General features: G+C 44.9%; 3 protein-coding genes and 2 non-coding genes across 9 annotated transcripts; 3 read left to right on the top strand and 2 right to left on the bottom strand.

Moving 5' to 3' along the window:
* Positions 1–19,332: 19,332 nt before the first annotated feature.
* Positions 19,333–32,847, bottom strand: tsn (translin). Of its 2 annotated transcripts, XM_080199529.1 has the most exons (6): positions 32,640–32,847; positions 30,058–30,151; positions 28,241–28,337; positions 26,621–26,736; positions 22,799–22,878; positions 19,593–19,949 (listed from the first exon to the last, which is right to left on the bottom strand). In XM_080199529.1, exons 1-6 carry the CDS (start codon positions 32,703–32,705, stop codon positions 19,707–19,709), a joined length of 696 nt encoding a protein of 231 aa, XP_080055655.1. In that variant the 5' UTR covers positions 32,706–32,847; the 3' UTR covers positions 19,593–19,706. The 2 variants fall into 2 exon arrangements, with proteins under 2 accessions (XP_080055656.1, XP_080055655.1); XM_080199530.1 differs by lacking the exon at positions 22,799–22,878 and having other exon boundaries at positions 19,333–19,949.
* Positions 32,848–39,205: 6,358 nt separating this feature from the next.
* On the top strand, positions 39,206–39,337 carry LOC145350394 (small nucleolar RNA SNORA69). Its single transcript, XR_013888182.1, has one exon. It is a non-coding gene; the product is annotated as a small nucleolar RNA SNORA69 (small nucleolar RNA).
* Positions 39,338–41,958: 2,621 nt separating this feature from the next.
* stam2 (signal transducing adaptor molecule (SH3 domain and ITAM motif) 2) lies at positions 41,959–92,467 on the bottom strand. Of its 3 annotated transcripts, XM_080199525.1 has the most exons (15): positions 92,451–92,467; positions 91,877–92,192; positions 72,074–72,158; positions 70,784–70,859; positions 67,740–67,844; positions 66,039–66,185; positions 64,466–64,544; positions 61,731–61,923; positions 60,032–60,126; positions 57,478–57,554; positions 56,286–56,373; positions 54,795–54,849; positions 50,651–50,831; positions 48,379–48,548; positions 41,959–45,837 (listed from the first exon to the last, which is right to left on the bottom strand). In XM_080199525.1, exons 2-15 carry the CDS (start codon positions 91,914–91,916, stop codon positions 45,618–45,620), a joined length of 1,611 nt encoding a protein of 536 aa, XP_080055651.1. In that variant the 5' UTR covers positions 91,917–92,192; positions 92,451–92,467; the 3' UTR covers positions 41,959–45,617. The 3 variants fall into 3 exon arrangements, with proteins under 3 accessions (XP_080055651.1, XP_080055650.1, XP_080055652.1); XM_080199524.1 differs by lacking the exon at positions 92,451–92,467 and having other exon boundaries at positions 91,877–92,288; XM_080199526.1 differs by lacking the exons at positions 64,466–64,544; positions 92,451–92,467 and having other exon boundaries at positions 61,731–61,903; positions 91,877–92,289.
* On the top strand, positions 64,101–64,257 carry LOC145350401 (U1 spliceosomal RNA). Its single transcript, XR_013888188.1, has one exon. It is a non-coding gene; the product is annotated as a U1 spliceosomal RNA (small nuclear RNA).
* A 105-nt stretch (positions 92,468–92,572) lies between the features above and the next one.
* hacd2 (3-hydroxyacyl-CoA dehydratase 2) lies at positions 92,573–127,964 on the top strand. Of its 2 annotated transcripts, XM_080199527.1 has the most exons (7): positions 92,573–93,161; positions 102,936–103,053; positions 108,291–108,309; positions 113,303–113,391; positions 114,284–114,405; positions 121,188–121,366; positions 125,751–127,964. In XM_080199527.1, exons 1-7 carry the CDS (start codon positions 92,968–92,970, stop codon positions 125,831–125,833), a joined length of 804 nt encoding a protein of 267 aa, XP_080055653.1. In that variant the 5' UTR covers positions 92,573–92,967; the 3' UTR covers positions 125,834–127,964. The 2 variants fall into 2 exon arrangements, with proteins under 2 accessions (XP_080055653.1, XP_080055654.1); XM_080199528.1 differs by lacking the exons at positions 92,573–93,161; positions 102,936–103,053; positions 108,291–108,309 and adding an exon at positions 112,375–112,396.
* The last annotated feature ends 16,215 nt before the right edge of the window (positions 127,965–144,179 follow it).

Raw genomic sequence — 144,179 nt, 5'->3', positions numbered from 1 at the left:
CCACCTCCCCGGCTCCTATCTCCAATAATATTATAACTAATCAATCAACAAGCTAACAAAAAAAGGAACACAATCTATACTTTGGCCTTTTCTCCCCTGGGTTTTGCTCACAGCAGTGATTAACCCAATTCCTGGAGCCTCCACAGTCCCTGGAGGGTTGGCAACATTAAGTGAAGGAGTGGGGTATGGGGTGGGGGGGAGGGGAAGAGGGAATGAACATTGGCATGCTTAGAAACACAAACATTTCACACCCCGTGTCCATTTTGGAAGGTTGTCAGTGTAAACTTGAGCTGTATATAGCCTGGTCTGGTTGTTACCCCCAAGCCCAGTGCAGTGTGCGGTGCCGTTTCCCATCCACATTGGCCCCGTCCCAAGGAGAGGCGAGGCCACACGTGTATCTTGTGCATTAGTCCCGCTTACGAAGTATTTCCTCTCCTCTGGGAGTGTCTTCACAACTTTATGTGGTGGACTTGGACCAAAGTGTCTACGTTAAAATAATCACAATGCAGCAGTTTGAGATGGTCTTCCCGCTCTAGAAACAGAATCAGTTCCAGTTCCTGTCAGCTGTCCGTTTGTCTGTTTTAGTTCCATGAAGATATGTTGCATTACTGGCTGTATAGATAATCTGGCACTAACGCAGGGTTCTCAAAGTATGGTCTGTGCACCACTGATGGTCTACGCTGAGGACCCCCCCCCAGGAAGCCCATAAGAAGATGCAACTCACTGACATGCAATAACATGGCCAAGTTGGACATGGTCAACATGCGGGGTTACAGGGAGAGGATGCGGAGAGTGGGCCAAGATTAAGTGCCCTTTTGAAGGGTCTGTGCAGTCTCATGGAATCATAGAATCCCTACAGTGCAGAAGGAGGCCATTCAGCCCATTGAGTCTTCACCAACCACAGTCCCATCCAGTCCTAACCCCATAGCCCCACATATATAATCTAATCCCATATCATATCTAATCATATCTAATCCCCCGACACTCGGGTTAATTTAGCATGGCCAATCAACATAACCTGCACATCTTTGGATTGTGAGAGAAAACCCATACAGACATGGGGAGAACATACAAGCTCCACACAGACAATGACTCTGAGGCCAGAACTGAACTCGGGTCCCTGGTGCTGTGGGGCAGCATGCTAACCGTGAGTTGATGGGCCAAGTGTCCTCCTTCTGCACTGTTTAAGTTTAAAGTTTAAGTTTATTTATTTGTGTCACGAATAGACTTACATCAACATTGCAATGAAGTTACTGTGAAAATCCCCTGGTCACCACACTCCGGTATCTGAGGGACAGTTGAACACGGCCAGTGCATCTAACCATGGATGTTATGGAGTTCAGGCGAGAACCCTCATCCGCACTCCTCGTGTAACATCACACAACCAAACCAGCTCCCGCATGTGCAGGCATGAGCAACTTCAGCGCAGTTTTCTAAGATCGATGTTACTGGGACAACAGATAACAGCGAGGTCAGATGTTCCAACATCTGCGGGGCTGAAATCAAAGAGAAGGAACCCAGATGCACATGGAGCCTGACCTGAGACTGAAGCCCTGCACTGGGGGAGGGGGGGGGGGGGTGGTCAGACACCACCTCATTGGTGTCTCATCAACAGCAGCCCCTCTCCCCCCTCAGTGACTCATTTCTCTGGGGTAGGAAAGGTGCAGATGGATTTGTAGGTGGTCCATGGGGTCTTTTGCCCCACCTGTAATTGGTCCGCAGATGCAAACCTTTGAGAACCTCTGCGTTACCCACCAGCTGCAGACGTCCCATTTTGTTACAGGTACAAAACAACCCGGGAGGGTAGGAAAGAAGAAAGGCTGACATTGAACGAGAGCCTGACATTTCCAAGCTGCTACCGTCCTCAGCCTGTGTAGGAGTGGTTGATATTTATTCACAGTTTAAGCAGCGCAGCCCAGGTTACTAGCGAAACATTATAATCTGTGCTGCAGATCCCAGACCAGGGCGAGAGCAGACTCATACAGAACCAGCTAGTATTATATACATGAAAAAACACAACGTTTCGGTGTCAACTCAGCAATACACAGGTCTGTTACCTCACTCAAGTTGGGTTACAAACAGCAATAAATGGGGAGGGAAGGGGGAACTGGTGCTGCAGGGGGTGAGACCCCCACTGTGAATGGGGGTTAAATCGAATCCACACGAATGGGGGTTAGTGGCCTGGCTGTGGGGGAATCTGCTTTTCACAACAGTTGTAGAGTCTCTTTCCTCAGTATTAACATTCCTCAACTTTGCAAGCACAAGATTACATGAACAAAAAACCTTCTGTCTTTTAAAATATAATGCAATGTACCTGGAACACCAATCCCTGTATCTACGTTTATCATAATAACTGCCGATGTTAACGTGTCACTCTCCCCTTAGCCCCTCCCAAACTTAGCACCACTACTGCACTGTGAGACATAGACCGGAATTTTACTGGCACGCCCGTCCCCATTCCGGGGGTGGGTGAGACTCAGAAAGCAGCATTCTCCATTGGCCTCGGGCTGGATCGTATGAAATCCGGGTGGATGTGCCGGTAAAATTCCGCCCATAGAATCCTACAGCGCAGTAGGAAGCCATTCGACCCATCAAACCTGCACCGACCACAGTCTCACCCAGTCCTTATCCCAATAACCCCATGCATTTACCCTATCTAGTCCTCCTGACACTAAGGGGCAATTTAGCACGGCCACTCCACCTAACCCGCACACCTTTGGAGTGTGGGAGGAAACTGGAGCATCCGGAGGAAACCCACGCAGACAAGGGGAGAACGTGCAAACTCCACACAGACAGTAACCCAAGCCGGGAATCGAACTCGGGACCCTGGCGCTGTGAGGGAGCAATGCTAACTACTGCACACCCTCAACACGCACAATTACAAGCACAATTCTAATTATAACCCACATAGTCAATTGGAGTTTATTGACCTGAATCCCTTACCTTCCTCTCCCCACAGATGCTATCTGTCCTGTTGAGTGGTACAACAATTTGCACTTCTACAGAGCTTTTAACTTCCTAAACATCCCAAGGTGTTCCAGCATTTTCTGTTACTATTCTATTAAAAATGTGAATTTATAATGAAAGTGTTAAGGACTTCAGAAATGGGATCAGATTCTCCCTGCACGCTCCAGGGTGTTTTTCTTACATCACATTTGCTTCTTTTGCAAATCGCTTTAAATCTGTGCCCGCTCATTCTCGATCCTTTTATGAGCAGGAACAGTTTCTCCCTATCCACTCTGTCCAGCTCCCTAATGAGTTTCCTCCGAGCCTTCTTCTCTCCAAGGAGAACAGTCCCAATCTCTCCAATCTATCCTCATAAGTGAAGTTTCTTATCCGTGGAACCATTCATACAAACTTCTTCTGCACTCTCTTCAATGCATTCACATCCTTCCTATGGTGTGGCACCCTGAACTATACACAATATTCCAGCTGAGATCTAACTAGTGTCTTGTATAAGTTCAGCATAATCTCCTTCTTCCTGTAATCTATACTGCTATTAATAAAGCCCAGAATACTATATGCTTTATTAACTGCTGTCCAGCTGCCCTGCCACTTTCTATGATCTATGTGCATATCGACCCAGGTCCCTCTGCTCCTGCACCCCTTTAAGAATTTTACCTCTTATTGATATCGTTTATCCATGTTCTTTCTAACAAAATGCATCACCTCACACTTTTCCACATTGAATTTCTTCTTCACCTAAATGACCACTTCACCAACTTGTCTGTGCCAATTTGGTCATGTGTAATCCTCGGAAAGAAAGACTTGCATTTATGCAGCACTTTACTGACCCTTGGACATCCAATGAAATACTTTTTGAAATGTACTCACTGTTGTATTGTAGGAAACCTGTCAGCCACTAGACACACAGCAAACTCACCCAAATGTGGCAGAACAGATAGTCTATTTTTATGATGTCGGTTGAGGGATAAATATTGGCCAGGACAGCAGGGACAACAGTTCTGAAGAGATCGTGATTGACTCGAAACTGAGGGTGTTAATTAACACGTGGGAGTATTATTGCTGTCACAAAGTCATGGTTGAGGGAGGGGCAGTGCTGGCAGCTCAGTATTCCAGGATATGGAATCTTCAGGTGAGACAGGAGGTGGGGGAGGGGGTTAGTGAACAACGAGTCAAATACTGCAGAGAGGAGGGATGATGTCATATATGGTGCAGTTGAGGAGTCTGGGTCTCTACTCTGTGGAGTTTAGAAGGAATAGGGGGGATTGAATTGAAATTAGAACGGAGTTGAGGAGGAACTTCTTCACTCAAAGGGTGGTGAATCTCTGGAATTCTCTGCCCGTTGAAGTGGTGGAGGCTGCCTCGCTGAATGTTTTTAAGACGCGGGTTGATGGGTTTTTGATAAGAGAGGGGATTAAGGGTTATGGGGAGAGGGCGGGAAAGTGGAACTGAGCAGCGACAGATCAGCCATGATCTTATTGAATGGCGGGGCAGGCTCGAAGGGCTAGATGGCCTACTCCTGCTCCTATTTCTTATGGTCTTATGTTCTTATGTTCTTATTATGAAACTTACAGAATACTGAGAGGCCTAAATAGAGTGGAGAGGATGTTTCCACTAGTGGGAGAAACCAAAACTTGAGGGCACACCTCAGAGTGAAGGGACGCTCCTTTAAAACTGAGATGAGGAGGAATTTCTTTAGCCGAGGGTGGTGGATCTGTGGAACTCATTGCCACAGAGGGCTGTGGAGGCCAGGTCATTGAATATCTTTAAGACAGATAGGTTCTTGATAAAGAAGGGGATTAAGGGTTACAGGGAGAAGGCAGGAGAGTGGGGATGAGAATCATATCAGCCACGATTGAATGGTGGAGCAGATTCAATGGGCTGAATGGCCTAATTCTGCTCCTATGTCTTAGGATCTTATGATACTTTCACGGACTCTTCAATAGAGGCCATACAGGTAAAACTTCAAAAAGAGTGCAATGACATTGCTGGGCATGTACGATAGGCCACCAAATTGGCAGCAAGAGAAAGAAGAGCAGATGTGTAGGCAAGTCTCAGAGAAGTACAAAAATAGTCGGGTAATAACAGCAGGGGATTTCAACTTCCCAGTGTTAATTGGGATAGCAGAGTGTGAAAGGCTTAGAGGGGGTAGATTTAAAGTGCATCTAGAAGAGTTTATTGAGCCAAGAAATAGAAAGTCCTACAAGAGAGGGGGTGGTACTTGACCTTACTTTAGGGAATGAAGACAAGCAAGTGGTAAAGTTATCAGTGGGGGAGCATTTCAGTAATATTGACCATAACTCGGTAAGATTTAAGGTAGTTATGGAAAAGGACAAAGAACGAAATTTAGATCCTAAATTGGGGGAAAGGCCAATTTTAATAGAATATGACAGGAAGCAGCTACTTGTAGGAAAATCCACAGAGCAACGGGAGTCATTCAAAAATGAAATAGAAAGAGTACAGCACCAACATGTTCCTGTAAAAGTAAAGGGCGGAACCAAAAAGTCCAGAGAACTCTGAATGTCAGTGGATATGCAGGATTGGATAAGGAAATAAAGTGAGGCTTATGGCAGATACGGGGGGCTGAAAACAGTGGAAGCCCTAGAGGAGTTTAGAAAATGCAGGGGGAGTCAAAATAAAGGAAAAGCTCAAGGCGATTTATAAATATATTAACGGCAAGAGGGTAACCAGGGAATGAGTTGGACTCATTAGGGACCAAATGGGTATAGAGGTATGTGGGCCAAATGCGGGCAATTGGGATCAGCTTAGGGATTTTTTAAAAAAGGGCCACATGGACAAGTTGGGCTGAAGACTGTAAACGTCTATGACTCTGTGGCAACTGGTATGTGGAGCCAAAAGATGTAGGTGAGGTATTAAATGAGCATTTTGCATCTGTGGTCACTTTGGAGAAGGATGATGTAGGTATACAAAGCAGGAAGAGAGGCTGTGACATAATTGAACAAATTGGCACTGGTGTTAGCAGTTTTAGTGGGCTTTAAAGTGGATAAATCTCCAGGCCCAGATGAGATATATCCTAGGCTACTGTGTGAGTTAGTAGAAAAGATTACAGGAGCTCTGACACTAATTGTCAAATCCTCTCTGGCCATCGGAGAGGTCATGATGTGGAGGTGCAGGCGTTGGACTGGGGTAAACACAGTAAGAAGTCTGATAAAACCAGGTTTAAGTCCAACCGATTTATTTGATAGTAACCGCGCAAGCTTTCGGGGTTTGTCCCTTCGTTCACCTGACGAAGGGACAAACTGGATCAAACACTCGTTAGGTCACAGCTAGAGCACTGTGTGTATTTCATGTCACCATACTGTAGGAAGAAAGTGATTGCACTGGAGAGGGAGCAGAGATTCACCAGGATGCTGCCTGGGAGCGTTTCAGCTCCAAAGAGAGGCTGAGGTTGTCCTCCTTAAAGAGAGAAGGCTGAGGGGGGACCTGATTGAGGTGTACAAAGTCATGAAGGACATAGACCCCTCCTAGTGGAGGGGTCAATAACCAGGGGGCAGAGGTTTAAAGTAAGGGGGCAAGAGATTTAGAGGGGATTTGAGGAAAAACATTTTCCTCAAAAACAGAGGGTGAAGGGAATCTGGAACTCGCTGCCTGAGAAGGGTGGTAGGGGTAGGAACCCTCGCAACATTTAAGAAGCATTTAGATGAGCACTTGAAGCTATGGACCAGTGCTGGAAGATGGGATTAGAATCAATACATGTTTGATGGCTGGCACAGACATGATGAGCTGAAGGGTCTCGTTCTGAGCTGCAGAACTCAATGGCTATGAAACTTCCCTCTCCACAGATGCCGCCAGACCTGCCGAGTATTTCTAGAGCTTTCTGTTTTTAGGTGAGGGATCACCCCCTTGTTCTTCTTCAATACAGCATCAGGGTTTCTTTCTAAAACACCCAACTGAGCAAGCAGGTGTGGTTCATTAGTTTAACATCTCATCCGAAAGTCAGCACCTCCAGCTGTGCAGCATTCCCTCAAGTACTGCATTGGAGTTTCACTGTTAATTGTCATGATTAAGTCCTGGAGAGGGATTTGAAACCAAGACTTTATATTAGAGGTGCGATTGCCAACAACTCAATCACAAGTGAAAGGCTCAAATGTTGAGTAAGTACATACGGTGAATATTTTCCCTCCCACAGTCTTCTCGTATTGGAACTGAGTCAGCTCGCAGAGTTGCGGACACCACAGTTGCTATCCCGCTCTCTCCATGTGGACAAATTTTCACACGCGCATGGCGGTGAATGTCAGCAGCCTTTACAGCAATGGTGTCCGCGTAGACAGGAAGAACATTCCAGAATATATCTCAATCAGAAGCAGGGACTCTTGACGAATAATTGCTCCTGAAAAGCACCTTGGGATGTTCAAAGGTGCTATGTAAAAATGCAAGCTGTTGTCATGGTTACTCATGATGTGGAGATGCCGGCGTTGGACTGGGGTAAACACAGTAAGAAGTCTGACAACACCAGGTTTAAGTCCAACCGATTTATTTGATAGTAAACTCACAAGCTTTCGGGGTTTCCCTCTTTGTCAGGTGAATGGAATACTCACCAATGGTGTACTCTCCATTCACCTGCCGAAGAGGGAAATCTCGAAAGCTCGTGAGTTTACTATCAAATAAATCGGTTGGACTTAAACCTCGTGTTGTCAGACTTCTTACTGTTGTCATGGTTACTGTCAGTGGGAATTCTGATCAGAGGGAAGACAAGTCATTCTTTCCCTGGGAATATGATGAAATAGGAATTGATTTCCCCACCCCACTCTAATTCTGTTGCATTGGTGTGTAGGCAAATTTCCCAGATCTGGATTCAGATGTAAGAAGCTTAGGAAGTTTGGAATTGGACCGCATCTTTGCTGATTGTACTGGGAGACATTTCATTGTAATGTGTAAAATTACTGCAGATGCCTGAATCTGCAACCAAAAGAGAAGATGCTGGAAAATCTCAGCAGGTCTGGCAGCATCTGTAAGGAGAGAAAAGAGCTGATGTTTTGAATCCAGATGATCGTTTGTCATTGTAATGTGTTTTGCTTCTTGGTCAGTCCTGTGCCTGAACTCTGTAGAAACCCATCACCTTTTTGGTAACTACCCAAACCAAATGACCGAGAAACCCACAGGGGCAGAGTTTCCTCCGTCCAGGGATACACTTATACAATTCCCAGGAGCGTAAGTGCAGATTAGTAAGAGACAATGTACACCAATGTATACTCAACGTACACCAATGTATACTCAACGTACACCAATGAGTCCTGACATTAAAATATGCCGCTGTTCCTTCAGTGCCACTGGGTCAAAATCCTGGAACTCCCTCCCTAACAGCACTGTGGGTGCACCTACACCACAAGGACTGCAGCGGTTCAATAAGGCAGCTCAACAATCTCAAGGGCAGTTAAGGATGGGCAATAAATGCTGGTCTAGCCAGTGACATGCACACCCCATAAAATGAATAAAATTCAACTTTGAGACTGTTAGGGAATATGGGGATAGGGTGGAAAACTGGAATTGAGATAGAAAAATCAGCCTGGATCTTATTAAATGGAAGAGCAGGCTTGAAGGGCTGTATGAATCACCTGCATGTAATCGCACCATGGGAGTTTAACCACATAAAACTTACTGCGTGAGGAAGTTACCCGCTTCTTATCCTGTGACCCTACCCATCAGGGCACTGGCTTGCAGGTGAGGTCAGGAGTCACATGTAGGCCAGACCAGATAAGGATGAGCAGATTTCCTTCCTTAAAGGCTATTAACAGACCAGATGGGTTTTTATAACAACACTTTCCTTGGTGGCACGATGGCACAGCGGTTAGCACTGCTGCATCACAGCACCAGGGACCCAGGTTCAATTCTGGCCTCGAGTGATTGTGTGGAGTTTGGACATTCTCCCCGTGTCTGCGTAGGTTTCCTCTGGGTGCTCTGGTGTCCTCCCACACTCCAAAGATGTGCAGGTTAGATGGATTGGCTGTGCTAAATTGCCCCTTACTGTCAGCGGAATTAGGAGGGGAAAAATACATGAGGTTACGGCCTGGATGGGGATGGTTGTCAGTGCAGGTTCGATGGGCCGAATGGCCTCCTTCTGCCCTGTAGTGATTCTATGATAGTTTCTTCTGGAAAAGGCAAACCAATCAAAGAACAAAGAACAACACAGCACGGGAAACAGGCCCTTCGGCCCAACGAGCCCGTGCCGCCATTTTAACATTGTGAGTGCCCTCCTCTACCTATGACCTTTGTCTATGCCTATTGGACTCCTATTGGTCCTCCAGATGCCATTAATGAATCTAGACCAATAATCAACCTGGCTCAGGTGTTGCCTTAGTGAGACACCTATTCAGGGCTGACTCAATGCTGGTCTTTCAGCACCAATGTATAATCTTGCTGCCACTCGGAAAATGCTGCACTGTTGGAGAAATGACCTCGCTGATGAGATGTTAAACCCTCTTTGTTGGTAGAGGATCCCATGGTGCTATTTTGAACAAGAGCAAGGGGCTTTGCCCCAGGTTCCTGTACAAATGTTTCCTACAATGCAACAGTGGCCACATTTGAAAGGTAGTTTCTTTTTATTCTTTCATGGGATGTGGGTGTTAACCGGCAGGGACAGTGTATGTTGCCCATCCCTAATTGCCCTTGAACTGAGGGCAATTAAGAGTCAAGCACATTGCTGTGGGTCTGGAGTCACATGTAGGCCAGACCAAGTGGGGATGGCAAATTTCCTTCCCTAAAGGACTTCAGTGAGCCTAGATGGGTTTTTACAACAATCAATGATAGTCTCATTGTCATCATATAGCTTTACATTCCAGATGTTATTAACCAAATTTAAATTCCACCTGCCCTGTGGGAATTGAACACTTGTCCCCCAAACTGTAGGCTCCTAGTCCAGCAACATTCCCGCTGAGCCACTATCTATCCCCCAACTTCACTGGCACGGAGACATCCTTGTGTTATGGCAGCCTCTATATATATGGCAGTCTTTGAACTGTTATTTAATTTATTATTGTCACATGCATTGGTATACAGTGAAAAGTATAGTTTCTTGTGAGCTGTACAGACAAAGCATACCATTCATAGAGAAGGAGAGAGTGCAGAATGTGGTGTTACAGTCATTTCTAGGGTGTAGAGAAAGATCAACTTAATGCAAGGTAAGTCCATTCAAAAGTCTGACAGCAGCAGGGAAGATGCTGTTTTTGAGCCGATTGGTACATGACCTCAGACTTTTGTAACTTTTTCCCAACGGAAGAAGGTGGAAAAGAGAATGTCTGGGGTGCATGGGGTCCTTAATTATGCTGGTCACTTTTCCGAGGCAGTGGGAAATATAGACAGCAGGAAGTGTATACAGAGTCAATGGATGGGAGGTTGGTGTGCGTGATGGACTGGGTTTTGTTCACAACCCAAGGTATTGCTCAAGATGAATCTCTACCTCTGTCTCTGACCGTTAGGACATAGAAACATAGAAAAACTATGGCACAAACAGGCCCTTCGGCCCACAAGTTGCGCCAAACTTGTCCCTACCTACTCGGCTTACCTATAACCTTCTATCTTACTAACTTCCACGTTCTTATCCAAAAATCTGTTAAAAGACCCTATCGAATCCGCCTCCACCACCACTGCCGGCAGCCGATCCCACTCACCCACCACCCTCTGAGTGAAAAACTTGCCCCTGACATCTCCTCTGGACCTACTCCCCAGCACCTTAAACCTGTGTCCTCTTGTGGCAACCATTTCAGCGCTGGGAAAAAGCCTCTGAGAATCCACTCGAGCAATACCTCATCATCTTATACACCTCTTTCGGGTCACCTCTCATCCTTCGTCTCTCCAAGGAGAAAAGACCGAGCTCTCTCAGCCTATCCTCATAAGGCATGCCACCCAATCCAGGCAACTTCCTTGTAAATCTCCCCTCCACCCTTTCTATGGCTTCCACATCCTTCCTGTAATGAGGCGACCAGAACTAAACACAGTACTCCAAGTTGGGTCTGACCAGGGTCTTATAAAGCTGCAACATTATCTCTCGACTCCTAAACTCATCCCAACATGGGATGAGATCATACCAGGAGTTCTTTACTGAGGGTTAAAATTCACTGAAAGTCTGATGAACTAATCTGTACACATTACATGATACAGAACTGAAGGGAGGATATTGAAAGCTGTTTTCAAATCTATTTTGGTATCCAATTTAGAAACTTAGAGAACCTACTCAAAAAACCTGTCATAGGGACACGTCAATCACAAATATATCACCAAAAAAGCCTTGTGCCTCTTTTGAATTACCCAGCAATTCAGAAAACCAAGAGTTAGTTTATTCCCTTTTGCTTTCCATCTGGTAATGCCTCAGCCAACAGAAGTCAACTTGCCAACCAATCACTACCCATTTGTCCTAAAGTGTACATTTTTCTGCTTGTTTGAAATTTGGCATTCTTGCATTTGTTGTGATGAGTGCAAGATGAAAAACTTTGACAAGGTGTTTCTCTCTCTTCAGCATAAGGTAGGAGAAATACATATCAGAGCATGGGTTTCCTCCCCCAATCCAAAGATTTGTGGGTTAGGTTGATTGGCCATGCTAAATTGTGCCTTAGTGACCTAGGGTGCATAGGTTAGAGGGATTAACAAGGCAAATATGTAGGGTTGTGAGGATAGGGCCTGGGTGGGATTGTTGTTGGTGCAGATTAGATGGACTGAATGGCCTCCTTCTGCACTGTAGGGTTTCTATCATTCTATGAAACTGTGCTAACCTGAGTATAATGATTCCTTTAAATACAGTAGTTGTGCAGGGGCCATTTTTGTTGCTGCAGTCCAGGGGGAGTGGGGATGTCTTGAGTCGGTTGGTACAAGTCCTCAGGCTTTTGTATCTTTTTCCCGATGGAAGAAGGTGGAAGAAAGAATGTCTGGGGTGCGTGGGGTCCTTAATTATGCTGGCTGCTTTGCCGAGGTGGTGGGAAATGCAGACAGAGTCAATGGAGGGGAATCTGGTTTGCGTGATGGATTGGGCTACGTTCACGACCTTTTGTAGTTCCTTGCGGTCTTGTCCAATGTCACGGGATGTTTATATCCTTCTCAGAAGGGAGGAGGTGTCTTGGTTTAACATTTCATCTGAAAGGACTGAGCATCCCGCCTCGAACTGTCAACTTACGTTTTGTGCTCGGGTCTTTGGAGTGTTACCTGAACCCAGTGGTGTCTGATTCCCAAAGCGAATGGCTTCCCCATCAAACAATTATCAAATAGTGTGTATCAGTTACAAAACGACCCCAGAAAAAATAAAATTCCTGATTGAGAAAATTTTATACCGTTTTCTGTTGCAACAGTCTCCAAGAACACTTCTTTCTACGTGTTTTCAAGAGCAAGGGGCCATTCAGCCCCTCAAGCCTGTCCTGCAATCAGATCATGGCTGTTCTGCATGGCACCCACCTTGGTTCCATGGCCACATGGTTTTATGTGCTTGCATAACCACATCTCACCGATGGAACCTTTATATCCATGTGTGCAACATCCAGGGAGATTAAAAGTGATGTATTTTTTAAAAATAGAGCACATTACAGTCTGCATCCTAGGTGTTTGTTAGGTAGGACACCTTACTGTATGTCTACTCTTCAATGGACACCAAATGGACTGTCTTTCCACGCTTAACAGCCTGCCTGTGTCTGGATTGTGGCTACACCGTGATCCGGCCTCTTTTTAAACGAACCATAGTCACACCACTTACAAAGTTGCAAGCAAAGATTCAGGCTGTTGTTTTGTAGTGAAGATAATTGCACATACTTAGTCCTGGAGCCTCAAGAATCGTGAGGAACCAACTTGTGAACTGTGTTTTAACTTTGTAAATTTACTTTCCACCCGTCCCTCTGGAATTTCTTTTGTAGCAGAACTGTAGGTAACTCCTTACGATTTAAAACCAGATGTTACTGAGGTGTGTATAGTGTATTATTGTGCATCTTATAATAATTAAAACACAATTCTAAAGAACGCGCACAGATGTTTTCTTCATTGATACATTTTTTTTATTAACCTGCGGGATGGTCAATAACTCATAGAACCGCTACAGTGCAGAAGGAGGCCATTCAGCCCATCGAGTCTGTACCCTCAACAATTCCACGCAGTACCTATCTCCGTAACCGCACAGATTTACCCTGCTAATCCTGCTTATCCTAATGGAAATCCTTCTTCGTAATTGAGGCCAATTGTTTTTATGTTTTCCGCAATTCAATATTAATACAATTCAATATTCAATACAAATGAATGAGATTTGTGAGGCGACACAGTGTTTAGCACCGCTGCCTCATAGCACCAGGAACACAGGTTCAATTCTGGACAGACCAGTCTGTGTGGAGTTTGCACATTCTCCCCGTGACTGTGTGGGTTTCCTCCAGTTTCCTCCCACAGTCCAAAGATGCGTGGGTTAGGTGAGTTGGCCATGATAAATCGCCCCTTAGTGTCAGGGGGATTAGGAGGGTGGGTGCATGGAGTTGCAGGGATAGGGCCTAGGTGGGATTGTTGTCAGTGTACGCTCGATGGGCCGAATGGTCTCTTTCTGCACTATAGATTCTATGATTCTGATAGGATAGAAGGAGGCCATTCCGCTCATCATACCTGTGCGAGCAAATTGAAAAAATAATCCAGTTGGATCCACTACCCTCTGCTATTTCTGCTCGTTAAAGTATATATGCATTACCTTCTGACAGTTACTATTGAATCTGCTTCTGGCATCCTTTCAGGCAGTGCCTTCCAGATCAGAACTCAATGTATGCAAAAAATAGGCCTCCAAATCTTAGAATCCCTACAGTGCAGAAGGAAGCCATTCGGTCCATTGAGTCTGCACCAACCACAATCCCACCCTGGTCCTATTCCCATAATCCCACAAATTTACCCTGCTAATCCCCCTGACAGTAAGGTCAATTTAGCATGTCCAATCAACCTAACCCGTACATCTTTGGACTGTAGGAGGAAACCCATGCAGACATGGGGAGAACATGCAAATTACAGTGACCCAAGGCCAGAATTCAACCCGGGTCCCTGGCACTGTGAGGCAGCTGTGTCAACCACTGTGCCACCGTGCTTTCCCTCTGGTTCTGATGTCAATTTATCTTAAATGGGTCATCTGGTTACCAATCCTCCTGCCACTGGAAGGGGTTTCTCCTCATTTATTCTGTCATAGTCCCTCATGCTCTCGAACGCCTCTTTCAAATCTCTCAACCTTCGCTATCCCAAGGAGAACAGCTCTCCCAAGCTCCCCCTCTAAATGAAAATCCTAATGGCAAATGTATTCTCCAAACTCTTCATCATCCTCCGTCAGGTGTGGTATTCAGGATTTGACAGTACATTCGCTGAGGCCTGACTGGGGCTTCATCTGGGTTTCACATCACTTCTCGGCCCCTGTATTTTTCAGCTTTTATTTATAAAGAGGGAAGGATTCCACCTGACACACAGAAAATGAGAATAGCAGGGGTCCCCCCCCTCGCTATCACTTGAATTATCCGTTTTCTGGAGTAATGCACAGGAGAGGTGGGATATTGGGGCAGAGGTAGTGGAGGTGAAGGAGCTGGGATAATAGGGAGAGAGGGAGTCTGGGGAAAAGTGTGGAAATCAATACGATTGCAAACTTGTCAATGAACCGGCGTTGTGACACTGTGGGAGGACAGAGCCCTCTTATGGTGGGACATTATCATTACAGCTCTTGTTACCGAGCGTGGCAAAATACTCAAGGAAGCCATTCAGCCCATCTTAATCATAGAATAGTGCAGAAGAGGCCATCCGGCCCATCAGGGTCTGTGCCAACATTCTGACAGAGCATCTTCCCTCTCCCTCATCCTTTCCTCTTAACCCCACACATTTACCATGGCTAAACCCACACACCTCGGGACGCTAAGGGGCAATATAGCATGTGGCCAATCCACCTAATCGGCACATCATTGGACTGTGGGAGGAAACTGGAGCACCCAGAGGAAACCCAGTCTCTAACCTTTTTAAGCACAAGATCATTTTTAGCATCAAAATGCAGTTCGAGATCTACTTAGGGTAAATGTGGGGCTATGGAAATGGAGTCTGGGTGGGATTGTGGTCAGTGCAGACTCAACGGGCAGAATGATCTAATTCTGCACTGTAGGGATTCTATAGTTTGAGATGGCCAGTCTCATCCAATCTCTTATATGGGCCATCTGTAAGATGAATGATGCTCGGATGAAATGGTACTTGGATTTGATGATTTTCATCTCTTTAAAAGTCACCCCACAGAGGTCTGTGGAACCAAAGCAAGCCTTCCCCTTGAGTGCACACAGTGTCAGACAGGGCACTTCTCTCTGTTTACAAGCCCCCAAAAGTCCTCGTCCCTTGACCTAACTTTCAGCTCTTTTGCATGCTGAATATTTTCATGTCACATCCACTGCTTTGTTTGAACACCTGCTGAAATGTTGCTGTCAGTTCTCCTTTGTCCACTTGAAGAGAACAATTTGAGACAAACATAATGATTTGTTCCATCGTGTCTAACTGCTGAAATTCCAGTTTGTTCAGGTGGTCACAGAACTTGTTTGGATGGAACCCTTTCTGTTTTGACCTGTGGTTGGATTTCCTCCAGATTTGGGAAGCGCTCAGTAACTGGGAGGACCGCAGGCTCAGTTCCAAATTGTACGCATTCACTGCACTGATCATGTGTGACACGTCTCAGTCACTCCCCGTAGTTCAGGGTTCGACTTATTCAATTTTGCACTTGCGTCTGTAAGAAATGCAAAGTCTCACAACCACACATTACCTGACAGCTCACGGTACATCTCACTTCTTGGTTTAAGAAAGGTGACAACTTCAGGGAGCAGATCAAAAAAAAAAAATCGCTGGATGACTTTTCCTGGACTTAACCACCTCATATCTGCATGAAGGATTAACTCGGGTAATGAGCCGAACTAACGATGTTGCAGAACACTGGTACGAATGGAACTGACAATCTTGACAGGAGTCAATAACCTTGCTCGCTAGTGATTGTTGGTAGATAACAGTAGAAATTGACAAAGGAGGGAAATTCGGAATCATTTCTGCAAAGTGCAACAAGGCAGCACTAACACCCAGCATTGATGCTGCACCATCAGTTGTGATTGAAACCAGTTATTTTTTTTCTCAGTCAGATACCTTTTAAATTGGTGGTAGACATCCTCACCTCTTGTCTTCTGAGTGGCAAAAAAGTGAGGAAGTCCTCCTTCGTTATTGCATCTTTGAACAAAAACCATCAGTTGGGCCGTATCCGTCATGTCCACTGACTCATCAAACTGCAGTGGTAAACAGTCACAGCCTGATGAGTCTTGGCGTATTTGCTGAGACATGTCCTCAGATAACAATTCCACCCTTGATGGTACAGTGGCACAGTGGTTAGCACTGCTGCTTCACTGCGCCAGGGACTTGGCTTTGACTCCCAGCTTGGGTCACTGTCTGTGTGGAGTCTGCACATTCTCCCTGTGTCTGCATGGGTTTCCTCTGGGTGCTCTGGTTTCCTCCCACAGTCCAAAAGACACGCTGGTTAGGTGCATTGGCCGTGCTAAATTCTCCCTCAGTGTACCCTAACAGGCGCCGGATTGTGGCGACTAGGGGATTTTCACAGTAACTTCAATGTAAGCCTACTTGTGACACTAATTTTTAAAAAACTATTAAAGCACCAATCGGCATGTCAGAATTTCATCTTTATTTTAGAAGTATTTGAACAAGGTGTCGGCTGTGGCCATCACAGCCTTCTTGATAACTTCACCATCAGTGGACAGGTTCTTATGTTTAGCCAGAGATGGCTAATGTGTAAAGACACCTCTTCGATAGCCTTACCTTTAACCAGAGGTTCTGAAAAGACTGAGTTTTGAGCTTGCAACATTTTCCAACTCCCCAACTTTCTAGCACTTTTTAATGGGGAATTTTACATGCATTGCCTTGTGATGCCATTCCAAATGATCTCTTTGACTCAAGATTGCATTTGGTTGAGAAATGAAACAAATGGTCTTGCCATTGACACTCATAAAAAGAAATTCCGTTCCCCATTCCTGATGGGAATGGTAGGTTTTTGCCCTCTTGGAGGTCCCTGGTTCATCATTTTGTCTTCACCCAGCTTGCTCCACATTTTGCTGCCTGTGATTTTGCAGCCAGTGAGCTGATTCACTCGTCACCTCAAGAAACCCAAGTCCAGTGCATTTTCAACAACAATTAATTTTTCAAGACTCCAGGATCGACCTGTTGATCACGATCGACTCTTTGGAAATGACAGCTCTAATCTATTGTAGACCCCATTGCCACATCTAACTTCCTCAAGTAACTCCAGGGTCATTGTCTCCAAAACATCACCTGGAGGGTCAGTCCCCATACTCGCTACTGTCAGAGTTATAGAATTTACAGCATTAAAACAGGCCCTTCGGCCCAACTTGTCCATGCTGCCCAGTTTATAACTCCCTAAGCCAGTCCCAACTGCCCACATTTGGCTCATATCCCTCTACACCCGTGTAACTGTCTAAACGCTTTCTAAAAGACAAAATTGTACCCGCCTCTGCTACTAGAACATAGAACATAACAGTGCAGTACAGGCCCTCGATGCTGCGCCGACCAGAAGAACCAATCTAATGACCCTCTAACCTAAACTATTCCAATGTTATCCACGTTACTATCTCTGACAGGTTGTTCCAGACACTCACCGCCCTCTGTGTGAAAAAAATTGCCCCTCTGAAACTTTTTGTATCTCTCCCCCTCAAACTGATTTTTTAAATTCTTTCATGGGATATCAGCATCAGTGGCACTGTCAGTATTTGTTGCCCATCTCTAATTGCCCACGAGGCAGTTAAAATTTAACCACATTGCAGTGTCTGGAGTCATATGTGGGCCAGACTAGACGGATGTTTTTCATTTGTGAACAAGATTTTTTTTAAAAAACTGTAATCAGTGATCACTTCATGGGCCAGAATTCTCCAGCTGTTCACGCTGGCGGGATTCTCCAGTCTCGCTGGCAGCACACGCCCCCGCCCATGCGTTTCCCGCCAGTGTGGGGTGACATCAGTGGGTATTCCCATTGATAACGGCAGGACCACCGAATCCTGTCGCTAGCAAACAACCGGCGGGAAACACATGGCTGGAAGGCCGGAGAATTCCGGCAATGATCTACACTAGAGACTGGTTTTCAATTCCAGAATTTTATATATTGAATTTATCTGGTGGGATTTAAACCTCTGTCCCCAAGCACTGGATTACCAGTCCAGAGATATTACCATTACACCACCATCTGTCCTCGTGTGAGCTTCCTGACATCAGTCCAAAATTGCTTTTTACTAGTGTGACCCCAAAGCCCCCTTTATACCCATCCTCCCTGCTTAACCTCAATTACTGGAGTCACTACTAGGGGATTTTTCACACTAACTTCATTGCAGTGTGAATGCAAGCCATCTTGTGACTAATAAATAAACTTTAAACTTGGAGTTACCTTTTTCTATTCACATGCTTATCTTCAGCATTGAGGAGGTTTACTAGGCTGATACCGGAGTTGAGGGGATTGAGCTATGAGGAGAGGCTGAATAAACTAGGCTTATACTCGTTAGAGTTTAGAAGAATGAGGGGAGATCTCATTGAGACGTATAAGATGATGAATGGGATGGATAGGATAGAGGTGGAGAGACTCTTCCCGCTCAAAAAAGACAGTAGGACTAGGGGGCACAGCCTCAAGATAAAGGGGAGGCGGTTTAGAACGGAGTTGAGGAGGAACTTCTTCACTCAAAGGGTGGTGAATCTCTGGAATTCTCTGCCCGTTGAAGTGGTGGAGGCTGCCTCGCTAAATATTTTTAAGAAGCGGGTTGATGGGTTCTTGATAAGAGAGGGGATTAAGGGTTATGGGGAGAGGGTGGGAAAGTGGAACTGAGCCACAACAGATCAGCCATGATCTTATTGAATGGCGGGGCAGGCTCGAAGGGCTAGATGGCCTACTCCTGCTCCTATTTCTTATGTTCTTATGTTCCCATTCATCAGAATTCAAGTCAGAAATCTGGGCACAGGAACTATAGGCCAAATGGCAGCTTTCGGTGTGGTGGTTGGCACTGCTATCTCACAGCGCCAGGGACCTGGATTCAATTCCAGCCTTAGGTCACTGTCTGTGTGGAGTTTGCACATTCTCCCGTGTCTGCATGGGTTTCCTCCGGATGCTCCGGTTCCTTCCCACAGTCCGAAAGACGTGCTGGTAAGGATGCGTTGGCTATGCTAAATTCTACCTCTCCGCACTGGAGTATGGCGACTAGGGGATTTTCACAGTAACTTCATTGCAGTGTTAATGTAAGCCTACTTGTGACACCAGTAAATAAATTTTACACTGTATCTTTCTGTGCGATTTCCTTGCCCCCCAGCCCCGCAACTATAACACCCCAAAATAAGACCACAAGCATGCCTCTACATTTGTTTTATTCCTTTTGCAGTACAGAAAAGACCTAGCCTAAAGATAAATGGACTGAACACAACTTTCAGCGACAAGGGTAGGATGTATTGTACATTTCCAGGAAAGCTCACCACTTAAAATAACTAGTGGCATAGATTTTTCTCTTGAAGATAATAAGGCTGTGCACAACCCCCCCCTTAACACAGAGGGAAATTTAACCTCCTAAACACAAGATGGCGGCAGCGTGGGATAATATCGCTTCCTTTTCTCCATATGCCAACATTTTAACCAACATTTTCACCACCTCCATCACCACCGTTACATGTGGCAGCCTGGCAGTAACTAACTGACCTCGTTCGCTGCTCCCGCACCTCCCCACCAGAAGTTAATTTCCTGCTGCTTTGCCCTCGGCGGGTTCGTCTCCTTTCCCTAGCCCCCGTATTGACAGGTCGTACACCACCTCCTCGATCTTTTTCACATCGTACTTTAGGCCGTCGTACCGCTTCCGCAGGGAGTCGTTCTTCAGATTGAGGAGGCGGAAGCCGGAATCCAGCTCGTTGATAAAGGAGGAAATTCGGAGAGGTCGGGAGTAGTCTCCAGCAGTGACACTGTTCAGGGCGAGCCTCGACTAACCAGCGGCGACCGGGAAGGGAATGGGAAACATTACATTATTACAAGACTAGGCATCAAAAAACCCCTTTTATTACCCCTCCAATTAATCTCGCCTTATCCTCTGCTCCTACTCACTCATTCCCCCTGTTCACTTCGTCCCACACTGTTAATGCTCCCCCATGCCCCAAAGCACTCCGTCATTACCACAGCTTCCCCCATGCTCCCATTGCCATTGCCCACCACCAATGCTCCCCTGCCCCCATTACCCCTGCTGCCCCTGACCCCAATATGAATGCCCCATTGACCACACCCCCATTACCAAGGCTCCTCCCTCCTGCCCCATTACCAGTGCTCCCCCACGAGAGACGGTCTTATTGAAACCATTGAAAAATTACAGCACAGAAGGATGTGATTCGGCTGATCTTGTCCATGCCGGCCTAGGCAGTCCCAGGTGCCCTTGTTAATCCCACCTTCCTGCATCAGGCCCACAGCCCTATTGCTGAAGCACTTAGAATCTAGTATGTTTCCTGGATCTCCATTTTAAGAGGACTCGACAGGGTTGACACAGAGGACGTTTCCTCTCACAGGGGTATTGAAAACTAGGGGGCACAATTTATAAATAATGGATCTTCCAGTTAGGTTGGAGATGTGGAGGAATTTCACTGTCAATGGGTTATTAATCTTTGGAATTCTCTTTCTAAAAAGAACAGTGAAGGCAAGGTGCTCAAATATATACAAGACAGAGTTAGAATTTTGAACTACAAGGGAGGCAAGTTCTTAAGGCAGGCGAGAAAGAGGAGGTAAGGCCAAAATCCAATCAGCCATGATTTCATTGAATGGTGGATCAGGCTCAAGGGGGTGAATAACCTACTCTGCTTCTATTTCTTATGATTTTTTTATTTATTCATGGGGTATGGGCACCATTGGCTGGCCAATATTTATTGTCTATCCCCAGCTGTTTCTGGAAGGCACTTAAGAGTATACACATTGCTGTGGCAGCGGAGTCACAGACTGGGTAAGGACGGCAGATTTCCTTCCCTAAAGGACATTAGTGACCCAGATGGGTTTTTCTGACAATCGACAATGATTTCATGGTCATCAGTTGATTCTTAATTCCAGATTTTGTTTTCCAGTTGAATTCAAATTCCACCAGCCCATGGCAGGATTCAAATTCGAGTCCCCGGAACATTAGCTGAACTTCTGGATGAATAGTTTAGTGGTAATACCCCTAGGCCAGTTTATGACACTGTGTTCTCTGGCCAGTGGAATCTGGGCGCAGACACAGTAGAGGGATAGGCAGTCAGACTGATGGACCTTCCCTGAACACTTGTTGCCTGAACCTGTCAAAGGCCATGTTGGCCATCAGGGACAATCCCACGAGGAGGTCTCACTCCTCCCCACGGCAGGTAGCCAGAGGTCAGAAGTGTGGGATTGAACTGCAGTCAGATGTGGAAGAGTAGACCCCTCAGATAATAAGAGGGGATATAGCCTCACACATCCTACACAGATGTCAAACACAGACTCTCGCAGGCTGTTGAGATTACAAACAGGTCTACAGTTCGCAAATTGATGTAGCAATTCCTGGGGCCACCACATGCAACACTAAATTCCTGATGGACAAAGAGAGGTGTACATAAAGAACAAAACAGCACAGGAACAGGCCCTTTGACTCACCAAGCCCGCACCAATACGTGGCTTCTATCCCTCTGTTAGCTTCACGTTCATGTGTCTATTAAGATACAACTTGAATGTTGCTAACGTACCTACTTCCAGCACCTCCCTGGCAGTACATTCCAGGCACCCACCACCCTCTGTGTGAAAAACTTGCCCCACACGTCTCCCCTAAACTTAACCCCCTCTTACCTTGAATCTGTGCCCTCTTGTAGTTGACCTTTCCACCCTGTGAAAAAGCCTCTGACTATCTACCCTGTCTCTGCCCCTCAATTTTGTAGACCTCTATCAAGTCACACCTCAGCCTCCGTCTTTCCAGTGAAAACAATCCGAGTTTATCCAATCTCTCCTCATGCCCAAAACCTCTCCAGACCAGGGTTTATAGAAGTGATATACAAGTTGGATTGACACCAGAAAGCAGGAGTCAATCATCTCTTTCACCCAGTGGCATTTTATAACATATATCCAGGAATTTTGACAATCAGAATAAGAGTGACCTTGAGGGATTTGTTGTAATCTAACTTGAAAGATTTCATTACAGATTAATGCAGGATTTGAGAGATTATCTGACCAACTTCTTATGATTCCTTAATCACCAATTACATTCTAATTTAACCAGTTCATTAGCATATTAAAAAGTTAATTACCAGCACATATTTTGGGCAAGAGTTACTGACTCTGATTGATACGGGTGGCACAGTGGTTAGCATTGCTGCCTCACTGCGCCAAGGACTGGGTTTCAATTCCAACCTCAGGTCACTGTCTATGTGGAGTTTAAATGTTCTCCCCGTGTCTGCATGGGTTTCCTCCCAAAGCTACGCAGGTCAGGTTGACTGGCCATGCAAAATTAACCCTAACGTCAGGGGGATTAGAAGGGTAAATATAATGGGTTACGGGAATAGGATCTGAGTGGGATTGTGGTGGGTGCCGATTCGATGGGCCGAATGGCCACATTCTGCACTGTAGGATTCTTTGATGTTAAGATGGTTTACTTACAGGATACCCAACAGAGAGTTCTTCTAGTCCAATCAAGGGGTTTAGACAGTAGGCATACAGAATGTTTGGGGTTGCAGTACAGGTTATCTGTGACCCTCAGTGGATTGTGTAAACATCTAACCTCTCCAGCAGTGCAAGTATTTTGCATTACTGACCCATTTGCCTTTGGGTGGCTTTCCATCAATCACTGTGTCTTACCAGTTCATTAGCCAGGATCAGTAATCCTGAAAGATAGTCCTCGATATCCAGGTGGAAGCCTTTGTCTCGGTACACTTCAACTGGAAGCCAACCACAAAATATGTTAGAATTAGGAAATCAGTCAATTACAGAAGGAGGTCATTCAGCCCACATTGATTTAAATCTCCCCTTTGGCTGCTCCAAGGAGAGAAATTGGCTGCAGGAGTATTTCAAAGAACAGAAAAATAGAGATCACCTTGATAAATTAGTTTACTAACTTCTTTAACTATAACCCCCTTTTTAAAGCTATCAAAGTGAATAAAAGGTGTACTTCGTAATGAATTAGTGAAACAAATAATTAAAGCAAACAGAATGTTACCGTTTGAAAATTGTGGTTTTTAGATTTTCAATTGTTTGTGAGGAATTCTGTGCTGAGTAACTCATCCCCTGACTCCCCAAAGCCTGTCCATCATCTACAAGACAAAAGTCAGGAATGTAATGGAATACTCTCCCCATTTGCCTGGATGTGCGCTGTGACACCAACCGGAACAAAGAATTGGCACCTGAACCACCTTAAACATTTACTCCCTCCACCACCGATGCACAGTTGCAGCAGTGTGTGCCATCCACAAGATGCACTGCAGGAGCTCACCCGTGCTCCTTCGACACTAACCTCTAACCCAGCAACCTCTACCATCCAGAAGGACAAGGGCAGCAGATACATGGGAACACCACCGCTTGCAATTTATCCACCAAATCTCACACCACTCTGACTTGGAAATATATTGGCTGATCCTTGACTGTCGCTGAGTCAATATCTTGAAATTCCCTCCCTCACAGCATTGTGGGTGTACCTTCACCACATGGACTAAAGCAGTTCAAGGAAGCCTTTTTAAGGACTATTAGGGATGGGCAATAAATGCTGACCTAGCCAGTGACACCACTCTTCAATTCTGCGTTTAAAAGACTTGGTCTGTTCTTGAATGTTGTCAAAACAAAACTCACTTCAGCCCAGACCTAGTCAGCCAAATAGTCCACTTCTTGTATACATTGAAGGAGGGACTCTAGAAAAGGTTGAGCATTTTGTCTTCCTCTCTCACTGCTGAAGGGATCCAACACTGGATCAGCTGTGCCAGCTCAGTCTTCTCCAAGGTCCAGCAGCAAGTATTTGACACAGCACCCACAAGACACAAGATTCCTAGCGAACGGAGCTGCTATCATCACCACATGTGCACTGTTGGAGTCGGACTGCGCACGAGCGACACGCAAGATCCATCAGCAATGTCTTCACCACATCATCCGGATTCAATGAGAGGACCATTGAACAAACATGAGTGTCCTTCTTGAAGCCAACGCCACAAGCATTCAGATAAAACCCCTGGAAAATCAATTATAATGAATGAGGCAGTGTGTCTAGTTGGCTGAAAGCCAGATCCTGTGGCCTGAATTCTCAAATGGTCAGGAGAGCACAAAGTAAATTCTTCAAAGACACTCCGAAGGTTCTCTTTGGAGTGCAGCAGCATTGAAATGGGCTGGGTAGGGCCTGCTACCATTCACTCACAATGATTGACATCAAGCTGCATCAGGCTGAGAGTCACAATGTCTTCATAATGAGGCAGAGCAACAGCACAGAAGAAAAGTAAGTAAATCTTGCGGACGTCACGGTGGCACAGTGGTTAGCACTGTTGACTCATAGTGCTAGGGACCTGGGTTTGATTCCTGGCTTGGGTGACTGTGTGAAGTTTGCGTGTCCTCCCCATGTTCCCATGGATTTCCCCCAGATGCTCTGGTTTCCTCCCACACTTCAAAGGTGTGCAGGTTGTGTGGATTAGCCATGGTAAATTGGCCCTCAGTGTCAAGGGGAGGTTGGGGAGGATAGGGTCTCCGTGTGGCTAGCCTAGAACTCCAGCTTGGTCCTGTTTCTTGGCATCTTTGATGGTTCTCGGTAGATCATATCTGGCTTTCTTGTATAGGTCAGGATTGCCCAGCTTGAACGCCTCAGACCCGAACTTCAGCAAACAGTGGATATCCCTGTTCATACATGGTTTCCGGTTGGGGAACCCACGGGTTTGCTTCTTTGGCATAATCTTCTGTACACTTACTAATGAAGTCTGTTACTATAGTGGCGCACTCGTTCAGGTTGGTTGCTGGGTTCTTAAATATTAACCAGTCCACTGACTCGAAGCAGTCCCATAGGAGATCATCTGATTCCTCAGACCAACATTGCACAACTTTCTTCGACGGACTCTCCCACTTCAGTTTTCGCTTGTAAGCCTGAAGCAGGAGCACAGTCTTGTGGTCTGATTTGCCAAAGTGTAGCCGGGCAATAGAGCGGTAGACATGCTTGATATTTGTGTAGCAGTGGTTGAGGATGTTTGGGCCTCTGGTGGAACAGGAGGCATGTTGATGGTATCTTGGTAGGAGACTCTTGAGCTTGGCCTGGTTGAAGTCCAGGATGACTGAAGTGCTGTCCTTCTGCACTGCAGCAATTCAATGGATCAATCAATAAGATCACTGCTGACCTGATGGTGGCCTCAACTCCACTCTTCTTGCCTACCCGCCCCATACTCTTTGGCACCCTTCTCAAATGAAGAATCTAACTCAGCCTTAAAACTATTCAATGATCCTGTCTCCGTTGCCCTTTAATCCTTCGAATCTATCTCCCTGTCTACTCTCACCCATTTTTTTTTTTAAAAACCTTTCTTCAGTCTCTTTTATTCCAAAGAAAACAATTCCAGACTATTCTTCACAGAAGTGTGGAACTTTCACAGAGATCTTAAGCTCATTATAAATCGGAGATTGCTGGATTTTTGTTAGCCAGGGGTTGTTAGGGATAGTGAAACAAAGGCCGCGAAAGATTAGGAGAGAGAGATCATTCAGAATCACACTGAATGGGGGAAGCACACAGGAGGGGCTGAATGGCCTACTACTGTCGCTGGATCAACAAGATAACAAAAGGAAGGTACATGGAATGCACAAAACTCAAGAACAGGGTAAGGCTGTGCCACCAAGGAAGGGAACTGGAGAGGGGTGGGGGATAGGGTGGGAGAGGGAGGAAAGGGAGAGAATACTTCACACATTTGGGTGGGCAATTATGGAGGCAATTTTGGAACATAAGAAAAAGGACCAGGCCATTTGGCCCGTCGAGCCTGCTGTACCGATTACTACAATCACAATCAGTTAATCAACATCAGCTTTTCAGCCCTATCGCCACTCCTTTGACGACCAAAAGTCTCTCAATCTCTGTCTCCAGTCTACACACTGACTGAGCATCCGCTGCTCACTGGGCTAGAAAATTCCAAAGATTTGCAACCTTCAGTGACGAAATTTCCCCTCATCTCAGTCCTAAATGACTGACCCCTAATTTTGAGCAGATGAACCAAAATTCTTGATTCCCCAGCCAAGGGAAATATCCTCCCAGCCTCAACCATGTCAAGCCCTTCTCATTCCTCAACTTCAGGGAATGTAGACCCAATTTACTCAATCACTCCTTACAGGACAATTCTCATCCGAGGAAATAGTACAACCTACAGTACCATCATATAACATCAGAATGGGGTAAAATATGGAACCAGAACCTGAATGATCAATACCCAGGAATATCCTTCAGGAACGTGCTTAGCTTCCTTCCTGAGAGCAATGTGGAGAACAGGAGCAGCCACAGGGAAGTCCACACTTTACAGCCTGGGGGCATAGTGTGCATTCATGACACATGTCCAAAGGCAGGAATGGGGGGGTGGGGGGGCTCTGTCCAGATCATCTCTTTATGGAGCAGATCTGTCTCATAGCTACAGCATGTCACCAAACCACCACCAGAGAGAAAGGAACAGCAGCTTTACGCACTTCCTAGTATTCCTGCAACAGCTTCCCGAGTCACCAGGGTTTCTGACTCCAGATAAACCACGAACGCTGCGAGGAAGATGAGGCGTTGCAGCACGAACCTCCAATGCTCATTAAACCTGCAGAACAGAATTCAGTGGCAGATAAACATTTGGTCCATCAAGCCGACAAAACACAAGATGGATACAGCATCACTGGAAAATTCCTCCCCAAATCTTTCAGTTAATTGAAATGAATCCAGGAGATCATAGAGACCATGCACTATTAGTGAAACCATTTGCCTTCAATATGACATGCTTTTTGTCCCTGACAAAACATTCCAGAGACTCATAATCCCTGGGGAAATGAGAACTGCCCACACCTAGTCAAAGAGGTTTACAGCATGGAAACAGGCCCTTTGGTCCAACCTGTCCATGCTGCCCAGTTTTTAACCACAAAGCTAGTCCTAATTGTCTAGATTTGGCCCTAATCCCTCTACTCCCATCACACCTATATAACTGTCTAAATGCTTTTTAAAAGACAAATTTGTACCTGCCTCTATTACTACCTCTGGCAGCTTGATCCAGACACTCACAACCCTGTGTGTGAACAAATTGCCCCTCTGGATCCTTTTGTATCTCTCCCCTCTCATCTTAAGCCTATGGCCTCTAGTTTTAGACTCTCCTACCTTTGGGAAAAGATGTTGACTATCTAACTGATTTATGCCTTTCATTATTTTATAGGCCTCTATAAGATCACCCCTAAACCTCCTTGCTCCAGGGAAACAAGTCCCAGTCTAGTCTATTCTCTCTATTGCATAATTTAAACTCATGTTCCAAATCTGTCAAAATCCAATAATCTGCGCATAGGTGTACAAGCCATGCAGGATTTCATTACTTTATAAACCCCTAAGTCCATGCTGCTGTAAATAATATACTTCCAGCGCTTTGAGTAGTATGGTCATTTGTGGCTCAAAATGGTTCATTTGGTCCACAGCAAGACAGACAATACCAGACTCAAGTTCCAGCCAGCGTAGCAACAGGGAAGATAAAGTCTGCTAGTCAATGGTGGAATCAGATCACAGTGCGTTCATGTGCGTTGTGATGCTCTTTCCATATTGCAGCCAGCATTGTCAGATCAACCTGTCAGGGTAAATGGAGTGCGACCCAGGGCACCATAGCCTCACCACAATGCAAAATGTATGCTGGTACAAGGAAATGTCTCCCCCAGCATCTTCTCAGATGACGTGAGCAATATAGTGATGGCCATTCCTCGAGAAGGATTAAGGATCTGTTTTAAGGAGGACGTATTCTGAATAAAATTAATCATTGATGCCCTTGATTCTGGTGATGAGGGCAGGTTATCATGCTGTGGCAAAGACAACAACTGTTGGCATTTTTAAAAAGCTGTGGTAGAAACAGAAAACACAAAGGAGAAAATTAAGTCTGTCAACATCTGTGCCAAGAACAGGCACATACTTCAAACTAGTTTACTGGATGTGTCCAGTAACACTTCTCAGGGATGTCCAATGTTTCAGTTCTGATGAAAGGCCTTTGCACCTATTTTTCGTCACAGATGTTTATTTTGCCTTCATGCTTCCCATTTCTATTTCCTTCACTTTATATCATTATTTCCATCACTAACCTGTAATATTGTTCTGGTGGAAACTTGGTCTTCAGTTCCTCTAGATGTATTTTCACTGTGTTAAAATGTTCACGTGCTTTCTGGCATTTATTTGGTACTAACACATACAAAGAGAAACAATCAGCGACTTGGACTCTCACTGAGTTAAAAACTATAAAGATCATCACCATCAAACCACACCTTTCAAAGAGCAGGGAAATTCTCACCTGTGTCGTTCAATCAATGTCACAAAAGCACGTTATCTCTGCATGAACACAGCATTGTTTGAGAGACCTTGCTGTGCACAAATTGGCTGCAGATTTTCCAACATTACCAAAGTGACTAAGATACAATACGTATTTTATTGGCCACGAACGGGTTTTTGAAAGTCTTGAGGTTGTGAAAGGAGCTGTTGTTGGCAAGGCAACAAGACGCTGTTGAGGTGGCGCAGTGGTTAGCACTGCTGCCTCACAGCGCCAGGGACACAGATTCAATTCCTGACTTGGGTCACTGACTGTGTGGAGTTTGCATGTTCTACCCATGTCTGTGTGGATTTTCTCCAGGTGCTCCGGTTTCCTCCCACAGTCTGAAAGACATGCTGGTTAGGTGCATTGGCCATGCTAAATTCTCCCTCAGTGTACCCGAACAGGTGCCAGGATGTGGCGACTAAGGGATTTTCACAGTAAACTAATTGCAGTGTTAGTATAAGCCTACTTGTGACACTAATAAATAAACTTTAAAAAAACTTTTGAGTTTGGAGTTTGCATATCCGTGGGTACTGGTGACGATGACTTCAATCTTCCCAACAATAGGCTGGAGGAAACTGCCAGCACTGTGAGGAGGTTGGGAATAGAAAACAAGTAAAATGCGGACTTAACTTAATGGTAGCTCTCTACAGAACTATTCCTGGAAAGAGCCAGCGCTGTCAGTAAAGAAAACACTAGATGGGGCCAGGTCGACAGCATCTGTGCCATATTTTGCTTTTATTATACATGTTACGAAATGAACGGTGGTGTGCTTTCGTAAAGCCCCAGCAGATCTTGAAGGTTTCAAACTTCAAAGTCACTTGATAATCTAAACTAATCATGATCCTTTTGGTTTAGTGTTAACTATTTGAGTTATCAAGTGCTTTCTTTACTTGGTCATTAGATTCGTTCCACTGGTCGGCGCAACATCGAGGTCCGAAGGGCCTGTACTGCGCTGTAATGTTCTATGTTCACTCCCCTGCCCGTGTTTGTGCCGAGGAGGTGAAGAAACAGATTCAGAGAAGAAAATAGAAGAGGCAGACAGAAAGACACACAAAAATAGTAATCAATGAAATTGGACCATAAAATTCCGACAGTGCAGGAGGCCATTTGTCCATCGAGTCTACACCAACACTCCAAAAACGCATCCCATCCAGTCTCTCCCCTCTGGCTTATTCCTGTAACTCTCCGCATTTACCATGGCCAATTCACCTAACCTACACTACTTTGGACACAAAGGGGCAATTTAGCATGGCCAATTTACTTAAGCTGCACATCTTTGGACCGCGGGAGGAAACTGGAGCACCTGGAGAAAACCCAGATTCATCAGACATGGGGAGAATGTGCAAATTCCACACAGTGACCCAAAGCTGGAATCGAACCTGGGTCCCTGGCACCATGAGGCAGCAGTGCTAACCGCTGTGTCACCACAAAATGAAAATAAAATCAAATAATCTACCACATCATCGACGACTTCTTCTTGCACAGCAGGAGGCCATTCGGCCCATTGATCCTATGAAGTTCTTTGGTCGAGCTATACCATTTAGTTTCACTCCCGTGCTCTTTCCCTTAGACATTTTCCCTCATACTTACCTTCTTTCAAGCCAGATGTCTGATGAACAGTCTGCAGCAGGGTAAGAATCTCACGAGCTGTCTGTTCGAGGCTTTGAACAACTTTTCTTATTTCCTATAAACACCAAGAGAAATGTGAGAAGTAGGTGAGTACATCAGTGCAGTGAATTAAAGGAAGGCAGATCACAGAACCTACCATTTAGTCAGTAACAATCTTGTTGATTGAAATGTATTGTGGACAAGACAAGCCACTATATTGATGCGCATTTTTCTAAACGCTGCAATCATACTTATCATCCTCCCTGGATGTCCCACAATATTCCAAACTTGGTGTCACTAGCTTAGATTGTAGCTGAAAAAGTATACAAACTAAACAAAGATTTTTAGGTATGAACACAGCTCAGCAGAACCTGGCCCCATCTGAACCAGGAAAATCTACTGTTCAGTTAATGGTCTCCAAACGTGCAAAGCACCTGGTGCTGTTCATCTGCCCTCTCTTCAAAATCCTGCATATACTTCCTTTTCAGATAATTGTCAAATTCTCTTTTGAAAGCCCCGAATGAACTTGCCTCCACCATATCCTCAGGCAGTGCATTCCAGAATCATCTACTGTGTGAACAGGTTTCTCTTCATGTATTTATTATTTCACTGGCCAGTTACCTTAAATCAGTGTCTTCCCCTTTCCAATCCTTCCACCAGTGGGAACAGTTTCTCCCTATCTACTCTGCCCAGACCCCAGATATGTTATCACATCATGATTAAATGTATTCCTGGAGGTTTCATCACAGGTCTTGTCACCCACACTCCAGCCATTGGTCGGCACTGCTTTCTTACACCAACTGGAAAGCAAAAAGACTCATTACCCTATTGAATGATGCTTAACTATCAGCCAAACAGCCTTTCCTTTCCTCCATTTCCAACATTTTTATATCTAGTAAAGAGAAATACTCAAAGAAAATGACCAAAAAAAATTTTCTGACAACCTGATGATTTTTCTCCGGGGTTGCACACAGCACTGTCCTGCAGACTGATCTTCAATTCCTGGAGTCTCCAGACCCATCTTGTAGGGATTAGCAAAACGAAGAAGGTCATTCAGCATTTTGAGTCTGCTCTGTCGTGGGGCAGAACAGCGGTTAGCACAGCTGCCTCACAGCACCAGGGACCCAGGTTCAATTCTAGCCTCAGATGATTGTCTATGTAGAGTTTGCACATTCTCTCCATGTTTATGTGGGTTCTTTCTGGGTGCTCCAGTTTCCTCCTACACTCCAAAGATGTGCAGGTTAGGTTGATTGACCATGCTAAATTGCCCTTAGTGTCAGGGTAGGTCCAGCGTAAATATGTGGTGTTACAAGGATAGGGCCTAGGCGGGATTGTTGTCGGTGCAAGCTGAATGGGCCGAATGGCCTCCTTCTGTAGGAACTCTATGACTCATTCAATTTGTTTTTGGCTGATTTTCTATCTCAATGCCATTTTCCCATGCTATGATCTTTCTTTATACCCTAGCTATGACTAACACTAAATTCTGCACCCTCTCATTTCCTTCTCTATGAATGCTATGCTTTGTCTGTATAGCATGCAAAAAAACAATACTTTTCACTGGATCACATATGAAAATAACCAAATCAAGTCCCTTTGATGCCTTCACTATTTAGAAATCTGTCGATTTACCACCCTCTGAATGAAGAGATGCTTCCTCATCTCAGTCCTACCCCTTATGCTGAGACTAATTTAGGCAGCAATGGTTAGCACTGCTTTTTCACATGCCAACAACATGTAACAGCAGCTTGGTCGCACAGTGGTTAACACTGCTGCCTCATAGATCCAGGGACCTTGGTTTGATTCCCTCTCTGTGCGGAGTCTGCATGTTCTCCCTGCGTCTGTGTGGATTTCCTCCAGGTGCTCCGGTTTCTTCCCTCAGACCGAAAGGCATGCTGGTTAGGTGATGGGCCGTGCTAAATTCTCCCTCAGTGCACCCGAACTGGAGTGTGGCAACCAGGGGATTTTCACAGTAGCTTCACAGAACATAGAACAGTACAGCACAGTACCGGCCCTCGATGTTGTGCCGAGCTATGTCTGAACCCAAGATCAAGCTATCCCACTCTCTATCATTCTGGTGTGTTCCATGTGCCTATCCAATAACCGCTTGAAAGTTCCTCAAGTGTCCGACTCCACTATCACAGCAGGCAGTGCATTCCACACCCCAACCACTCTTGAGTAAAGAATCTACCTCGAATATCCCTTCTGTATCTCCCACCTTATAGCTATGCCCCCTAGTAACAGCTACATCCACCCGAGGAAATAGTCTCTGAACGTCTAGTGTTAACGTAAGCTTATTAGCGACAGTAATAATAAAGTTTATAAACAGTGTCTCCTGGTTCTAGACACCCCGGGTCAAGGGAAACATCCTTCCTGTGTCTACCCTGTCCAGCCCTTTGTCATTCAATGAGAACGGGGTGGGTTAATCATCTTCTACCCTCCCCCCATCCTCAGCACACTCTGTGGCATCTTGCTGTGCCCACCCGCCCCGGTTGGATGCAGGGTTTGTCAGTCAGCTGCTGGGTGGGTTTATCTCTCCCCTCCTCTCGGTTGCTATGGAAACTCACCTCCCTCACATCCTGGTCCGCGGTGAGGGAGCTCTGGATCACACTGAACAAATCCGTCACCGACATCACCGCAATACTGATGAGGATGAAAGGTGAAACAGGGCAGAGAGATCCAGCGGCCCGCAGCAGCAGCAACGCTCCCTCTCCACACACAAACCGCGGCGGTGGACCACATGCGACAATCTTCCCCCACTTGGGGGCTTCTCCTACCGGGAGTCGCACAGGAAGTCCGTTCGGACGAGCGCCTGATGGTCCATTTTTATTAAATCGACACGCATCTGATGCTCTGAAAAAGCTCCTCTTTCCCTCTCGGGGATAAGGGACGGGTAGAGAACCCCCGCTCTTCCTCGGTGTTTTGTCTCGCTCGGGTGATTCTGTGGCGGCATCTTTGCGGACGCCCAGAAAATGCCAGGACCCCTGGGTTTAACCTCTAACCTCCCTGGCGTCACTTCCTCTTTCCGCCGTCGAGCAGCCGGAGTGGACGTGCGGCCATGGTGAGTGTGGGCCGTGGGGAGGGAGGGGGAGTGAATCCAATCCACCGCCATCCGCCGGATCGCGGCCCCTCATCGTCAAATAAACACCCCGTATCCCTCCAGAAAGAATCACCTTATCATCGAGAATCTGTATTGAAGCCAATGTTTCAGCGAGTGATTGAATAAATAACTCGCCTTTTTTTTTGGAATTGAGGCCTGGGCCTCACTGGATGGGGAATTCTGTATTTGGTTCCTTTAACACAAAGTGTGGGGAGGCGGGGGTTCTATGTGTTCACGCCATTGAAACACTGAGGGCAGGCTGAGGATGTGTTTAAAGAGACATACGGGAGCCTTGGTGTTGTAGTCAGAGCCACAGAGTAATGGAATTTACGGTAAACCTCTGCAAAACACTGGCTCAGCCTCATCTAGAGTATTGTCTGGTTCTGTGCTCCATATTTTAGTGGAGGGGGGTATTGGGGAATTACAGAGGTGATGTAGGACAGACAGGAGAATAAGGACTGTATTTCCACTGCAGATGTGATGAATACTGCACTCTGACTGAGGGCAAATGGTGGCCCTGTCGGTGATCTCTCCGTCTCCTGAAAGAATAACAAGGGATGAGAGGCTATCTGGAGAGATTGGGGCAAGAAGAGATTTGATAGAGGTGTTCAAGGTCGTGAAGGTTCAGACAAAATAAAAGGAACTTTTTTAAGGCCAATAAAGTACTTCTGAAGTTTTGTTGCTCTGGCAATGTAGGAAGTACAGCAGCAAATATGCCCCCCGAGCTTTCACAAGCAGCAATGTTTTAATAACCAGATAAACTGTTCTTTGGCTGTTGATTTGTGGGTAGGTGTTATATTTCAGTGTTTAAGTTTATTTACTTGTCACAAGTAAGACTCAACATTAACACTGCAATGAAGTTACTATGAAAATCCCCTAGTTGCCACACACAGTGCCTGTTCAGGTATACTGAGGGAGAATTTAGTATGGCCGATGCACCTCATCAGTACATCTTTCAGATGATGGGAGGAAACTGGAGCACCCGAAGGAAACCCACGCAGAAAAAGTGCAAACACCACACAGTGATCCAAGCTGGGAATCAAACCCAGGTCCTGGTGCTGGGAGGCAGCAGTGCTAACCACTGTGCTGTTCATGTTAGATGGATGCAGATAGAACACTGGGGACAACACCCCAGATATTTTCCAGATAGCGGCCATCAGATCTTTTGTGTCTGCCTGAGAGATCGGTCAGGGCTTGTAATGTTTCCTCCAAGAACTGGCACCTCCAGCAGTACAGCACTGCACTAGAATGTCAGCTTTGATTTTTGGTTCAAGTTCTGGAGCAGGATCGATCCCACAATCGAATGAGTTGGACATGACAGTGCTATAAGTTGAGTCAAAGGTGACAGAGAGTAATTTAAGGTGATTGGTAAAAGAACCAGAGGTGACAAGAGGAAAATATTTTCTTATATCCAGTGGTTAGGGTCTAGAATGTACTGTTTCTGTGGAGTGGAGAAGATTCAACTGTGACTTTCAAAAGGAAATCGGACTCACACCTGAGGGGAAGAAAACTCCTGAGAAGAGGTGGGCCTAACGGCCATGATGGAGTGTGTGGTCTCCATCTGTGCTGTAACCATTCTGTGATCCTGTGGTTCAATGGTTTCTTTGGTTGACTTTATTCTTGCAGCCATCCCACAAAACCTTCAGGATCAAGCGATTCCTCGCTAAGAAGATGAAGCAGAACCGGCCGATTCCACAGTGGATCCGCATGAAAACTGGCAACAAGATCAGGTACAAGTTTGATAGAATCAGGAGGCTGAACGTTGGTGTGTATTTATGTGTCTGAACACAACTGCTGGATGGTCTTGTGTCTCTCAGCTCACCTAGTGAGTCTGTTTATATCTTTGTTACCCCAGGACTTGACTGTTCTAACACCCTGCTGGTCAGCCTTGCAAATCTGAGGTCATCTGTCATTCTGCTGCCCATGAGCTAACGTGTACTAAATCCCATTCACATATCATTCCTGTGCTCACTGTCCAGCATTGGCAAATGGCCTCTTTTCTGTGCTATAAAACTCTGATTCTTGGCTAGCTAACTGGAAACTGTAGGCATATGTGGGTCACTTTCTTGTTGGCAGGGTGTAATGAGTGGTGTGCTACAGGGATCAGTGCTGGGCAGTTTTGACAATTTACATTTTGGGGCAGCTTGATGGCACAATAGTTGGCACTGCTGCCACTCAGTGCCAGTGACCCGAGTTTGATTTCATCTTTGGGTGATTGACTGTATACCGTTTACATGTTCTCATGCCTGCATGGGTTTCCTCCTACAGTCCAAAGATGTGCGGGTTAGATGGATTGGCCATGCAAACTTGCCCCTTAGCATCCCCCAGATGTGTAGGTTAGATGGATTAGTGATGGCAAATTGTGTAGTTATGGGGAGAGAGTGTTGGAGTAGACTTGATGGGCTGAATGGCCTCTTCTGCACTGTAGGGATTCTAATTCTGTTCTATGATTTGGTAGATGGGGCCAATTGTATTGTTGCTAAATTTGCTGATGGTGCAAAGATAGGTAAAAATGTGAGTGGTGAAAAGGCTACAGAGGGGTTATAGGTTGTGAGTGGGCAACGGTCTGGCAAATGGAGAATAATGTGGGCACATTGAAATGAAAAAAGTACTTTCTAACTGGTGAGAGATTGCAGGGCTCTGAGATGCAGAGGGACCTGGGTGTCCTAGTGCATGAATGGTAAAATGCAATTAGATTGATACAACATTAATTTGATTTATTATTGTCACGTATTAGTATACAGTGGAAAGTACTGTTTCTTGTGTACTATACAGATAAAACATACTGTTTGTAGAGAAGAAAACGAGAGTGCAGAATGTAGTGTTGTGGTCATAGCTAGGGTACAGAGAAAAATCATCTTAATGCGAGGTAGGTCAATTCAAAAGTCTGGTGGCAGCAGGGAAGAATCTGTTTTTGAGTCGGTTGGTATGTGATCTCAGACTTTTGTATCTTTTTCCTAATGAAAGAAGGTGGAAGAGATTATGTCCTGGGTGTGTGGGGTCCTTGATTATGCTGGATGCTTTTCCAAGGCAGCGGGAAGTGAAGACAGTCAATGGATGGGAGGCTGGTTTGCGTGATGGATTGGGCTTTCCACAACCGTGTAGTTTCTTGCAGTCTTGGATAGTGCAGTAATCATGCCCAGCTGTGATACAACTAAAAAGAATCCTTTCTATGTTGCATCTGTAGTAGTTGGTGAGAGTTGTAGTAGACATACCAAATTTCCTTAATCTGAGAAAGTAGAGGCATTGATGGGCTTTAGTGGTGGCATAGTGGTATTGCCACTGTACTAGAAATCCAGACACCCAGTATAATGACCTGGGTTCGGCCCGATATAATGAACTGGGTTCCCCAAGACATTTTACAGCCAATTAAGTACTTCTTGAAGTGATGCCACCACTTGTAATGAAGATGATTCTGTAGCCAGTTAATGCACAGCAAGCTCCTACAGACAGCAAGAAATAAATGGCAAAATGAACTGTTTTTTTGTGATATTGATTGAGGAATATCGACCAGAACTTTGGAGAGAACTCCTTCTCCTCAGTAATGCACCCATCTGAGGGGGCAACAGGATCCCAGTTTAACGTCTCATCTGAAACATGACATCTCCAATACTACAGCACTCTCTCAGAACTGCACTGTCATGTCTACCTATCTTTCTGTACTCTGGTTTGCTGAACTCTTTTAAAAAATTGAGTGGGTATTTAAGGTGGGCAAGAATTAGCTGGATTGCTCCACAGAGGCATGTAAAATTGCCAGTTCCAACGCACCCTTCCCTGATGAACTCAATGCATTCTACACCCATTTTGAACAAGTCAGCGAGAGCACGCCCCCCACCCTGGATGAATCTGTATTTGGGGTCACCATTGCAGATTTTGGAGCAGCCTTCTCGATGGTCAACCCACAGAAAGCGACTGGTCCAGATGGGGTACCCGGATGAGCATTCAGAACCTGTGCGGATCAGCTGGTGGGGATATTCATAGACATCTTCAACCCCTCTTTACAACAATCTGAGGTCCCTATCTGCTTCAAGAAGATGACCGTCATCTACCTAAGAAAAACTAAGCAGCATGCCTTAATGACTATCGGCCTGTGGCTCTGACATCCATCATTATGAAGTGCTTCAAAAAGCTAGTCGTGGCGTGAATCAATTCCAGTCTCCCGGACAACCTGGATCTACTGCAGCAACAGGTCCATAGCAGAAGCAATCGCCCTGGCCCTGCACTCAACCCTAGAACATCTAGATTATAGGGACACCTATGTCAAACTCCTATTTATTGACTACAGCTTCTGCCTTCAACATTATTATTCCCACGAAACTCATCTTCTAACTCCAAGCCCTGGTCTCGGCACCTTCCTCCGTGACTAGATCTGAACTCTCAAACCACAATCAGTAAAGATAGGCAACAACACCACTTCCATGATCATCCTCAATGCTGGTGCCCCACAAGGCTGTGTTCTCAGCCCCCTACTACACTCATTCACTTATGAGTGTGTGGCCAAATTCCCCTCCAGTTCGATTTTCAAGTTTGCTGACGACACCACTGTAATGGGTCAGATCTTAAACAAAGATAGAAAGCACAGGAATGAGATAGAGAATCTAGTGAATTGGTGTGGCAACAATAATCTCTCCCTCAATGTCAACAAAATGAAGGAGATTGTAATCAACTTCAAGAAACAAAAAGGAAAACCTGCCCCGTCTGTATCAACGGGGATGAAGCAGTTTCAAGCTTTTTGGTCTCCAGATCACCAACAACCTGTCCTAGTTCTCCCCCCCACCCCATGTCGACACTATAGTTAAGAAAGCCCACCAACGTCTCTACTTTCCCAGGCGACTAAGGAAATTTGGCTTTTCAGATGCACCATATAAAGCATTATTTCTGGTTGTATCATAGCTTGGTATGGCTCCTGCTCTGCCCAAGACTGCAAGAAACTATAAAAGAATGTGAATGTTGCCCAATCCATCACGGAAACCACTCTTCCATCCATTGATTCTGTCTACACTTCCCACTGCCTCAGCAAAGCAGTCAGCATAATTAAAGATTCCACGCACCTTGGACATTCTCTCTTCCACCTTTCTTCCATAGGGAAAAAGATGTAAAAATCAAGGTCACATACCAATCAACTCAAGAATGGCTTCTTCCCTGCTGCCATAGACTTTTGAGTGGATTTACCTTGCAATAAGTTGATCTTTACACCCTAGCTATGACTGTAACACTACATTCTGCACTCTTGTTTCCTTCTCTACAAATAGTATGCTTTGTATAGTGCGCAAGAAACAATACTTTTCACTATGTGAATATGTGACAATAAATCAAATCAAGAACATCCTTCAGTTGTCTGCGACCTCAACAGATAAGGTAGAGAGGCAGGCTCTGAATCCACCCCCCTCAGCAAGGAGTCAAACCCTGCATTGTTGACACCAATCTGATGTATACTGACAATCCACCAACAGACAACCAGCCTGCAAGGAGTCTAAGTATTTATACATGCATGTTGACGGCAGCAGGGTGGTACAGTGATTAGCACTGCTGCCTCAACATCAGGTACCCAGATTCAATTCTGGCTTTGGGTGACTGTGGAGTTTGCACATTCTCCCCGGATGTGTGGGTTTCCTCGAGTGCTCTGGTTTCCTTCCACACCAAAGATGTACAGGCCAGGTGGAGTAGCCATACTAAATTTAAATCTTAGTGGCGAAAGATGAGGGTTAGTTTTGTTAGCCATGGTAAATGCATGGGCTTATGGATAGAGGGGAGGGCCTTGGGTGGTATGTTCTTGCAGAGAACCTGTGCAGATTTGATGGGCCACATGGCCTCCTGCACAGTAGGGATTCTGTGGTATGTTTGGAGTGATGGTAGCTGCAGGTTTGATGCCTATGCTTGTCTTCTTAGACAAATGGTTTTGCCTAGAAACATTTGGCTAGCTATTAAGTTTTGGTTTGGGGAATGTCTTAGCCTGCTGGACAATGCATTAGCAGCTTGTCAGTCATTTCGGTGAATGGTATTTAACTGTCTCTCTTCCCTTGAGTATTAGTAAAAGCAGGTCTGCAATTGCAGTGCTTCCTTCTATGAAGTGCTGTCATTTACCCTGCTGAGATCAAAGGCTGTCAATGCTCTCTGTTCAGTCTTGCCTTCGTGTGGTGAGATTTAATTATAACAGCTACAGATGTACAAAACTGTGCATCTTTAATGTTAACTATTCATTGCTTGGTGAATTTTAAACCTATTGAGTTGCCAGAAGCCATGTACAAATTGTAGTCTGAATTGTTTGATTTTGCATTTAGAAGGATTGTAAAAGATGGGGCCTTAATCACCATTGTTTCTTGCATATATAGGTACAACTCCAAGAGGAGACACTGGAGAAGGACCAAGCTGGGCCTGTAAAGAGATACACCGTCACTGGTATACTACCAGCCACAGCCATCTTTCCCACCCTTGCCCCTATAGGCAATAGTAATGGAAGTGCAGATCTCAGCAGAAGCTGGATGGAGAAAATTTGTTTAGTTTCATGTTTTCTATTGAGAAATAAAAATTGGAGATATTTATTAGTCTATTGTGATTTACTGTTTTACCTGGCATATAATTGTTAATGGAAGTTCGGCTTACCATTGCAACCTGGGTTAGTTGGAATGAGTGCAGCTCCAGCATTGACATGGACAGCTTGGGTGAGTGGGCAAATCAATGGCAGATGCAGTATAATTTGGATAAGTGAGATTAACTTTGGAAGCAAAAATAAGGCAGATTACTACCTGAATGGTTCTAAATTAGGAGAGTAGAACAGGATCTGGGTGTCCTTGTGCATCAGTCATTAAAGGTAAGTGGGCAGTAAACAAGGCAAATGGTATATTGGCCTTTGTTGTGAGAGGTTGAGTGCAAGAACAGGGATGTGCTGTTGTAATTATATAGGGCCTTGGTGAGGCCACACCTAGAATATTATGTTTTGGTCCCTTCCCTTTTGAGGAAGGATTTTCTTGCTCTCATAAGAACATAATAATAGGAGCAGGAGTAGGCCATCTAGCCCTTTTGAGCCTGCCCCGCCATTCAATAAGATCATGGCTGATCTGTCGTGGCTCAGTTCCACATTCCCGCCCTCTCCCCATAACCCTTAATCCCCTCTCTTATCAAAAACCCATCAACCCACGTCTTAAAAATATTTAGCGAGGTAGCCTCCACCACTTCAACGGGCAGAGAATTCCAGAGATTCACCACCCTTTGAGTGAAGAAGTTCCTCCTCAACTCCGTTCTAAACCGCACCCCCCCTTTATCTTGAGGCTGTGCCCCCTAGTCCTACTATCCTTTCTGAGCGGGAAGAATCTCTCCACCTCTATCCTATCCATCCCATTCATCATCTTATACGTCTCAATGAGATCTCCCCTCATTCTTCTAAACTCTAACGAGTACAAGCCTAGTTTATTCAGCCTCTCCTCATAGCTCAACTCTGGTATCAGCCTAGTAAACCTCCTCTGCACTCCCTCCAAGGCCAAAATATCTGTGCAGGTGCGGCGCCCAAAACTGCACACAGTACTCCAGCTGCGGCCTCACCAATGCCCTATACAGCTGCAGCAAGTCCTCCCTACTTTTATATTCAATCCCCCTCGCTATTGAAGGCCAGCATCCCATTTGCCTTCCTGACCACCTGCTGCACCTGCAAGCTGGGTTTTTGTGACTCATGCACAAGGACCCCAAGGTCCCTCTGCACCATCGCCTGCTGCAGTTTTTCACCACGTAAGTAATAATCTTGGGAGAGCAGCGATAGTTTACAGGACTGATTCTAGGGATGGTGGGATTGATGTATTAGGATTGTTATCACTGGAGTTCAGATTAATGGGGGGGGCTGGAATCTGAGACTTAGTCCTGTTAGACCTTATGCAGGGATGGTGACAGTGGTTAGTATTGCTGCCTCAGTGTCGTGGACCAGGGTTCAATTTCCCTGTGTCTGCATGGGTTTTTCCTGGGTGCTCTGCTTTACTCCCACAGTCCAAAGATGTGTAGGTTGGATGACTGGCTACACTAAACTGACCCTAGTTTCAGTATTAAGAGTAAAAATCTGGGGTCATGGCCTGGGTAGGATTGTGGTCAGTGCAGATGCAATGGACTGAATGGCCTTTTTCTGCACTGTATGGTTGTGTTCCCAGTAATGGGAGTCCAGAACCAGAGGTCATTGTCTGAGAATTCAGGGTAGACCATTTAGGACGGCGATGAGACATTTCTTCACACAGACTGGTGAGCCTGTGGCATTCATTACCATAGGAAGTAGTTGATGCCAAAATGTTAAATGTATTCAAAGAGGTGACTACATGTAGCACTTGGGGAAGAAAGGATTAGGCTATTGCGTTGGCCAATCAGCCATGATCATGGTGAATGGCAGAGCAGGCTTGAATGGTCACTTTTTTCTAATAAGACACGAACCTGCCCAATAGGGATGAATCTGTGCCAATCTGCTCTCAAACTGAACTTGCTAGATTATTTTAGCTGCATTGGGTCTGAAGTCACAATACCAGACCAGATATGGATAGGTTTCTGGGTGGTAAAAGGTAGAAACCACAAAGTCACCACACTGGGAGGTAAAAGATGTATGTTTAAAATGTCTTTCACAGCTTTGCAAAGTCCTAAAGAGTTATTGAATTATCAAATTATCTTGGTCAGTTGTGTGATAAATACTTGAGGGGGGGAGGGGAGGAGAGGAGACAGATGCATCTTCAATATGAAAATCCATTTTTCACCCTCGAGTAGGTTAGTGTCTTATCCAAAAAAATTGAGGGGGAAAATAAGACAGAAAAGGCAAAGCATTTACAAGTTAAACAAAAATTAATTCCTTTATTATTTGAAAGACCTGGAAGGCAACAAAGCCTAGTAAATGTCAGTACAAGTGAACAGTGTGCATCATTCTTGCTGACATCTTGCCTCTATATATTACAGCACTCAGAAAATAAAATTTAAAAAGGTTCAAGACAGATGCAAAAAAAACAACTTTGAAGAGAAAGATTAATCCCACACTCCTAATTACAATGATCGAGCGTCTCACACACAAAAGCAAGTCAAGAGTGGGGACACCAGTCAAAACCACCAGAAAGTGATTTTATTTGTGGTAAAGGAAGGAATAAAGTAAAGTACAACTATAAACAATCTTCAACATACAGTATCATAGAATTTAAGGGTGGTGGGGAACAGAAGAAATTGGTTTCCATCTTATTGTGCTGAACTTTAGTTTCTATAAATATAAGCAGCTTAAAACATAGGGAGCAAAGAATTTAAAAATAAAATGAACATCTTCCTTCAAGCCTGTTTTTTGGCTATTAACTGTAGTTCATAGCCTACTCATGGCAACACTTGTATCCATAACTTGAAAAATTAAATATTGGGGAGCAAACAAAAAAGTCCTTTATGTTACCCATGCCCCAACAACCTGGTGACATCAAGTTCTATTATAAAAGGGTAGTTGTGGAGCCGGTGTTTGCACTTCATGGAGAGTCTGTAACTGGGCTACAGAAAGAAAGATAGTCACTAATAAATCCACCAGGGAATTTTTGTCCAGAAAGTTTTGAGAATGTGGAACCTGCTACCCTAGGGATTAGTTGAGGTAAACAAATTAGATGCATTTAAGAGGAAGTACATGAGGGAGGGTTGGTGTTGAAGTTTTAAATGCCATCAGGGACTACTGTACCATAAATTCTATACAAGCAGCAGCAATAGAACATCAAAGGCATAAGTGAAATATAAGTGACAGATTTAAAAGGAGCTAGATTGTATTGTCAGAGTCTGAAGGGATCCAGCCAGCACAAGACTCCACAAATAACTGCTCCACAGGCAACAGTACCATTCTGATCAGAGGTGGAATTCACTAGCAATTCTGAGGATGAATTGGGGTGGGGGTGGGGATGAGAGGAGGGAATGAGAATAGTCAGTCAAAAAAACCACAATGTAGTCTCGCTGGATACCTACATTTTGACTGCATAGGGACTGGAGGCAAAGTGGGTCGCCAGTAACCAGAGCAACATAATCAGAAGAAATACTTTTTATTTAAAATTTTGGTATAAGGCAGGATGTTTGAGTGGTTAAGAAATGGATCTGTGAGCCGTTATCAGAATATAGAAAAAAACTTCCAACATCTGGGAAGGATGAAGGTTACAAGTGTAGCAAGTCTTTATGGCCAATAATTATTTACCCTCCACCCTGCCCAAACCTTAACTGGAACTGATCTCCTCTGCAGCCAGTTGATCGCATACTGTTTATTCACTGGCAACAGCTGCTCTTTAAGATTGTTTTCCATTTTATCTTGCACTCATTTGGCATAGAATTCACTATTAAAACTTTACAACACGATTATTTGAGATTTTGTTTCATAAACCATCACATCCACACGTTCCTCAGCAAGAATACCAGATTGCACCTGACGTTAATTTGTATTTCAGCTAACCCTACTTCAAATGTTTGTTACTATGCAACAGGTCAGTATGAAGATGGCAGTGGGATGCAGAATCAAGGTACAAGTTAGGAGTCACATTACACAATCAATAGGATAATCAGGATGATTCATTCCTTGGGGCATTAAAAAGATCCACCCCAAGTGGACCTTCTAAGGACTAAGTTTATATTCCACCCCCTCAGTAACCATAACCATTGCTTCACAAGTGCATGCAAAATCTACACAGAAAGACATGGGGAATAAAATACAACCCTCACATCAGTTTAAAAGCAGAAAAATACTGCAGGTGCTGGAATCTGAAACCAAAACAGAAAACAATGGAAAAATTCAGCAGCATCTGTGGAGGGGGACTTCTTCAATATGGATTCAAAACGTCAACTCGGTTTTTTCTCTCCACAGATGCTGCCAGACCTGCTGGGTTTTTCCAGCATTTTCTGTTTTTGCCTCACATCATTGACCATTTCAGTAAACGTGGTGAGATGCGATGATTGAAAATGGGACAGGGGGTTGGATCCCTCGCTTCATGCAAGAGAAGGATCCCATGGCTGACCCAATTCCAAATGCTGGGCTGAGGGACCTTGCATTGTCTCTCTTTAATTTTGAGAGCAGCGAATCATCAACCACCAGCAGCCCAGGAACACGCAGGAAGAGAAGCATTCACTCTGCCGAAAACCTAGAAAGTGGAAAAGCAGAAGCTTGGATATGCCTTGTGCACAAACTGGCAACCAAGTCAAACATAATTAAATCAACGCTGTGTTACAGGGGAGAAGGTGAGGGGTGAAATCTGGATGTGCCAACACAAAAGCTATTTGGAAGCTGGAAAAGTTGGCAAAGGCAGTGGGACAGAGGCAGCCAGATCAGGAATGCTCCATACTGTAAACCCGGCACATAATATGCTCACTGCACTGTGAAACCCACTCATAAGATGTTCTCCACGCATCATCACTTTTGGTTTATTCATTTCTCATTGATCAGACCAGGCTGACATCATTATTTCAAAGCCCTGTGGCTTTTTTATTTAATGTGAAGTTGGTTTTAAGCATCTTTGCTCACACATTACTCAGTGGGGAGGGGGGCTTCATTATAAATTTTACACGCAGATCACCATTTTGTCACTCTCCAGTTTGCCTGTCAGGTTATGAAATGTGGGTATTCCAGGTCCCAAAAGACCAAACACATGACTGGAAATAGTTGAAGGCCAAACCATCTGGTTCAAGACCCTTGGCCTAACTACACCCTGCATAAGGACTGGGCTCTAACACTCATCATGGTGCCCAAAATCAGTGCCATGTCCTAATGCAGACACCCAGATTAGGTTACAAAAAGGCCACAGCATTTCTAGTTCCTGTCTGGAGGCAGGCACTGAAACAATATATTCAACACCAATAAGCTATGAGCATTTAAACTAATCCCCAAACTCTGGCGCCTTTGGGTAGTCTGCAAGGGTCATGCATTTTCTTTTAGCTTGAACCGTGGCCTATTCTTCCTTTCTCGTCAGCATGGGATGACACAACCAAGAGCAGCCTCTCTGCACCACCGTTCCAGCTGACCAAGTACAAGGAGAGATTTGAACCATCATCTAGCTCAGCGACCAGGGCAGAATGGCTTTAAGGACAGATCGAGACGGCGGCTTTTCACATTTCTCGGACTGCAACAAGGCCCAGATGAAAAGGCTCCTTATACGAATGATTCCCAGCAAAGGCAGCTAACCGGAGCTGTTGGGGTCCCAGAGCAGCCGAGGAAGACAGACAGAAAGTGCAAACATATTAAATAATACTCAGCAAAAAGAGATAACTATAAAGATTACAAAAATGCAATTAGTGCCACTTTTCATTAAAGCAAGAGGGAGGGAGAAAGCAAATTGTCCACAGCAAGTGCCCAAAGGGGAGATGTCGAACGCAGATCTTACTCATTAGTGCAGTGCTCCCACTGTAGGTCACAAAACCTCAGCAGGGCAGCATCTAGCACAATAACACGGAAACCAGGTCATCTGCTGAAGGACACACACCAGGTGTACTTCTCTTAAAGCAGAGGCTGCTGAAAATAGTTAGAGTGTTGCTGAGGGATCTGCTGGGCTTGGGAGACCAGGGGATAGCTTGCAGCCGGAGGTCCACTGACGGTAGTGTTCTGATAGGCGGACATGTCGTTACTCAGTCCTGCTTGCGCTGTGTAGGGAGCAGCTGGTCCAGTTGTCACCTGAAGGTTTCCCGCTTGGTTCATGTATGTTTGTGGCGGTCCAGTGCTGTTTGATAAATATTAAAAAACATTTTTTTTTTATGTTTATTTTCAAGAAAATTTGCCATAATCAGACATAATTAATAGGGGCAAAGAACACAAAAACAAGCAGGTTATGTTAAACTTCTATGGAATACTGGTTCATCCTCAACTAGGATGGCACATTGGTTAACACTGCTGCCTGTCAGCAGCAGGGACCCAGGTTCAATTCTAACCTTGGGTCACTGTCTGTATGGAGTTTGCACGTTCTCTGCCTGTCTACGTGGGATCCCACCAGGTGCTCCGGTTTCCTTCCACCGTCCAAAGACGTGCTGGTTTGGTGGATTGCCCCTTAATGTCCAAAGCTGTGTGGGTTAGGGGGATTAGCAGGGTAAATGCGTGGAGTTAGGGCAGGAGTGAGCCTGAGTAAGATGCTCTGCTGAAGAGTCAGTGTAGGCACAATGGACCAAATGGCCTCCTCTGCACGATAGGGGATTCTATGATTCTTGTTCTGTGGGTGCCACGGTTTAGGAAAGATTCACCAGAATGGTTCCAGTTAGGAGAAATTGGGACTTTTTTTCCTTGAAGAAGAAAAGATTGACAGGAGGTTTGATGTAAGTATTTAAAATGATGAGGATTGATGGGGAGAAACCGTTCCTACTGGCAGAAGGATCAAGAACTAGGAGATACAGATTAAAGATAATTAGCAAAAAGAAAAAGCAATGGGGAGGTGAGGAAAAATGATTTTCACGCAGTGAGTGCTTAGTATCTGGAACGTACTGCCCAAATGTGGTCCAGGCAGATTCAATCGAGATACTCAAGTGAGAATTGGCTGAAGATGATCAACTGTAAAGCTGGGAACCTCTGGAGAAGGCCAAAACGGATCATCTATTCGGCAGTACTGGATGAAGACGGCTGCAACGTCTTATCTTTTGCTCCGACATCTTGAGCTCTCTGATTATCCGATGATTAGAATATTCGTGCAGCCTCCTCCTCCTATTTAATTGTCCACCACTGTTCACGACTGGCAGGAGAGAGTGAAGACTTTTGATCAGATCCAATGGTTGTGGGCTCGCTTAGCTGTTTGTTGCACGCAGCATCCACTGTTTGGCGTGCAACTAGTCCCTGTGCTGCAGCTTCACTAGGTTGACACCTCATTTTTCAGTATGTCTGGTGTGGCATTCCCTCCTGCACTCTGCACTGAACAAGGGTTGATGGTAATGATAGTGTGTGTGTAGGGAATATGCTGAGCAATGAGCTAGATCACAGACTGTGGCTGAGTACAATACTGTTGCTGTTGAAGGCCCACAGCAACTTTGGATTATTAATCCAGTAAGATTACCACAAACAACATCACTGTTCCCACTCAATCAAGAATCTCAGATGTGAATGGGAATATAGGCAGGATGAGGAGAAGAATGCGTGACCTGGCATTGATAAGGCCACACCTGGAGTATCGTGCCAGTATAGTTTTGGTCCCTATATTTGCGAAAAGGTGTAGTGGCATTGGAGGCAGCTCAGAGATGGTTCACTAGATTGATTCCTGAGATGAGGGGTTTGTCGTATGAAGAAAGATTGAACAATTTAGGCCTATACTCTCTGGAATTTAGAAGAATGAGGGGAGATCAAATTGAAGTATTCAAGATGATATAAGGTAGGGATAAAATAGAGATGGAGTGGATGCTTCCACTTGTGGGGCATTCTAAGACGAGAGGTCATAGTCTCAGAATAAGGCATAATAAATTTAGAACAGAGTTGAGGAGAAACTACTTCTCCCAAAGGGTTGTGAATCTGTGAAATTCGTTACTCCAAAGTGCAGTGGATGCTGAGACAGCGAGTAAATTTGGAGAAGAGTTTGACATATTTTTAATTGGTAATGGGTTGAAGGGTTACGGGGAGAAGGCAGGAAAAATGGGGATGAGGAATATTTTGGCCATGATTGAATGGTGGAGCTGACTCATTGGGCCGAATGGCCTAATTCTGCTCTTATATCTTATGAACCTATGACCTTGGAATATTCCAAAGAAGTGTTGCTTAATTTACTCCGGAATGCCTTTTTTGAAATGGGGAGAGTCCGAGTTTTATCAGGTCTCCCTGGATCACACCAGGATTGCTGGCCAACATCTGTTACTCGGTCTCTGCTGCAGTCAGGTCCTCAGTAATGCACAGACATAGCTTCTCATCTTGTCCTCTCGTTTCTTTAGAGGAAAGGTGCAGAGTATGCCCAGCAGCTCCATGGCAGTAGTGCTGAGACAGGAACTGACCGCTCAGCGGGATCACCAACTCAACTACACGGGAACAGAGAGACGACAGTTTTAACATCTCTGACAGTGCAGCAATTTCTCAAACTGCTCTGAGCCAGTTTCTGGACTGGGATTCGAGTGCAGTGACTGTCTGACCACATGGATGAAATCCACGTGTGGAATCTAGTTTGTTGTCCATAGCAGTCAGATATAGGAAAACAGCTGGGAAACTATGGCTGTGACCCATACATAAGGAGTACCTTCAGAAGAGGCAAACCTGCTCATGTGATCCACAGACTAAGGGTTAACCATTGAGAGTACTGTACCTCATGTAGGGCATCTGACTGCTCTGGGTTGCAGTGGCTGAGTTTAAGGTCGGGGGCAGAGATCTCAGAGCACCAATCTGCTCAGGTCCTAAACTGTAGCCCTGGCTAGCTGCCACCTGCGAAATACCCGCTGGCATGTAGGCCGTACTCTGGGACTGTCCTGGATACACCTGTGGAGAATGAAAAAGGTAGCACGTTACTAATATTTCTAACTAATAGCAGTCCTAGACAATTTGGAAAATAGAAACACATTAAAAAGGGACTAACCATGGTAAGTGTGTGGAGTTACAGGGATAAAGTGGGGGAAGATGGTTTGGGCAAGCTACTCTGTCAGAATGGCCTCCCTCTGCACTGCAGAGGTTCTTTACCATTTACTAACCACAAGCGAAGTCCACTTCTCAAAACATACACAGCACAAAACATTTTTCTTCTTCAATGTCAACAAAACAAAGGAGATTGTCATCAACTTCATGAAGCGTAAAGGAAAACGTGCCTCTGTCTACGTCAACACGATCAAAGTAGAAAGGGCCAAGAGCATCAAGTTTCTAAGGTGTCCAGATCACCAATCTGTCCTGGTCCCCCAGTGCCGACACTATAGTTAAGAAAGCCCACCAACGCCTGTACTTTCACAGAAGGCTAAAGAAATTTGGCATGCCAGCTACAACTCTCACCAACTTTTACAGATGCACCACAAAAAGCATTTTTTCTGGTTATATCACAGCTTGGTATGGCTCCTGCTCTGCCCAAGACTGCGAGAAACTACAATAGGTCGTGAACGTAGCCCAGTCCATCATGCAAACCAGCCTCCCATCCATTGACATTGGCTACACTTCCTGCTGCTTCAGCAAAGCAGCCAACATAATTAAGGACCCCACGCACACCAGACATTCTCTCTGCCACCTTCTTCCATCGGGAGAAAGATATAAAAGTCTGAGGTCACGTACCCACCGACTCAAGAGCAGTTTCATAAGAAATAGGAGCAGGAGTAGGCCATCTAGCCCTTCGAGCCTGCCCCGCCATTCAATAAGATCATGGCTGATCTGTTGTGGCTCAGTTCCACTTTCCCGCCCTCTCCCCATAACCCTTAATCCCCTCTCTTATCAAGAACCCATCAACCCCGCTCAAAAAAGACAGGAGGACTAGGGGGCACAGCCTCAAGATAAAGGGGGGGCGGTTCAGAACGGAGTTGAGGAGGAACTTCTTCACTCAAAGGGTGGTGAATCTCTGGAATTCTCTGCCCGTTGAAGTGGTGGAGGCTGCCTCGCTAAATATTTTTAAGAAGCGGGTTGATGGGTTTTTGATAAGAGAGGGGATTAAGGGTTATGGGGAGAGGGCGGGAAAGTGGAACTGAGCCACGACAGATCAGCCATGATCTTATTGAATGGCGGGGCAGGCTCGAAGGGCCAGATGGCCTACTCCTGCTCCTATTTCTTATGTTCTTATGTTCTAACCCGCTTCTTAAAAATATTTAGCGAGGCAGCCTCCACCACTTCAACGGGCAGAGAATTCCAGAGATTCACCACCCTTTGAGTGAAGAAGTTCCTCCTCAACTCCGTTCTAAACCGCCTCCCCTTTATCTTGAGGCTGTGCCCCCTAGTCCTACTGTCTTTTTTGAGCGGGAAGAGTCTCTCCACCTCTATCCTATCCATCCCATTCATCATCTTATACGTCTCAATGAGATCTCCCCTCATTCTTCTAAACTCTAACGAGTACAAGCCTAGTTTATTCAGCCTCTCCTCATAGCTCAATCCCCTCAACTCCGGTATCAGCCTAGTAAACCTCCTCTGCACTCCCTCCAGGGCCAAAATATCCTTGCGCAGGTGCGGCGCCCAAAACTGCACACAGTTTCATTCCTGCTGCCATCAGACTTTGAATAGACTTGTCTTGCATTAAGTTGATTTTTCTCTACACCCTAGCTATGACTGTAACACTACATTCTGCACTCTCTCCTTTCCTTCTCTAGGGGCGGTATACTTTGTCTGTATAGCGCACAAGAAACAATACTTTTCACTGTATGTGTACACGTGACAATCAATCAAATCAAAATCAATTAAATCTCAACTCTTGCATCCAATTCTGCCAACTTGTAAAGTCTGAATTAAAAACTCCCTCGGTGAATAAGTAGCAGAATGAAGCTCTGTTTAAATCCCTTCCACTGTTTGTTGATTCTAATTTCAGCAAAGGTGGCCATACTGCACAAATGTCATGTGCTCCATCTACACCCTTTCCCAGTTCAGGTGGCCAAGTTTCTCTGCCATCAGCTGGAACTAACCTGCATGGGAACAGAGGCTGACTGTTGTGCATAGTAAGCCTGAGCCTGAGCCTGAGCTTGGGACTGGGTCTGAGGCTTGGAATACATGGAAGAGTACATAGGCACGTCATTCATCAATTTGTTGTACAGCTCCAGGGCTTCTAAAACTTTCACGTTCAGCTCCGACAGCTCAGAGTGCTTCCTAGAATGAGAGAGAGAGATGGGGAATCTTTCTTGAGAGCAGTCATTATACATAAAACATACAAGGAAAAGAATTTTCACCTCACTTTTAACAGGTGACTATTTAAATAAAAACTTACATCTCATTTGAAAATAAGTTTCGTAGTGCGTAAAAGAGATGGAAATTTCCACTTCACCCGTGAACAATGTCTTCGCACTAGCATCCATGCCTTTGTGCATTATTTTCAAACAGAATTTTAAAAAACTTTCTTCATGGGATGTGGGCATCGGTGGCTGGGTCACCATTTGTTGCCCATCCCTGGTTGTCCTTCAACCAAGTATCTTGCTCAACCAGTGGCACGGTGGTTAGCACTGCTGCCTCACAGCACCCGGGACCTGGGTTCGATTCCAGCCTCGGGTAACTGTCTGTGTTGAGTTTGCACATTCTCCCCATGTCTGTGTGGGTTTTTCCTCCAGGTATTCCAGTTTCCTCCCTTGGTCCAAAGATGTGCTGGTTAGGTGAAGTGGCCATGCTAAATTGTCTCTTGTCAGGGGGACTAGCTAGGGAATATGGGGACAGAACCTGGGTGAGATTGTAATTGATGAGGACTCAATGGGCTGAATAGCCTCCTTCTGCACTGTAGGATTCTATGATTTCTGAGGGCAGTTAAGTGCCTGGCCAGCATTTATTGTCCATCCCTAGTTGCCTGAGGGCAGTTAAGAGTCAACCTATTGCTGTGGGTCTGGAGCCACATGTCAGCCAGACAGGCGAAGGATGGCAGATTTCCTTCCATAAAGGGCATTAATGAACCAGGTAGGTTTTTTCTACAATTGATGACATTACTAATTTTATATTCCAGCTTTTGTTTATTAATGGAATTCAAATTCCACCAGTTGCTGTAGTGGCATTTGAACCCAAGTAGTGTGACTTTTTAGCTCAGCGACGTTCCCATTATACCGCCGTCTTGCATTTGCCTAGTGCTTTTCAGAACCCACTTGATGGCTCAAAGCACTTTACAATCAATGAAGAACACATGAAGTTTGGAATTTCTACCCCGCATAGTTCAAACAATGTGAATGCCTTGCTGAAACAACCCTCAAACCACCTTGGGGCAGCACGGTGGCACAGTGCTTAGCACTGCTGCCTCACAGCGCCACGGTCCCAAGTTCAATTCCTGGCTTGGGTCACTGTCTGTGTGGAGTTTGCATGGGTTTCGTCCGGGTGCTCTGGTTTCCTCCCATAGTCTGAAAAACATGCTGGTTAAGGTGCATTGACCCAAACAGGTGCCGGAGTGTGGCGACTAGGGGATTTTCACAGTAACATTATTGCAGTGTTAATGTAAGCCTTACTTGTGACTAATAAACTTTAACTTTACTTCAATCACATCAGACCCTTCACCTCAATAAGCAGACACTGTTCTGTTATCTTTAGCCAAGTGGAACCAATACTGGTGCCAGGTACAAAGCATCTGTAACCTCATTTATATTGCATAAAATGGAATAGATCACAAAGGCAGCTCACCACCACTTTCTCAAGAGCAATTAGGGATGAGCAATAAAGATGCTGGCCGAGCCAGCAATACTCACATCCCATTAAAAAAATTAAATAAAGCACCAGTTCATCATTATGTGGAAAAGTGCCAAAAATGACATACCATTTCTGGAAAGTTGACAAAACTTCAAGACTTTAATTGCAAGAAGAGTAAAAGACTTTAGCCCTCTGTATTCCAGCTTGGAAAAATATCAGACAAGACTAGATAAAGCCATTCTCATCTTTGTTTTCAAAATTTCTCAATGACCTTATCCCCTCATATTGCTGTAACCTTCTCCTACAATGTTCAGATATCTATGTTTCTCCAATTCTGTTCTCTACAGCAGCCTCAATTTTAATTGCTCCACCACCAGTGGCCAATTCCCTCCTTACACCTTTCCACCTCATCCCCTCCCCTCTTTAAAGGCCTCCTTAAAAGCATTTACATAGAAACATGGAAGATAGGAGCAGGAGGAGGCCAACTGGCCCTTCGAGCCTGTTCCACCACCATTCATTATGATCATGGCTGATCATTCAACTCAATAGCCTAATCCTGCTTTTTCCCCATAATCTTTGGTCCCATTTGCCCCAAGTGCTATATCCAGCCACCTGTCGAATACATTCAAATGTTTTGGCATCAACTACTTCCTGTGGTAATGAATTCCACAGGCTCACCACTCTCTGGGTGAGGAAATACCTCCTCACCTCAGTCTTAAATGATCTACCATGAATCCTTAGATTGTGACTCCTGGTTTTAGATTTGCCCATCATTGGAAATATCCTCCCTGCATCTATCCTGTCATTTGGTTTGGTACCCCAAAACCCATTGTGCGGCTGAAGTTTATTTCTCCGCAATTGCTCCTGTGAAATGCCATATGACATTTTACAACATTAAAGGTGCCATATAAATCCAAGCCGTTGTTACAGTGGTACAGCACTGACCAAGTCCTGCTAAGGCCATTTCCATCTATACCATCCAGGCCCCCCTCAACTTTGTGCATCTCGATCAAATCTCCCTCGGTTCCAATAAGAGCAACCCTAGTTTATCCAATCTTTCCTCCTGGCAACAATCACATGACATGCTCAGCTGTAACATACCCCAAAACAAGTGCCCGGAGGCTTGGATGGATGTGGAAGATTGAACTGAGTGAGAAAAAGATAGACAGGGGACTGGAACCCAACAGGTATCAATACTCCCAGGGGAAGACAAAGGAATAAGAAAATGCAATGAGTATTTTATGGAGCTGCTTTATCCTTCAACCATTCTCACTGGCTGACAGCTTGATACAGAGAATCCCAGAGCGCTACCAGACCCGGAGTATCATTGTAGCGTGACTCCTCTTGGCCTGAAGCGAACAATGTCTGAGGAAACCAGAGCGTGGAAAGAGACAACAAACATGTTGGAGGAAAAATAAATGAAAATGTCTTTGCATTTTAACTTACCTCTGCACGTTAAGAAACAAGTTTTGAAATACTAATCACAAACTGTTAGCTTGCATTTGGACAAGGCACAGTGATGTGCAATGCTAGATGAACCTGTGACTAGGCATGTTTCTGGCACGTTTGTGCCAGTCATGGCAGCACTGGAGCAACAGGGAAAGGAGGAAAATAAGAACATAAGAAATAGGAGCAGGAGTAGGCCATCTGGCCCTTCGAGCCTGCCCCGCCATTCAATAAGATCATGGCTGATCTGTCGTGGCTCAGTTCCACTTTCCGGCCCTCTCCCCGTAACCCTTAATCCCCTCTCTTATCAAAAACCCATCAACCCGCTTCTTAAAAATATTTAGCGAGGCAGCCTCCACCACTTCAACGGGCAGAGAATTCCAGAGATTCACCACCCTTTGAGTGAAGAAGTTCCTCCTCAACTCCGTTCTAAACCACTCCCCCTTTATCTTGAGGCTGTGCCCCCTAGTCCTACTGTCTTTTTTGAGCGGGAAGAGTCTCTCCACCTCTATCCTATCCATCCCATTCATCATCTTATACGTCTCAATGAGATCTCCCCTCATTCTTCTAAACTCCAACAAGTACAAGCCTAGTTTATTCAGCCTCTCCTCATAGCTCAACCCCCTCAACTCCAGTATCAGCCTAGTAAACCTCCTCTGCACTCCCTCCAAGGCCAAAATATCTTTGCGCAGGTGCGGCGCCCAAAACTGCACACAGTACTCCAGCTGCGGCCTCACCAATGCCCTATACAGCTGCAGCAAGACCTCCCTACTTTTATATTCAATCCCCTTCGCTATGAAGGCCAGCATCCCATTCGCCTTCCTGACCACCTGCTGCACCTGCAAGCTGGGTTTTTGCGACTCATGCACAAGGACGCCGAGGTCCCTCTGCACCGTCGCCTGCTGCAGTTTTTCGCCACGATCTAAGTTCAGAGTGTGATTGACTGCAAAGTGCCTAAATAGAACAGGGAAAAAACCATCAGGAAAATGAATTTGTTTTCTGGCTTCCTACCTGTCTATCTCTTCCAGCTTCTCATCAATAATTGGTCCCATTTGTTGGCAGACATCTGTAAATGAAGGACACAACAGATCATTTATCAAAACTGCACAAAGAAGAATAAGTAGGTCAGTATGTGCCTCATCCTCTACAAAATTAAAAGTTTAATCCATACTGCAAGACATCTGCAAAGTTCATAACTTTCTAATTCACTGTTCTGTGCTTTTTTTTGTGTTTGTAAAATTAGGAAAAGACAAATCCAGCAATCCTTACTCTACTCATTACACACAGCGGCTTCATTGACACAAAATGTTAACTCTGTTTCTCTCTCCACAGTGCTGCTCCATGTTGAATACCACCTGGAAGAAACACTAGATTTCAAGTGTACAGAATATCCTCTAGACGAGAGACTTCAATGACCATCATCAGTGGTACAGCACTGACCAAGTCCTGAAGGCCGTATTTGCCAGCCTCTCCGACAATGATTCCATACAGAAACTACAAGCAAGGGGAGGCCATTCAGCCCTTCAAGCCTGCTCGACCATTCATCTCGTTCATGGTTGATCATCGAATTCATTATCCTGATCTCCTATTCTTCCCATATCCCTTGATCCCTTTAGTCCCAAGGGCCATATCTAATTTCTTAATGAAATCACATAACGTTTGGGTCTCAACTACATTCTGTTGTAGTGAATTCCACACATTCACCATCCTCTGGGTGAAGAAATTTCTCTTCACCTCAGTTTAAGAAGGTTTACCCTTATACTTAAACTATTACCTCTAGTTCTGGGCCCCCCTAAACTTGGGAACATTCTTTCTGAATCTACCCTGTTGAATCTATTAGAATTTTATAAGTTTCTATGAGATCCCCTCTCACTCCTCTAAACTCCAATGAATACAGTCCTAACCGACTTGATCTCTCCTCATAAGACAGACCTGCCATCCCAGGAATCAGCCTGGTAAACCTCCACTTTACTCCTTCTGTAGCAAGGGCAACCTTCCTCAGATATGGACACCAAAACTGCACACAATCCTCCAGGTGTGGCCTCACCAACACCCTATAGGGATGAGGAACTTCATTTATGCAGATTGGACTCTTCATTGGAGAAGGGAAGGCTGAGGGGAGATTTCATTGAGATATTTAAATTCATGAGGGTCTGGACAGAATAGACTGAGAGAAACTATTCCCAATGGTGGAAGGATGGAGAATGAGAGGGCACTGATTTAAGGTGACCAGGAAAAGAAGCAAAAATGAAGTGAGAAAAACAAATTTTCAGACAGCAAGTGGCTGAGGTTTGGAAATGCACTGGCTTGTGTGGAGGCAGGTACAATCAAAGCATTCAAAATGGAATTAGACTGTTATCTAAAATGGAAGGAATATGCAGGGTTGTGGGGAGAAGGCAGGAGAATGGCACTAAGTGAGTTGCTCAGTTGGTGAGCTGCTGCAGACACAATAGGCTGAATGGCCTTCTGTGCCATTTAAAGTAAAACACTGGGGCTGGTTACCTTCTAGATGTAACAGTTCGGCCGAGTCAGGCTGTTGATCGGTGGGAATTGCATTTTGAAGCAACTGCAATACCTGGTCCATCTTTTCCTATGAAAATATAAAATTTTTTTTAAAAAATTACAATATTTCAAAACAATGATAGCAGACAATCTGAACATGAGCTGACACTGAACCTTCTTGGGCTGTGATAGCCTATCAAGTCTCTATCCAAATACTGCAAATGTATTCCAGGGTGCAGAGGCGGCTGCAGTGCTGATTAACTATTACAAATGTGTTCTTTCTTCCAAAATATCTCGTTTCATTCTAATAAATACTCTCCTGAATAACTTCTCGGCTGTTAAGAATCTGGCTTGGCATCACAAATCACTGCTTCCTGCGGGTGGCACAATGGTTCACTGCTGTCTCACAACACCAGGAACCCGGGTTCTATTCCCAGCTTGGGTCACTGGCTGTGGAGTTTGCACGTTCTCCCTGTGTTTGCATGAGTTTCCCCCGGGTGCTCCAGTTTCCTCCCACAGTCTGAAAGACATGCTAGTTAGGTGCATTGGCCAAGCTAAATTCTCTGTCAATGTAGCCCTACAGGTGCCAGAGTGTGGCAACTAGGGGATTTTCACAGTAACTTCATTGCAGTGTTAATGTAAGCCTACTTGTGACATTAATAAACAACTAAATTAAAAACTAAACTGATTGAAAGGAAACTTTCATTTTTTTAATTTCATTCATGGGACATGGGCATCGCTGGCTGGCCAGCATTTATTGCCCATCCCTAGTTGTCTTGAAATGAGTAGTTTGCTAGCCCATTTCAGAGGGCAGTCGAGAGTCAACCACATTATGTAGCGTATGAGCCATATGAGGACAAGTGACCAAAGATTTGATCAAAGATGTACACTTGAAGGAGCCTCAAAGAGGGAGGCAGAGAGGGAATGCCAGCGTTTGGGGCCTAGGCACTTGAAGGTACACCTGCCAACACCAGAGAAACGGAAATTAGGGAATGTACAAGAGAAAGAAGCCACAGTTAGTGGAATACAGAGCATCCTGCTGATTACACCAATGCTCACCCAGGGAGAGTGGCCCAGTTGGGTGGAATACTGGAGATCTGCTAGCGTTCTGGAGGAGTCTGCACTTCCAATGAAGAAAATGACAAAGAGACAGAAAGATAAAAGCTTTGAAACCTGAAAAAAATCCACTTACCTCGTCAATATAAACGGGCTCAGGCTCCGAAGGCTGAACCTCTTGTTCAGTTGTCTCCTCTGCCACAAAAATCTTCTCTGTAAACAAATGGATCTCCATAAGTAATTCTGCATTATTCTTTTAAGCCTGCGTCCACACTCTATCACACTGCCAGATAACAATGTCACTTACATCACAAACTCCCAATTCCATACATAAATCAATATGAATCACAGTTGGTGTAATGAGCTACAATAACTGGGTAAGTGTCTAAAAGCAGCATGCAGTTCTGTCCTTGAGAAGGTACGTCAGTGAGAAACACAGACGCAGAGCAAAGAACAAACACCGACAAAGTTTGGCCCTTGTCAATCTGGCACTGATGGGTAAAGAGTCAGGGAGTCAGAGTAGGGACAGATTCTACGAGCTACACGACTTTCTCCTGCCTTGTGCTGTGCTATTCTAAGATCCTTCCCATCCACAACAGTGACAATATCTCACTACCCTTGCAGGTTCACCAAAGGTACCAAATCTATCCCTGAAAGGACAGAAGAATTTTCAAACAAAATCTTGAACTCCCAGGTCTTGAAAACAGGTGTTGAAACTCCATTCTTTCCCTATTGCAGTTCAAGTGACAATAACCCTAAAGGACCAGCAGCAAACACCCAAAGACAAACTCCAGCACAGGACACCAAACAAGTACATCATGTTGTCAGGAAAGATGTTTGTAATTTGGCCGCTCTACAGTCAAGGAATAGCTAGAAACTCCAACATCAGGAGAGTTAGATTAATGTTCTGAACCGACCTGAACATGATAGTCTGAACTGTTATCTTCATCCAGTTCCAATGTGCGTACTGTCACTGTCAGTACTGAAGTTTACTCTGTTGCCAATATAGTTCACTCAAACTTGGGCAGCATGGTGGCACAGTGGTTAGCACTGCTGCCTCACATGGCTGGGTCCCAGGTTCAGTTCCGGCCTCGGGCGACTGTCTGTGTGGAGTTTGCATGTTCTCCCCGTGCCTGCGTGGGTTTCCTCTGGGTGCTCTGGTTTCCTCCCACAGTCCAAAAATGTGCAGGTTAAGTTGATTGGCCATGCTAAATTGAGCCTAGTGTCAGGGGAATTAGCAGGTTAAACGTGTGGGGTTACGGGAATAGGGCCTGGGTGGGATTGTGGTCAGTACAGACTTGTTGGGCTGAATGGCCTCTTTCTGTACTGCAGGGATTCTACAATGCCTATTCTAAACTTCTACCATTTAGTAGCTATGACACTTAGTAAAGCATCAGAGAGAAGGATAAAAGTTACAAGGCAGTAATCCAATCATGGACATTTGTCGGCACCATAAGCTAGAAGCAAAGCTTGAACAGTTCAGCTGGTTTGGAATTCTGTCCAATGTTCTATCAAACATTCCAAAAACAGATTTTAAAAACACACATTCACACAGTGGCATTTTCTGCTATTCAATTTGAGTGGTGTAGATAAACACACACAAGCAAAAGATACCACCAATTTTTAAATCATTAAAACCCAAAACAACATTTCCCAATGTCATACTGACTTTAGAAGCTTGGATATGAGTCACTGTTCTGTGACTCTGGCTAATACTACACTTCACAAGCATGATTGCAAAATGCTGGCCAGGCAGCATATGTGGGGAGCAAAACCAAATTAATGTTTCCTGTTGTAACCTTCTCAGGGTCTGCTCAGAATCAGTTTGGACGAAAGGCCCTTGACCTAAATGTTAGTTCAGTTTCTCTCCCCATGGATGCCTCTTGATTTGCTGAGTATTTCCAGCCTTTCCTGTTTCTTCTCTCAGATTCCCAGCATTTTCCTTTTGTACTGCATTTCCTGAGATAGCTACAGATGATGGCAGGGAAATAATAAAAAAAAAATCAGGTTGCTGCCACTTGGCCCTTGACTGATAGCAAAAAAAAAGCTGTGATATTTCTCTCCATCGCTCCAATGGTTGTGAACATCTGGAACTCAATCGGAGTACGTTTACAACTCAGATTTCTAAGCACTACAGAATCAGGGGATGGGGCAGGAAAGTGAACTGATGTAGAAGTTATCTTATTGAATGGCACAACAGGCTTGTGGGGGCATGTTTATGATTCCTCTTTAGTCTTCACAGGCCCTTTCAGTCCCTTTGGCAAAAGGAGATCACCGAAATCAGAGTACCCGCCACACACACATGCCCCAATAAAAGTAAATTTTAAATCGAAAGATTTCACTGTGTTTCCCTGACCACAGGGGGTCAGTTAAGAGACTACCACATTGCTGTGGCTCTGGTCACATGTAGGCTAGACCGGGTAAGGACGGCAAATTTCCTTCTCTAAAGGACATTAGTGAACCAGATGGGTTTTCCCAACAATCCACAATGGTTTCCTAGTCATCAGTATATTCTTAATCCAAATTTTCTTTTCAACTGAATTCAAATTCCACCACCTGCCATGGTGCAATTTGAACCCGGGTCCCCAGGACATCAGCTGAGTTTCTGGATTAATACTCAAGTGATAATACCACTGGTCACGGTTCTCCAAAGGAAAGAATGCGAAGGTACAAAAAAAAAATGCACTTACCTGGCTCAGGCTCTGCATTCAGACTGGTCGATACAAAATTCGAAGGAAAAAGCCCAACTCCTCGTTTTGTCTCTCCTCTCCACCAGTTCGGATCACTAAGCAAGACAGCAAAACATAGGCTGCAACCTCATGTCTGGATATCAGGCAGTTTACACTACAATGCTATACTCACATTTTACTGAAATCATAACTCAAGTCTCAGTTTTGAAACAGCTGCTTGAGGTGTTGTTCCTGAACTAGAATATTTTCTTTGTTCTCTCTCTGGTTTTTGAAATGTCTTCTCAGAGCACATCCTTTTTTCAAAACAAAACCCTGGTTATCTGGTACCCTGCCTCTCCAATGAGTAGCTTTAAACCTACATTCTATGGATTCAAATAAGAGCTGTTTACAGTGCAGTACCCGGATTTTAATCATTCCTGTTCAGCGCGGTCAATCGACTAGACTGCAGTTGGGTGACTGCTCGTTTTCATCTGGGAATGTGAATGAAACTTTGACAGACAGAGAGACTGCAGTGACAACGATAGAATGCAGGTCCCTTTAAGAGTAAACCGGGACTAGCTTGAATGATTTGAGAGCAGGTGATGCTCACTGAAGCCAGTAGTGGAGCTCCAGTACTCCAGGAGGAGAGTTCCTGCTGGACAAGGAAACGATCCAGAGGGAAGAGTGGAAACTGGTAGTTGTGCTGAACTATTGGTATTACAACAAAACAGTTGTAAATTACAGAATGTCATCTGTTGCCCGATTCAATAAATGGACATTGTTCTGTTAAACACAGAATCCCTATAGTACAAAAGGAGGCCATTCTGCCCATCAAGTCTGCACTGACCACAATCCCACCCAGGCCCTATCCCCATAAATTTACCCTGCTAACCTCCCTGACACTAGGGTCAATTTAGCATGGCCAATCCGCCTAACCTGCATATCTTTGGACTGTGGGAAGAAACCGGAGCACCCGGAAGAAACCCACAGACACGGGAAGAACGTACAAACTCCACACAGAAAGTGACCCAAGCTGGGAATCAAACCCAGGTCCCTGGCGCTGTGAAGCAGCAGTGCTAACCACTGTGCTACCATGCCGCAATATATCAGTGACAACTTCAAAACTACTTAATTGGTTGTAAAGTGCTTTGGGATGTCATGCAGTTGAGAAAAGCACTATATAAATACCAATTTTTCATTCCTTTTTTCTCCTGGTGTTACTGTCCTGACAACTGGCAGCAACACACAGACAGAAACAGTTACAATGGTGGACTCCACATCTGGTCCATAACCAGAAGGAATGTTTGCCATTCCTTGGGGACTGAGTCTGTGGCCAGTGCTACCTCAGCCTTTATGAGTTTGTGGACAATTGCTTACAGTACCTTCCCTCCTCTGCTGATCCAGTACGGAGCCTCAGAGATGTGAAGATTCCTCGAGAAGGAAACATTTACAGAGCTATGCTAAAAGAACGGGGATTGGGCCTAATTGGATAGCTCTTTCAGAGATTGGCACAGGCATGCCGTGCCAAAACAGCCTCCTTACGTGCTGTAGAATTCTACAAAACTACCACTTGTTGGCATTTCAGCCGTGAAACCAGTTGCGAGAGAGGACCTGAACACACAATTTATCAGTGGCAACTCTGCCCCAAGTCCAAGGGGAAATATCGAGCCTTCATTTGGCAAACGTCAAGTTAGACAAATTAAGTCATTTCAAACCATACCTGTCATCTAAAATGGTGATAATCTCTCCAGCTTTAAAAGTAAGCTCATTGTCTTCAACAGCCTCAAAGTCGTACAGGGCGCGAACCATGCGGACTTCAGTTCTGTGGCTGTTTGAAGCATTTTCTGTTGTCGGGTAGAGAGACTTGGTTTCTGTCTGCTGCTGTTTCTGCTCCTGCAATGAAAGCTCAATAGCTGGAAGAGCAAACAGAAAAATATTAAAATTTTTCAAGTTAAAGTTTATTTTTCAGTCATAAGTAAGGCTTACATTAACACTGCAATGAAGTTACTGTGAACTTTCCCCAGTCGCCACACTCTGGCACCTGTTCGGATCAATCCGCCTAAACAGCACAAGATTCAGACTGTGGGAGGAAATTGAAGCACCCAGAGGGAACCCATGCAAACACAGGGAAGCACAGCGTCCCAAGCCGGGAATCGAACTCAGGTCCGTGGCGCTGTGAGGCAGAGGCATTAACCACTGTACCACCATGCTGCCCTAACATGCACACGTAACATGCATGATCCTCCACCTCCCTACACTATTTTCTTTAAAAAAGTTGATTCTTGAATCTAAACCCAATTCATTTTAGCTTCCTTTTACTGAAGGGATTTTCCGTTACATCAAACCACAAAGATTGGTCAGGTGGTTATGTGTCTTGGGCTACAGGAAGATATAGATGGAATGGTCAAATGGGCAGATAAGTGGCAGATGGAATTTAAGAAATAGGAGGTAATACACATTGGAAAGAGTAATTTGACAAAGAAGTATTCAACGAACGGCATGACACTAGGTGGTGGTGTCGAACAAAGGGACCATACATCTCTGAAGACGGAAGACCATGTTCACAGGGTGGTGAAAAGGGCGTATGTGACACTTGCCTTTGTCAATTGAAGCATAGATTACAAAGCAGGGAAGTAAAGTTGGAGCTGAGTAGAATTTTGGTGAGGCCACACCTAGAGTACTACGTGCCACATTACAGAAAAGTTGAGATTGCACTGGAGGAGGTGCAGAGGAGATTCACCAGGATGCTGCTGGGGATGGAATATTTAAGTTATGACGAGAGATTGTTTATGTTGGAGCGGAGAAGATTGAGCGGGGATCTGAACGAGGTACAAGATTATGAGGGACATGGACAGAGTGGATCAGGAGCAGCTGCTCTCCTTAGCTGAAGGGTAAGTCATGAGGGGACATAGGTTTAAGGTGAGGGGCAGGAAAAAAAATTTACCCAGAGGGTGGTGTTGTCTGGAATGAACTGCCTGGTAGGGTGGTAGAGGTGGGTCGCCTCACATCCTTTAAAAAGTACCCAGATTAGAACTTGGAAAGTCATAACATTCAAGGCTATGGGCCAAGTGCTGGTAAATGGGATTAGGTGGGAGGTCAGGTGTTTCTTGCATGTCAGTGCAGACTAGATGGACTGAAGGGCCTCTTCTGCACTGTATGATTCTAAATCTTACATCTTGCACGCACTTCAAATTCATGGTGGGAAGGGATGTACTCCACACACTTCCCCCATAATAACAAATGCCTACTGTCACATTTCGAATAGGGAATTACCTGAAAGAAAGTCATGTTGGAGCTGAGTAGAATTTTGGTGACACAGGGCAATTACATCCTCCCACCAGTGAGACGCTGTCGCCCTCAACAGTGGCTTGTAAAGTCTACCCAGAGTTTACATTATAAATGAGAAGATTTATTATGGCAACATACAGGGCATGATTCAAATCCTTGCACTTTGGTCCAATTAGCCTTTGAAACCTTTTCCTGAAGACTTTGCTGAATTGGAAAGCATGTTTTATGATGCCCTGCAGCTCTTCTGTTTCGTAGGCCACTTTTGAGAATTTTGCCTTTGTTGTGCTTCAGCTTTCAATAACAATCCTTGAAAACAGAGTAAGACTGCTGGACCTGAACACTATTCTTTGCTACAAATCACTCCGTCACCAGCCAGCAACACACGTAGAGCTCTCAACCAGGTACTTTATGCGTTTCTGCCTGGTTGAAGCATGCCCTATGTCAATAAGATTTAGGGGGTTATGTGCCCAGATCACTAGAATGCAATGGGTCAGGTAGAAAAAGAAATCCAAAAGTCTAATGGAACTTTAGTCTTTTTCAATCTGGAGGGTTAGAATATAGAAAGGACGGGGGGTGGGGGGGGGGCGTGTTTCATTCTGGCTAAACTTAGCTCTGGTTAGATTACATCTGGAGCTGTGTACAACACAACATTTAAAGAAGTATTTATTGACCTTGGAAGGAGTGCAGATTCACTGGAATGTTACCAGGTCTCCAAGGTCACATTATGATGAGGGATTATGTAAAGCTGGTATATAGAAGGTTATGGGGTGATTTGATCGAGGTTTTTAGGTTTCTGAATGGGGTAGATAGGGGTGAAACCACAATCAAGCAGGTGGTTCACCCAGAACGAGGCTAGCCCATTGCACTTCGCGTGTGCTGATGCCTGCGACGTCTGCAAATGCGGGATACGCGACTGCAAAACGTGTGGTAGTGGGGGACTGCATTCATGCTCTCCCCTAAATTTCTAATAAAAAAATAGACAGAAAGCACTACAACAGTAAGTTTTCAACGATCAAGGTTCCTTTCTCTTCCCACGCTGCTGGCAACTATGCCATCAGTCTTGGCTTTATCTGAACTCAGGTTCAAAACTCTAATAAACTAACAAAAGTACAATCCCCACACAAATTTTAAGCAGCAAAATATTTGCTTTGTGACCTTGTTGCTTACCTTTAGCTAGGTCTACATCTTCAGTATTTCTACTAATTGCTGTCGTGCCATTTTTAGATGGATTCGAAGTGCTCTGGCTCTGTTAAAGAGAAAGAACGTGTGTGTGTTCTGCAAAGTACATTTTCCTGTTCCAAACCCAACGTGGCAAATTTCGGTTTTAAAGATCCTTTCTACCTCTGCAGTATAAAATGGTCAGAGCTGCTTTTAACTGTACAAGTGAAAGGATGGCTTCTGTTCCATTGCAAAGAAGTGTGTGACAGCACCAAGTAGATAATCAGAGTTTTCCATTTCTGCATCGTTTGACTGTCCCTTTCAATATTTTTCTTTTGCTTTTCACATCTTACTCTGTGCACCCCTCCAGTCCCTAAATTTCATAATTGGTCACACCAACAACAGCCTGACACCAGCCAGGATGAAATGTTCCATTTGATATTCATTACCTTAAACATTTCACTCCCGCTGCCACCGATACATAGTGGCAGCAGTGTGTACCATCTACAAGATGCACTGCCAAGACTCCTTCAAAAGCAGCTGTCAAATCTACTGCATGACACAGATGCATGGAGCACCACCACCTGCAAGTTTGCCTCCAGGAATTGGAATTACATCATTGTTCCTTTACTGTCACTGGATCAAAATCCTGGAATTGCCTCCCTAACAGCACTGTGGTGGTAGACTGCAGCAATTCAACAAGACAGCTAACCACCATCTGCTAAGGGCGATTCATAGAAGTCTGCAGCGCAGGCAGCCATTTGGCCCATCGGGTCTACACTGATCACAATCCCACCCAAGCCCTAACCCTGTGCATTTATTCTAGCTAGGCTCCATGACGCTAAGGGGTAATTTAGCACAGCCAATCCACCTAACCCACACACCTTTGGACTGTGGGAGGAAGACAGAGCACCCAGACGAAACCCACTAGGGCTGGGCAATAAATGCTGGCCTATCCAGCACTCACATCCCATAAGCAAAATCAATCAAGCATCTGCCTAAGCCCCAAGATCTGGAATTCCCACCCAAATCTCTCCACCTTTCCTCTATTAAGATGCTCCTCTCTCAAAATATAATGTCCTAATATCTCCTGAAGGCCTCTTGTCAATCTTTGATAATTTTCTCTTGGAGCATCCAGGAACACCTGAAAGCTGTAATAATGCATATTGTTACTGTTACTGTTAAACAGCACCAAGGAGAGATATTGGGTGAGAGACAGCAGTAAGCACACAGGTTCCTCCCTATCTAATACTGGGACAATCTCAACATATTTTTCTCTATTCAAAGCTGCTGCCTTGTAGTACCTCCCCAACATACAACACCACCCCTCAGAATGACAAAGCAAGCTGCTGCATTAAAGTTCTTCTCCAAGTTACACACCATCCTAATTTTGGCACACATCTTTGTTCTCTCACATTGTTACTGGGTTAAAATTCTGGATCTCCCTCCCCAACAGCACTGAGAAAACATCTTCATTACATAGTCTCCAACAGGTCAAGAAAAGGGGCCAGAATGAGCAGTAAATGCAGGCCTTTCTAGCCACATCAATATCCTGCAAACGAACATTTATAAAGAAAGGTACCTGAGAGCTAGTTGAAGGAAAGGTGACACCATCTTCTTTAAGTGCTTTGATGGTAGCAGCAACAAGACTGAGCTGGGGATCCTTCTGAAACTCCTCCGCCCACTCAACCATTAATGCCTTCAGCTTCTCACAAACCTTCGGATGAGCCTGGATACAAATAGCAAGATTCAGCTCATCATACTGAGTAGTTAATATATAGCTTTATTTAAAAAAGAGTAAACTCGTTATTGATAATGGGCATGTATTTAGCTTGGTGGAGGAGGTCACATGCTCAAACACTGGTCTATAGCAGCTACCAGGAATCGAGGTCAGGTGTAGTGCCAAGTTTACAGTCCAGCCCATTCTCCAGTGCCCTCCGAGGTGGATGTGTAGATAGCAGGTAAAAACAAAATCAGAATTTCCTGCAACACATCTTGCAGTTTGAACTCTTCTCATTATGATCGGCCATTTGGAAGAGTCAGATTCTTTACTGGAGAAAGTAAAGGGCAAATAAAAAATTTAAAACAACCCAAACAAAGTACCTAGCCCTCGCTGCAGCAGAGATCAATGGCACATGTTGTAAATTTAGCCCCATATGGCGACCTCACCAGCAATAACTTCTTCCATAATTTCTACTTAGAATTGTATAGAATGTATTGAAAATGGGTTATGCAAATTAACTGCTGAGAGACTCCTATTTATACATTTTACAAGAACCTTATTAATCCTGAACTGAATGGTTTGCTAGGCCATTTTCTGAGTCAATTGCATGGCTGTGGGTCTGGAGTCACTTGTAGGCCAGACCAGGTTACGATGGCAGATTTCCTTTCCTCAGGGAATCAGGTGGCTTTTTATGGTCATCATTGGACTGTTAGTTTCAGATTTTTACTGAATTTAAATTTCACCATCTGCTGTGGTGGGATTCGAACCTGGGTCCCCAGAGCAATACTCTGATCTCTAAATTACAAGTCCAGTGACTATACCACTATGCCGACTCCTCCCCCTAGAAACTCCAGTGCTTGGTTAGTTATCACAGTGAGCATGGCTACGACAGAAAGCAGTGAAGGCCCAGAACTCGGTTCATTATTACCAGTTCTTAAAGTTCACCAAAAGTATCAGATTACTGTAATTCGGACACTCCAAGAGTTTGTGTGCATCTTTCTTGATGGGTTTTTGATAGGAGAGGGGATTAAGGGTTATGGGGAGAGGGCGGGAAAGTGGAACTGAGCAGCGACAGATCAGCCAGGATCTTATTGAATGGCGGGGCAGGCTCGAAGGGCTGGATGGCCTACTCCTGCTCCTATGTTCTTATGTTCTTTCTTTAGCAGTAAGTTGAAAATGGCTAGTAAACTAGCAAAGGTTAAGTAAAATCTCAACTGTCACTGTTCGAGGGAGTTATTCTAATAAACATTTAATTGTTAGGGCGAGGAGCTTGGGCAGATGGTGCAAGTGGCCCAGGAAATTTCATCCTGTTTAAAATCTAGTATCGCTAACTAATTCCCTTGAATGACAGCTGTGCAATGTAGACACCATTTATATAGCCTGAGTTTTCAGGAAGATCCAGGCTATTATAAACATCACACCTTCAGATTCCTTGTGCTTAACTGAGGATGACATCTCGACTCATCAAGCATGGAACGGAAAAAATAACAGCAACACTCGCATTACAAGCTTGTCTGGGTCAATTATTCAGAGATTACAGGAAAGTCAGATTTACTATACCTTATTATATACACTTAATAAATTTCCAACTTCATTCGTGAAGTCACGAGAACATATTTCTAGATGGAAAATTTTCCCACAGTTTGAGACACAGGCACCTAGTAACTGTAAAATGAGACAGTAAAGAGTGTGTTACTTTTACGCAGCCCAACAAGAGATTAACAGCACTTTGAAAAGAATTTATTTGTGTCACAAGTAGGCTTACATTAACACTGGTTAGGTGTTAATGTAACAGGCACCGAAGTGTGGCAACTAGGTGGATTTAATGTAACAGACTCGAACAGGCACCGAACTGTGGCAACTAGGTGAATTTTACAATAAACTTCTTTGCAGTGTTAATGTAAGCCTTACTTGTGACTAATGATACAGCAGACGCAGCATGGTTTCGTTAAGGGGAAGTCGTGTCTGACAAATTTACTGGAGTTCTATGAGGATGTGTCTAGGGCGGTGGATAGAGGAGAGCCGGTGGATGTGGTCTTTCTTGATTTTCAGAAGGCGTTTGACAAGGTACCTCACAAGAGGTTATTGCAGAATGTCAGGGGACATGGAGTTGGGGGTAGGGTGTTAGCGTGGATAGAGGATTGGTTGTCAAATAGGAGGCAGAGAGTGGGGGTCAATGGGTGCTATTCGGATTGGCGGTTGGTGACCAGTGGAGTGCCCCAGGGGTCGGTGCTGGGGCCTCAGCTATTTACCATTTATATAGATGATCTGGAGGAGGGAACCGAGTGTATGGTGTCGAAATTTGCTGATGACACCAAGATTGGTGGAACGGCAAATTGCGCGGAGGGTGTGGAGAGTCTACAGAAGGATCTAGATAGGCTGGGCGAATGGGCCAGAAACTGGCAAATGGAATTTAATGTTAGCAAGTGCGAGGTGGTCCACTTTGGTAGGAATAATGGTAGGAAGGACTATTACTCACGTGGCGAAAAACTGCAGCAGGCGACGGTGCAGAGGGACCTCGGGGTCCTTGTGCATGAGTCGCAAAAACCCAGCCTGCAGGTGGTCAGGAAGGCAAATGGGATGCTGGCCTTCATAGCAAGGGGGATTGAATATAAAAGTAGGGAGGTCTTGCTGCGGCTGTATAGGGCATTGGTGAGGCCGCAGCTGGAGTACTGTGTGCAGTTTTGGGCGCCGTACTTACGCAAGGATATTTTGGCCTTGGAGGGAGTGCAGAGGAGGTTTACTAGGCTGATGCCAGAGTTGAAGGGGTTGAGCTATGAGCAGAGGCTGAATAAACTAGGCTTGTACTCGTTAGAGTTTAGAAGAATGAGGGGAGATCTCATTGAGACATATAAGATGATGAATGGGATGGATAGGATAGAGGTGGAGAGACTCTTCCCACTCAGAAAGGACAGTAGGACTAGGGGGCACAGCCTCAAGATAAAGGGGGGGCGGTTTGGAACGGAGTTGAGGAGGAACTTCTTCACTCAAAGGGTGGTGAATCTCTGGAATTCTCTGCCCGTTGAGGTGGTGGAGGCTGCCTCGCTAAATATTTTTAAGACGCGGGTTGATGGGTTTTTGATGAGAGAGGGGATTAAGGGTTATGGGGAGAGGGCGGGAATGTGGAACTGAGCCACGACAGATCAGCCATGATCTTATTGAATGGCGGGGCAGGCTTGAAGGGCTAGATGGCTATTTCTTATGTTCTTATAAGCAAACCTAACTTAATAGTGAAGCTACTGTGAAAATCCCCTAATCGCTACACTTTGGCACCTGTTTGGGTACAGGGAGAATTTAGCAAGGGCAATCCAACTAACCAGCACATCAGAGCACCCGGAGAAAATCCATGCAGACACGTGGGGAACATGCAGACTCTGCACAGACAGTGACCCAAGCCAGGAATCGAGCCAGGTCCTTGGTACTGTAAGGCAGCAATGCTTGCCACCATGCCACCTATGGGAGCTACGAGAGTTTAAAGCCATAGAAACAAGAACCGACCCCTCAAGCCAGCTATGAGCAACAAGAGCATTAGAAACACAAACAAAAATCAATAATCGTTGAATAATTGGACCCCTGAATAAGAAATGCAGCCACAACACGGCATGGAGTTAAACTGCCGTCACGTTGCACCAGAAATCCTCATGCGCTACTACTGCCTGATAGGAAATACTTGACGAGCCAGGTGGTGTGCTGGAAAACGACACTTCAAATACCAATGATGGATTGCTCCTTCACAACCCGAGTGTTCACACGCTCGGAATCACAATTACTTGGTTGAAATCGACTGATTTACACCTTTTTCAATTCTTTTCTTTTAAAAGAAGTGTTAATTTTTTTTGGTGGGGAGGAGATATTTCTGATCGTGCTGGTGTCAAACCAGAAACAGAAGTTACCTCCAACTACAGAGAAGACCAGCTCAAACGGAGCTGAGGACGTTCATTAACTCAGGCACGTCTTCAACAACTGAAGAAGCACTGCACCATTTGCAAGCTCAGCAATTCCCACCGGTGCTAAACGTCCTCACATGCCAGATCCCGGAGGAAATCTTGTTGGCATGCTCATCCTCCAAAGCTAGGCATGTGCAGAAGTTAATTATAATCCCCCACTATCGGCCTCATCTCAAAAGACGACAACCTAGGGTAATAGGGTCACAAGACGAATCAAATTTCCACACTCAGTCACACACTGAGATGAATCAAGGGAAACTTGGGGCAGCACGGTGGCACAGTGGTTAGCACTGCTGCCTCATGGCGTCAGAGACCCAGGTTCGATTCCCAGCTTGGGTCACTGTCTATGTAGAGTCTGCACATTCTCCCCATGTCTGCGTGGGTTTCGTCCAGGTGCTCCACTTTCCTCCCACAGTCCAAAGGTGTGGGGGTTAGATGGATTGGCCATGCTAAATTGTTCCTTAGTGTCAGGGGGATTAGTTAGGATAAATGCATGGTGTTATGGGGATAGGGCCTGGGTGGGGTTGTAGTCAGTGCAGACTCGATGGGCCAAATGGCCTCCTTCTGCACTGTAGGGTTCTATGAAAAATGTTTAATCTTAAAAACTCTATTTGAGGGAAGACATGAATGGGCTGCTGCTGAATTTGTTGTACTTACCGTTAATGCCTTCATTGCCACGTGAGGATTTTTGTGATTTACTCTCTTCATAATGGCCTTCAAACAATCTTTTGGCCTGAAGTTGGAGTAACGGAAAAAAATTACTTGCATTAAAATAAAGATTCTGGAACACAAATGATGTATTAAATATAACAAAAGTTACAATCGACATTCCAGCTGTTTCACTTTGTTGCGGGTACAGAATAGTCACAAGATGCTTGGAGCTTCTGGACTGCCAACAGGCAAATTCCAATCCAACATTCTCAGGCCAAATAACAATTAAACAGAACGACTTTTAAACTCCATCTGCCTAAATTATGATAAACATTTTCTTAAGGATGCTAGTCTGACCCAAAGTGAACGACAGGCTCAACGACAGGAATTCAAAGCAATTTTCCATTGCTGTCTTTAATGGGCGCACAGCCTCAATCTAGTTGCATGCGAGTACACTTCAGTAGAATTGTGTTACATGTCTCCTGCCCTTATTAAACAGTGCATTCTCTGGCTCACCATCAACAATGGTATGTGACAGCTATAGATACTAATAACAGGGAAAGATGAAAGGTGTGTAACTTCTAATGGAGGTTTTAGTTAAAACATGAGATTAGCCTTTGCCATTTTCAGACATTGTATTTCTAGAAGGTTGTTTATATTCCATATTGCCATTGAGTTTCTAATGTTGCTGAATAAGTCATTTTTGGATAAATTGGGTGAAAGGCAAACAAGTGTTATAGCACTAGGACAGTTGCCAGCACTGACAGTACCCTGCAAAATCACTGCAATGATTAACAGTAGCTACGTAGTCTTCACGTTGAGTGATTAAACTGTGACGCTCTAGATTCAGGCTCTCCACAATTCCACGTAGAAGAAAATTTTCACATTATTTAGATTAAATGGCATGTACTAAATGGCTGGTAATCCTCTAATGCCTCACCCAAGTGGGCATTACGTGCACAAGAGATTTACCAACGTAGGCAATTGCAGGAAGGCTCACTGGATAATGATCCGGTGAACAATGATCAATTCCCCTCCTCCTCAAAATCAGGGCATCAAAGCTAACTGCAGCAACTCTGTCGCGCTGCTGGCTTTAAGCAAGCAGCTCGGTACAGGCCAGCGATCAAACCCAGCTCCACCCCTCATCTGTAAGGCAAAATTACTCACTCGCTAAATCACTCAGCCGTTGAGCCAACTGCTAAAGGAAACATCCTTCCAAAAACATTATTTAAAAGGGTGGGTGAGGACAGTGGAAGGGGAAAGGGAAATGAGGAAATATATAATTTCTATCCATACCCATTTGTTGTAGTCCCAACACGATCACAGATGTCCATAATGAGAGTCCAGTCTTCACTGGTGTTGTGTTCATTCGTGGCTTTTTCTGCAAAAAAGAGATATATTAGTAACAGCTCAGCATTTCATAGTGAAACACTTTTTTGGTGAGATGGGGATAAAATATGGTGGTGAATGAAAAGCTTTTTGCATCAGGGTTTAGTCCAATATCCCTGGTCAAGCTCAACAACATGGGACAAATGGAGCAGACTTTAATCTATTATTGTCCCAACAGTCTGTCTACGTCGCCCAGATATTCTCCACGGCAGTGTAGGACATTTCTCACATGGACCATACCCACAGTCACTGGTTGAGTCAGTGAAGTCACTGTTAGAACAAGGCTGTGCTGTTAGCTTTTACCCTCCAAGAATACAACCCCTCTCCTGATGGCACTCATTCATGTGTTGCAATTCCATGGCTGCTACAGCACTTTGGGCAAGTGGGCTTTCACACCATGAAGGCATAACGTCTGAACATAAGTCCTGCCTCGTGTCCAGGACATTCAATAACAATCAGCAGCAAAAATCCCAAGCTCCACTCTATCAGTCTGTGGGCAAGGTAACTTGGCATTGGCCAGAAGTCACAAAGTCATTTATTTGGGAGCAGGAAAGGCATTTGAACTGGCTGGATTAGCGACTGGGAAAGAACCATGCATTAAAACACGTGTGCAACACCTTGTAGAAAGACAACAAGCTCCCATGACAATATTCCCAGCTGTCCAATTTGTAAACTGAGTTGCAAATGGGAGTCAACAACAAGAAGCTGTCCGTGTGCGGCACAACACAGGAGCAAAGCAAACGACAGCAAACTTTACATCAGGCATTGAATAGAAATTGGGAGAATGCGCCAGAGTATGAGTAAGAAATGCAGCAAGGATGAGGTGAAATCTGGTACATACTAAGAGTGGAGTGAAAGCACAGCAGGCTAGAGCTGGAGAGTGTGGACATTATTAGAGTAATGCAGCACAGGGGATTGCTATTTGGCCCATCAAGTCTGTACTGGACCTGTCAAAGAACAATCCAGTTAGTGCTGCTCTTTCCTCCATCAAGTGTTCCAATTTCCTTCTGAGACTACTGACTGAATCTGTTCCCACTACCTATTGGGACAGGAGTCTATTCCAAATCCTAACCACTGATTGCACAAAAAACTCAAGTCACTGCTGGTTCTTTGGCCAATCACCCTCAATCTGTGCTCCCTGGTTAAAGATCCTGCAATTACTGGAAACAGTTTATTTTTATATCGAGTTTATCTAAACTCTTCGTACATTTTGAACAGCACTATCAAATATCCTGTCGGTGCTCTCTGCTTGGAGCGCAATCCCACCTTCTCCAGTTTACTGGAGCTCTGTTCCTGGAACCATTATGTTGAGAACAGCTGTAGGGAAGAATAGGATATGGAGATTTGCAAACAAGAACACCAGAAGTTTTAAATCAATGGTTCCCAGGAAGAAGCAAGGGGGGTACCAAACAAACAGAAAAAAAATGCAGCAAGCCCCACCCCCATGTCATCCCAAACAAGACTTTGCTTCAGTGAGGGCTAAACAGTTAAAAGCTCTTTAGATTAATATTCAGGCTTCTATTTTCCTCAAATGAAATGTGATGTAAAATCTTCACCTTGGTCTGCGTGCTACAGTGAAGCAGCAACATAGAATATGAGCATTGATTCAAAAAAGTCCTCACATAACCACAGAGTATTTTGATAAATCCAATCCCTCGTTTCATACAGGCTGTGTGCCAGAGTGGGAGAGACAGAAACCCTAGGGAAAAGAGCAGCTAAAATATTTTTGTTCCACCTACCCTGGTCCCCCAGTGCAATACACAGCTGGGATGATCAGCTGAGCTATTTCCCAGGCTGGGAGGTGCAACAAGTTAGAAGTTTATTTATTAGTCACAAGTAGGCTTCCATTTACACTGCATTTACACTATGAAAATCCCCTAGTCGCTACACTATGGCACCTGCTTGGGTACACTGAGGGAAAATTTAGCACGGCCAATCCACTTAGCCAGCACATCTTTGGACTGTGGGAGGAAACCCACACAGATGAGGGGAGAAAATGCAAACTTCACACAGACAGTGACCCAAGCAGGGAATTGAACCTGGGTCGCTGGTACTGAAAGGCTGCAGTGCTAATTAGTGTGTGACCTTCTGCTCCATGTAGACAGCGTGGACAGAGTTCAGCCCAGCTCAAAGACTAACTTTCTGCCTTCACTTGGGGACCCTCACAAATTGATATGACAGAGGACTCCATATATAGAGAACTATACATTCTCCTCCACTGCACTGCTTCATTCACTCATGCTCTAATGGACAAAGCACATTAGCACGCACATTTCTAACACTGCTATGAGCACTAGGATTGTCAAAAGATTAAATAAACACATCAATTAGGCTACATAGGAAATACTGAACACACGATGATTTAAAAATGATCAGAACAAGATTAAAGAACTTGCCCAAAGTGAAACTGAGAGCAAGAGAAAACAACCAAAAAGTGTAGTTACTGTCGTAATACAGGGAACAGGGCACGCAAACCCTATGAACAAAGAAAAAATCTGGAATAACTCGGCCTTGTATCTCCCCCCAAAGAGAGAAAAACATCACTGATTTCTATTAATTTTCCACAGCCAGATAAAATAGGTTTGTTAGGACTGGACAAGGGTAGGGATCAAGCCTAGGGAAATGCACTCGAGCTACTGATCAGTCAGAAAGTGATGAAATAACCAGACAGACAAGAGAGGCTGGATGACCTACTCCTGTTCCTACTGGACAACAGAAGGATTTCTGAGAATCACTGTCTTTGCTGTTGAAAGCTGCAGGATCTGCTTATGGCAATTGTCTTACCAACACTAAGCCCAAAGGCCACTGTACTCAATGTAAACCATTTCCCCTCCTCAGCACAGGTGAATGCCCAAAACAAGGGGAAAAAGATTTGAAAAAACCTCCATAACCAATTTTGAAAAAACTTTTGAAACTTCCCCTAAGTCATGATGACAAATTCCAAAAAATTGTATATTCTATGGCTCACCAGAATTAGTAACTTGCTCCCTATAACCAGAAATTCTCTCTCCTCAGGAACCTGTGGAACTTACTTTAAAAGGATTGCCATGGCCCCGTATCAGACTTCAGTTCCTGACAACTAAACTAACCCTTCAACTATTGGCTTGAATACAATACCACACACTTACTTTCTCCGATTTATACAAATGATTTAGAAATGGGCATCGAGAACAAAATCTCTAAAATTTGCAGACAATACTAAGCTAGGGGGAATAGTGAGGAAGACACCGCGACTTCAGAGGGACATTGACAAGTTGGCCAAATGGGCAGACACCTGGCAGAGGAATTCCAATGCAGCAAAATGTGAGGTGATGTACTTTGGTAGAAGAAACATGAGGGGGGTGGGTACAGGATACAGGCTCAATGGAACAATTTTTGTGGTGAGCACCTGAACAGAAGGGCGTCTGGGTTCAAGTGTATAATTCTCTGAAGATGGTCAGGCAGGCTGAAACAGTTAACAAGGCTTATTGGATTTATAAAGAGGCAAAAAAGCAAGGAAGTAGGCAGCACGGTAGCATAGTGATTAGCACTGCTGCTTCAGAGCTCTAGGGACCTGGGTTTGATTCCCGGCTCAGGTCACTGTCTGAGCAGAGTTTGCACGTTCTCCCCATGTCTGTGTGGGTTTCCTCCAGGTGCTCCAGTTTCCTCCCACAGTCCAAGGATGTGCAGGTTAGGTGGGTTAGCCAAGCTAAATTGCCACTTAGTGTCCCGGGATGCATAGTTAGAGGGATTAACGGGTAAATACGTAAGGATACGGGGATAGGGCCTGGGTGGGATTGTTGTTGGTGCAGACTCGATGGGCCGAATGGCCTCTTTCTGCTTTTCGGGTTTCTATGGTTTTGATCCTACACATCTATAAATCATTCATCAGATCACATCTGGAGTATTGTGTTCAGTTCTGGGCACCTTATTAAGGAAGGATGTGCAAAGGAAATTCAGTAGAATACCAAGAATGAGGAATTTTAGATACTAGGAAAGATTAGAGAATTTGGGCTGGTTCTCCTTGGAGCAGAGAAGATTAAGAGGTGACTTTATTGAGGTGTTCAAAATCATGAACAATTTGATAGAGTAAAGGAGGATATTCTGTTTCCACTAGTAGGTGAGTGAGTGATGAGGGGTCACAATTTCAAGATGGTCAGCGAAAGCGCTAGGAGTGAGGTGAGGAGAAACATCTTTACTCAGAGCTATTGGGACTTGGAACTGCTGCCTGGGGGAGATCCCATAGTTGATTTGGAGAGAGAGTTGGATATTTATTTGAAAGTGCTGAATTTAGAGGGCTACAGAGATAGGGGCTGAAGAATGGGACTAGCTGGGTAGCTTTTTTGAGAGCTGGTGCAGGCATGATGGGCTGAATGGCCTCCTTCTGCGCTGTATAATTCCATTAACACTGATTGTGCCCACTCATTTTGGCATCTTTACCAACAGCCTTGCAATTTTGCCTCTAAGTATTTATCCAGTTCCTCTTTGAAGGCTACCACCATTTCAGACAGTGCATTCCAAATCCTTATCCTTCATTGTGTTAAGAAACATTTTCCTCTGCCATGCACCATAAATTTGTTGTCAGGTCTTTGATTCGACAGCCATTGGAAACAGTCTCTCTTTAATTACCGTATCTGAATCTTTCACAACTTTGAATGCCTGTACATTATAGCAAATAGCTGTCCAGGATGTAAAGACTTTGGGGATAGTCAGAAAATGTAGGCCATGATTCAGTTTGTCTGAAATTCCAGCCGACATTCCCAAGGGATCTCCATACATCACTGGATGCAGTTTGTCAGACAACACATCCTTGAAAGCTATTTAATCCCCCTCTTAGTTTGCCAGAGATAATGACTGATTGAGTAGCAATTTATTGTTCTGTCTCCAAAATGTCACACTGCATGTTTCATTCTTATCATTCTTTTACAGGGCTGACATGTATTTTGCTCACTGAATGGAGCCACTGCCTGCACTAACTGGTAACACTGTCTGAGCTCAAACCTCTTCTTTCATTTTACTCAGCAGAGAATGAAGCCTTTCCACCAACTTTGTTGGTTTTATGCTCCACATGAATTTCATCCAAACCAACACCCCCTCCACCCTTCCTCTTCATCTAATCCCACCAAGACAACTGTTTATTCCTTTTCTCCTCGTGTCTATCTAGCTTCCCCCTCAATGCATCTATGCTATTTGCCTCAACCAATGTAGTGAGTTCCAGATTCACACCATTCTAGATAAAGAAGTTTCTCTGGCATTCTCTGTTGGATTTAAAAGGTGAATTTCAACTCAATTTGGCGGCTGCACCCGCCATCCTGCTCCCCCCGTGCTACTGATGGAAAGCTCGCAGGAGTCACAAGGAATTAACTACATTTCAAATCTGGGGAAAACTTGGGCCAATTTTGGAACCCATTAGTGCAGCAAAGTCAAAGACCTTCCTGGCTCAGAGACTGATTACTATTGCAACAGAAATGTCACTCAGAATAATTCCCTGTTACAAAGACTTTAAAGAAATCCTTTTGTTTATTAGCCAAGGCTTAGAATAGAAGAGCAAGGAGATTGTGCTAGAACCATATAAATCATTAGGTAGGTCACAACTGGAGTAAAGCTGCAGTTCTGGTCTCCTCATTACAGAAAGGATGGAACTGCTTTAGAGAGGGTCGAGAGGAGATCTACTAGGATATGGCAGTTATGAGGAAAGATTGGAAAGGTTGGGACTGTTCTCCTTGGAGCAGGGAAGGCTGCAGGGTGATCTGATGGAGATGTAGAAAATTGAGGGGGGGCTTGGGCAGTGTGAATGGGAAGGGACTGATTTACTTTGGCAGAGAGGTCAGTAATTGGGGGAATAGATTAAAAGTGCTTGGTAGAAAGATTAGAGAGGAAATGAGGAAAAATCCTTTCACTCAGAGTGTGATAGGGGTCTGAAACTCTCAGCCTGAGAGGGGTAGTAAAGGCAAAAACCCTTAACTCATTTTTTAAAAAAAGTGGCTAGAGAGGTTTCTGATGTGTTGTAACCTGCAGGGCCACAGACCAAATGCTGGAAAGTGGGATTAGGCTGGGTGACTTGTGTTTTTGGCTCTCACAGACACAATGGGCTGAGTGGCCTCTTTCTGTACAGGAAATTTTCTATGATATTTATTATTTACTAGTTACAAGTAAGGCTTACATTAACACTGCAATAGAGTTATGTGAAATTCCCCCAGTTGCCATATTCCGTGCCTGTTCGAGTCAGTGCACCTAACCAGCACATCTTTCAGACTGTATGAACACTCAGAGGAAGCCCATGGAGACACCGGGAGAACGTGCAAACTCCAGAGTGACCCAGCCAAGATTCAAACAGCAGTGCCAACCACTGTGCTGCCCCTACTTCTAAAGCACTTTGAAATGTACTATACAAGTCTTTCTTTAATAAAGAAATACCATTTGCAACACAAATCTGACATTGATGCCAATAGTTTAGTCAGTGGTAGGTTGATGTTGTGAACAGGTGACTAATAATTCCAGGGTTGATCTTTGGAACAATTGTCACAGTAGCGCCACAATCTGACATTTTGCAATAACTAGCTCTGCAGTAATGAAACCTGCATGATAGCTGAAGTAATAAAATTACAAAAATTCAAACTATTGATGTGTGATAGCTCTCACACCGTGACGAGACAGCAATCCAACAAATCTCACTAAACACAGCAACAAAATTCAGGTGATTTAATTTCATCACACTAAGATCCAAAAAAAAATTAGATCGTGGGTTGGACTGGGGGGAAAATGAGTCAGAATTCTTATGCTTAACATCTCTGTGAAAGAGTTCTAAAGATTCATGAACCTCAGGAAATAAATTCTTTGCATCTTCATCTTAAATGGGAGACCCCCTTTTTTCTTTAAAGTGGCCCCTAGATCTCACTTTGCCAACAAAGGAAAACATCCTTTCAGCATCCACCCTGTCCAGTCCCCTCTGGATCTTTTATGTTTCTATAAGATCACCTCTTAATTTTCTAAAGTCCAATGGATTATGGTCCAGCCTTTTCACATATATAACTCCCAACCCCCGCAATATCCCAGGTATCAGTAGATTAAACATTCATCTGAACTGTTCCTAACACATTTATATCCTTCCTTAACCAAGGAACCCAAAACTGTTTCTGGTACTTCAGACGTGGCCTCACCAATGCCCTGTACAACCGTACCAAAACATCCCTGCCTTTATTGCAAGGCAAATGAAACAGAAATGACGGCGGATCCAAAAATCCAAAGATGCGCAGGTGAGGGGAACTGGCCATGCTAAATTGCCCCTTAAAGTGTCCCAAGATGTGTAAGTTAATGGATCAGCCATGGGAAACGCATGGGATTACACAGGCCGAGTGGACGAGACGACCTGGGTAAGTTACTCTGTCAGAGGGTCAGTGCAGATCTGAGGGGCGAATGGGTTCTTCTGCATTCTAGACATGCTTTAATATTACAAACAGGGCTTAGAACATAAGAACATAAGAAATAGGAGGAGTAGGCATCTAGCCCTTCGAGCCTGCCCCACCATTCAACAAGATCGTGGCTGATCTGAAGTGGATCAGTTCCACTTTCCCGCTTTCTCCCCATAACCCTTAATTCCCTTGTCTATCAGAAACCTATAGACCCATGACTTAAATATATTCAGCGAGGTAGCCTCCACCACTTCAATGGGCAGAGAATCCCAGAGACTCACCACCCTTTGAGTGAAGAAGTTCCTCCTCAACTCTGATCTGAACTGCCCCTCCCCTTATTGAGGCTGTGCCCTCTCGTTCTGCTACCCTTTCTAAGCGGGAAGAATCTACCTCTACCCTGTCTAGCCCCTTCATTATCTCATATGTCTCTAAGATCCCCCCCTCAGCCTTCTAAACTCCAACAAGTACAGACCCAGTCTATTCAATCTCTCCTCATAGGCTAGCCCCCTCATCTCTGGTATCAGCCTAGTGAACCTTCTCTGCACTCCCTCCAAGGCCAATATATCCTTTCACAAATGCGGCAACCAAAACTGCACACAGTACTCCAGTTGCAGCCTCACCAGTTCCCTGTACAGTTGCAGCAAGACCTCCTCGCTTTTATATTCTATCCCCCTTGCTATGAAGGCCAACATTCCATTTGCCTTCTTGATCACCTGCTGCGCCTTCAGACTGGGTTTTTGCGACTCATGCACAAGGACCCCCAGGTCCCTCTGCACCGTCGCATGCTGCAGCTTTTTGCCCTTTAAATAATAATCCCTCCTACTATTATTTCTACCAAAGTGGATAACCTCACATTTGCTAACATTATACTCCGTATACTTCTTTCTCTGCCATAAAACTCTCTTGCACTCTAACTGCTTTGTCTCTCTCTCTCGCACTCTAACTGCTTTGTCTCTCTCTCTCTCCTCACGGACCTTTTTGTCATCCTTCACTAATCTTTATATTCTGTCCAATCCTCTGACCTGCCACTCACCTTGTAAATGTGAGGTCATCCATTTTGGTAGGAATAACAGCAAAATGGACTATTAAATATAAAAAAATTGCAGCATGCTGCTGTGCAGAGGGACCTGAGTGCCCTTGTACATGAATTACAAAAAGCTGTTTTGCAGGTGTGGCAAGTAATTAATAAGGCAAATGGAATTTTGTCCTTCATTGCTAGAAGGGTGGAGTTTAAAAACAGTGAGGTCATGTTGCAGTTGTATAACGTGCCGGTGATGCCACAGCTGGAGTATGGTATACAGTTTTGGTGTTTTTACTCGAGAAAGAATATACTGGCACAGGAGTGGGTGCAGAAGAGATTCACTAGGTTGACTCCAGAGTTGAGAGGCTTGGCTTATGAGGAGAAACTGAGTAGACTGGGACTGTACTCACTGGAATTCAGAAGAATGTGGGGAAATCTTATAGAAACATATAAGATTATGAAGGAAATTGATAAGATAGAAGCAGGGAGGTTGCTTCCACTGGCAGATGAAACTAGAGCTAGAGGGCATGGCCTCAAAATAAGGAGCAGCATATTTAGGGCTGAGTTGAGAGGGAACTTCTTCATTCAAAGAACATAAGAAATAAGAACATAAAGAAATAGGAGCAGGAGTAGGCCAACCAGCCCTTGCCTTCCCACCAATTTTGGTGTCATCAGCAAATTTCGACACCCTACACTCGGTTCCCTCCTCCAGATCATCTATATAAATGGTAAATAGCTGGGGTTATGAATCTGTGGAATTCCCTGCCCAGAGAAGCAATTGAGGCTACCTTATTGAATGTTTTTAAGGTGGAGATAGATAAATTTTTGAACAGTAAAGCAATTAAGGGCTACGCTGAGCAGGTGGGTAAGTGGAGCTGAATTCACAAAAAGATCAGCCATAATTTTATTGAATGGCAAAGCAGGTTCAAGGGGCCACATGACTTACTCCTGCTCCTAGTTCTTATGTTCTCTGTGAAATTATAAGCTCTTTCTTTCAATTTAATACCATCTTTAAAGTCTTCAGTTAATTGTGGATGCCGTCTCCTTCCCTTCTTTCTTTCTTCCTGAAATGTATCTTTTCTGAGTATTCTGAAATATCCACCATCTCTACTGAACTATCCTTTAACTTAATTTCCTAGTTCTGCGGCCAGCTTAGTCTTCATGACCTCATAATTTCCATTATTTATGTTTAAGTTTAAAACACTAGCCTTAGATCTGCTCCTCTCTCCCTCAAACTAAATTTGAAAGTCAATCATATCATGGTCACTGCTACTTAGGGATGCCTTCACTATGAAGTAATTAATTAATCCTGTCTCATTGCAGATCTGGTGTAGTTTCCTCTTCAGCTGGTGCTACAACTTGCTACTCTAAGAAAATGTTCCAAAAACATATACTCACTCGACATTCAGGATCTAGAACATAGAACACTACAGCACAAACAGGCTCTTTGGCCCACAAGTTGCGCCAATCATATCCATACCTACCAGGCCTATCTATAACTCTCAAGCACATTAAATCCCATGTACTCATCCAGAAGTCTCTTAAAAGACCTCAGTGAGTTCGCCTCTACCACCACTGACGGCAGCCGATTCCACTCACTCACCACCCTCTGAGTGAAAAACATCTCCTCTGTACCTGCTCCCCAGCACCTTAAACCTGTGTCCTCTCGTAGTGACCATTTCAGCCCTAGGATATAGCCTCTGAAAATCCACCCCATCTACACCTCTCAACATTTTATAAACTTCTAACAGGTCACCTCTCAATCTTCGTCTCTCCAGGGAGAAGAGACCCAGCTCCCTCAATCTAGCCTCATTAGGCATGCCTCCCAACCCAGACAACATCCTCTCAATAACTTCCACATTTTTCTTGTAGTGAGGCGACCAGAACTGCACACTGCACTCCAAGTGGGGTCTGACAAGGAGTCAGATGTGAGTCATCTAATCTAGATGTAAAGTTAAAGTTAATTTATTTGTTAGTCACAAGTAGGCTTACATTAACACTGCAATAAAGTTACTGTGAAAATACCCTAATCGCCACACTACAGCGCCTGTTCGGACACACTGAAGGAGAAATTATCACAGCCAACGCACCTTGCCAGCATGTCTTTCGGACCGTGGGAGGAAACCACAGCACCTGGAGGAACCCCACACAAACAAGGGGAGAATGTGCAGATTCCGCACAGTGACCCAAGCCAGGAATTGAACTTGGGTCCCTGGCGCTGTGAGGCAGCAATGCTAATCACTGTGCTGCCCATAAACAAAATGCCCTTCAGCAAATCAATCATCTGCATTGACAAACTAAAGCAAGGGTCGTCCATGCTCACATCACTAGATTCAGAGTCCAGAGTGCTCCCATTATACCATGGAACTTGGCACAACAAAATCACCCGTGATTACTGCCATACTCCTCTCAAAAGCTCCCATATTTCTTCTTGTATACCCCATTTATATTGTGGTTACTGTTAGGAGACCTATAAACCATTCCCACAAGTGACTTCTTTCCTTTACTATTTCTAGTCCCTACCCAAATTGATTTTACATCGTGATTTCCAGAACCAAAAGGTCATCTCTCTCTATTGTATCAATGTCATCCTTAAATCAAACAGAGCTAGCTTTCCACATTTTCTTCACTTTGTCCTTCTCAAATGCATATTCAGCTCCTGCTCTTTGTCATCCTGCATCACGTCCTTGCAATGGCTATGATGTGGAAACGCCAGGGTTGGACTTGGGTAAGCACTGTAAGAACTCTCATAACACCAGGTTAAAGTCCAAGAGATTTATTTCATAGCACAAGCCACAAGCACTGCTCCTTCATCAGGTGAGTATCAGATCATACACGTTTGATTCTTTTTGCCTGCCCATTTTGCCAATCTGCCTTAGTCCTATCCTACCCAATGTTTACTACATTTGAGTGTTTGTGCAATCTGCAGTTTTTGAAATTATGCTCTGTTAACCTAATCTCCGGTCATAAACACATCTGGAGAGGAACAATGGTTCCACTGTCAGCCCTTGGGAGTTATTATTCTATACTTACCTCCAACCCAAAAGAACAATTGCTCACCAGCACTCTCCACTTTGCACTTCGTGGTTAATTCCATATTCATGCTGCCGCTCCCCCTTTAATCACTGGTCTTAACTGATAGCTTTGCACTAACAGCCTAGTCTGAATCAGCACTATCTACTTCAAACTGTGAGTTGAAGAGCATAACAGGCCTATGAGGGAGAGTCTTCCAAACTGCCCAGTTGGGAACCTGCAGATGTCAACAACACAAACATAATGTGTAATCTATTGCTTCTGAAGCTGGGTGCAAATGAATTCTTGGTATGGAACATTTCCCCCCAACCCCACCCCAATCCAGCCCCACAAAACATCAATGTTCCAAGCAATCCTGTACCCTAAATTCTGAGAGACACTTCCCCTCAGCACAATGGCAATAAAGCACGTTGGCTGTGGGAAACACTCATTAGAATGTAGCCAGAGAAAGAGTCACTTGTAAGTAAACAAGTCTGGTCAAAAGAATTTGGCACAGAGTTCACAAGTAAAACATCCTCCACAGATGACCTGGTGCAACCCCTGACTGTGAAGCATGCAGTTTAAAAACCTGCCCCATGTGGGAACTAAATTATCCTTGGATTCTGGCACTTATCAAAACATGCAATACTGGGCGGCACAGCTGCTGCACAGTGTCAGGGACCCGGATTCAATTTCGGCCCCAGGTGTGGAGTTTGCAGGTTCTCCTATGTCTGTGTGGGTTCCCTCTGGATGCTCAGGTTTTGTCCCACATCGGCCATGCTAAATTGACCCTAGTGTTGGGGGATTACGAGGGTAAGTGTGTGTCGTCATGGGAATAGGGCCTGAGTGGGATTGCGCTTGGTGCAGACTCGATGGGCTGAATGGCCTCCTTCTGTACCGTAGGGATTCTACGTACATTAAAATCACTAATCCTTCAAAGCGTAAAAGTGAAGAATTTTAGTTTTTCTGATGTTTGTCGTGAAATGGAGGTCCACAGCAGCATTTATTCATCAACAACATTCACAAGATAAAGGCAGACAAAGAAGACTATTTGTTTTCTTCTAAAAACCTATTCTCTCCATGCTTCCCAAGCTGAATGCGTTTTAAACAATTCAAAGGCTATGCTCTCCAGTCATTTTTTAAATTCATTCATGGGATGTGGACATCACTGGCTGGGCTAGCATTTTTGCTCATCCCCAATTGCCCCTGAACCAAGTGGCATGCTGGGCCATTTCAGAAGACATTTAAGAATCAAGCAATTCCTGTGGATCTAAAGCCATACCTAGGCCAGGCATGGATTTTTTAAAAAATTCTCTCGGGATGTAGGCTAGACCAGCATTTATTGTCCACTCCTTAACTGCCCTTGAGAGGACATTTGAGAGTCAACCACATTGCTGTGGATCTGCAGTCACATTGTAAGGACAGCAGATTTCCTTCTCTAAAGGGAATGAGTGAACTAAATGGGTTTTAAGACAATCAACAATGGTTTCATGGTGATCAGTAGATTTTTAATTCCAGATTTTTGTTGCATTCAAATTTCACCATCTGCCATGGTGGGATTTGAACCCAGGTCCCCAAATTACTAGTTATCACTATCTAGTGACAATACCACTGTGCCACTATTTCCCCAATGGCAGATTTCCTTTCCTTAAAAACATACATTACTGAACCACATGGGTTTTTACAATTAACAACACTTCCATTCAATGAGGGACACAAGCTCTTCTGGTCTTTCCTAATCATTTAAACTAGATGTTAGCCTTATGGAGGAAGGTCTTGAGCATAATGCATAGTCATTGCCTATGAGGCAGAAGCTTCAGGTTCAATGCCCGCTCCAGGAGTCGAAAGCCAAAGGCAGTGCATACATAACATGGTCTAACAGGCCAAATACGGCAGGTGGTACGAGCAGGACAGCTTCCTGGTCATCGGTATGGTGGAATGAACATTTAAGCCTCCAGACCACACACATGCAAAAGTACAAGTTATTCCAGTGATTCTCAATTCTGAGTGAATTGTATGTGACACAGTAGATGGTGGCACAGTGGTTAGCACTGCTGCCTCACAGTGCCAAGGACCTGGGTTCAATTCCCGGCTTGGGTCACTGTCTGTGAGAAGTCTGAACGTTCTCCCCATGTCTGCATAGACTTCCTCCAGGTGCTCCAGTTTCCCCTCACACTCCAAAGACTTGCGGGTTAAGTTGACTGGCTATGGTAAATTGTCCCTTGGTGTCAGGGTGATTTGTAGGGTAAACGTATGGGGTTACGGGGATAGGGCCTGTGTGGCATTGTGGTCAGTGCAGGCTCGATGGGCCATATGGCCTTTGTCAGCACTATAAGGATTCTATGATTCTACATCATCTTCCCTACAACATTTCCAAACTAGTAAAATTCCAGCGTGCATATTCACAAAGGCAAACAGAACACAGTATTCAAACTGTAGTCTGGCCAGAGAACAGGATTGTTTCAGTACAATGACACATTAATACCTGCAATGGAAATTTTAAAAAGGCAAAATTGTTTCTTCACTATCATTCAGAAGAATTCCACAGTACAGGAGCAGAGGGGGCTACAATCTCAGGTCACAGTTGCGATATCACTACCCAGTAAGCATTTACATATAAATATTATATCCCCACCTGGACCCCTCAATTAGATTCCAGTCTTCATCTGCCGTACAGAGTTTCAGCATTTTCTTTGTAAATTACTACTTTCACAGCAAAGGTTATCTAAAAAGTAATCGATCGACACTTTCCCAATTCACATATTAAGAGAAAGTGTTTACTTTTCTGATTTTAAGTTGATGGGGTTTTTTTTCTCCTCTTGTCATCTACTCTGTATTTTCAATTAATTACACACTTAAGGGCGGGCTGTACGAAAGTGCTAAAAAAAAACTTTCAGAGTTACCTACATCCCCCAAGACTGACTCAACACAGCAGGAACCTAAAGCAGTCTTGTGCAACTGTTTTTTTCTTAAATATATAAATGCAGTGAACTTTTCGAACATTACAGAAAGAAAATGTTGGAGTGTTCACACGTAGTTTATGCTTATAGTGTTACAGAAGCTTTTGAAGATGGCAGGAAAAGCATAACGAACAGGAATTCCCAGTCTGTAAAGAGAAAATCCTCAATAACACAGCATCTTTTACAGGAGGCAGCACATCTGCCACTACCGTTCATTAGACCTGAAAATCAACAGCAGTAATCCAAGCAAGCCTTAACTTGAGGGAAACTTCCAAGACTGCTGTTCTGTAATACCCCACAAGGCTGGCTCCTGACTTCAGAACATAAGAACTAAGAGCAGGGGTAGGCCATCTGACCTCTCGAGCCTGCTCCGCCATTCAATAAGATCATGGCTGATCTTTTCGTGGACTCAGCTCCACTTACCCACCCGCTCACCATAACCCTTAATTCCTTTATTGTTCAAAAACTTATCTATACTTGCATTAAAAACATTCAATGAGGTAGCCTCAACTGCTTCACTGAGCAGGTAATTCCACAGATTCATAACCCTTTGTGTGAAGAAGTTCCTCCTCAACTCGGTCCTAAATCTGCTCCCCCTTATTTTGAGGCCATTCTAGTTTCACCTGCTTCCATCTTATCTATTCCTTTCATAATCTTACATGTTTCTATAAGATCTTCCCTCATTCTTCTGAATTCCAATGAGTATAGGCCCAGTCTACTCAGTCTCTCCTCATAAGCTAAGCCTCTCAATTATGGAGTCAACCTAGTGAATCTCCACTGCACCCCCTCCTGTGCCAGTATATCCTTTCTCAAATAGAAACATAGAACACAGAAAACATAGAAAAACTACAGCACAATACAGGTCCTTTGGCCCACAAAGTTGTGCCGAACATGTCCCTACCTTAGAGATTACTAGACTTATCTATAACTCTCTACCTTACCAAGTTCCATGTACTTATCTAAACATCTCTTAAAGGACCCTATCGAATCCACCTCCACCACCGTCGCCAGCAGCCCATTCCACGCACCCACCACTCCGAGTGAAAAACTTACCCCTGGTATCTCTGTACCTATTCCCCAGCATCTTAAACAGGTGTCCTCGTGGCAACCATTTCAGCCCTGGGAAAACGCCTCTGACTACTCACTCGATCAATACCTCTCAACATCTTATACACCTCTATCAGGTCACCCCTCGTCCTTCTTCTCTCCAAGGAGAAAAGGCTGAGCTCCCTCAACCCTCTTAAGACATGCTCTCCAATCCAGGCAACATTCTTGTAAATCTCCTCTGCACCCTTTCTATGGCTTTCACATCCTTCCTGTAATGAGGTGACCAGAATTCACAGTACTCCAAGTGGGGTCTGACCAGGGTCCTATATAGCTACAACATCGTCTCTCGACTCCTAAACTCAACTCCTCAATTGACGAAGGCCAGTACACCATACGCCTTCTTAACCACAGCTTCAACCTGTGCAGCTGCTTTGATCGTCCTATGAACTCGGGCCCCAAGATCCTTCTGATGTTCCACACTGCCAAGAGTCCTACCATTAATATCATATTCTGCCATCCTATTTGACCTGCCAAATGAACCACTTCACACTTATTAAAGTAAGGAGACCAAAACTGTACACAGTACAATACAGTTCGGCTGCTATCACATCGGATCACTGTCTGTGTGAAGTTTGCATGTTCTTCCTGTCTGCATGGGTTTTCTCCGGGTGCTCCGGTTTCCTCCCATGGTCCAAAGGTGTGCACATTACGTGAACTGGCCATGTTAAACTCTCCCTCAGTGTACCCAAACAGGTACTAGAGTGTGGTGACTCAGGGGTTTTCACAGTAACTTCACTGCAGTGTGAATTTACGTCTACTTGTGACGAATAAACAAACTTTACCAGAAGAAGCAAGCAATCTCCTCACCCCACCATAGGAAAAACAAAACCACTGAAAATCTATTCGACAGCTTGATTTTAATTGGGGTTTTTTCACAACTTAAACAGGAGAAGGCATGAGTCTGCCACAGCTATCATCTTAGGGAAGAGAAAATTCAAAAACAGTCAATTCTGGGTGTGTTTTAAACAGAAATCCTGAACACAAACAAACACACACACACAAAACACTGTCTGCTGAGACCCAAGGTTTCTTGCGAGTCTGTTGACATACACAACAGAGTCGCTAAAATACTGTGACCAATGTCATTGTCTCTGCTCCAACCCATCATTAGGTAAAATATTCACGGTAACAAGCGGAGTCTTTACTTAATGGTGGAGCACAGCATAAACACACTGCACAGATCAAGAGGCCCAAATACTTTGTGCTCTCCACCCCCCACACCCCACCCCTTTATTCTTTCACAAGAGATGGGTAGCACTGACATCCCAAATCATCCTTGAACTTTTTTTTTAAATAACAATCGATAATAGTTGAGACTATTACCAAGGCTAACTTTACATTCCAGATTTTATTTATTATTTGAATTTAAGATCTATCAGCTTCAGTGATGGGATTTGATCCTATGTCCTCAGAGCAACCTGGGCCTCTAGATTATTAGTCCAATGACATTACCACTCTGCTACTATCCTCTAATTTGTGTTGGTTACAGCATGGATCACAATTCAGGGCCAATGGGGGAATAGGCTGACAAAAACCATTCAAGGTTCCCACTCCAGAGGTCTGATATGGAGATGCTGGTGTTGGACTGAGGTGGGCAAAGTAAGGAGTCTCACGACACGAGGTTAAAGTCCAATAGGTTTATCTGGTAACACTAGCTTTCGAAGTGAATGAAGGTTCACCTGATGAAAGAGTAGTGCTTTGAAAGCTTGGCATGCATGCTCCTTCTGCAAGACCCGAGGTCTAGCAGAAAGAAAACGCACGTCGATGTTTGTTAAGGCAGGCCCAGGCTCCATTGTGCTGCTCTAACAATCAGGTTGGTTCCTGACGTTCACCCAACGAGCAGACACAAGTCATTACCTGGCCACAACTGAATCTGTCTCTACCCCACACTCAGGCAAAGTAATCCAGAGTGCTTACAATTCACTGCGATAGTTCTTCTGCCAATCACCTTAAATGGGTGTTTGATTGCACCCTTATGAAGCCCCTCGGGACCTTTTACAATGTTTAAAAACGCGCTGAGTATTGTTGTTCTTAGTCAACAGCAACTTAAATAACTATAGAACATTTTCTTCCCTTATTCAGCATGGACATAAGAGTAGCAAGTCATCTGGCCCATTGGGTCTGCTCCATAATTCAGTATGATCAGGGCTGATGGCATCGCAGCCTTAGTTCCTGACATGGAGTCTGTTCCCAGTACCTCAGACACATCTTGTCATTTAAAAACCTAACACAACCTTCAATACGTGGACCAAGCTTCACTACTCAGAGAAAGAAAATTCTACACGCTAACAATCCTCAGCAGAAATTCCTCATCTCCATTTTAAGTGGGAGACCCCAGATTTTAAAACCCTATCTCCTAGTTCTAGACTTCCCCACAAGAAGAATTATGCTTTCGGTTTCTGTCCTGTCAAGCCCCCTCAGCATCTATCATTCCCAACCTGCTCAATCTTTCCTCATAGGATAACCCTTTCATCCCAGGAATCACCCTAGTGAACCGTCTTTCAACGGGTTCTGATGCAGGTATATCCTTCCTTAAGTAAGGGGGCTGAAACTGTACACAGTAATCACTGCGAGGATTTGAGGGCGTACGTGAAGTTTCCTTTGATTTAGCAAGAAAGTGGAGAGAAGATAAAATCAGGTCAGTCATGGTCTCATTAAATGGCAAAACAGAGTCAAGGGACAAGATGGCCTCCTCCTGCTCCTACTTTATATAATCTCCCAGGAGATCCGATAGCGGTATTCAAGAGCTTTTGATAAAGTGATTGAGGGAAAACTGTTCCCAGTGACAAAGATGTTGGTAACCAGAAGACACAAAAGGTAAATTCATTGACCAAAGAACCAGCAGGAAAGTAGGAGAAGGAGGAGAAAACATTTCTTTGGCCATAAGCATCTGAACGAGGCAGTAGAAGCAAATTCAACAGTAACTGTCAAAGAGGGGAATGGATAACTCCTGGAGGGAGGTGCATTTGCACGGTTGTGAGGAAAACAGACATAGAATCCCTGCAGTGCAGAAGAGGCCAATTAGAGCCATCGAATCTGCATTGACTCTCCAACAGAGCATCTCACCCAGGCCCTCTCTCCCGCCTTATCTTGTAACCCCAACCATTTCTCATGGCTATTCCATCTAACATCTTGGGACACAAAAGGGCAATTTAACATGGCCAATCCACCTAAACCGTGCATCTTTAGACCCTGGGAGGAAACCAAAATACCAGGAGGAAACCCACACTGACACAGGGAGAATGTGCAGACTCCACAGAGTGACCCAAGATTGGAATCGAACCCAGGTCCCTGGTACTGTGGGGTAGCAATGCTAACCACTGCCACCATGCCAAACCAGACATAGGGCTGGTCCATCATTACATTTGGCAAAGTATCATAGCCAATCGCCATTGCCTTCTGCAATACGGCTAACCAAGAAACTCTCCCACTCTTACCACCAGCCCATGGGGTACATTGTAACGCTTTACAGACCAAAAATCGACCCGTTTTGGTTTTGAAAGCACATTCTGCCGACATCGAGTCCAAGGAATTTTCACAGTAACTTCATCGCAGCATGAAAAGCCTACTTGTGACACTAAGAAATAAACATTAAACTTGAACACAGAGCTGCTGGCCCTCAGGTAGAGACACCACCCAGCTTGGCTCAGTCAGTGAGGAATTTGCGTGTCCTCCACATGTCTGCCTAGGTTTCCTCCCACGGTCCAAAAGATATGCTGGTTAGGTGCACTGACTATGCTAAATTCTGCCTCAGCGTACCCGAACAGGTGCCGGAGTGTGGCGACTATGGGATTTTCACCGTAACTTAATTGCAGTGTTAATGTAAGCTAACTTGCGGCAATAATAAGTAAGTAAACTTTAACCTAGAGCTTCTGGCCCACAGATAGGGACACCACCTACTTGTGCCCCAAAACTTTTTTTTGAGGGGTATGGTTTCAGGGTGGGGCTAGTAGAGCCTGGGAGCCGAATGGCCTCTTTCTGTGCTGCATCATCCTAGGATCAACACAAACCTTCATATTTGAAGGCGGTGAACGGCAGGGATTCGGTGCCACATTAATGTAAGCCTACTTGTGACATTAATAAATTTTAAAGTACGAGGCTCACAAGAGAAAATCATTTATAAAGTCGTGTGAAATGAACCCTGATATTAAAAAAACCAAAATCCACCAAACAAAAATAAGGGGGGGGGGTGAAATCCTTGACCATTTCACAAACTCACCGACATCCTGGTCGAAGGGGTTGCTGGCGAAGAAGGGCATGGTTCGGGTTTGAAGAGGACGCCAGCAGAGAAAGATCCTTCCAGAGGTAGGCCGCGGCCAGGCCTCGGCCTTTTCTTCAGCTCTAGGCCCGCAGCGCTCGCCCCTCCGCCGGCCTCTGGCGCATCCTCACGGCCGAGGCCCTGGAGCAAACACCCTACCGCCCGGCCTCCAGTCGCCTTGTCCCTCCCTCCGAGAACAGCAGTACCCCCGTCCCGAATTCCCCCAATCCCAGCCGCTCAACCTGCCCCGCAGTTTGAAATGGCGTCACGGGAGGTGCTAGAGAGGAAAAGAAATAAAATAAATAATAACTTTCAACGCCGGTCAGGTGATTCCCTTTCGCCTCCGCCCCACTTCCCTTCCATTGGAGAGGGACTCCCCGAGGTCCTCCAGCGACGTCAGCTAAGCCAGGGGGCAGCACCGGGAATACCTCGGGTAGCCGCAGTTTGCACTCAACCAGGCCAGGGGGCAGTACTGGGAAGACCTCGGCAGGCGCAGTTCGCAGTCAGCCAAGCCAGGGGGCAGCACCGCGAATACCTCGTTTAGCCGCAGTTCGCAGTCAGCCAGGCCAGGGGGCAGCACCGGGAATACATCGATTAGTCGCAGCTCGCAGTCAGCCAGGCCAGGGGGCAGCACCGGGAATACCTCCGGTAGTCGCACTTCGCAGTCAGCCAGTGCAGGGGGTAGTACCAGGAGCAATTCGGCAGGCGCAGTTTGCAGTCAGCCAGGCCAGGGGGCAGCACCGTGAGTACCTCAATCGCCACAGTTCACGGTCAACCAGGCCAGGGAGTATAGCACCGGGAGCAGCACGGCAGCCGCAGTCAGCCAGTCCAGGGGGATAGGGTGTCGAAGGAGAAATACAGGAGGCGCACAATTCCCTTTCAGCCAGGCTAGGGGGTAGCATTGAGGGAGAAACGCAGGAGGATGTAATTGGCTGCCAGCCGGGACAGAGGGCAGCATAGAGGGAGAAAAGCAGGAAGGTGTAATTGGTTGTCAGCTGAGACAGAGGGCAGCACCGAAGAAGAGACGCTGGATTGTAATTGGCTGCCAGAGGATGGGGGCGGGGTTGGATCCGAGCAGATACTACGCGTGCGCGGCGAGGCTCAGTGACGGGCTGATCACCATGGCGGCGGCGGCTGCTGGAAGCGGGCAGGAGCAAAAACGTGATGGAACTCAGCGGAAAAGACGGGGCCCGGGACCCATCGCCACCGCCTATATGGTCGTTTATAACGTGGTGATGACGGCCGGGTGAGAGCTTGCATTGGGCATTAATCTGGGCTGTAGACTGGTTCTATAGGAGCTAACAGAGGCAGGGACCATCCCCAAATTACTATCTCTCTGTGTAAACGTCTACAAGCCTCTACTGTGTTTTAACATGGCTTCAAGTAATATCGTAACAACTTAATGATTCTGAGTAGTGAAAGGACTATTGTTAATTTAAAAGCAACATTCGACTTAACTCCTCTAAAGTCTCTCTTCGTGCAGACCTGCTTCGTATTTATGGATGGTCCCTAAATCAGTGAGCCAAGTACTGGGTGGAGGAGATGATTATTTGGGGTGCTGGGTATGAAATGCAGTGAAGCTGCGAGTAGAACGAGTCCCCCTTTTCCCCTCCATCTAAGCTGTATTTGTGTGGTTGTGCTAAATGAGGAACTCCCCACGTGTAGATCACTGATGAATGTTGTTGCAATGTAGCAATGGACTTTGTTCTGCATTTCTGCACATCGTGTTGTAAAACCAGTCTGACGTTGTTCCCTCGTTGCTCCACACTTTGGGATGGCAAACTGGGAGGCTGCTTCTGCTAAATTGTACAGACCGAACTGAGTTGGCAGGCATTGATGTGGAGGAGACTGGCAGACAGTCGGTTGGGGGGACGTGGGGGAGGAGAACTTGATAAATGTTTATTTAGGCAGATGGAGCGAGTGTGCTTATCTCTGACATATATTTGAGAGCAGGGTGACTGCCTGTCCTTGGATTGTAACATCTTCTGAATCATTTGTATTTGATCCATTTTAAGGTTTGCCCCTGTCCTACATACAGAAAAGTGACAAGCTGTGTTCCTGGGGGAGGGAAAGAGAGAGAATGTTCAAGGTTATCAAAAGATTTCTTGATATTTATAGCGCACTCAGTTGCAGATTTGGGATGAAATACGGCAGCTTGTAATTATATGGTGGTTGTGTTGTCATGCTGAGCCGCTACACACAATGAATGGTAAAGGGGGCAGGGCAGCTGGGGGTAGGGAGTGCAGTGAACAAGAGAGGCTTTTGAAGACTCAAAAGGAGAAAAAAAACAAAGATTTGTAAGACATTGGGATCTCTCAAAGTGCTGCAAAGACAGTGCTTTTGAAGTGTAGTCACTGTAGGAAAACACAGCGACCAATTTGTGCATGCAAACTTCCAAGTACATAGGAACGTGGAAATGGGAGCAGGAGAAGGCCACTCAGCCCCTCGAACCTGCGCTGCCATTCAGTAAGATCATGGCTGATGTGTGTGTTGAGTTCCACATTCCCATCTACCCCCAATAACGTTTGATTCCCTTGCCTAACAGGAATCTATCGACTTCCGCCTTAAAAAAAATTCAATGACCTGCTTCTTCTGTTTTTTTGAGGAAGAATGTTTCAAAGACTGGCAATCCTCAAGAGAAAAAGAATCTCACCTCTGCCCTAAAAGGGCAACCTCTAATTTTCATATTGAGTTCCCCCCATCCCCAAACACAATCCAAGTTCTGGACTCACCTACAGGAGGAAATGTCCTTTTCTCCATCCACTTGTCAATACCATTCAAGGTCTTGTATACGTCATTCAAGTCACTCCTCGCTCTTCTAAACTTGAGCGGAAACAAACCCAGCCTGTACAACCTTTACTCGTAAGCAGCAAGCAAGATATTAACCAGGCAGTCAGTTTTTCTTAGCAATGTTGATTGAGGGATAAATGTCGAACCAGTACTCCCAACTTAGGGAGGAGTGGGGAGCTTCTATCCACTCTTCTTTACAAAGTGTCATCAAGTCTTATCTAGTCTGATGCCTCGGCAAAAATACAATATTTATTGGTATGTGTGGCAGGGGCCCAGTGCTTGCACTGCTGCATCACAGCGCCAAGGATCTGGGTTTGATTCCCAGTGGAAGGTGTTTTCGAAACCAAAATGGGTCGATTATCTGTGTGAATCCTTCCAATACACCCAACTGGCAGGTGATAAGAGTGGGAGAGTTTCCTGGTCAGCCATACTGCAGAAGGCAATGGCAAGTCATTGTGATACTTTGCCAAGTGTAATCATGGACCAGTCCAATGGCAGTCTATGACTGACAGCACAGTGGTTAGCGCAGCTGCCCCACAGCACCAGGGACCCGGGTTGGATGACTGTGTGCAGTTTGCACGTTCTCCCTGTGTCTACGTGGGTTTCCTCTGGATGTTCCAGTTTCCTCCCTCAGTCCCAACTACTGGTGAGGTGCATTGGCCATGCTAAATTCTCCCTCAGTTTACCCAAACGAGCGCCAGAGTATGGCAACTAGGGAATTTTCACAGTAATTTCTTTGCAGTGTTAATGTCAACCTACTTGTGACAAATAAACTTAAAAAGAAGACAGACAGTCAGAAAGGGACACTTTTTTGTAATAAGATCCTGAGGGCTATTGGCAGAATGGATTTGGAGAAGATGTTTCCTCTTGCAGGAGAATCTAGAATTAGGGGATCACTGTTTAAAAATAAGGGGTCGCTCATTTTGGATGAGAATGAGGAGATTTTCTTACTCTTGAGGTTTTCGTCTATGGAACTCTTTCTCAAAAGGCATCGGAAGCAGAACTTTTGAGTAACTGGAAGCCAGAAGTAGATAGATTCTTGATGAGCAAGCCCGGGGGGCGGGGTGTGTGAAAGGCTATTGGGGATAGGGGGAAAGTGGACCTGAGGTTACAGTCAGATCAGCCATGACGTTATTGAATGGCAGAGTGACCCACTCCTAGTTCGTACATCCAACAGATGGAGGGAGGCAGGACAAAGACCAAGATGGGGACAATGATTTTCCAAAGTTGCACAGGGCTGAGTGGAGGAAAGGTCAGTTTGTGGCTCCTTAACTAGTGGAAATAGTTTCTCTCTCTCTCGCACTTATTTATCTATTCCGTTGTGTAGCTTGAAAACTGATCAAATTCCCATTTCCCTACTAAATTCTGATCTTGTCCTCGCTGATTACCTTCATGCTGGCTGGGGAGGTGCAGACGCATCCAGATCACCGCAATTTTATTGTTCCATTTCCTAATGTACGGGAGATGCAGTGAGTTAGTGAGTAGCACGTGCATTGCTTGAATCAAGGAGGTTGTGTGTTCAAGTCCCATTTTAATGACTTGAGGACAAGAAGATCTCGATGCTCCATTGCACTACTGAGGGAGTACTGCACTGTCAAAGGCGCCGTGCTTTGGGTTGAACATTAAACCTGTGTGATCTCAGATAGATCCCATGGCACTATTTTGAAAAGGCATTCTCTAACAGTTCCTGGGTCAATAGTTATCTCTGAAGCCCCATCACAAAACCCAGATGATCTGGTCATTTATCATGTACGGTTTGTGAAATCTTGCTGTGCACACACTAGCTGTTGCTTTTACTTCAAAGATCTTTCATGGTTTGTAAAACAGCTGGAATTCCTGAAGTTGTAGAAGGTGCTATGTCAATTCAAATCTTTCAACCTTGCTAACATTCTCAAATCTAGAGTTTTCTGAGTTTTTTTAGGTGTTGCACTTCTGTTTAAGTGCTTAATTAGATTTTTTTTCCTGGGCCTGATGAGGTAGAAACTGGCATGCTTTGTGATGATGGATTGCTTTTTTTCTGTTAAACAGGCCTGGGATTCAGACTTAATTACGCTGTGCATTTACTCCAGCCTCGCTGACCTGGTCTACTGCGTCCTCATAAATGACTCTATTTCAGGAAGGTGCCGAGGGATTACCCTCGGCCTCGTATCTCTGTCTTTTACCTCTGTTGTGTTGGAGAAATTTTAAAGAAGGGAGGCGAGCTGTTTTCTTTCTAATCTGAAGGAGGAATTTAACAAGAACAAAGCACTGTGCAGCACAGGAACAGGCCCTCCAGCCCACCAAGCCTGCACCGATTCCTAATCGTTATTTACTTATTGTCCATACGTGGTTTCTATCCTTCTGTTCGCCTCCCGTTCATGTGTCTGTCAAGGTACGCCTTGAATGATGTTAACATGCCTGTTTCCATCATCTCCACTGGCAGTGCATTCCAGACACCCACTACCCTCTGTGTAAAACTTGCCCTAAATGTTTCCCTTGAACCTGTAGTCATCCCTTCCACCCTGGAGAAGAAGCCTCTGACTATCCACCCTATCTATCATAGAATCCCTACAGTGCGGAAGGAGGCCCTTTGGCCCATCAAATCTGCACCAAACACAATTCCATCCAGGCCTGTCCTATAACCCCATACATTTACTCTAGCTAGTTCCCCTGACACTGAAGGGCAATTTAGCATGACCAATCCACCTAACCCGCACATCTTTGGACTGTGGGAGGAAGCCGGAGCACCCAGAGGAAAGTCTCATCCAAGCTGGGTATCAAACCTGGGTCCCTGGCGCTGTGAGGCAGCAGCGCTAACCACTGTGCCACCATGCTGCCCCTAAACAAGCACCATCCCAGGTGGGACTATGCCTGTCATAATTTTGTAGACCTCTATCAGGTTGCCCCTCAACCTCCGTCTTTCCTGTGAAAACAATCTGAGTTTATCCAATCTGTCTTCATACCTAAAACCCTCCAGACCAGGCAGCATCTTGGTAAACCTTCTTTGCACCTGCTCCAAAGCATCCACATCCTTCTGGTGGTGTGGCAACCAGAAGTGCACGCAATATTCCAAATGCAGCCAAATTAAAGTTTCGTACAGTTGTTGCCAGAGCCTTTGGAATTTGGTATTCTTGCATTTGACCTGATGAGTGCAAGATGAAAAGCTTCAGCAACACTTTTATTTAAAAGTAATATTCAAAGCTCTGTACTGCCAAGCACCTGTATCTAGAAGACTAAAAGAAGGGTTCTAACGTGCCTTTCAGGGATAGCAGCATGACATCACTTGAAGGGAAGTGTGTCCTCTGATCCCAGCCTGAGTTTCACCTAACATAAATCCTCATGCGTGGATCAAGCTTTTTTAACCTCAACAAGTGATATCTTGCCTTTGTTAGGTGCACTAATGTTTTATTACCTTCATTGTGGCTCTGGTCAGAAATTGCCCCAAACTGGATGGATATGCTGAGCACGGACAAGTTGAGCATGATTGAATTGCTTTATTCAGGCACCATAATCTTTGTTTTTGTTCCCACCATGTTGTGTTGGTGTACTGATATAGAGGCATCAGTCGCTCATAACAGCATTGTGGGTTCACCTATTAGGACTGGGCACATGAGAACAGCTATACAGTGGTAGAAAGTTTGAAGACATCAGCAGTAGGGCTGTGTCTACGGTGCTTTGTTCACAAGCCCAAGTGAAACTGAGGCTGGATGACATGACGCACTTCCTTTCTGGTGATGACATACTGCTATCCCCTAAAGGCACATGTTATGGTAACAGAGGAAGAAGTAATACTCCCTGATCGCACCACATCTGGAGTTACTGTGAACAGATCTGGGCACCACATATTGGGAATCATAGAATCATACAGTGCAGAAGAGGCCCTTCAGCCCATCGAGTCTGCACTGACAGGTAAGAAATGTCTGAACTCCCACCTAATCCCATTTGCCAGCACTTGGCCCATAGCCTTGAAGGAAGGATATATTGACTTGGAGGGAGTGCAGCAGAGATTTGACAATGATATCAGGATGCGAAGTGGTAAATTGCAAAGAGAAATTGTGCAATTTTGAAAACTGAAGCAGTCCATGTCCGAATGAAGCTGAGATCTGGACAGTATCCAGGTTCAGGATGACATTTGCACTATACAAGTGCCAGGCAATAAACCATCTCCAACAAGAGAAGATCTAACCATCGCCCCTTGACATCCAATGGAATTACCATTGCTGAATCCCCTGCTATCAACGTCCTGGGGGTACCACTGATCAGAACTGAACAGGACCAAGCTACGTAAATACTGTTGCTTCAAGAGCAGGTCAAGGGCTAGGAATCTTGTGATGAGTAGCTCACCTCCTGACTTCCCAAAACCTGTCCACCATCTACAAGGCACAAGTCAGGAGTGTGATGGAATACTCCCCACTTGTCTACATGAGTACAGCTCCAATAACAAGAAGCTCAACACCATCCACCCACTTGATTGGCACCCCTTCCAAAACATTCACCCCCTCTGCTACCATAGAGCAGTGGCAGCTCTATCTACAAGCTGTAGTGCAGGAAATCAACAAGCTTCCTTCAACCGCAACTCAGAACTGCTGCAATCTGGGTGGATAAAAGCAGCAGATACCTGGGAGCACCACCACCTAAAGGTTCCCCACCAAGCCTCTCAGCATCCTGACTTGGAAATATCAGCCGTCGCTGGGTAAAAATTCTGGAACGACCTCCCTCATAGCCATGTGGGCGTATCTCTGCCACATGGACTGCAACAGTTCAAGAAGGCAGCACACCACCACCTTCCCAAGGGCAACCAGCAATGGGTAATAAATGCTGGCCTAGCCAGCGATGCCCACATCCCATAAATGAATAAATAAAAGCAAGAAAGTTGTGCTAAACACTACAAATCCCTAGTTGGGTCTCAGCTGGAGTGTCGTGTACAATTCTGGACACCGCACTTCAGGAAAGCAGTGAAAGCCTTAACGAGGGTGCAGGGGAGTTTACAGGATGAAAGCGGGTCCAGGGGATTACTTTAATTACATGGAGAGGTTTGCAGAAGTCGAGGCAGAGGAGGTTGAAAGGTGAATTAATGAAGATTTTTACAAAGTGTAAGGTTTTGATAAATCGAATAGGAAGAAACCAGTGAATGAGTCAGACACCAGAGGCCCTACACTTAAAATAATTGACAATAGCATTAGAGGAGAAATGTTTTCGCACTGAGGGTGGGGTAAGATCCGGACCACAATACTGAGAATATTGGTGGGCGCAGAATCCACCGGAATTTAATAAAGACATTTATAGAGTGCGTTGCCAATTTGTCACATAGTTGGAGAGAAATATGTTGTAGGGAAAAGGCCTAAATTAGAAACTGTTTTAAAAGATGGCACAGGCACTTTGTCTTCCCTCGTTAGATTCTGCATGATCATCAGCAGGGACCAGGTTTGAGTTCACCTGTCATAATGTGCCACCCTCCTAATGCATACTTGTGCATCCATGAAGTTTGCCAACTCAGGTTGCATCAAAGCGTGTGTGTGACCCCTTAAAAACTCAGCTCCCCATGTCCTGCGTGAGATAGGAGGCGCAATGTGAGTGATGCTGTATCTAGCAAAAGGCAGCTTTCTTTATCTTTTGGCCAATTTGCTACCTCCGCTGAATAAAAGCATCAAATTGGCACATTCCTGTCACTGCCCTAGCTGTGATTAGCTAGCTAGCTAGCTAAATTAGCACAGCGGCTGCTGTTCAAAATTAGATTTGGAACTCTGAGGTCATGGAAGCACAAGAGAAATGCAGGTGTTTTTGTTTCCACGATTTTCATACGTTTGGTTCCAAGTTTGCCTGCGTGGCTGCTATTAGGCACAAGTACCATTGTGGCGAGTCTTCACAGGTGTGAAAGATGTTTGCCTTTTATCGAACTGCTCGCACTGAGTGTTCCAGCAGTGGGTGGTGGATAATAATCAGGCCTGAGAGCCTTATCAACATAATTTCCCCAAAGTTAGGGGAGTCTAAAACTAGAGGGCATGAATTTAAGGTGAGGGGGAGAGATACAAAAGGGTCCAGAGGGACAATTCTTTCACACAGAGGGTGGTGAGTGTATGGAATGAGCTGCCAGAGATAGTGATAGAAGTGGGAACAATTTTGTCTTTTAAGAAGCATTTAGACAGTTCTATGGATATAGAGGGATATGGGCCAAATGCAGGCAATTGGGACTAGCTGAGTTGTTTCAAAAAAAAAAGGGCAGCATGGACAAGTTGGGCCAAAGGGTCTGTTTCCATGCTGTAAACCTCTATGATGAGATTTGGCCCATATCCCTCTATATCCATGTAACTGTCTAAATGCTTTTTAAAAGACAAAATTGTACCCACTTCTATTACTATCTCTGGCAGCTCATTCCATACACTCACCACCCTCTGTGTGAAAGAATTGTCCCTCTGGACCCTTTTATATCTCTCCCCTCTCACCTTAAATTTATGCCCTCTAGTTTTAGACTCCCCTAACTTTGGGGAAATTATGTTGATATCTAACTGATCTAAGCTCCTCATGATTTTATAGGCCCCTATAAGATTACCCCAAGCGTCATCTGCTCCAGGAAAAAAAAAAGTCCCAGTCTATCCAGCCTCTCCTTATAACTCAAACCATCAGAGTAGAACACCCCACCATTGCTTTTGCTGAGATCTGCTAACTGGTGACATAGGAGCAGGAGGAGGTTGTTGAACTTTGCAGTCCTTTCCTCTATTTAGTGAGATCATGGCTTGTCTGTGAACTCATTTCTTTACCCCATAATCCCGTAACGTCTTGAGTCGATGTGAAGAAACTGTTCCCGCTTGTGAAAGCGTTGAGTAAGCTGGTAAAAGAAGCAAAAGTGACGTAAGGAAAACCTTTTCGTGCGGCGTGAGATCAGTGTTTGGAATGCACTAGCTGTCAGTGTAGTGGAAGCAGGTCCATCCGAAGCATTCCAAAGGGAATTGGGTTGTTATCTAAAACGAAAGAATGTACTGGGCTATGGGAAGGAGGGGGGGTGGGATCAGCTGAATTGTTCATTTGGAGAGCTGGTGAAAGACTCAGTGGGTCAAATGACTTCCTACACCCTTAACCCAAGGTCAGTCAATCAACTCCAGTTTTAGAGTAAGCATCTGATCTCTCAGTATTTGCCGCTTGTGGAAGAGTTTGAACTTCTACCACCTTTTGTATGAAATGTTACCTCGTTGCTGTCCTGGAAGGTCCGACTCTAACACTCTGCCCCATCTTAAACTCCCCAAGCAACGCAAATATGGTGGACTGGGAGAAATTTAGTTCCCCTAAGCGTGAGACCATCAGACATAAGAGTGGAATTAGCCACTCGACCCATCAAGTCTGCTCCGCCATTCAATCTTGGCTGATTTTCTTTCTCATCCCCATTCTCCTGCCTTTTTCCCAGGGTGTGCTGAAAACTTCAATCATATCACCCCTAAAATTACCTTCTAAATCCCAGGGCTTAATATATCTAAAGTTTGACTTCTCCATTCTTGTATTCAATTCCTCCTCATATAAAGGCCTGCATTTTATTAACCTTTTTGATGTTTTTCTGCACCTGAAAAGACTCTGCATTACCTGAAACCACTTCCCAAGGAGTTATTTCTCATTTAACCCCCTCTGCTGTGGAATTAACTTGCTGGCTCTTGTTGTAACAAAGCCTACCCTGCCATTCCATCTGTAAGAGGGACTGTATCTTGCTGCTGCCCTCTGGATGATCCTGACTCTCTCTCTCATTCATTCTGATTGCAACGTAGTAAGACCGTTTGATTTCAATAAGGTGGAGCTCTAGTCATGCATCAGTTCCTCTCCACGAATGAAATACTAGCCAGCCTGTGAGGAGGACATTCACAGCAGTGCATCATCCTTAGCAGTCTCCTGACTCTGAGTGTGAAACCTAAGCTTGTGGAACACACTGCAGCCATGTGTTTATTCGCACTAAATGCTGACTTACATTTGTTTTCAGACCCCTACCTGCCCCTGGAAACGTTTCACAGTTTGCACGGTGCTGGATAAATGGAGGTTGCTGGTGGTAATCCAGGTGTGACACTGTTGGGATTCCGTATCACAGAGCAGTGCCTGATGAGAGTCAGGAGATTGTGACGCTGTCCCAGTAGGAAGTGCTTCTCTGAGGCTAAGACAAGTTGTGATGGAGCCTGATGTGGCTTTGGCAGTTTGGGAGACGTTAATGTTGTTGCTGAACTGAACGGTATTGCAACACAGCATCTACTTAATAAATACTGTATTGTTTTTGCAGATGGCTAGTCATCGCTGTGGGTTTGATTCGAGCTGGCTTGGCAAGAGGCACCTACCATGGTCTCTATTATTCCATTGAGAAACCATTGAAGTTCTTCCAGACAGGGGCATTGCTGGAGGTGGGTGTTGTTGCCAATGGTCCTTTTTGCTCAGCTGGGTGCTCCTTTGGTAACATGTCATTAACCAACACCTTTGCCACATTTGCTTTACACAGCTGCTGACCACTGCACAGTTTACAACTCCAAGTGCACAATTGTCACAGCACTGATGCTGACGGAACAGCCTAGCCATCCTGAATGGAAGCTGTCTTCTACAGAGGTGTCAGCAGTTATGCATGTCTACCTTGGAACTTTTAATGAAAGAATCATAGAATCCCCACAGTGCAGAAGGAAGGCATTCGGCCCTTTTGAGTCTACGTCGATTCTTAAAGAGCATCTTACCCAGGATCAACCCCTGCCCTGTTCCTGTAACCCCACCCATTTACCATGGCTAATCCCTCTAACCTACACATTTTTGGACACGGGTCAATTTAGCATGGCCAGTCCATCTAACCTACACATCTTTGGACTATGGAAGGAAACTGGAGTATCCGGGGGGGGGAACCATGCGGACACGGGGAGAATGTGCAAACTCCACACAGACAGTGATCCAAGCTGGGACCTGGACCCGGGTGCCTGGTGTTAGAGTTTTAGTGCTAATCACTATACCACCGCAGATGACGTAACATTTCTTGTCCCTTTATCGGATGGGACAACAACTGCTAACTGTTCATATTTCATGCTGACAGTATTTATTCTGTTGATTAATCTCAAATCAGAAACCTGGCTTCTCCAGAAGGTACGGAACTTTGCTGGTTAGAGGAACTATCAGAATCCTGGGTCAGTTTACAGATTTTTTTAAGTTTTATTTGTGCAATGTGGGTATATCTAGCTGGCCAGCATTTATTGCCCATTCCTAATGTCTTTCAACTCAGGCTTGCAAGGCCATTTTAGAGGGCGTTTGGAGTCAACCACATTATGTATTTAAAAGGTTTGAAGGTTGCTTTAAGGGCTGATCATATGACATTACCATCAAATCATTAGGGTGTTTGCATAGGCTGTTGTTTTACTTTCAGCTTGTACTCTGTTCTGTGCAGTGAAGAGAACATCTCTTTCAATAAAACCTGTTGTATGTTATGTTACTTTGAATCTGTGTGCAAACCACATCTTTTATTTTTGTTAAAACCCACAACCACCTAACATAGTTAGGATATTACAAAAAGAAAATAGCGATTTGGGATTTTGTTTCATTGAGGACATCGCATTCCTAAGCAAAAGAAAAAGATTCTGGGTCCTCGCACTTCATATATTAGAAAGCTGGGAACAAGCGATAACAGGATTAAAGATTGAAGTGCCAAGTGCAGGGAGACCATGGAAGAAAAATCTGGGATTTTAAGACGTCGTTTTCCTAATCAGAGAAGGGTGAGATTCCAGGCAACATCTAGCATATTTCAAAAGAAAGGAATTTTTGTTTTACTTTCGGCTGGGATTGTTTGGGGGGGAAAAAAAAATCAGGTCCATAATAATTTTCCAGCTCTATTTGGGAGATGATGGTTGGAAAAGAAAAGCTTAAATGGAGTGCTGTCAACAGATTGCTTGATGTCAAAACAGATCTGTAGCACCTTATGGGTTTAAAAAAAAGTGTTTTCAAAGAGACACTGGGCTGAATGAAGAGGATCAAGTGAAACTTAAGATAAAGTTTAATAGTCAACCAAGAAGTCTCAAAGCCAGAGCAGTGCCATGTGTAATTCATCCAAAGGTCAAAGAAGAAAAAATTTTAGTATGATTTGTTAGCACTCATGTTAAATCTGGTTATCAATGACTGGCCTACCTCCATCATACCTATCATGAAACTAGATGGTTCAATTCAAATTTGTGGTGATCTTAAAACAAGTGTAAATTCAGCATGTGCACTGCTCAGTATCCACATCTTTGAATTGGAGATTTGTAGGTGGGCAAAAATTTGGCAAGAGGGATCTTTCGTAAGCATGTTTTAGAGATGAAAATAGCAGCTGATTCACAACCATTGCTTACCATCATCACTCATAAAGGTGTTTCACATTTGTAAAAGATTGCCTTTTGGAATAACATCGCACCAGCCCTATTCCAAAGATCAATGCACACTAGATCTGAGAGACACTTAAAATATCATCCAGTGTCACCTGGATGATATTCCAAATGCAGGATGAAGCAAACGAGAACTTAAATAACTTAGAAACAACATTGGAACATCTTCAAGCACATGGTCTGCATATCAGATAAAAAAGTGTGACTTTTTCCAGACATCAGTCCAGTATTTGGGTCATGTTTATAAAGGGCTATATAAAGTACCTAAAAAGATGGTCGCTAGTTTAGAAGCACCAGATCTGATGAACGTGACACACAATTGAGGTCCTTTCCAGGGCTAGTAAGTTTATGATGGCAGAATTGTTCCTAATTTGTAAATTATGCAGTGGCTTCAATTAATGTAGCCATGTGTGGAACAGTCATGGGACTGGACAACAGAACGTGAGAAAGCATAGGAGGATGTTAAAGGTGTTATGCAGAAGTCTGAAATACTGGTTCATTTTAATCTGAAGCAACCATTACTGCTTGCATACGATGGTTCATCTTGTGAAGTAGTTTCACTTTGTCTTCTGGAGAGAAAAAAACCGATAGATTTTGCTTTGCATGTTGTAACTAGTGCTGATTCTAAGTATGCTGAGCTAGAAAAAGAAACTAAGTATAATCTTTGGCTTACATCATTATTTACACGGTTATTTACATAGATTTAAGGGGCAAGGTTTCAAAGAGATGTACGAGGCAAGATTTTTTTTTGGAGGATGGTGGGTGCCTGGAATCTGCTGAGGGAGTGGAAGCAGATACAATAGCGACTTTTAAGGGGCATCTGAGCAAATACATGCATAGGATGGGAATGGGGGGACACGGATCCCGGAAAGATAGAAGGTTTCTGTTCAGTCGATGCAGCCTTGGAGGGCCGAAGGGCCTGTTCCTGTGCTGTAATTTTTCTTTTGTTCTTTGTCATTTCACATCATTGACTGATAATCAACCTTTAACACCTATTTTTGGCCCATATAAAGGCATACCATTGTTAGCTGCTAGCCGATAGCAAAGGTGGTCACTGATCTTCTCTGCACACTCTTAGGCGATAAAGTATTGTCAGTCAGAGTGCCATGTTAATGCGTTATCACGCTTGCATTTACCTTTTTTAAGCAAAGGCCACGCTGACTAGTATTGCTAATATTTTTTATTGCTAGATCATTTGCCTATTGACAGTTTCTCAAGTTCAGAGATATACCAGAAATGATCCCCTGATGGAAAAGGTGATAAATATGGAACACATTGTCCACATCCTGATTCGCAACCTTGTATGTCGAGAAAGCTCAAGTTGACTGTCCCAAGATGTGGAGAATCCAAGTGATCATTCCTCCTAGTCTGCTTGGAAGAGTTCTTGAACAGCTACATTTGGCATGTTACCTACGACTCTCTCCAATTTTTACAGATGCACCATAGAAAGCATTCTTTCTGGTTGTATCACAGCTTGGTATGGCTCCTGCTGTGCCCAAGACTGCGAGAAACTACAATAGATTGTGAATGTAGCCCAGTCCATCGCGCAAACCAGCCTCCCATCCATTGACTCTGTCTACACTTTCCGCTGCCTCAACAAAACAGCCAGCATAATTAAGGACCCCCTCCCGCACCCCTGACGTTCTCTCTTCCATCTTCTTCCGTCAGGAAAAAGATGCAAAAGTCTGAAGTCACGAAACAACCAACTGAAGAACAGCTTCTTCCCTGCTGCCGTCAGAAATTTGGACCTACCTTGTTTTAAGTTGATCTTTCTCTGCATCCTAGCCATGACTGTAACACTGCATTTTGCACTCTCTCGTTTCCTTCTCTATGAATAGAATGCTTTGTATAGCGTGCAGGAAACAACACTTTTCACTATGCTCATACATGTGACAATAATAAATCAAATCAAATGAAGGTCATCCTGGTATAGTCCCGATAAAGAAATTAGCACATTGTTCTTTTTGGTGGCTGGGTCTGGATGCTCAGATTGGAGAAATGGTGGGAACAGTGTCAATCCTGCACACGAGTAAGAAATACACCATCGCTCTCTCGTTTACACCCTTGAGAATGGCCTAAAATGTCATGGCAGCAATTGCATGTAGATTTTGCTTGCCCTTTTGAGGGTTACATGTTCTTAGTCATCGATCCCCACTTGGCCAGATGTTATCTTGAGCTCTTCTACAACTGAATAAACCAATGAAAAACTTGATGAGACTTTTGCAAGATTTGATGAACTGGAACAGATTGTTATCGATAATGATTCGCAGTTTCCTTTATAAGAGTTTGAGGATTATCTCAAAGTAAATGGTATTCAGCGTTTACAATCTGAACCTTCGTCATCCATCCCGTCAACAAATGGATTGGCTGAAAAATTCAAATGATCCTTGAAACAGACGCCATTTATCGCCACCTTCTTGAGGGCAATTAGGGATGGGCAATAAATGCTGGTCTAGCCAGTGACACTCGCATCCTATGAAATAACTTAGTTCAGGAAACAGGAGCCTAATTATTCAAAGTCAGCTGGGTGGATCATGTGAACTAATGTCAAACAGGTAACTTGTAGACCTGGGACTGAAGCACTTTCTTGGGCAGATTAGCAAGACTTTTTTTGCAGCTAACTGCTTAATTCCGTGGGTTCAAATCCCTCACTGGAGGTTTTGAGCACAAAAATCTCTCCAGCGCAGTACCGAGGGAGTGCTGCACTGTTGGAGATCTTTCGGAAGAGATTTAAAAGCGAAGGCTCCACCTTTGACTGTCAAGAATACGGAAGGTCCCAGTGTTACTATTCAAAGAGCAGCAGGGAGTTCTCCCCAGAGTCCTGACCAATATTTTATTCCTTGACGAACATCACCAAAAAAAGATCTAATCAGTATCCTGTTGTTTTTGGAGGGAATTGCTAAGTGCAAATTAGCTGTAATCTTTCCCTCAGTATGATCAAGATTATATTCCAAAAATACTTCATTGACATTCTGAAATGTTCTATGTAAATATAAGTCTTTGTCTTTCCAGCTATATTTTGAGGATTTTTCACCCCAGGAATCTCCAAGCTTTTAAATACTTTATCATGGGCTTTTATGGTTGTAAGTGGGATCACGGTATGAATAATTTCTTGTAAGGGATGTTGCATTGAGTAATTTAGTAACTGGGGTGTTTTCTGATTCAGCAGCTGAACCTTGCAGTCTTGTGCATTCTTGAATTATTGAGTGGAGGCACACTGTTTAAATATTTGTCTCTCCCATTTCTTTCAGATCCTTCATTGTGCTGTAGGTACGTATTGACCTCTTTCCCCCAAGAATAAGGTAACCATTTTGTTTAAAAAAAAAACTTCAAGCATAATATACTAAGAATTGCATGTACAGCAATATTTTCCTTTAATGATCTCCTGGGGGAGGTGATGGCCTAATCGTATTATCGTTTAGATGATTATTCCAGCAACTCAGCTAATGTTCTGGGGACTGTGATTCGAATCCCACCAAGGCTGCTGGTGGAATTTGAAGTCAATTTTTAAAAAAAAATCATCTGGAATTGAGAATCTGTTGATAACCATGGAACCGTTGTCTGGAAAAACTCATCTGGTTCACTAATGTCCTTTAGGGAAGGAAATCTGCCATCCTTACTCGGCCTGGCCTACATGTGACTCCAGAGCCACAGCAATGTGGTTGACGCTTAACTGCCCTCTGACATGCAGTTCAAGTGCAACAAAAGATGGGCAATAAATGCTGGCCCAGCCAGTGATGTCCACATCCCACCAATGAATTTTAAAAAAATGTATATTTTTATATTTCCTTCTGTCTCGGTGAGCTATGCCAATATCTGCTACATTTGAAATTAAAGCAGTTTAGATACTGAAATGATCAGGTTGATCTAATCAATGGTGATGGATCTCACTAGTTGTGGCTCTCCTTCCCCACGATCTGCCAGTTCAAAATCCATCATTTTAAAAGTGTAAGCTGGGGATAAGGAAGGAAGGAATCCGTGCCCCATGGTCCAGTAGCTTAAATCTTTGACCTTTCCACCTATGCCAGATGACCCGATAGGAAGGCTGTCTGAATTTCAGTGAAACTAAATTTTGAATAATCTTAACCAAGTTCCATGAGGGCGGGGCAGGAAATTCTTTAATTTTTAATGCCAGCTGAAGAGGCTGCGGGGTGACTAATACAGGAAACACCAAGTCATGCTCCTGTAATAGAGGTTGGAGGCCGAGGGATATTGTCAGCAGAGGTTAGGAGGAAGTTTTGTCCTGCTTCAGGCGTTAATTATATTAGCTGACCTAAGAGTGGATAATGCTGTGAGACTGCATGCTAATGACATTTAATATTTAATTCCCTGCACTAATATCTTTCATCCTGACACATGCTAAAATTCATCGAGCAGAAGATGCTTGGAAATAAGGATCTCAAATAACATGCGAAGCTAAACCCAGTTGTTGTGAGTTCCTTCACTGCCAGTTCTTCAGCCCTGTATCACTTGGCTTAAAAGCCTCAGGAAATGACATGGTGTATCCTGCTATTTTGGTTCCTATGCTCCTGGATTTGGATGTCAAAACAAGGGCGTACCTTTAGGTTTTAAAAACAAAGTAAAATTTATTTATTAGTCACAGGTAAGACTTACTTTAACATTGCAATGAAGTTTAGTTGAAATTCCTTTAGTCGCCACACCAGCGCCTGTTTGAGTACTGAGGGAGAATTTAGCACAGCCAACGCATCTAACCAGCATGTCTTTCGGACTATGGGAGGAAACGGGAGCACCCGGAGGAAATCCACGCAGGCGCTGGGAGAACGTTCACACTCCACACAGATAGTGAACCAAGCTGGGAATCAAACCGGGATCCCTGGTGCTGTGGGGCAGCAGTGCTAACCACTGTGCCACCATGTCACAAACTTGGATGCAGATGAAAGACCATCAACCTGAAACATTAACTTTGCTTCTCTCTCTCTCCACAGAATAAAAGCAAAATACTGTGGATGCTGGAATTCTGAACTAAAACCAAAATACTGGCAATACTCAGGTCAGGCAGCATCTGTAGAGAGAAAAACTTGAGTTAACGTCATGAATCCCTATGATTCTTCAGAGCTCTGTGGAAGAATCAAATGGACTTGAATTAACTCTGTTTCTCTCTCCACAGAAGCTGCCTGACCTAATTATTTCTGGCTTTTTATTTCAGATTTCTGGCATCAGCAATATTTTGCTACTGTGGTGTTGCAGGGCTTAAGTTAGTGTGTAATTACATCAGAGCTGTAGTGTTGATGTAGAGTAAGTGCTGGCTGAAAGTGGAACAAAACAGCGAGTGAGCCGGGTTCACATCTTCACCCAGTTCTGACCTTCGAACTGCATCTACACACTAAGACTTTGTGCTTGCACACAGCTGAGATTGTTTAGTGCAGGCATTAAGCCCACGTGAATGCGTTTTCAAAATTATTTTGATACACTTTAAACCCATCCAGCGCTTCTCATGGAATCCCTACAGCGCAGGAGGAGGCCATTCAGCCCATTGAGTCTGCACCGACTACAATCCCAGCACCCAGGCCCTATTCCTGTAACCCCATACGTTTATCCTGGCTAGCCCCCCTGACGTTAAGGGACAATTTAGCTTGGCCAATCCACCTAACCCGCACATCTTTGGACTTTCCCTATTTAAGAAAGGCAGTATGTATCGTTTGAAGGCATAAAGTTAGAAAATTACACAGGAGACACAAATTAGGAGCTTGCATGAGATCATTGGAAGATCTTTCTGATTATCCTCTGCTCTTTCCTGATTTACCCTCGTTTTTTTTGAATTTGCTTCCACCACCTTTGCAGGTAGTGCATTCGAGAGCATCATAAACGCGCTGGATTTCAATTTTTAAAAATCCCCTCTGGATTTTTTTTGTCAATTATCTAAAACCCGTGTCCTCTGTTCATTATATAAAATGTTCTTTTTCAGTTGATGCTTTACAACTTATTCTTTTCATTCTTTTATGGGATGTGGGTGTCACTGACTGGGTCAGCATTTATTGTCTATCCCTAATTGTCTTTGAACTCGGTGTCTTTCAGAGGGTAGTTAAGAGTCAAACACATTGCTGTGGATCTGGAGTCACACATAGGCCAGATCCAAGTAAGGACAGCAGATTTCCTTCCCCCCCCCCCAAAGGACGTCAGTGAACTAGATTTATGGCAGTCAACAAAGGTTTCATGGTCATTTTTAATGAATTAAAATTTTAATATCTGCTCCATAGTAGGATTTGAACCTGGGTGCCCAGAGCATTATCCTGAATTTTTCTGATTTATTATTGTCACATATTAGTATACAGTGAGAAGTATTGTTTCTTGTGCACTATACAAACAAAGCATACCGTTCATAGAGAAAGAAAGGAGAGAGTGCAGAATGTAGTGTTACAGTCATAGCTAGGGTGTAGAGAAAGATCAACTTAATGCAAGGTAAGTCCATTCAAAAGTCTGATCGCAGCAGGGAAGAAGCTGCTGTTGAGTTGGTTGGTACGTGACCTCGGACTTTTGAGCCGTTTTCCTGACGGACGCAGATAGAATGTCTGGGGTGCGTGGGGGCCTTAATTATGCTGGCTGCTTTTCCGAGGCAGCAGGAAGTGTAGACAGAGTCAGTGGATGGGAAGCTGGTTTGAATGATGTATTGGGTTACGTTCACGACCTTTTAAAGTTTCTTCTGAACATGCTGTCCCGAGAACTGTCAACTTTTAGCTGTACGTACATCTCGTGTGTTGATTTTGATTGTCGAACTTTATGGTGTTGCAGGTTTGGAAAGGCTGCTCTCACCCTATTGTCTATAATGCTAGATGAACCAAAATTCTGTTTATTCTATGCAAGGTACCACAAGTGGCCCTCAAAGGTTGGCAAAACAACCAGATGGTAGATGAGAAATCTCATTTTTACACGATAAGCCATTATAATCTAGAATGCACTGCCCCAAAAACACAGTAGAAGAAGATTCAAAAGTAACTTTTAAAGAGTATTGGATCAATACTTAAAGGAAGAAAAAAATCGCAGAGCAACAAGAAATGGGCCTAACTAGATAATTCTACCAAAGAGCAGGCATAAGAATGATGGGCTGAATGGCTGCCTTTTGTGCAATGTCAATTCTGTGGCTTGGACCGGAGACGTGGAATCAATGTATTGCTCAGGGACCACTCTCTGGAATATTGCCACAGATCTGTGGGCTGCAAGTATGTGTCTAACATTTTCCCTACTTACCAAGCATCTGACCTTCAGCACTCATCAAATAAAGGAATGTATGTTCCTGAAAGCAAGAGATTGGAAGAATTTATCTTTTATTGACTGAATCTTACGAGCAACGGTTATCAGCTTGATACAAAGATGAGAAGAGGCAGTTCTGCTTGTTTTGGTAATCCACTTTATTATCCTTGTTAGGCAGTGTACACATAAACCATATATCTAGTTAGAATGTAAGCATGCAGTTTGTATTAAAACTATGCAGTCTAAATGCACTCCCACTCGATTCCAGTGACAATTGCTGTGTATCACAGAATACGAGAGGTACTACCTGATCAGGAAAGCTGATGCTGACCAGGCGTTTGTTCTCCCTCTTGATACCATCCCCATGTCCCCGACGCAGGATCCTCGTCTTCTGTGTTGTTAATCTCCAAAGTTTCACTACCCCTGGTTACGGAATCTCCGTTCTTATCCTCATAGAGCCATAGAAGTTTACAGCTAGGAAACAAGCCCTTCATCCCAATTTGTCCATGCCACCCTCCTTTTTAGTAAGAAGTCTTACAACACCAGGTTGAAGTCCAACAGGTTTATTTGATAGCACAAGCCATTAGCTTTCAGAGAGCTGCTTCTTCATCAGGTAAGTGGGACAAACAAGGCATATAAAGACACAAACTCAACTTACAACATAATAGTTGGAATGCGAGTCTTTACAGGTAATCAAGTCTTAAAGGTACAGGCAGCGTGAGTGGAGAGACAGTTAAGCACAGGTTAGAGAGATGTGTATTGTCTTCAGCCGGGACAGTCTCAATTATCAGCTCAATAACTGTCCCGGCTGCCCAAGAACAGACATCTGTCATTTGGAGAAAATCCCCCACTGACTGGCGCCTTTAGTAAGTGCAGCCCTCAACCTCTCCTCCATCTCACCCTTCTTTCAATTCACTCCTTTACAATCTACCTCTTTGATCAAACTTTCTATCAGCTGCCCCAGTCCAAATTTGTTTGACTTTTGCCCCCGTGAGGCTAGGAAATTTTGGCTGCATTTAAAGGGGCTATATAAATGTACGTTGTTGTTTTGCAGGAATTGTTCCATCCTCTGTGGTTTTGACTGGGTTCCAGGTGATGTCACGAGTGTTCTTGACCTGGGCGGTTACGCACAGCGTGAAACAGGTAAGTGGATTCTTGACAGTTTGAATAACTCCCCCATTTAACTTGAGGGGTGCACTCCACACTGTTCATTGACGCTCTCCAAAGAGAGGATGTTACTCAGTAACATCATTTGAGCGGCCAGCTTGTGCTGACGTCATCATGTACCATGGAATCAATCACAACGAAAGCCAATCCTGCAAGACACCAAGATACATGCGGCCCGGGTGGACATATCATTCGATCGTAGAATGTTATGGCACGGAAGGAAGTTATTCAGCCCGTGGTACATGTGTCAGTTCTTCAATAGAGCTATCCAACTAATTATACTCCTGGTATTGCCCCATGAAGCCTTTCTCTCTTAAATATTTAACCAACTTTCTATGCATTTTGCTATGATTCGGTTGATGGTGATCAGGAGCAGAAATCTTTGCCTGACATCCTCTTTTTTTCCTTCCGAATCCCTGCCCTGTCTGCTTCACTTAAACCAAGGATATTAAGCTTAGTTGCAGCATCTCTATTGCTTTCCCAGTTAACGGGTCATGTTCTGAAAGTGGCTGTTTCCTCCTGCATCTGTGCTAGTCTAACTGTCCTCCCATTAATTACACTATTGATCAACCTAATCAAAACTCTATTCTGAAACCCCAGGGGAAACCCAAGTAAAACAACTGCATTAGCTCTGCTTAAAACAAATACTCCAGATCTAAAATGAGTACTTATCTTGTATTCCCAGTTACCAATTTAAAGATTTCGCAGACAAATCGGCACCAGGCAAAAAAAAATCTGAATTCTAAACACGCCTCTTAAAAGAAACAAGATATAAATACATTACTTAAAGACACAGTGTCATCATGTGGTTGGGTCTGCAGTGGTGCTACTGTTGTTGTTGTTTCACTCTTGATTTTCTGCTCCTCAGGTACAGAGTGAAGACAGCGTGCTCTTGTTTGTCGCTGCGTGGACACTCACTGAGATTGTACGGTATTCCTTCTACACCTTCAGCCTCCTGAACCACCTGCCCTATGCAATCAAATGGGCCAGGTAAAGTCTTACCAAAGAGAGGGCCTGGCTCAATAACTCATTCCTATCACGCTGCAATAAGGAACTTAGTTGGCGAAGTAACACAGATGAATGGTTACAAATTATAAGATGTATAAGGAAGCTGGTAGCCTGATGTGAATTGCGTAAATCTCAGTTCGACTGACGAGTGAAAACTACCATTTTGTTAAATGGGTTTTTTGCATTTCTTTCTTCCCTCCCTCCCAATCAGTTCAGCCAACGAGATACCAAGCCAGGATATCTCTGCTTTGTGCTGGATTTGTGCTCAGTAGGGGGGAGGGGGTACTTATCATGAGATAAATGAGCACTTGGGAGTGGAGAATAAGGGCAATGAGCAGCTCTGAACATGTGCAGAAAGTTGTGTGCGTTATGGAGAGTGTGATATATTCTGTTCCTTCGGTGGACAAATATTTACCAAGGAAAGACCAGTGTGTTCAGTGTCTGTCATCTTGTATATGACGTTATACGAATTCTTGATTTGAAGATTTGAGTACACATGTTAACATTTGAACTTTCTGTTCGTAGAATCCCTGCAGAGCAGGAGGAAGCCATTTGGCCCATTTGAGTCTGCACCAACCACAATCCCACCCAGGTCCCTGTTTCTGTAACCCCACATATTTACCCTGCTAATTCCTTGGATTAACTTGTTGGAAGGATGGGGAAGGCACCGGCTTTCCTTGTCCTGCAGGGTTCTGATGGCATGGTGGCACAGCGGTTAGCACTGCTGCCACACAGCGCCAACGACCTGGCTTCAATTCTGGCCTCGGGTCATTGTCTGTCTGTATGGTGTTTGCACGTTCTCCCTATGTCTGCGTGGGTTTCCTCTGGCTGTTCCCTCCGAGTTTTCTCCCACACTTCAAAAATGGGCGTCTTAGATGGATTGGCCATGCTAAATTGCTCCTTAACGCAAATATGTGTGTTTATAGAGATCGGGCCTGGTGGGATTATAGTTGAAGACTTGATGGGCCAAATGGTCGCCACCTGCACTTCCAGGATTCTGACCAATGAGATTGCTTGATCCATTGGATTGGTCCAGATCTCCTCCTACATGGACATCTTGATGCAAATTTTACCGTGCGCCCGTCATGGGAATCGAACCAGGTGACTGGCAAACCATGGAAAGGTCCATTGACATTGGACGGGATTTTCTGGTTACAGGGCGAGTGTGGCTGGAAAATCCAGTCCAATAATTTTTAGAGTCAGAGTTTTACAACAGAGCAAGAGGTGCATCATGTCTGTGCCAATCATCAAGTACCTATCTACTCTAATTCCATTTTCCAGCGCTTGGTCTGTAGCCTTGTACGCTGTGGCATTTTCAAGTGCTCATCTAAGTGTTTCTTGAATGTTGAGGGTTCCTGCCTCTCCCACCCTTTCAGGCAGCAAGTTCTAGGTTCCCACCACCCTCTGGGTGAGAATGGATTTTTCCTCAAATCCCCTCTAAATCTCCTGCCCCCTTCCCTAAATCTCTGCCCCCGATTAGTGATCCCTCTACTAAGGGGAAAATTTCTTCCTAACAATCCTACAATTTTGTACACCTCTATCAGATTTCCTCCTCTGCTCTGAGGGGAACAAACCCAGCCTAACCAGCCTCTCTTCATTGCTGAAATGCTCCAGTCCAGGCAACGTTCCTGGTGAATCTCCTCTGTTCCCTCTCTTCAATGCGATCACATCCTTCCTATAGTGTGGTGACCACGACTGCTCCAGTTGTGTCCTAACAAGTGTTTTATGCAGCTCCATCATAACCCCTTGCTCTTATATTCTATGCCTAATAAAGGCAGGGACCCCATATGCCTTCTTGACCACCTTATCTACCTGACCTGCTAACTTCAGGGACCTGTGGATATGCACCCTAAGGTTCCTCTATTTCCTAATGTCTTATCATTCATTGTGCATTTCCTGGCCTTGTTAGACTTTTCCAAAATGCAACTCTTCAAACATTTTGGGGTTAAATTCCATTTACCATTGTTCTGTCCTTCCAACCAACCTGACTCCGTTGCCTGTAATCTAAGACTTCCCTCCTTGCTGTTTACCACATCACCAACTGTCATGTCATCTCTGAACTTGCTGATCATGCCTCCCTCGTTCACGTCAAGATCATTAATGTAGTCTACAAACAGCAGGGGACCTAGCACCAATCCCTGCGGTACACCCATTGAGAGAGTGTGTTTTTTTTAAATCTAGTAAAATCGTGACCATGTGTAGTAACAACCAAACCTGATGAAAATTTACAGGCCTACCAGCAGCTGATAATGGGTTAAAATCCTGACCGCAGACCAACTCGAGCGATGGACGATCTCCACCTGAGAGGTCACGTTGCATTTTGTCTTGTCTTTTATGTGCTGACACCCGACTGTGTATTTCCAAGCATTTGCAGTTTGGTTTTCTATGCTTGTTTTTGCAGCCTTTTGTGTGGAGTAGGGTGGAATCTCCCCATCGTATCTTATCGACAGAATATAGCAGGCGTGGAGTCAGCCAGCAATGTTGTAGGATGGGAGTTGTGTGTGTGTGCGCGTGCATTGTTGCCTGGTCATTTGCTCTCTGCAATTTTATAAGGAATGTCTAAATATCTGCTGCCTTTAATGACTGACTATTAACCACTGCCAATTATTCATCTTAACATTAATTACTGATGATGTATTCCTATTATCTGCATGCTTTACTGGTAGGAGTTGTTGCAGATGAGGGAACTCGGCTTTCAACCTCCTCAAGTTGTTTAAAATTCATCTTCTGCAAAAGTCCCACTGTTCATTCTGACTGCATTGCATTATCGGTGTTTAGGCTACACCATAAGCCTTCTCCCACTCCATTTCCTTTTTATTTCTCCCTTGTGTTTATCTAGCTGTCGCTCAGTTGGTAGCACTCTCTCTCCTCCAAAGCTTGAGCACAGACATCAAGGCTGATGCTCGGGGTGGTACTGGGGGAATGCTGCACTGTTGGGAGGGTGCCATCTTTCAGATGAGACATTAAACAGAGCATCCGCCTGCTCGGGTGGATGTAAAGGATCTGAGGGGACTAATTCAAAGAGGAACAGGGGAGTTATCACTGATGTGCTGGCCAATGATTATCCCTCAACCAACATCACAAAAACAAGCCAATTGGTCATTCTCATCAGATCATCAACAACCTCTTCTGGTTTCCCCCCCATGCCAATGCTATTAAGAAAGCCCACCAATGCCTCTACTTTCTCAGAAGGCTAAGGAAATTTGGCATGTCTGCTATGATTCTCACCAACTTCTACAGATACAAGAAGAAAGAATGCTTTCTATGGTGCATCACAGCTTGGTATGGCTCTTGTTCTGTCCAAGACTGCAAGAAACTGCAAAGCGTCATGAACAAAGACCAATCCATCACGCAAACCAGCCTCCCACCCACTGACACTGTTTACACTTCACACTGCAGCCAGCATAATTAAGAACCCCATGCACCCCGGACATTGTCTCCTCTACCACCTTCTTCTGTCAGGACAAAGATTAAAAAGTCTAACGGACACATAAGAACATAAGAAATAGGAGAAACACAAATCAACCTACTCAAGAACAGCTCCTTCCCTGCTGTCAGATTTTTGAAGGGACCTATCTTGTTGTAAATTGAACTTTTTCTACACCTCAGCTATGATGATAACACTATACCCTGCACCCTTTCCTTCTCTATGAATGGTATGCTTTGTCTGTATAGCACGCAAGAAACAATACTTTTCACTGTATACTAATACATGTGACAATAATAAATTAAACCAAGTTATGAAAAGTTTCTTTTGGGGAGTGCCAGTAGAAGTGGAGCACAGGGTGTTTCGAACATGGAACGTGGCACCACATGGAGTAGTCGAGGGGAACAGCAGAATTCGAGGGGGAAGGAGGAGTTGCGTTTATTCAGCACTTTTCACAATCTCTGGACATCTCAAAGCAATTGAAGTCAATTCAGTACTTTTGAAATGTAGTCACTGTTGTAATGTAGGAAACGCAGCACTCAATTTGAGTAAATTGAGTGCTGGGGGGACCAGCACTTGGGCAGAGCAGGAGCCACACCAAGCTGTGATACAACCAGAAAGAATGTTTTCCATGGTGCATCTGTAAACATTGGTGAGAATCATAGCAGACACGCCAAATTTCCAGAATCTTCTGAGAAAGTAGAGGCGTTGGTGAGCATTTTTAACGACAGACACCTAAAACGCTTAAGTTCGCGACCATTTCTACTTCAGTGCCGTTTATGTAGACAGGGATGTGTCCTCCGTTACGCCCCCTAAAATCAATGATTATCTCCTTCATTTTGTCCACATTGAGGGAGAGATTATTGTTGCCAGATTCACCAGTTCACCAGATTCTCTATCTCTCAACAACCTCAATCGGATCACACCTCACTCAACAATCACCTTTTTCTAAAGAGTCTTTGTTCTGAGATCATCCTCGTAAATCTGGGACTCTAAACTTAAGACCTTGTGAGATATGACTAGTCGCTATTAGAGGCGAGTTGAGTCACTTTGTTAAACCCGAGCTGTATTCTGATTTTGTTTTTGAAAAAGCTTGCTGTTATTTGGTAATAAGACAATGACTTAATCACCCAGGCCTCAGATGGTTTTCATGACAGAAGTTTTATTGATGAAGCTTTTATTCATTCTGACTGCTGGCTTCCTCAGCTCGTACCACTCATCTCCAGTCAGTGGACAGCAAGTTCAAGCCGACCTCAGGACTTGAGCACATATTCCTGTGAGACTGATGAGGGGGCAATTTGTCTGATTCAGCAGCAGCCTTCAGAAGGGAGTTGGACAAATACTTGAAAAGGAAAAATCTGCAAGCGCTCTAATTGGATAGTGATCCCAAAGAGCTGGCACAGGCAAGGTGGGCCAAATGGCCACTGCCCCTGCGTGGCTCAATACCTCGTCGTGTGGCATGTTTGCACGTTGAGCCAGTTTTTTGCGTGACTGTAAAGACTTTATCTCTTCACAATATAGTGAGAGATTTTTCAGTTTTCCACTGGCTCCCTTAATCTTGCTTGTTGCTTGGGAAGGTCTGGAATAGCAGTAGGCCATTCAGCCCTTCAAGTCTGTTCTGCCATTTGGTTAAACCCTGGCTGATCTGCTCAACTCCATTTATCTGGAGTAAAAACATAAAGTGCCAGAAAAACTCAGCAGGTCTAGCAGTGTCTGAGAGAGAGAAATCCAGTGTGACTCTTCTTTAGAACTCTTGATCTTAATTGCAAGAATTCCTCATTCCCACTTAAATTCTGCCATTCGCTTAGATTTTAGTGAACTAAGGATATCAATCTATCCCTCAAAGACTCCAGTTTTCCTCGCATTTTCAAAGTTACTGGGCTATGGGGACAACACAGTAAAAAGTCTGACAACACCAGGGCTATGGGGACAAAGCAGGGATTAATTGGATAACTCTCAGAGCCAGTAGAGGTACCATTGGCCAAATGGCATCCTTCGGTTCTCTAGAATTCTGTGCAGTCTGTCCATGTGCACAGAGGAGATTTGTATTGTAGAATCACATACAGATCAGAAAGGTCAACAATTCACTCTTCTGAGACATTGTGTGTAGAGTTATGACTGGCTGGCACATTATATTTGTGACATGTGGGATTTGAAAGTGGGATCTTGATAGAATGAGATCTCTTTTTGTGATGATGCCAAGATCCAGTGCTTTTTTAAAAAGGTTGTATGGGGAAGTAGATGCAACTTTCCTGTTGACCATGAAGAGGTGCATTTTTTTCCATAATGGATAGTATGGTGAAGGCCGAAGTCTGAACAAGTTTATCCATTGACGGTCTTACTTTCTTGGTAAGACCAACTATATAAATAGTCACTGGCTACAAGAGCAGGTCAGAGGCTGCTAACTCTCCTGAGCAACTCACCTCCTGAGTCTGCAAAGCCTGACCACCATCTACAAGGCACAAGTCAGGAGTGTGATGGAATACTCTCTGCTTGCCTGGCTGGGTGCAGCTCCAACAACACTCAAGAAGCTTGACACCATTTGGGGCAAAGCAGCCCACTTGGTCAACACCTCATCCACCACCTTCAACGTTCAATCCCTCCGCCATCAATGCACAGTGGTAGCTAGTGATGTAGTACGTCACTACAAGATGCGCTCCAGTAACAGCACTGTCCAAACACACTATCATCCAGAAGGATAAGGACAGCGTGGTGACACCACCACCTGCAAGTTTCCCTCCAAGTCGCTCATCATCCTAATTCAGAAATATATTGCTGTTCCTTCAAAATCCTGGAACTCCCTAACTGTGCTGGGGGTGCACCTACACGGCACACTATTACTTCTTGAGGACAGTTAAAGATGGGCAATCAGTGCTGGCCTAGCCGGCATTCTATAGCCAGTATAAAGCCCACATCCTGTGAAAGAATGAAAAAGGGAAGTTGATTAGATTAGAAGGGGGTTTGCAGGATACTTGTGTGTTTGGCTAAATAATTTGTCCGTGGTATAAACACTTCGCCCATGGTATAAAGGGTTTGCAACACATTCTTATGGTGGCAGCTTCCAAGCTATCACTGTCCAAAACCCAGCAATGATATAGAAAAGAAGATTTGTATTGCAACTCTTTCAACCTAACCCTGGGATTGGGTTGCATTGTGTGCAGAGTGGGATGCAGTGTGTGTGTGCGTGTACATATACACCCCAATGCTGGGAATGGGTGTGTGCATGTCCATATGTGCATGTACACCCTAACCTGTTACTGTGAAAATGTATGGTGTTTGAAGAAAAGAGCGATAGACGGTTTTGTTTAAATTCTGTTTTGCTTTCTGCCCCATCCAGGTACACGCTATTTATTGTTCTGTACCCAATGGGAGTCACAGGAGAGCTGCTGACTATATATGCAGCTCTGCCTCACGTTCGGAGGACTGGCTTGTACTCTGTGACCCTGCCAAACAAGTATAACATCTCCTTCGACTACTACACAGTCCTGATCCTGGTCATGATTTCCTACATTCCACGTAAGTCAGCAGGTTTCAAAGCGTGGTGGAACGCTCACTGAATGAGATGAGGAAATGATTAACAGGGGTTCACAGGGAGTACATTCTCCTAAAGCAGTCCTGAGATCCCCTGGGTGTCAGGCAGTTTAAAGGAGAGGATGAGGAAATCACGAGAAGTTTACGACCGATACCAGAGGCTCAGTGCAGCAGAAAACCTGGAGTGGTACGAAAAGTCTCACAGTGAAATTAAAACGGAAACTTGGAAAGCAAAGAAAGGACATGAAGTAAGATTGGCAAGTAAAATCAAGAAAAGCACACAAGTACATTTAAAAAAAATGAGGATAACCAGATTTGTAGGGCCCTTTTTAGGAACCATTCAAGTAACCTGTGTGTGTGGAGGCAGAGGACATGGCTGGGGTTCTTGATACCTCAACTGCTTTTCACAGTAAAAGAGAGATGATCTATACATTGCAGTCAGGGTAGAGGAGTGTGAAATATTAGATGCTGTTGCTGTAGAAAGAGAGGAAGTAAAGTTTATTTATTAGTAACAGGTAGGCTTACATTAACACTGCAATAAAGTTACTGTGAAAATCCCCAGCTCGGGTACATTGAGGGAGAATTTAGCATGGCCAACGCACCTAACCAGCAAGGGGTTCGACGTTTTTGAAAGTGGATAAATGCTCCAGCCCAAGTGTAGTGTATCTTAGGCTGTTAAAGGGAGAAATGGAGGAGGCTCTGATATCGCCATCCTCTGCTGACTAGGAATGAGGGGGTCTGAGCAGACAGATCCCCCAAATCTGGCTGGATTGTTGAGAAGACTGATAGGAGTCGGAGTTACATAATGCAGAAAAGGCCCTTTGGCCTATCGAGTCTGCGCCAACATTAATTATCACGAACAGCGCACTGATCCCACTTTCCTGCACTTGTCCCATATCCTTGAATGTTATGACATTTCAAGTGCTCATCCAAATATTTTTTTAAAGGCTGTTTCTGCACTCCACTATTTTCCCATGCAGTGCTTTCCAGATTCTCACCAGCCTCTGAATGAAAAGGTTTTTTCCTCAAACCCCCTCTGAATCTCTTGTCCCTTACCCTAAAATTATGCCCTCTCGTGATTGACCCCTCAACCAAAGGGAACAGCTGCTCCCTACCCACCTTGTCCAAACCCCTCGTAATCTAATACATCTCCATCATTTCCCCCTCTCAGCCTTCTCTGCTCTAGAGAAAACTATCCAAGCCTACCCAGCCTCTCCTTTATAACCCAAATGTTCCAACCCAGGCAACACCCTGGCGAATGTCCTCTCTACCCCCTCTAGTTAAATGACATCCTTCCTGTAGTGAGGTAACCAGAACTGTGCACAGTACGCCAGCTATGGCTAACGTTCTGTACAGCTCTAACATTAGCTCCTTGGTCTTATACTCTGTACTTTTATACTTGCCTTTATTAGCTGAGGCATAGAATATAAGAGCTGGGAGATTATGCTGGAGATTATAAAACAAAAGCTGAAAAATCTCAGCAGGTCTGGCAGCACCTGTTAAGAGAGAAAAACAAAGTTAACATTTCAAGTTCATAGAAACTATAAGCAGGAGTGGGCCATTCAGCCCTTCAAATCTGCTCTGTCATTCATTTTGATCACCATGACTGATCTTCGAATTCAATATCCTGATTTCCCCATCCCAAATATTCCTTTAGCCCCTATAGCTATATTTTTTTTCTTCTTGAAATAACAACATTTTGGCTTCAACCACTTTCTGTGGTAGTGAATTCCACACATTCATCACTCTCTGGGTGAAGAAATTTCTCCTCGTTCTAAAACGTTTACCCCTTTTTCCTCAAACGATGACCCGCTTGTTACGGACTCCCCTACCATCGGGAACATTCTTTCTAAACCTACCCTGTCTAACCCTGTTAGAATTTTAAGTTTCTATGAGATCCCCTCTCACCTTTTCTAAACTCTAGTGAATGTTTCTTCTCGTACAACAGATCTGCCATCCCAGGAATCAGCCTGGTAAACCTTTGCTGTACTCCCTCTATAGCAAGGACATCCTTCCTCCAGATAAGGACACCAAAACCGCACACATACTCCAGGTACAGCCTCACCAACACCCTATACAATTGCAGCAAAACATGCCTTTCCCTATACTCAAATCCTCTCTCTATGAAGGCCAACATACCATTTGCCTTCTTTACTGCCTGCTGTACCTGCATATTTACTTTCAGCGACTGATGTATGAGGATACCAAGGTCCTGCACAGTTTCCACCCCTCCCAATTTACACCCATTCAGTAATAATCTGTTCTCCTGCTATCAAAGTGGATAATCTCACATCTATCTACATTGTACTGCATCTGCCATGCAGATGCCCACACACCCAGCCTGTCCAAATCACACTGAAGCATCTCTGCATCCTCCTCACAGCTCACCCTCCCACCCAACTTTGTATCATCTGCAGATTTGGAGATGATACATTCAGTTCCCTCTTCCAAATCATTATTAATGTGAACAGTTGGAATTCTAGCACAGATCCCTGCGGAACCCCACTAGTCACTGACTGCCAATCAGAAAAAGATGCATTTATGCCAAATCTTTGCTTTCTATCTATCTCAAGACATTACCTGCATGTGCTTTAACTTTACATAGTAGCCTGTTATGTAAGGCCTTGTGAAAAGTCTAAATAGACCATATCCATTGATTCTCCTTGGTCAACTCTATTAGTTACATCCTCAAATAATTCCAATTGATTAGTCAAGCATGATTTCTCCTTTGTAAATCCATGCTGACTTTTGTCTGATTTATACCACTGCCTTCCAAATGCTGAGTTGTGAAATCCTTGATAATGGACTTTAGCAACTTCCCCAGTACCGATGTTTAGGCTTACTGGTCTATAGTTCCCTGTTTTCTCTCCACTTCCCCTTTTGAATAGCGGACTTACATTAGTCACCCTCCAATCTGTAGGAACCAGTCCAGAGTCCAAATTTTGGAAAATAAGCACCAATGGGTCTACCGTTTCCAGTGTCACTTCCTTAAGTACTCTGGGGTGATGATCATCAGGACCTGGAGACTTATCCACTTTCAATCGCATCAATTTCCCCAAAACCATTTCTCTACGAAAGCTGCTTTCCTTCAGCCCCTCGCTAAAACTTGTTTCTCCCAGCACTTCATATGGCTGCTTCAGAGCTCTGAAGAGGAGTTGAAATGTTAACTCCATTTCTCTCTCCAATCGCTGCCAGACCCACTGAATGTGTTGTTTCAGATTTCCAGCATCCTCATACTTTCATTGTATAAAACTCAAGTGGGGCCTGAGCTGGAGTTCTAAGAGCTGCTCCGGTCACTGCACTATAGGGAAGTTGTGATTGAACAAAGAAAGTTACAGCACAGGAACAGGCCCTTCAGCCCTCCAAGCCTGCACCGACCATGCTGCCCAACTGAACTAAAACCCCTTACCCTTCCGGGACTATATCCCTCTATTCCCATCCTATTCATGTATTTGTCCAGACGCTCCTCAAAATTCACTATTGTATCCGCTTCCACTACCTCCCCTAGTAGGGAGTTCCAGGCACCCACCACCCTCTGCGTAAAAAAAAAAAATCTGCCTCGTACATCTCCTTTAAACTTTGCCCCTCGCACCTTAAACCCGTGCAACCTAATAATTGACTCTTCCACCCTGGGAAAAAGCTTCTGACTATCCACTCTGTCCATGCCCCTCCATAATCTTGTAGACTTCTATCAGGTTGCCCCTCAACCTCTATCATTCCAGTGAGAACAAACTTTGTCCAACCTCTCTTCTTAGCTAATGCCTTTGTATCAGGCAACATTCTGGTAAATCTTTTCTGTACCCTCTCCAAAGCCGCCTCCACCTTCTGGTGGTGTGGCGACCAGAATTGAACATTATATTCCAAATGTGGCCTAACTAAGGTTCTATAAAGCTGCAACATGATTTGCTAATTTTTAAACTTAATGCCCCAGCCAATGAAGGCAGGCATTCCATATGCCTTCTCGCCTACCTTCTCTGCCTGAGTTGCCACTTTCAGTGACCTCTGTACCTGTACATCCAGATCACGGAGTCTGTGTGAGGTTGCTCCGGTTTCCTCCCACAGTCCGAAAAATGTGCTAGTTAGATGAACTGGCCATGCTAAATTCTCCCTCAGTGTAACCGAAACAGACACTGGAGTGTGACGACTAGGGGATTTTCATAGTAACTCCATTACAATCTTAATGTAAGCCTACTTGTGACACTAATAAATAAATTTTAGCTTTAATTGAAGATGAATTATTCATTTTAAATTTGGTCAACAAAAATCTACCAAAGTTATTAAGGAGCGTGGAGTTGGGTCACAGATCAGTCGTGATCTCGAGTGTGAGGGAAAAGGGCTTCTTATTCCTAACTCTGTCTTTCTGGGTCAGTTTTTCCACAGCTCTATTTCCATATGCTTCGTCAGAGGAGGAAGGTCCTGAACACCACAGAGGAGAGCAAGAAGAGCGAGTAGCTGCAACCCTTCATTGTGGGGGGTGTGGGCTGGGGGAGGGTTTCGGGGGATCATCACCTTGCCTCGACTAAAGACTGTGTCTCCCTTTATGCTGGATTGTTGTTACCTTCCGATTTAACTCGACCAATGCAGTTGGTGAGGTGTTGAGTGGACAGCTTTGTGACTGAGTGCTTGACTCGGAATCGAGAGCGTGCTGATTATCTGAAACCAGACCCTCCAGGACCTCAATTTAGGATATACTGTCTGTGACATGAAGGAGGAGATTCTAACTTCCTATAGTCATTGTCATTAAGGGCCCTGGAGGAGGGGGGTGTTACTTCCCAGTTAGTACTTCTCCATCTAATGACAAAAGTCTCTTGATTCCCAGAGCTGGAAGGAGGAGGGAGTCTACCTCTGCGTGTTTCACCAGAAGGGGAGATATAGTAGCACCTCATGAGACCCAACGCCTTGCTTGATCAAGAGGCTAGGTCCTTTTAGGTTGAAGATTGCCATCGATGTTGACCAAGTGGTCATTCCATCTTTTTATCGATGGCACTCTGTCTTTAGTGCTGTGGGTATCCTAGCTGGACAAAGGCAAGACACGCACTGGGAGGTTGGAATCCAGAAAGGAAAGTAGACATCCTGGAGTTGAGATGAAGTGGTATTCTGATTGCTGTTCAGAATCAAGGTTCCTTTGACAAGTAGCTGGCTCCACTTGGCTGTGTCACGAAGACTGTTGGCACTGGTCCTTGGTTTGAGGCTGGCATTCATGGAGTTGCCACATTGACTTGCCAACTGCACTTCCCCCTCCCCCTTGCCCACCCCACACCCCCCCCCCACAATTGATTGTCCACCACGTCTGTACACCTGACGTACTGCCTTCCTGCGCCAATCAGAAAGCAAATAAAAGCTCCATTCCCAGACTGGATGATTCTTGACTGTTAATCAGAGTGAGCCTTTTTAACCACATGACGTGGGCTAGCTTTGTAAACCTAATCAACCAAAACCTTCAAAGAAAATGTTTTAAAAACAAAAAAAAACCACTTTTTTTAAAAAAAAAACAAGAATACGCCTCGGGCTTTCCCACTCCCGAAGATTAATCTTTTAATTCCTGGAGACTTCAGGGCAATCCTGGATGGGTGGCAGCTGCAGACTGGCAATGCTGGTGTCACTGGCCATGGTACCCACACTGAGGAACTTTCATGGGCACCGCAGTTAAGAGGAGCAGCAGCACCATCTGACCTGCCTTGTCCTTCCCCCTCCCCTGACCACACCCGCCCTGCCATCTCACACCCCAGCAATCATATATTTAGAAAGCAAGACTGTTCTGTTTATAATTTTGCACTGAAGGCACAGATGACTTCTCAATGTGAGCAGTTTGTGGTGCAGAGCTGCTGCCTCAGGAGGATTCCACTGATTTGCAGCTTTCCAGCAAGGTTAGCCGTTCCAAACGATCAGTTTGTAATAAAACTGGACCAATTTGATAACCCCGCTCCCCTACCACCCCGCTCCCCAAACCGCAGCTTATTCTTTTAAACAGTGCTGTGCAGCCTTCTAACTGGATCACGCAATGTTAAAACCATTTTTTTTTTAAACAGAAGACTTGAGAGCATGTCTGGCTCAACCCCTGCGCATCGACAGATCTCGTACACGTTCCTTTTTTGTATATTTGGGATTGCTCTTTGTAATTAAGGATTTAAAGATGCGGCGTTCTCAAGTTTGCACTTTCTTTGCATGAGAGCATTTGTAACAAAACTTTCCTAAGTGTTTTGCTGTGTAGATAGACGAAGAAAGTAACAGATTACTGTGACGCTATACTGCCTGTTATCCTGTTTGCGAATGTTGTCCGTCTCCTCGGGAGAGGAGGTGAGCATGGTTTCTAATCGATATACATTTTTGTCTCGCAAACCGCCCAGTTCCTATTCTCCATTTAGAATTTATATAGGGAGGGCTCCAGGCTCCGTCGATGCAGGCCTGCCGAGGCCGAAAGGTTTTTGTTTTATTTTTTTCTTTGCTTAAACCTGTTTAAATTGTTTTTGGTGATGGTAGCCCTAGTCTTAGATTTGGAGATTTGAAGGTTGCACAGTCATCCTCGCGTGGATCAAGCTCAAATGTGTTTCTGCCCATGTGAATAAACTCTAGTGAATCAGCAGCAGTATCACAGGCTGTTATTTGCACAGTTGGGTGGGGGAAGGTGGGTGGGTGGGTTGGTTTGTGGTTGGAGAAAGATATCGCTCGTCCTAGAGATTGTGTGAATGTGTGCGTGGATGGATTGGTGGCCGTCACCTGCAGTTCAGTACAGTACCACTGGACGGTGCTACAGGACAAAGAATTGCTCACAGGATGTGTGCATGGATCACACTTCCCCAGCAGGTGTCTCACTCTGGGAGATTCACTATCCCGGGACATTAACAGGGAGAAAGCTCATCAGAAATGCTATGTTTTTTTTTCCTTGTTTCCTTTGAACATTTACTTGTTGAGGATTGTACAAATATTGGAGGGGGAGGAAGAGTCTGTGCAGAAGGAGGCCATTTGGCTCGTCGAGTCTGCACCAACTTTCTGAAGGAGCATCTCATCTAACCACCCTCCCCCTACCCCCTCCAAATATCTGTAATCCTGTTCACTTACCCTGCGTACCGACACATCTTTAGTCCCTAAGAGACAGTTTAGCATGGCCAATTCGCCTAACCCACGCATCTTTGGACTGTGGAAGGAAACTGGAGCACCCAGAGGAAACCCCCGCAGGCACGGGGAGCAAATGTGCAAACTCTGCACAGAGTTAAGGTCACGCAGGCGGTAGTACTAACCGTTGTGTCACCGTGTTGCTCTGTAAAGACCGAAAGACCGTTTGGATCATTCTTGGAGATGATGGAGAATCTGCCTGCTTGGCCGAGGGTGGATTATGATGCTGGGTCTTGGGCGGTCCGTGGCAGCAGTGTACGTGTCTGTACCTGGGGGTCAGTAGGGCTGTGGTGGTGTTCCCTGGCAGTGGAGGCTCAAAACTATTTGCAATGACGGCAGCTTGGAAATAAATCGATCTTCCCACCAGGTGCGCTAATCTTCCCAATTCAAGTCACCTTTTGAAGTACCGGATGGGTGTAAGTCCCAGAAATGGTTGTAGCTGCACATGTTGAATTACATCGGGCGCATTTGTCTCGCCTGAACCTGGTTTTAAAATTCGTTCATGGAACCCCGACTTGTCCTTGAACCGAGCGACCGTTTCAGCCGCCTTGTCATGTGTCTGTCCTACTCCCCAGCTATTGGTTACATTCCACATTCTTACCACTCCCTGGGTAAAGAAACAACTCCTGAGTCCCTTACCAAGTGTTAGTAAACAGGTTACCCACACAAGGTGTTAAACCTCAGCAGCAACTCCCGCCTGACTTCAAGTGCCAACTTACAGCCACCTCTCTATTTAAAAGTTTTATGGTTCAAAGTTAATTTGTCAGTGTCACAAGTAGGTTTACGTTAACACTACAATGAAGTTAGTGTGAAAGTCCACTGGTTGTCTCACACCGGCGCCAGTTTGGCTACACCAAGGGAGAATTTAGCATAGCCAGTGCACCCAACCCACCAGTCTTTCAGAACGGAGCACCTGGAGGAAACCCATGCCGACACGGGGAGGATGTGCGCAGACAAGCCGGGAATCAAAGCTGGGTCCCTGGTGCTGCGATGCAGCAGTGCTAACCACCTTGTGCCACCCCTTCCGACAACCGAAGGGAGCTCTTCTTGGGAGAGAGTAGCACTCTGAAAGCTGGCCTGACAGAAAGTCTGCCACCGCAACATCTCTCTGTGGCTCAGTTTGTGGTCTCGAGCGTGGTTATGTTTCCATGGTGTCAGGCCTGCAGCTGGCTAAACATAAACCGCAGCATCTCACTATTTCAAATTCACGACCAGGATACAAAAATTGACACGTGCGTGCAAAATTAGTTGGGGTTAAGAAGTAATACACTTGAGACTTGTCTTTGGTTCAGAATTAAACTAGAGGCACCATTAAAAAGGCTGTGATGGAGTGATACTGAACCAGATATGTTCCTTCAGCTCACAGACTGGCTGGAGTAGATAACTGAGGGGCACTCTTCTAAGGATTGCTAACTCTTGTTGGGTGTATTCCTAGACCTCCTGTCCCATCCACAATTGCCTCATTAGGTCAAATCCCTCTATAATATCTTCATGATTAATAAACACACATGGGCATGTTTATTTTAATGTCACAAAGATTATTTTAGCCAATAGTCTGCAGCTGTATACAGAAGAATAATCTTTAATTTTTATGGACTCCAGGCAGTTCTGGAGCATTAGCAGTCCTCACTAAGCCACACTGTTGAGGCAATCTGGAGGACCATTTACTCAATCTAACCCAGTGCTGTACCTGTCCTGGGAGTGTTTGATGGGGACAGTGTAGAGGGAGCTTTACTCTGTATCTAACCCAGTACTGTACCTGTCCTGGGAGTGTTTGATGGGGACAGTGTAGAGAGAGCTTTACTCTGAATCTAACCCAGTCCTGTACCTATCCTGGGAGTGAGGCCAGTGTAGAGGGAGCTTTACTCTGTATCTAACCCAGTGTTGTACCTGTCCTGGGAGTGTTTGATGGGGACAGTGTAGCGGGAGCTTTACTCTGTATCTGTAAGACCATAAGATATACGAGCAGAATTAGGCCACTCGGCCCATTGAGTCTGTCCTGCCATTCAATCACGGCTGATATTTTTCTCATCCCCATTCTCCTGCCTTTTTCCCACAACCCCGATCCCCTTATTAATCAAGAACCTATCTATCTCTGTCTTAAAGACACACAAGGTCCTGGCCTCCACAGATTCGCCACTCTCTGAAGAAATTCCTTCTCATCTCTTTTAAAGGATTGTCCCTTTAGCCTGAGCTTGTGCCCTCTGGTTCTAATTTTTCCACTAATGAAAACATCCTCTCCACGTCCACTCTATCCAGGCCTCGCAGTATCCTGTAAATTCCAATAAGATTCCCCCCACCTCATCCTTCCAAACTCTTGAGTACAGACCCAGAGTCCTCAACTGTTCCTCATATGACAAGTTCTTCATTCCAGGGATCATTCCTGTGAACCTCCTCTGGACCCTTTCCCAGGCCAGCACATCCTTCCTTAGATATGGGGCCCAAAACTGTTCACAATACTCCAAACAGAGTCTGACCAGAGCCTTATACAGCCTCAGAAGTACATCCCTGCTCTTGTATTCTAGCCCTCTCGACATGAGTGCTAATGTTGCATTTGTCTTTCTAACTGCCGACTGAACCTGCACTTTAACCTTAAGAGAATCTTGAGCAATGACTCCCAAGTCCTTTTGTGTTCCTAATTTCCTAAGCCTTTTCCCATCTAGAAAATAATCTATGCCTCCATTTCTCCTTCCAAAGTGTATAACCTCACTTATCCACATTGTATTCCATCTGCCACTTCTTTACCCACTCTCCTAACCTGACCAAGTCCTTCTGCAGCCCCCCCTGCCCCCGCATCCACAATACTACCTGACCCTCTATATATCTTTGGAGCATCTGCAAACTTAGCAACACTGCCTTCAGCTCCTTCCTCCAAATCATTAATGTATGTTTTGAAAAGTTGAGGTCTCAGCACTGACTCCTGAGGCACACCACTAGTCACCGGCTGCCATCCTGACAAAGACCCCTTTATCCCCACTCTATACCTTTAGTTAATCCTCTGTCCATGCCAGGATCTTACCCTTAACACCATGGACACTTATTTAACAGTCTCTAATGTGGCACCTTGTCAAAGGCCTTCTGGAAATCTAAATAAATCACGTCCACTAGTTCTCCTTTATCTGACTTCCTCGTTACCTCCTCAAAAACCTCTCATTGATGAAGCCATGCTGACTCAGTCCTACTTTATCATGCACTTCCAAGTATTCTGCGACCTCATCTTTAATAATGGACTCTCAAATCTTGGCATTTCACCGAAATCAGTCTAACCGGCCTCTAATTTCCCGTCTGCTGCCTCCCTCCTTTCTTAAACAGTGGTCTTACATTCATTACTTTCCAGTCCTCTGGTACCCTCCCTACCTTCAGTGATTGGTGGTGATCTTTCAGCAATGTCTCCACAATTTCCTCAGTTATCTCTTTTAGTTTCCTCCGCTATCTCTTTAAATCCTGTGCTGTACCTGTCCTGTGAGTGTTTGATGGCAACAGTGTAGAGGGAGCTTTACTCTGTATCTAACCCCATGCTATACCTGTCCTGGGAGTGTTTGATGGGAACATTGTAGAGGGAGCTTTACTCTGTATCTAACCCCGTGCTATACCTGTCCTGGGAGTGTTTGATGGGGACAGTGTAGAGGGAGCTTTACTCTGTATCTAACCCCATGCTATACCTGTCCTGGGAGTGTTTGATGGGAACAGTGTAGAAGGAGCTTTACTCTGTATCTAACCCCATGCTGTACCTGTCCTGGGAGTGTTTGATGGCAACAGTGTAGAGGGAGCTTTACTCTGTATCTAACCCCGTGCTGTACCTGTCCTGGGAGTGTTTGATGAGGACAGTGTAGAGGGAGCTTTACTCTGTATCTAACCCTGTGCTGTACTTGTCCTGGGAGTGTTTGATGGGGACAGTGTAGAGGGAGCTTTACTCTGTATCTAACCCCATGCTATACCTGTCCTGGGAGTGTTTGATGGGAACATTGTAGAGGGAGCTTTACTCTGTATCTAACCCCGTGCTATACCTGTCCTGGGAGTGTTTGATGGGGACAGTGTAGAGGGAGCTTTACTCTGTATCTAACCCCATGCTATACCTGTCCTGGGAGTGTTTGATGGGAACAGTGTAGAGGGAGCTTTACTCTGTATCTAACCCCATGCTGTACCTGTCCTGGGAGTGTTTGATGGCAACAGTGTAGAGGGAGCTTTACTCTGTATCTAACCCTGTGCTGTCCCTATCCTGGGAGTGTTTGATGAGGACAGTGTAGAGGGAGCTTTACTCTGTATCTAACCCGTGCTGTACCTGACCTGGGAGTGTTTAGGGTTGTGTGAAAGAAAGATTTGTATTTCTATGTAGCCTTTTAATATTTCCCAAAGCCAACTGAAGTATTACTTGAATTCTGGAACATAGAACATTACAGTGCACTATAGGCCCTTCGGCCCTCAATGTTGCGCCGACCAGTGGAACCAATCTAATGACCCTCTAACCTAAACTATTCTGGTCACTGTTGTAATGTAGAAAAAGCACCCAATGTGTAACCAACAATACTTCACAAATGTCAGTGAAGTAATGACCAGGCAGACTGATGGTTGAGGATTAAATGTTGGTTAGGACGCTGCTTTTGCTTAAAATCTCACAACGACATGTTTGGTGTCCACCTGAGAAGGTGCGTTTGGCCTCAGTTTAGCATCTCAATGTGTCTGAGAGTGCGGCACTCCCTCAGCTCCAGCAACAACAACTTGTATTTAAGTAGCAACTTTAACAATGAAAACATCCCAAGATGCTTCAGTAGAGCATTATCAAACAAGTTATGACATCCAGTTATAAGAACATAAGAAATAGGAGCAGGAGTAGGCCATCTAGCCCTTCGAGCCTGCCCCGCCATTCAATAAGATCATGGCTGATCTGTCGTGGCTCAGTTCCACTTTCCCGCCCTCTCCCCATAACCCTTAATCCCCTCTCTTATCAAAAACCCATCAACCCGCGTCTTAAAAATATTTAGCGAGGCAGCCTCCACCACTTCAACGGGCAGAGAATTCCAGAGATTCACCACCCTTTGAGTGAAGAAGTTCCTCCTCAACTCCGTTCTAAACTGCCCCCCCCCCCCGCCCTTTATCTTGAGGCTGTGCCCTCTAGTCCTACTGTCTTGAGAAGGAGATGACCAAAAGCTTGGTCAAAGAGTTAGATTTTAAGGAGCGTCTAAGAGGAGGAAGTGGCGTGGAGAAGCAGAGAGATGGAGGGAGGGGATGCCAGCGTTTGTGCCCGAGACAACCCCCTGTGGAGGAGTCATTAAAACTGGGGATGACTAAAGGCTGGAATTGGGCGAGTGCAGATATCTCGTTGGGAGAAAGGAGATTGCAGCCATAGGGAGGGGTGAATATAAGGAAGGGAATTTAAAAATCAAGATGTTTGACTGAAAGACAATATCGATCAGAAAGCATAGAAAGATAGGAGCAGGAGGAGGCCATTTGACCCTTCGAGCCTGCTCCACCATTCATCATGATCATGGCTGATCGTCCAATTTAATAGCCTCATCCTGCTTTCTCCCCATAACCTTTGATCCCATTCACCCCCAAGTACACATTCAACGTTTTGGCATCAACTGCTTTCTGTGATGATGAAATCCACAGGCTCACCACTCTTTGGGTGAAGAAATGTCTCCTCACCTCTGTCCTAAATGGTCTGCCCTGTATCCTTAGATGGTGACCCCTGGTTCTGGACAATCAAGAATGCGGAGGGGGGCGGGAAATAGAGGGAACATGACACGGTACGAGTTAAAGACGCAATAGATTTCGGATTGCCTCAAAGGTTTATGGAGAGTGGCGTGTGGGAGAGCAGGCAGGAATGTGTTAGAGTGGTCCCGCCTGGAGGTAACAAAGGCCTGGGTGAGCAAAAGCAGGCAATATCATAAAAGTGGAAATCGCCAGTCTTAGTGATGCCACAAACGTAAGTGGAAAACTCATCTCCGCATCAAACAACAAAAGTTGAGTGCAGCCAGGCTTCATCTCAGACTGTTGCCATGGAGAGGGCTGAAGTCAGTAGCTAGGGAATGGAGTTTGGAGTGGAGACAGGAAACAAATGGCCAATAACCTCCTCAGAGTTGAAGTCTCTTGTCGGATTGTCAATCTCTTGACACACTCGCCCTTGTTGTAAATGACACAGCCGGGGAGACAGAGCGGTCCGGTGTGTGCACCCCCCCAACCCCCTACCCACACGACTCAGACTTTCACTGGTGAGTGGTTTGTTGGGGGGGGGGGACACTGGATGGGTGAGGGTGAGAGGTGGAGCCTTGGAGCAGAGTGGGGAAGTTGTGGAGGGGGGTGGATGTCTGTCAGAGCTGGAGAGGAGGTGTGGGGTTGGGCCAGGAAGATGGGATGGGGGGGGGGGGGGGGGGGGGTTGGGGTGTTGATTTTTCAGTTCCTGGAGGGTTGGGTAACCCCACCTGGCCTAGTGTACCTCCTCCGCAGGAGGCTCCTCCAGTTTGGCTGGCGGCGGGGGGGGAGGCGGTGATCATTCTACCCAGACGCTGGCTGATGTGGAGGAAGGAAGTGCCTCCTGGAAATAGGCAGCCACCCTCGTAGCACAGAGAAGCCACGGCACGATCATTGCAAAGCTCAGATAAGCATTAGGGGATCCCCATACACGACAACTGGATAAGTGGAGTGCCAAACAAAGAGAATGTTCTGGTTATCGTATGCTAATCACTCCTTTGAAGAACAAGCAGTTTCTTTTGATATTCAGCATGCAGCTGTAAAGCAGCGTTACTTACAACTCCTTGAGCATGAAACTGTTGAGAATGGCCTCTTGGGACATTAATGAGTCGCTGATTTGCATCCTCTGCGGTTTCGTAGAATCATAGAGAATCCCTACACTGCAGAAGGAGGCCATTCAGCCCATCGAGCCTGCACTGACAACAATCCTACCCAGCCCCTATCCTCAAACCCATGTATTTACCCAGCTAATCCCCCCCTAACCCACAGATCTTGGGACACCAAGGGGCAATTTAGCACGGCCAATCAACCTAACCAGAACAACTTGGGACACCAAGGGGCAATTTAGCACAGCCAATCAACCTAACCTGCAGATCTTTGGACGGTGGGAGGAAACCGGAGCACCCGGAGGAAACCCACGCAGACACGGGGAGAATGTGCAAACTCTGCACAGACAGTGACCCGAGGCTGGAATTGTGTCTGGGTCCCTGGTGCTGTGAGGCAGCAGTGCTAACTACTGTGCCACGGTGCCACCCCACATGCCCAGTTTGGACAAGTCAACTCAGATTAGACACCTGAATTAAACACTTGCTTCAAAGCATCTTGAGCCTAAATTGACTTCCTGACCTGAATGGAAGGAAATCTTGCAGTTCCCTCGTACCTTCCAAAGGGCTTCACAGTCAAAGTGAAGTGCTTTTGGATACCCCACGTTTGTGAAAGGTGCAAAGATATAAATGCAATGTCTCATCATTTTGCTGGGGCAAGGGACTGACTGTATCGGCCGGGTGCAGGAAGGTGGGATTGGAAAGAGCATCTGGGTGTCCTTGGACTGGCATAGACAAGATGGGCCGAATGGCCGCCTGTTCTGGAATCTTTCTACAGTTGCCTCCAAATTGACTGCTGATACAAAGATAAGTAAAGCTGTGAGGAGGATACAAAGAGTTTGCACAGAGATATATAGACAAATTAAGTGAGTGGACAAACAGATGGAGTGTAATGTGGGAAAATTTATGAGGTTGTCCAACTTGATAGGAAGAATAGCAGAGTATTTTTTAACGTTCATTCATGCGATATGGGCATCATTGGTTGGGCCAGCATTTATTACCCATCTCTGAGGGCAACTACAGTCAACCACACTGCTACTGGTGTGGAATCACATGCAGGCCAGACTGGGTAAGGATGGCAGATTTCCTTCCCTAAAGGTTTTCAAAGATGGGTTTTTTTCAACCATCGGTCATCATTAGACTTTTAATTCCAGATTTCTTTTGTATTTAATTCAAATTTCACCTGCTGCCATGGTGGGATTTGAACCTACATCCCCAGAGCATTACCCTATGTCGCTGGCTAGCAACAATACCACTACGCAACTGCCTCCTCTAAATGGAGAGAGACTGCATACGCTGCAGTGCCAAAGGATCTATCTGGGTGTCCTTGTACATGAATAACAGAAAGCTAACATGCAGGTACAGCAAGTGATGAGCAAGGCAAATGCAATGCTGGGCTTTATTGCAAGGGGTGAGATGGAGTATAAAAGTAGGGAAATCTTGCTGCAGCCGTACAGGGCATTGGTGAGACCCAGGGTGGGGATTTTCCAGCTGCAAATCCCGTCCAAGGTCAATGGACCTTTGCATGGTTCTGTCCCATCCAATTTTTGTGGTGGGCGGGACAGGAAAATTCTGCCCCCGGAGTGATGTCTGCACTTTTGGTCTCCCCACTGAAGGAGGGATATACTTGTATTGGACGCAGTTCAGAGAAGGTCCCTGGGATAATTCCTGGTCTGAAGAGGTTGTCTTACGAGGCCAGGTTGGATCTCCACTCATTGGCGTTTGGTAGAATGAGGTGGTCTTTTTGAAAACATTAGGATACTGAGGGCGCTTGAGAAGGGTGCCCCTCGTGGGGTAATCTAGAGTAGGGGATTTTAAAGTAAGGGGTCATCCAATTAAGACAGGTGAGGAGGAATTCTTCTCTCAGAAGGCCATTATTGTTTGGAATTCTTTTCCACAGTGAGCAGGCTGGCTCATTGAATATATTAAAGGCTGATTTAGACAGACGTCTGATCTACAAAGGACTCGAGGGTTATGGGGGGCAGGCAGGAAAATGGAATTAAGGTTAGGATCAGATTAGCCACAATTGTAGACCCGAAGGCCAAATGGCCTACAGCTGCTCCCATTTCTTACGATCTTTTGATCCCACGCATATTAGTGATGATTTCTTTTAGTGAAATCAATTGAGGGAGGAATATTAAGAACATAAGAAATAGGAGCAGGAGTAGGCCATCTAGCCCTTTGAGCCTGCCCCACCACTCAATAAGTTTTTGATAAGAGAGGGGATTAAGGGTTATGGGGAGAAAGCGGGAAAGTGGAACTGAGCAGCGACAGATCAGCCATGATCTTATTGAATGGCGGGGCAGGCTCGAAGGGCTGGATGGCCTACTCCTGCTCCTATTTCTTATGTTCTTATGTCAATAAGATCATGGCTGATCTGAAGTGGATCAGTTCCACTTTCCCGCTTTCTCCCCATAACCCTTAATTCGCCTGACTATCAGAAATCTATCTACCTGTGATTTAAATATATTTAGCGAGGTAGCCTCCACCACTTCAATGGGCAGAGAACTCCAGAGATTCCCACCCTTTGAGTGAAGAAGTTCCCCCTCAACTCTGATCTAAACTGCCCCCCCCCCCCCACCTTATCTTGAGGCTGTGCCCTCTAGTCCTGCTATCCTTTCTAAGCGGGAAGAATCTCTCTACCTCATTGGCTCAGACACAAAGGATAACTCCCTTCATTGAATCCACCAGTCTCAGAAGGTGGCACCTCAGGCAGTGCAGCACTCTCTCAATAGGGCCATCAGCCTGAATTGTGCGCTTAAATCTTCAGATTGGAATTTGAATCCAGTTCCCACTCAGTGACAAGAATGCTACTGAACTACAGTGAAATTGGAAGATTCTTCATACAGAGAATCACAGTGCAAAGATACTTGTACAGACTGACCCTGCAAGCTGTGTGGTGCATTGGTCGGTGAGTTTACACTGTACAGTTAATGAAAATGAAAGGTATGTCATCCAGATCCTGAAGTGAAGAGATGTTTATAGAGGAGGAGTGGCAAAGATAAGCATGTCACGCAGCGAGTGACAGATTGAGATGTGGAGGAGGGACAGGAATTATATTTCCAATGCAGGGAAACACAATTTAATCCAACAGGTGCAAGATTTACTCTTTCACGGGATGTGTGATTCACTGGCAAGGCCAGCATTTGTTGGTCAACCCTCATTCCTCCTGAACTAAGTGGCTCGTCAGTTAAGAGTCAATGACATTGCTGTGGCTCTAAACTCACATGTAGGCCAGACCAGGTAAGGATGGCAGATTTCCTTCCCTAAAGGGTGAACCAGATGAGTTTTTTTTAAAAACAGAAATCAGTGATAGTTTCATGGTCACTATCCTTGATTTCACGATTCCAGATTTTTAATTGTATTGAAGTTCCAACAGCCACCATGCTGTGATTAGAACACACGTTTCCCGAAACATTAACTTGGCCCCCGGGATTAGGCCCCCACCACTGCACCACCATCTCCACATGCCAGTGTTTATTCTCTACATGAGGTCTAGGTTGTGAATGACAATGTGAAGTGCCTCGTGCAGTGACAGTGAGTGATGTCCCATCGGAGAATAGCAATGGGAATTTAAATCTGTCTTACGGGAAGGGCTCTAGCACAACCCTGGGTTTATATAATGCTCCACTTCCCCCTCACAATCCAAAGATGTGCAGTTTAGGTGAATTGGCCATGCCAAATTGCCCCTTAGTGTCCAAAGATGTGTAGTTTAGGTGAATTGGCCATGCCAAATTGCCCCTTAGTGTCCAAAGATGTGTCGTTTAGGTGAATTGGCCATGTCAAATTGCCCCTTAGTGTCAAAGATGTGCAATTTAGGTGGATTGGCCATGCTAAATTGCCCCTTAGTGTCCAAAGATGCGCAATTTAGATGAATTGGCCATGCTAAATTGCCCCTTAGTGTCCAAAGATGTGCAATTTAGATGAATTGGCCATGCTAAATTGCCCCTTAGTGTCCAAAGATGTGCAATTTAGGTGGATTGGCTATGGTAGATGCACAGGCTTACAAGGATAGGGAGGGGGTGCGTGGACCTGGATAAAATATTCTTTGGGAGAGCCAGTACAGACTCAATGGGCTGAATGCCCTTTTTCTGCACTGTAGGGATTCTGTGGAAATCTGACGCAATGTAAGATGGATGGTTGATTCGCTGTCACCCATCTTGTGCCTTCAGTTCAGGCCACAAGGGGGTGCCACTGTTCCACCCTGGGCCCGCTCTGTGGTTACTTACAGGGCAGCGCTCTGTTGGTGCAGTGTTTGAAGTGTCAACCCCGGCTATGTGCCGGGGGCCCTGGGCGGTGATTGAATCTGTCAGAAGTTTGTGATTGTTAAATCCCCTGTCGGGGACTTGAGCACAAAAATCCAGGCCAACATTTATATACCCTACCGAGGGAGTGCTGCTGTGTCTGAGGAATAACCAAGCTGAAGAGGAGCCGGGGAATATCCTGATCTCCTGACTGCCATTCACCCGTCAATGAAGTGATTCCAGATAAACCTATTGGGCTTTAACCTGGTTGTTGTGAGACTTCTCACTGTGCCCACCCCAGTCCAACATCACCATGTCCACATTATACCTTTCTGTGTAGAGAATTCCACAGGTTCGCTACTCCTTCGAGTGAAGAAATTTCTCTTCGTCTCAGCCTGAGTGGATCCCCCCGCCCACCCACCCCCCCCCCCCCCCCACCCACCCCCGTATCCTGAGACCGTGACCCCCCCCCCCCCCCCCGCCCCCCGGCCTTCCCCAGGTTCTAAATTCCCCCAACCCAGCGGGAAAACGCAACATCCTCCCCACATCTAATCTGTCCAACCCCGTCAGAACGTTATTCCTTCGTGAGAGTTTGCTGTGTGCACAAATCAGCCGTCACATTTCCAAAGTTGTGTGAGGGTGACTCACTCCACTTGGAGGGCTGTGGCTGGAACGCATTTTGCGACGTGGATTCTGAGGTGGGGGGGGGGCGGCGAAAGGTGCTACAAAAATGCGAGTCCTCCGGTAGTAGAGGAGAAAGAAAAGTGCGATGGGTTGGACGCGGTGGGAGACAAAACACTGGCCCCCAGCTTGTTTCTATATGGTAACACATGTGGAACGGTCTCCAATATCTTAGTTGCTCGCACTAATGCATTTTTATGACTTTGCACAAGATAAGTTTCAAAGTGCATGTTTGCCATTTGCTGACAATATCCATTAGCTGGCAACCTGCAGCCGGAGAGTGACTTTCAGAAGTCAGATTGTGTTGTGGCAATGCTTCCAATGTGAACATTGGAGCTTTCAGTCTTTTTACAAATGATTCTCTTTTTGCTGTTGTTGCTTTGAGTAAAGGGTACTCGCCCTTCTTTGACACCTTTCACCCCGGAATATCGCAACCCCCTTTATACAATGGTTTACTGCTGCGAGGCAAAGTATTTGGTCTGTAAGCTGTAGATTGGACATTCACACAAAGCGTCGGTAGCGCAGGGTTGCTAAGCACCTGTAAACATACACTCAGCTTTATCCTGCAATACCCAGGTAGGCTGAGGGGAGTTCAGACCCCACCTTGAGAACTCGATTTCAGGCCTGAAGATGTTGATTAAAGTCCAAATAGAGCAAAGAAAATGACAGGACAGGAGCAAACCCTTTGGCCCTCCAAGCCTCTGCTGCTGACCGATAAAAGGTAGAGAACCAGTTTAGTGACAGTAAAGCTATCGGATTGTCAAAAAATCCAAGCTGACACCCTTTTGTGAACAGAACTTGCCGTCCTTACCCAATCTGGCCTATACGAGACTCCAGTCTCACACCAACGTGGCTCCGAACATACGAATTAGGAACAGGAATAGGCCACTCGGCCCCTCGAGCCTACTCTGCCACTCGGTAAGATGGTGACTGACCTGATCGTAACCTCCGTCCCCCCACCCCCAACTCCCAATAACCTTTCACCCCCTTGTTTATCAAGAAGCTATCCAGCTCTGTCTTGAAAACATTCCAAGACTCTGCTTCCACTGCCTTTTGAGGAAGAGAGTTCCAGAGATTCACCATCCTCTGAGAGAGAAAAAAATTCCCCTCATCTCCATTTTAAAAGGGCAACTCCTTATATTTAAACCGTGACTCCCAGTTCTAGATTCTCCCAAAAGTGGAGACATCCTCCTCAGGATCTTAAGTTGACATTGAAGTGGTTGGCACTGCTGCCTCACAGTGTCAGGGACCCAGGTTCGATTCCCAGCTTGGGTCACTGTCTGTGCAGAGTTTGCATGTTCTCTTGGTGTCTGCGTGGGTTTCCTCTGGGTGCTCCGGTTTCCTCCCACAGTCCAAAAGATGTACTGATTAGGATGCATTGGCCATGCTAAATTCTCCTTCAGTGCACCCAAACAGGTGCTGGAGTGTGGCACTCATAGAACCCCTAAAGTGCAGAAGGAGGCCATTCAAGTCTGCACTGACAACTATCCCACCCTGGCCCAATCCCAGTAACCCCATGTAGTTACCCTGCTAATCCCCAAGACACTAAGGGTCAATTTTTGCATAGAAAATTGACCTAACCTGCACATCGTTGGACTGTGGGAAGAAACCGGAGCACCCGGAGGAAACCCACGCAGACACAGGGGGAACATGCAAACTCCACACAGACAGTGACCCAAACCGGGAATCGAACCAGGGTCCCTAGAACCGGGAGGCAGCAGCGCTAACCACTGTGCCACCGTGTTGTAACTAGGGGATTTTCACAGTAACTTCATTGCAGTGTTAATGTAAGCTTTACTTGTGACACTAATCAAAAAACTCCCTCCAAAGTCAGTCAGTGGTGTCAAACAGCTACGAAGTAAAGGACTGTGGGACGAATTTGTATTCGAAGTGGAGCCAGAAGGTTTATTTCCCCAAGGGCAAGTCCAAGTTTTTCTCAAAATTAATCCTGACTCGTATGTACATTCCTCCATCATAGCTGGGTCAAAGTCCTGGAGCTCCCTAGCCAACAGCACTGAGGAAGAACCTCCGTCGGACTGCAAACATTCGAGAAGGCAGCGCCTCATCACCTTCTCAAGGAAAATCAAGGGTGGGCCATAAATGTCGACCCTTGCCACCAGCACCCACACCCACAAAAGTACAACATAGAGACAAAGCTGCCTTTCAACAGCGTTGGTTAAAAGAGCTACAGTGCAGAATCCCTACAGGTCATTTGACTCTCCAACACAGCATCTTACTCAGGTCCTATCCCCATAACCCCACGTATTTACCCTTCTAATCTCCCTAACCTAACAACGGGGAGGTGATGGCCTCGTGGTATTATCACTACACCATTAATCCAGAAACTCAGCTAATGTTCCAGGGACCCAGGTTCGAATCCCGCCACGGCAGATGGTGGAATTTGAATTCAATAAATAATATCTGGAATTAAGAATCTACTGATGAGCATGAAACCATTGGTGATTGTTGGAAAAACCCATCTGGTTCACTGATGTCCCCTAGGGAAGGAAATCTGCCCTCCTTACCTGGTCTGGCCCACTCAGAGCCACAGCGACATGGCTGACTCTCAACTGCCTTCAAGGGCAACTAGAGATTGGCAATAAATGCTGGCCAGCCAGCAATGCCCATGTCCCACGAATGAATAAAAAAGCCCTACACATGGTGAGCGGGCGGGTAAGTGGAGCTGAGTCCACGAAAAGATCAGTCATGATCCTATTGAATGGCGGAGCAGGCTCGAGGGGCCAGACAGCCCACTCCTGCTCCTAATCCTTATACATCTTGGGACACTAAGGGAGAATTTAGCATGGCCAATCCACCTAACCTGCACACCTTTGGACTGTGGGGGTGAAACCGGGGCACCTGAAGGAAACCCACGCAGATACGGGGAGAACGTGCAAACTCTGCACAGACAGTGACCCGAGACCAGGGTTGAATCTGGGTCCCTGGCGCTGTGAAGCAGCGGTACTAACCGCTGTGCCGCCACGCATTTGGCTGGTCAAAACTGTCATTGTCACGCGCAAGCTGAGGCCTGTATCTTCAGTGGCACGATTCAAAGAATGGAGTTCTTCCCCAATCAACAGTACCATTGGCCACTTATCTCATTATTGCGTGTGGGACACTATCTGTGTACAAAAGATTAGCTGCATTTCCCTGCATAAAGACCAGTGCACTATAAACAGCAATTTATTGTGTGCAAAGTGACTTGCTATGTTTCTGGAAGGCTTGATAAGGAATCGCGTGCTACATTTTTCTTCACTCTGCCTTCCTTTTTTCCTCTCTCTCTCTCTCTCTCTGGCAGTCACAATGAAATGGTTCTGGTGTCACAATACTGTTAAGTGAGCACCCTATTAATGACTATTAAAGCAGTTAATGACTGCTTTCCAGGAACCAAAAATGAGCCTTATAGATGCTTCTTCAATGTGTAGATAAAAGAGGAATTAACACTCGGAAACTAACACTGAATAAGTATTCTCTGCGTTAAACAGAAGCGACTTGGAATCTGAAGTTTTTACTTCCTAATCAGTTTACTTTTATTCAGTGTGAAGAACTAAAAGCACCAACTCCTCATTCCTTTCTTCATTTTGTCATTCAATCTACTGAACTCTCTAAATTAGCCCTGACCTTTTGCCTTCACTCCACTTGAACCCCCCCACTTTTCTCAATGGCTCGTCACATTTCTAGCTTTTCAGCTCCAAAGTAGAGTCATATTGGAGTCTCCCCAAATGCTGTCAGACCTGCTGAGTTTTTCTAGCGTTTTGCATTTATTCCACATTTCTACCATGTTTGTACTGTTCGAAGTTAAGTTCATTTATTAGTGTCACAAGTTAGGCTGACATTAACACTACAGTGAGGTTACTGTGAAAACTCCCTAGTCGCCAGCCTCCGCCATCTGTTTGGATACACTGAGGGAGAATTTACGCGTGTAACCCAGCATGTCATTCGGGCTGTGAAAGGAAACCAGAGCAC

Source organism: Carcharhinus amblyrhynchos, chromosome 11, assembly GCF_965287045.1.
Source record: "Carcharhinus amblyrhynchos chromosome 11, sCarAmb.v2.hapA, whole genome shotgun sequence".
Taxonomy (NCBI): Eukaryota; Metazoa; Chordata; class Chondrichthyes; order Carcharhiniformes; family Carcharhinidae; genus Carcharhinus; species Carcharhinus amblyrhynchos.
Note: the sequence above shows the minus strand (reverse complement) of the source record. Positions and strands in the feature narration are given on the sequence as shown.

Excerpts from the sequence above, each read along its gene's own strand:
- tsn (XM_080199530.1), bottom strand. The coding sequence starts at position 32,705 with ATGTCGGTGACGGATTTGTTCAGTGTGATCCAGAGCTCCCTCACCGCG. Across the intron at positions 30,152-32,639 it reads CGGACCAGGATGTGAGGGAG|GAAATAAGAAAAGTTGTTCA; the intron begins GTGAGTTTCCAT and ends TGGTGTTTATAG. Across the intron at positions 19,950-26,620 it reads TGTTGCAGGAATACTAGGAA|TCGAGGCTCGCCCTGAACAG; the intron begins GTGCGTAAAGCT and ends GCCGCTGGTTAG.
- stam2 (XM_080199525.1), bottom strand. The coding sequence starts at position 91,916 with ATGCCCTTCTTCGCCAGCAACCCCTTCGACCAGGATGTCG. Across the intron at positions 48,549-50,650 it reads CAGCCTCTGTTCCCATGCAG|GTGTATCCAGGACAGTCCCA; the intron begins GTTAGTTCCAGC and ends CATTCTCCACAG. Across the intron at positions 45,838-48,378 it reads AGTCAGATGCCCTACATGAG|CACTGGACCGCCACAAACAT; the intron begins GTACAGTACTCT and ends TTTATCAAACAG.
- hacd2 (XM_080199527.1), top strand. The coding sequence starts at position 92,968 with ATGGGGGCGGGGTTGGATCCGAGCAGATACTACGCGTGCGCGGCGAGG. Across the intron at positions 113,392-114,283 it reads TTACGCACAGCGTGAAACAG|GTACAGAGTGAAGACAGCGT; the intron begins GTAAGTGGATTC and ends TCTGCTCCTCAG. Across the intron at positions 121,367-125,750 it reads CATGATTTCCTACATTCCAC|TTTTTCCACAGCTCTATTTC; the intron begins GTAAGTCAGCAG and ends TTTCTGGGTCAG.